The sequence below is a fragment of the Rhipicephalus sanguineus genome, chromosome 5, assembly GCF_013339695.2.
Source record: "Rhipicephalus sanguineus isolate Rsan-2018 chromosome 5, BIME_Rsan_1.4, whole genome shotgun sequence".
In the NCBI taxonomy this organism is placed as follows: domain Eukaryota; kingdom Metazoa; phylum Arthropoda; class Arachnida; order Ixodida; family Ixodidae; genus Rhipicephalus; species Rhipicephalus sanguineus.
This window is the reverse complement of record NC_051180.1, coordinates 86,273,959-86,418,137: the sequence shown is the minus strand read 5'-3', so window position 1 is coordinate 86,418,137 and position 144,179 is coordinate 86,273,959. Positions and strand designations below refer to the sequence as shown.

Genomic DNA, 144,179 nt, shown 5'->3' with positions numbered 1-144,179 from the left:
CGTGGTAAAAATACATGCGTGCAACAAACTTATTTCGGCATTACACACTGCGCTGCAAGAACTTCTTTTACAACGACCAATGCTTCAACTGCCTGAACGGCTTAAACGTCAGTGCGCCTGCGCGCCCCCTGGTTTGAACTGATTGGCTCTCGCTCAGCGAGCGATTTGAAACTGAGTTGCAGCTGCGCGCCCTCTTCCGTTCGTTTGCCGCACCGGTGGCACCGGTTCTCGCTTTTCTCCCCTTCCTTATCGTGTTCGCTCGCGCGCCTTCACGATTCAAGGCGAAACCCCATATGCGCAAAAATTCACGCGACAGCGACGAGCGATGCTATGAGCGACGAAACGAGCCGTTCGCGCGACGTGTTGCGCGGTCGATTTCGCGCGATCGCTCGGTTTTTCAGATTTGGAGTCCGTCGCATGTCCGTCGCTCGTCGCCCGGAAGTGCTGTGCTGAAGCAGCCAATAGCAAAACACCGGAATAAGATGCATCAGTGACTTATTGCTGATTGCCGCCACTTTCTTATCGACGCACATCAACAACAACGTTCATCAACATGACCAACGGCGACGAGCGCAATGTTGACGTTGTTGAACGCAAACGCTGGGACCCGCGCCGTCTGTGACGCGGCTTGGCAGCACGTAGCAGTAGTGATGGGATCTAAAAAAATGCTGCAAGACAATGATAAACATTTTATGTACAATTATGCAACAAAACATCGTATTTTACATTGCATACCGCTGAGAACGGGCCACTTTTGGTACGAGTAAACGCCCTCATGCCAGCAACAGTGGAGATCGATCGCCGAGGGCGTCGCGTGAATGGGGTTTGCCCATCCAAGCGACCGCTTGCGCGAAGACAATCTACGTCGCGTCGCTCGTCGCTGTCGCGTGCATTTTCGCGTATATGGGGTTTGGCCTTCACGGCAGTGCCTGAACGAAAAAGCAACTTCTTAGTGGGGAGGCCGCTTCTGAGCGATTCTTCAATTGTATTTCCAGTGCTTGCTGTTTAAACATACCGTTCGTGGACCGTTCGTGTACAAGATATGTAACGAACGGTCCGTTTTAGGGGCGAAGCTCCTTAAGGCGGCACCCGTTCGTCCCTCGTCGTGCTCGTAGTAGTGAGTAACAAGTCTTACCCTTTGACCTCCAAGGTGGTGCCGGTGGGAGATTTCTCCTGTGCGTTGTTGAACAATAAAAAATTCGCAGCGTGCGCGTTACGAATTCTTCTGTCTCTGTAGAAGTGTAAGTGTTAGCTAAAAGCCGACTTCTTCTGTCTCTCATTCCCATTAGCAGCCATTGTTTACCTCCAAGGTAGTGCCTGGTGAGATTTCTCCTGTGCGTGATTAAACAATAAAAATTTTGTTCAAAACGCCGTTGATTGATGAAATAAACCAACGAAAGACGCCAGATGTTTTGTAAAAACAAAACGAAAGAACGCCAGATGTTTCTAAAGCAAAACGAAAAAGACGCCAGCTGCTTAACGAAAGACGCAAGGTGTTTTCTAAAGCAATGGTTTTCTAAACAATGAAAATTCACAGCGTACATGTAAAATTAAAGTGAGCTGCAAGTCGTCATAACTCATCGAACCTTTAGTATAAACGCGCCCGATCTCACGTCGGTGATGATGTACTGGGCAGAATTCACGGAAGATTCACGGTTTACCGATGAACCTCCGCAGCTTCGCCCACTCATCATCATTCACTCCGTGGATATGCTGTGTTTTTTACTACTATCTGTAACAGCTGTTGCCCTCACGGTCGTGTCTGTGTGTATGATCACAAGCATGTGGAAAACTTGAGCCTTTGACAGCTAGTGTCCGCAGTGCCGAGTGATATTTCTTTGAAATTTGCACCGAGCCAGTGTCACCATCGATGCCTCGCCCTTAGGGCGATTCAGTTGCAAGTTCTTTCTTATTGATGTTCCCTGTTAATTTACATTAATCTATTCTAAGCGGGAGATGTAAGCAAGTGCATACACACATTATCAATTTGAAATCGCTTACTGAAACACGATTTAATATTACATTGCACGTCGTCGTAATGAAAACAGAAAAATGCATATTTCTTGAAGAACATCTTAATTAACATATTACCTTCTGAAAATGTCGTGAAAATGAACAAATAAATGAGCTAGCGAAAGGGCCACAGCTAATTCGCAAAATATTTTTAACAAAATTGGTTTCTGGGCACGGTGCTTCGTATATGAAAAGAATGGCGAAATACTGTATATTGAATAGTAACAAAAATGAAAGCACTGCAGTGGGCCCTGCTATTTGTGTCTTGAAAAAGAGCTGTTGTACTCTGTTCACTGTTTGCCCATCGTCCCGCTTCAAAGCTTCGATTTCCAGTGTTCCACGAAATACATTGCCCTTTGCATTGTAGCAACGAAGGCGGAAAGAACCACACAGTCCTTGCAGTACATCCAGTCGGTGAGCCATAGAGTGCGACATACTTACTGGAAACATCTTTAGTTCTAATGTGAGCATGCGAGTTACGAGGGGAAATATATACGTGGCATGTACGCCAGAATGTGTTAATGAGATATACAAAAACACACTCCTGCTCAATTTCACATGGTGTTTCAATTAATTAACGAGCCCCCTCAGTTATTTTTTAACATACCTTACAGCTAGGGCCCAATGGGGCAATAAGGAGTGCATGCTTAGATGTTATATAAACAAAAAGGTAGCAGAATTGCATAAAGTACACACGTGTGATAAAATATCAATTAAAACCTTTTAATTCTGCAAAAAAATTAAATAACTCCACTTTAGCTTCTACCTTTAGGCAGTCTATAGACTGGCATTTGACAAACGGAAATAACACGAATTAGTCAACTTTTGTTTATAGACAATCTATACACTGGGATTAGACAAAAAGCAAACTTCCTCAAATTAACTTTTGTCTACAGATTTTATATAGACTAGCAATAAACAAAAAGAAACTTACGCGTTTTAAAACTTTTGTTTATAGACAATCTATAGAACGCAATTAGACAAACGATGAAACGCCATTTATAAACGTTTGTCTATAGAGTATCAAAAGATTTTCTTTAGACAAAATACTAAATCTACATAAAGGCAAACTCGTCTACAAGAAGTCTACAGACACTCTATGGACTGTCTAAATCCATTTTTGTAAGGGAAGAGTGCTATCACATGGGATAGCCGGCCACTGTTTTACAGGAAGTTAGTTCAGCCCCGAAGAAATCGCTGAAGTTTGCAGATTGTTGTTTTGGTTGCACCTTGTGATTAGAGAGAACCATTGACACGGGTATTTTCCACTCTTGTAGACAAACGCCACGATGACTGTCGTGTAAGCGCACATCGCAGCGGTTTTTCGAGGGCTCGAAGTACGAAGCTCCCCTGTATATAACCACGCTTAATTACCATAACTCGTCCCCGCAAAACAAGAAGACGGCCTTCGCCTCTGGCGTATGCGCGCGCACTTTGTCCACTAATTTTCGCAAGTTGCCGGTGAGGTAAGTTCACAACGAGGAAGCAAGCCAGCAAATTAACCTCCACATCGGCGGCAGGCACGCGATCATTAAATGGTTGTTGTTCGGGTTTATACAGCACGGCAGTATTACGTCAAAAGTAAAAAAAAATACGAGAGGGGTGGGGGGAGGGGGCACAAATGCAGATTTCAGGGCTCTACATATGCAGAACTGAGGCGTAAAGTTGTGAACGTCTATTCTCCGTACTACCTGATGGTTGCGATACAAGTATGCACGCCGAGATTCCCATGCGTTTAACAACATTGCTTTCTCACAGGAAACAGAGGGCGCTACAGCCATAAGTGTCCTGCAGGTCAAGCTGCGAAGTAGGCCACACGAAAGCAATGACTGACCGCATAAGTGTCGCGCATATCATTTTGTACGGCTGCGTCAAACGTTGTGCAACGATGCGTGTCACGAAAGCTGTGGGTCATTGTTCTGAGGTTTAGCCTGATGTTGAAACAAGAAACAATTTTACTCAATAACAGGTAACCCGATGCAATTGTTTTGTTTTTGTGCAACTGCACCACAAAGCGACATCAATGGTCAGTTCTGCTTCACTATCACTCCCTACTGAACCGTTTTATCGTGTTGTATCGGACTCAGTGTGTTGAGACACCGCTTGGTTGAGCTCGACACATTCTTCAACGCAACCACATCACATTTACCTTTATGACAGAGAAACAAAAAAACCTTTCACGTGAAGCAACGCCACGTCGGACTTCAGGGCTAATCCTTTCACAGGATAACAGAGCCACGAGATCCATAGGCACCGCCAGCTTTCCTTTCTTTGTGCCGCCTTGGAATAGCCGGCTTTCAAGCCTGACAGCTTCCGAAAGGGCAATCCGTGAATCTCGCCCCTTTGCACTTTCTTTTTACCTCCCTTTCACTACCGGCTGTCGGACGTTTCCAAGGTCATCCCACCCCTCTCACCCAAATAATGCTCTCTCGGTGTAATAGCACCGTTCGCTGCGGGGCGTTCAGGTTTTTCTACTTTCTTTTTCCTTCTCTGTGTATACGTCATCGTGTGCGTCTGGCCGCTTCTTCAAGCAATGAGAAAGAAGACAGAGAGCGAGACACTGAAATAGACGGCGCAGTTTTTCCACGCAACTCGCGACCGACCGCAGGAACCTCTCCGCATGCCCGAAGCCTGTTCCCCCGGCTTCATTGCATCTCCCCGGTTTCTTTCTTTCCCTCGCCAACGTTTGACGCTGGGAACGAGCGCTGCAGTACAGTGGGTTTGCGAAAGAAGGAGCACTCTTTTTTATGTGTGCGCGCGTGTGTGGCAATTCGTTCGTTACGTCGTCTCCGCGATGATTGGTGTGTGGACGTGAGCGTTCGTTGCTGTACGGCCTAGCGCGCCACGCTTTTTTTGTGTGCGACTCGAAGTGATGGATTTCGCCGGTTGTTTGCGTGCCCTTAGTTTTTTTTTTTTTTTCGCCCTGGAAATTTTCAGACCGCCCGGAATGCCGGCAAGGTGAGCACAGCGCTTCGGTCCCCTTATTTGTGTTTCCTAAAGATACCAGAGATTGCAGCGATCTTTGGAATACGTTAATGCCGCTTCACTCGAGGAAACGAAGGGTTGCGAGGCGAAACAAAACTCACCATTCATTCCCCCAATTTATTAAGTAAATAATTTTTTAGTTTTTTACGTGTCAAAATAACGAGATGAATATAAGACGCGCCGTAATTTCCAACACGTGGGGTTCTGTAACGTGCACCTAAATTTGTGTACACAGGTGTTGCTTTTCGCCCACATTCCAATGCGGCTGCCATGACTGGGAACCGAATCCGCGTCCTCTAGCTTAGCACCGCGAATTCCCCAGTGTAGGGCAACATAACACGTGTACGAATTTTTAATGACCACTATTTTGTTGCAGGTGCTTAAGTTATATATCCAGTTTTCAGTGTTTCGTGAGCAATTCCTTCCATAAACATTTGGTGAAGTCGACAAAACTTGGTGCCGTTCTTTGAGGAAACATTTGAGGGAACATCATTCCTCTGTTGCGTGCACTCCACGATTAGACCGGTTACACTTCAAGCATTCGCTTGATTACAGTTACGCTGTCTCCTGGCAACTGCCAAACAAAATACAACAACGCATGTGTTTCCCTTAGGCAGGTGGTGGGTAGGAGCACCGTAGCCGTCTCTGAATTCGGCACCTCTCCTCGTTTTGCTATTGAGTGTAAAGTCGCCAGTTGGATCACTGGTAGCGGTAGCCATATTAAAGTTAAGTGCGCAAGACAACCAAAAAACACAAAAAGGTAATGAAAGAAGCGAGCCAGTCACCGGATATTTTGACAAAGCGCAAACCGAAACAGGATGCGAACACTTGTCCTCTCTCCTAATACTCCGTCCATGTTTAGCGGGTGCTGAATTGAATGCGTAATACATAAAACCTCGTGCGATAAGAATGAGACGCCCATTGACTAGTCCCAAGTCGTCTTCATATATATCCGCATACTTCCACTACAGTATGTGTATAGCGCTAACAAAGGCGTGCGCAGAGTTCCCCATTAGGGGGGGCAAAGGTTCATCGCAGCGCCCCCCCCCCCCACCCTACTAAGTCAATGTACGGGGCAGATTTTTCGCCCCCCCCCCCGCCTGTTCGGTGATTAGATGGGGGGCGCCCCCCTGCCCCCGCCCCCCTGTGCGCACGCCTATGAGCGCTAAACTGTGCCCATTTGCAGCCATACAATCTCATCAGTTGATGTAGTACATGCATCTCCTGCTTGATGCTTCCCTTAGTTGTTAACTATTATTCATCACTTGTTTGTTTGTTTGTTTTTTTCGCCTTCCCGGAAAGCGTTCTGTTTTGGTTGAATCGATTAAAGAACTATTCGTTAGGGTGCCACGCGTATGTATTGCTTCTCGCCACGTTTACGCACGCCGATCTCTTTCGACACCGCTTTTCAAATGAAGGGAAAGGGCGCTTAAGACATTGCATTGGTTTGCCGGAGGTTCATTCGTTTAACTCAATACTGGAGCTTTTCCGAAGGTTAACAGAAGAGCACAGAACTTGGGTTACTATGGATGAAGACGTGAACAGCATAAAATAATTAAAAGTATTTCAGATGGACTTATACACAACTGCGAGTGAAGCCCCGCTGTGCGGGACTGCCGCTAATTCACAAATCTCTCATCATCTCAGATAAGCGGTATGGCCAGTGTGCGAACTGTAAGCCTTTAATATTTAAGCGGTCAATAAGTAATAAGCAACTAAGACAAAAATGTTGCTCCCTTAGCCCTTTCAGACGCCACCTATGAAGAAATGTCTGTAAATGCGTCAAATCAATACAACGTTATTTCAAGACACTCGATAATATATTGCAACAAAAATAACGTCGTAATACGTTAATTTATGCCGCGTGTTAGGGTAATCATTCCTAATTATTATGTAATTAAATATCTATTTATTCTGAAGCCGTTCATGCTCTGTTTCTGCATAAATACGTAGAATGGAATCTCAGGCTAGAAATATAGTACGAATTCCTTTTCGGTTAGGTTCAAGTTGCCCCGCCACGGTGGTCTAGTGGTTATGGCGCTCGACTGCTGACCCGAAGGTCGCGGGATCGAATCCCGGCCGCGGCGGCTGCATTTTCGATGGAGGCGAAAATGTTTGAGGCCCGTGTACTTAGATTTAGGTGCACGTTAAAGAACCCCAGGTGGTCGAAATTTCCGGAGCCCTCCACTACGGCGTCTCTCATAATCATATCGTGGTTTTGGGACGTTAAACCCCAGATATTATTATTATTATTAGGTTCAAGTTGAGCAAAGAAAAATTATACTTTTGACGTAGGTCGCGGGTAGCCGCGCGTCGAACGACCCGTCGAATATGGTAGTGCCACTCGCAAAGTGGTAATATGCAAGAGTATGCTACAAAATTAAGTTATAAAAATATACATTTACTATGCAGGAGGTTCAATTCATCCAAAGCTCAATGTATCTTGATCTTTGTTAGCCACTAGTCGATACAAATAGCAAAACCAAGTGGTGTACACAGTTGTGTACATCGCGTCTCAAAGAGTTAGGCAAGCACAGAATAGTGGAAGAATTTTCATAGTCTTTAAAACAAACATGCGCGCTTCACACGCTGATCTCAGTGTGCATGTCATTTCTGATGCATCCTGCGAGCACTTTGTAATGCTCATACAAATAATAATAAATCGCCTACGACTCAGAACTGATTGCACAAAGTACTTTCTATCCCGGATTCAGCGTGCGCCATCGTCAACATGTTAGTGCAGCCACGGCGACAAGGATGTCCATCATCTGTTGCTCGACTGTCCCAAGCAGATCACACATAGACAGCGACTCGAGCACTCCACTTGCCGGACTGAGAGCGAACGTTCTCATTGGAGAAAATACTAGGCCCAGGGCCATCGCAAATACATGAAAGTGCTTCAATGTGTTTTGAATTTTGCAATACTTGTGACGAGTATTGAGCGAACTACATCGAAATTGTGCGCCGTGCTTGTAGGTGTGCTGTGCTAAAACGAGAGCTTTTGAGGTTATATATATATATATATATACTGAGGACAAGGTCTTGCAGGATCCATGAGTGGTAGAAAAAGCAAGGTGTTTGACGCACAAGTGAAAAGAAGCTTTTTTTTAACTTGTGCGTCAAACACCTTATATATATATATATATATATATATATATATATATATATATATATATATATATATATATATATATATATATATATATATATATATATATATATATTAATTCCCCTTTCTTAACCCATATATGCCCAAACTCAGAAAAAATGACAAAACAAATATTTTTTTTTCACCAAAAGTGTACTTCTACCCTCAAAAGAAAGCACAAGTTCTTTATTTGCTGCCATGTAAACGCAACACTGTTTTTCAAGCCGTCCTATACATATAGGGCACTGGGCATTATGGGTGCTAGGTGCGGGTGGGGTAAGCCTTGACACATTTCACGTGCACACCAACATTGTATTTCTTCCTCTCCGTGACGTCTTTTATATAAAGCGCGCATTTGCCCGAAGAAAGCGGTCGTCATTTCACGTGCACTTCTTCCTCTCCATGACGTCTTTCACACAAAGCACGCATTTGCCCGGAGAAAGCGGTCGGCACGTGGCAGCATGAAAAGCAAGCAATGTCTAGGCTTGCACACGTTGAGAATGAGGCCTGCTTGATGTGCTGTAGGTGGCGCTAATCATCAGCTAAAGAAATAGCGATGTTAGACCGCATCAAAGAAGCGTCTTACATTTATAGGACACTGGGCATATATGGGTTAATTGTTTTTTTTTTTCTAACAACTAAGTGTAAAGGGCTAGCCGTCACCCCTTCCTGGCGACGGTTACCACCACTCCTTCATTTACTTTTTATTTCAATAAAAAAATAGCAGTACAGCTGAAGCGAGGTGGGGTGAAGGCGATAATTTTTTCTGGGCTTGATTTGATGAGCAGCGCTTCTGTTACGTCCTCTACGCTTGCGTAATTTCTTTGATGCTTGGGGCGCGGAAAATGAGTGCGAAAATGAATTGCGGAGAACGCATCGGCATTCCGAAACGACACAGTCTTATCTAAACTACTCACAAAGAAGTGTCTACGGCGCCATTCCATTTCTTCAACACTTGTTATCTCTTAAAGGAGCTACAAATAGAAGCATGCTTTTCGTGGCTCTGGCACTGTCCTGAATCTATAGATAAATGCCCACCCGTATACGGGTGGGCATTTCCTGAAAATAACGTTGTCGCGTAGCTTGTCAAAGTAAAAAAATCGAAGAATCTGACGAATTGGCGGGTGCGATCAAAGCACATTACCATAAGAATGGAAGCTTGAGCGAGTTGGTATGCGTTCATCTTTGTAGAAACAGCGCTCACTAGACGACGACGAAGTAAAAGAAGGCACAGGACAGGCGCTGACTCGCAACTAAAGTTCATTAGGAAAAAACACGCAATATATATAGGTGATATGTGCAACAACAAAACAACAAAAAACAAGAAAACAAAAAAACACCAAAAGCGAATAAGACCCAAACAAGTCTCAAGCAAGGAAAAGCAAAAAAAAAAAAGTAAACAGGTATCATAGTTTGCAGGTACTGCAAAGGTACGAAAATTCTGCGTCACTCAGCGAAATCGATGGCATGCTAACACACTTATCTCCTTTTCTTCTAATGTGGAAGGTCTCGATCACTTCCCTTGCTACCTGCTCTTTATGATGCGATAAAATCATTGTGTCACTGAAGAAGGGTGCGCATTTGAGTGAGGCATTACCATGCCTCACTCAAACGGTCCTTGACTAAGTACCAGTATGTTTCGCTATTTATATATATATATATATATATATATATATATATATAATATATATATATATATATATATATATATATATATATATATATATATATATATATATATATATATATATATATTTGCTGGAATATTGCAAAGAAGTTCTGCGGAATCCCGCAAGGTGACGGAAGGGTTACGAAAGGAATAATTGACAACCACCCAGCCACCAGTTCCGAGCACGAAGCTACAAGGAAATCCATTTGAATTTCCTTGTAGATTTCCTTGTGGCTTCCTGCTACAAACGGGTGGTTGTCAATTATCCCGTTCATTATTTGTTGGCGTCATGCACACAGATGGTCTCTATGTGGTGTTACCAGCTCCGTAGCACTCATGTTTTATTGTTTACCCCGACAGTCTCATTTCTTTTAATGAAACCACACAGAATTAAAGCCACACGTTAAACCCCATAAACAATCTTTTTTTACATATGGGAAAACATGCTAAGTTAGGCTTCGTTACAGCTGGCTATCTAAAAACGATGAAATCAGTAAACAACTATCAAGTAATCAAGAAAGGAGAAAATATGAATCAGGCGCACTGTACTTACATATAATCGCAAGCGTCCAAAGAAAGTCTCTGTAGGCAAAATCCAAAACGTATCGGGCGATCACTCGCAACACCGCGGCTATACAGTATACATACAAGTGCTTGCCTAGACTTAAAGACAAAATGACCACGAAATCGTTCCGTTTAGAACGGAACGCGATATTGTGTGTTCGCGTCGGTGCTCGAGTGCGCGTTCATCTTTATGGATGCCGCACTTTCGCAAGGGTGGCGCATACACATATGTTGTGTTGTGTATACCTTGTGTTACAAGCTCGCCTATCGCCTTGGAATTCAAAGCCCGAGTGATGTTCATTCATGAGCAACTCAGCGTCACGTGAGCGCATTGAAGTTTGCTCGTGCACGTTTTGCGCTTGGATGACACCGGAATATATTTAGGAGCAGGTCAAGGCATGTATACGGGCGCGCCTCAAGTTTAAGCGCCGCTCGCATGGCGTTGTGGAGGTCGCGTTTCTCTCACTTCTTGGCTCTGTAGAGCCAAAGATCACGAGAAATAATTTACATAGTCATGGTTAAGGTGCAGCATTTGAAGCGGCAGCAAGGCAAGATGCTAATCACAAGTACGCTATAGCAAAATAAAGAAAGGGAAGTAATAATATCTGAGATTTAACGTCCCAAAACCACGATATAATTGTGAGTAGTGGAGGGCTCCGGAAATTTAGACCACCTGGGGTTCTTCAACGTGCACCTAAATCTAAGTACACGGGCCTCAAACATTTTCGCCTCCATCGAAAATGCAGCCGCCGCGGCCGGGATTCGATCCCGCGACCTTCGGGTCAGCAGTCGAGCGCCATAACCACTAGACCACCGTGGCGGGGCAAGAAATAGAAATAAACGTTTAATGACAGGAAGGGCGAGAAGGTCGGACTGAGAAGTTTGTCTCTATAGCCTGCTACTCACCAACTGGGACAATGCTTTAAAGGAAGACAACAAAAGGAGGAGGGAAAGATGACATACTGTGACATGATATATGCTAATAGACAATCCAGTGAACACCACAGTACGCACTCCTTGCATGCCGCACAAATTGTTTTACAGAATTAGCGGAAATCGCCTGGCTGCATCGATTTCCGCAATATAGTTGAACCAATTTATGAGAGGCACTGATGTAACAGACAATTTGGCATAATGAACATCAGTGGGCCTGCATCGAAAGAGGAGTTAATCAGAAAATGAAAACGTGGTACCCTGCTTATAAGAGACACCTCACACAAGGGACAAGAGCTGATCACCGGAGCATGCCTCTTATAAAGGGGTTCAATTATCCACGCACAGCTGCGGCAATTTTCTTTTTAACGGGACTCTCTGCTACGCTTACGAAATTGCACAGAACATTGCACAGCTGGTGCAATAGTCAGCGCAGTTTCATTTCCACGAATTGTTTTTTAACACGAAAGTGTTTTATGCCGGGGTCCACCACGGCTCTGCTGACGCATTTCCGTCACGGATATGACGTTATAAAATATAAAGACTAACATATGGCAAAGAAAAAACAAGAAGGAAAAGTTTTGTCACCTGGAATCGAACTCGCGACCTCTCGATCCCCAGCACGCAGCGCGAAACGACTGCGCCACAAACAGCACGTTCTTCGCCGTACTAACGGCGTGCTAATTATATACACCACTTACCAGCGGCGGTACTCAGAGATCAGGGTACATCAGCGTATTTTCGTTATCACTAGCGAGATGGCGCGGGGCTCGAAGAGCGCGCTTTAATTGTCGTCGCCCCCCCGCGTTGAGATGAGCGTGTGTCTGTACAACGTGTACAGGGCGTGGTCGCTCCTGCCCGCGCGCTTATCTTGTACGTCTTGCGCTCTCACCGCAAGTTTGCGTTCAAGTTACAGAGAGCACGAAGGTCATTTCGCTCACCGCAGCGGCCGCTTTTGCGAAAGGAGCGCGCTGCTCACAAACGAATAAACTACAACTGTGACAGTTCGCGCTCATCCTGCGTATACTTGTGCGTTCATTTCGTGCGTCCTCCTTTGTATTTGACCAGCGCGCTTTAACTGTCGAGCTGTGACAGTTGTTTGTTCGCGCTCATCTTGTGTATGTTCGTTCCGTGCGCCCTTTCTGCTTGAGCAACGCGTCGGAAGTTTCGAGCTGCTTGCCGTTCTTCGCGTGACATTACAACTTGTCGGGGCGAAACAATGCGCAACAAACGCTCAACTACGTCTGTGAAGACACGTTTTACTTTCGTGTTATACCGATTCCTATGACAGAGGGATCAACCATGTTTTTTTATTATGATCAACAGGTCAAAGTTCTTACGTCAGCAGCAATGGTGAATTTCCGTTGCTCGTTTGCAGCAGTGCCTACATAAAATGAATATGCTCCACCCCCGCGACTCTCAACTGCGCTAGAGTCACGCTGTTCAACGCACAGCGGCGCAGCTGCTGCGCAAGAACTACGGGACTCGCACGTTTCTTATTGCACGATTAATTAGTTTGGCGGCACGTTTATAAGAACCTCTAACGCAACGTTCCGTTCAGTTCAGAAACAAAATGAACATTATTGAACAGGCATTATCTGCAACTCCACGGCATTTGTTACCATCGCGCATTGTTCTAGGCTGTGTCGGTCGCGCTACCTAAAGCCGGTTTCGGCAATTCGTGCCTTTATACTCGATTTCACTGTTTTGTGATAAATAGTTCGTTTGCGACAGCACGCTTTATTTTCTCTTTTCGAACGGTGGAATGGTTAACACTTTATTTTAACTCATTATATTTAACACGCCCACCTAAATTTTAAGCCATAAAAATGACGTTCGCCTAACTGCGCAAAAAAATAAGCACCCTAAAGCCCACTGGAGGTGCATTTCACAAGCCAAATACAAAAAAGGATTGAAATGCGACGTGACAACTATGAAGATGACCACTGGTATAAGATAACTGCTAACAAGTGGTATGCGCAGTAGCTCGACATAACCGCGTCATGTCACTTCTAATCTGGCCGCTAAAGGTAATGTTGGCTGTGATGTAAGCGTTATCGTAAAAATTACGCCGATATGACACGATCTGTAGACATTTGAAACGAAAGTGCGTGCACCTTTTAGCCATGAATTGACACTTTTCAATCTGCAAACACTGTAGTAGCTGCCAGTGACTTAGTGGCTATGACATTGGACTGCTATAAGCACAAGGACGCAGGTTCGCCTCCCTGCCACGGCGACCGCATTTAGACGAAAACTGAAATGAAAACCACTCATGTGGTTGCATTTGACAGCATTTTGAACAATCCCGTGCGGTAAAAATAAATCCGGAGGCCCTCACTACGGCGCGCATCATAATCATATGTCAGCTTAGGCACGCACTCAAGCGAATTTGCGCTTCAGTATGCGTGGAGAGCTTGTGTATCTAGAAAGCATCACTGACTACTTAATTAAATCACCCTCCACAGTGGTCTGTAGTGGTAATGGGACTCGACTGCTGAACCGAAGGCCGCGAGATCGAATACTGGCCGCGGCGGCCACATTTTCGATGGAGGCGAAAATGCTTGAGGCCCGTGTGCTTAGATTTAGGTGCACGTTAAAGAACTCCAGGTGGTCGAAATTTCCGGAGCCCTCCACTACGGCATCCCTCATATCGTGGTTTTGGGACATGAAACCCCAACAATTATTATTATTAATTAAAAAAATAACTCCGGGGTTTTACTCGTCAAAATAAGGATATTATTATGAGGCACGCTGTTATGAGAAACTCCGGATTATATTTTACAACTGGTGTTCTTTGACATGCACCTACACCTATAAGTATACACAGGGGCGTTTCTTGCATTTCGCCCTCATCGTATATAATGCGGCCGCCATGGCCGGCAATCAAACCCGCGTCCTCAGAGGGCACATTCTTTCTCGTTAAAATTTACCCGGCAACCACAGCATCCCATAGCAATAAGCTATGATTCACATTTCCTGTTGATGTTACGCATTTGGCACAGATACTTTGCCAGGCGGGAAAATTTCCTCCTTTTTTTTTCTTCTTTTATTTACCGTGTTTTCGAAATTGTAGTCCTCGCCAGTTGTGCATTCTACAGAGGCCAGTTCAAAACTAACAATAAAAAGCTTTTGTTAAGTTTAAAGCTCAATAACAACTTAAGAAACGAGCGCGATTAATTGTGTTCATACTACTAAAGAGAAGGAAGGGAGGTGTGATGTTAGAAGGATTACCTGGCAGTCACGGTAAGTTAGTTCACTGCCTCGATAATCACTCAATTCGGACGATTTTTCGCCAGTAAGGTCATTGAAAGCTGTCTGCTTTTAAAAATATATATATGGCGGGTATCCATATAAAGCCCTTCCTTTTTTTCTGCTATTCCTCGTTATACACGCTGTACCATATGTGCACACTTCGCGACACATCTCTCTCACACAGGCACAAGTACAAACGCGAACTCTTAGTGAAAGATGCGTTCTGGTGCAGATGCAGCTCAGTCGAACAACGCGTTCTGCATCTCAGGGTATTTTCGTATCGTTTGTTTAATTGTTCAAAGCTTATTATCGAGCTATTTGTCTCTCGAGGCAACGCTTCTAACTCGACTGCTATTGCGGCTATTTCTCTCATTTTTTGCGACGTATGTTTTGCAATTTCGGCAAAAGATGTCAGTTTTTTTAACAACATTTCTGAAGAACTTATGTCTGGGTATCGGTAACCTTGATTTCAATCGCCAGCAGGGCGACGTATCGTGAAGTTATCGATAACTTCATGTAATGTAGTATTCACCACGCCGACTAGAGCAAATTATGCGACTTTTACGGATGCCAAACGACCGGACGTGCTTCAGCTGCGGATTAAGTTCAGACCTGAACTATTTAAGTCATAGATGCTGTTTCGGTCCTGGCTTATAAAATTTCATGTGGCGCAGCAATAGCAACTTACTTGATCAATTCAAGAAGGCGTACTTCGTTAAGTTTAGCAAATGATAACGAAGCATGGATCTTAAGAACGTCAACGAAGGCCAACGAAGAAAAGTATATTTCCTTTTGCTATACTTCAACAAGTCCAACAGCGTCAAAAATAACTTGCCTAAAATAGTGCGTAGCTTGTGTTTTTCGCTTTGTGCAGCTGCGGCGCACAGGCAGCCAGCTGGGCTTATTACTATTTCCACCGTCATGAAGCTTTTTTCACGAAGCGGTTAAGAAAACCACGTGACAAGAGGTTACCGCGCAGCCAAATGTAACGGGTTTTTAAACACCTCTTCTGCGCAGGGCATGCAGGGAAGCACTGCGAATTGTGATAATCTGAAAATGATACTATGACTCCACGCTTTGCAACTTGCGCAGACGCAGCAGTCGCCATTATAGTCTAGGCTAACATGCCGTGTGCTTGAAAGCTTAAATTTTCTCGAGTCTGCTAGCCTAAGCTCGGACAAGGCACGAACAACACGGACCGCGGACACAGAGTGTAGTCGCTGCATCTGACATCACAATTTGTTAGCAACCCTGAAGTCATTCCCGGTTGGCAATACTTGAATTGCTGTAGAGCATAGGTACAGACTGCTGACAGTACCTGGTGTTTCCTCTTTCAGACTGCTTAGTTCGATGACGTCGTTCTGAAGTCCCCGACAAGACCGGCGTCTACCGCACGAAGCCAACAACCATGGGATCCGGCGACATACAGTGCCCGTTGGACGTAAGCGATGTCCCGCGCAAGTACGCCCACATCTTCCGCAAGAAGAAGACCTGGGAGCTGGTGATGCTTAGCGGTGCCGTGTGCGGCATCGAGTTGTGCTACGCCGCGGAGACGGCCTTCATCGGTCCAATCCTGTTGGGCCTCGGCATACCCATCTCCTTCGTGGCGCTCGCCATGTGCTTAAGTCCAGCGCTGGGCTTCTTCGTCACGCCCGTACTGGGGTCCATGAGCGACACCTGCACGTCTCGCATGGGCCGCCGACGGCCTTTCATCATAATCTTCGCGCTGGGCATGCTGCTGGGCCTGATCCTACTGCCCAACGGCCAGGACTTGGGCATAGCGCTCGGCGACAGCGGCGTGAACGTGCTTGGCGAAGGCAATGATGTGATTCCAGAGAGGTGAGAGCCGCACTCCGACATTAAGAAGCGTCAAGTCGAGCGCTTCCCGTTTTAAATAGTCGCGAAGCGCAGTACTTAAAACGTATTATGGTACAACTGTAATTCCAGTGGCTATTCAGATTTCATTTTAGTTTCAATCCCCGCCCCGTTTTTTTTTTCTTCGAGATGTATACATACGTGAGGCTAACTGCGAAGTTGAGGGAAATGTAACATTGGCTGGTATAATGTAACGATCCCATTCCAACGCCTTTTCAAGCAACGTATCAGCTGATCAAGGCTCCGACCATGTTAACAATTTCGGTGGAGGCATTTCGGTGGAGGCGAAGGTGCTATAGGCCCGCGTACTACATGGATTTTGGTGCCCGTTAAGGAACCTCAGGTGGTCTTAAATTTCCGGAGCCCTCCACTACGGCGTCGCTCATAATCATATCGAGGTTTTTGGACGTAAAACCTCACCAATTATTACATTAGAGATAGTGCGGCAGAACGCAACAGCGGTCGTCTCTTCGTAACTGCTTAGTTCACTTAAGTTGTATTGTTGTTTTGTTTTGACCGTTTTTTCAGCAACTCAACAAACCTTTCGAACAACTCGACCACCGGCAATGTTGCATACCACAGCTGGTCTAAGCATGGCTGGGGCATCATGTTCACCATCGTGGGCTTCGTGTTCCTGGACATGTGCTGCGACGGCTGTCAGTCACCGGCCAGGAGCTACGTCCTCGACGTCACGATCGTGTCGGACCACGCGCGTGCGCTCTCGATGTTCACCGTTCTCTCGGGCCTGTCGGGCGCCGTCGGCTACGTCATGGGCGGCATCGACTGGGAAAGCACGGCGGTCGGAGCCAGTCTCGGCGGTCACGTCAAGACCGTGTTCGGTATCGTCGGCGCATTCTTCGTCGGCTGCATCGTGTTGACTCTGTCGAGCTTCCGCGAGATGCCCCTGCCCGTCGTCAGGGCGGCCACTGCGGCTGGCTACTTCGACCAAGGCGGGGGACACGGCGAGTACGAGAGGTTCACCAACGACGACGCCAGCGGGTGCGAGGAGACCGAGAGCATGGAGCTCGCCAGGCAAAAGTCGAGCGGTCCGTCCAAAGCCCGCGGCAAGGAAGTGGATGACGAAGCCCCTCCAACGTTCAAGGAGTACCTCCTCTCCATAATCTACATGCCTAGGTACGCGAAATCTCTCATTATTTTTACATTTCATAATTTGCGCATGATGTCATAAACGCGGCGTCTTAACGTAGCGGTGCTATAACACGGCGACTAAGATCAGCGTAGCATAAGCGCTGCGTCGGTTAACCTGCTTCATTGTGATAAAGGTGCGGCCGGGACGTTATTGGCTGATGTGCATGTACAACGACGTAACCAGAGTGCGATGCACGGATAGCATTTGTGTGACGTTACGAACCCAGCGTCCCATCGTGCATGGTAATACAACAAGCCGGCTCCAATGACGTCAGGGCAAGCCATCTATACTATTTATCGACATCTGATGTTAACAGACAGCTTTATCGTATGCAACGGTCTTTGCGAAGCACTAACACGAATAAACAACTCTGAAATCATTGCGCCGAGGACGGATCTGAGACTTACAATTCATTTGAATGAACATTTCATTGAGGTGACTGCTTCTTCATTGTCCTAAAGTAATCTTAGACGAGATCATTTTACTCACGCGCTGCGCTGTAATTTTATACCGGAAAACCTTAAGCGTTCGGGAATATGCCGTTAATACATCAAAAGATCACTGCAGTAAATAAATGTACGTGGGATAATTAACGACGCAGCACTTTCCAACTGTTCCTTCACACTGGTGGCTTTAATGCAATGTGTCTCAGCAAGACTGATGTCCTTGGTGCACACAGTAATGCATATGCGCTAAGGCTGTTCTCAAGATCTGATGAAGATCGGTAGACTCGCCGGTGATGGTTTCCCAACGACATGTGATCTTTGTGTACAGGTTGATTTAAGAAAGCGAACACGCGAGCGCGTGGCTTTTGCTTAGAGCGACAGAAAGTGGCAGCAAAAGCAAGCACGTCCGCTTCTTAGCGTTCTCTTTTGGCAGCCAGAAACTCGGTCGTGGCTGTACAGGGGCTGAAAGCTTGAGTAGCTTGCAATTTAGTTGCCCGGTCAAATGGTGCTGTACTTCACTTTATGAAGTGCTGAACGTCAAACCTTAGGCGAGAGGAAGCACGAAGCCTACTTTCTTGCCTGCCTGACCAACGTGAGGAGCGGCAGTGCTATAGCGTTTGTTTGTTTGTTTGCATGTGTTAGATTTTGCACGCCAGCTCTTTTCTTCGCTCCTTTTCCATATTTCTTTCTCCTTCCACATGCCCCTAGCGTAGGTTAGAAAACTAGGTGTTTAATTTCTAGTTGACCTCCCTGCCTTTCCCTCATATTTATCTCTCTCGCTCTAAGTCTGATCGAATACCTCCGTGCATTATCTCGCAGGACCATGATGATTCTGTGCCTGACGAACCTGTTCTGTTGGATGGCACTAGTCAGCTACTCGCTCTTCCTCACGGACTTCGTGGGCGCCGTGGTGTACGGGGGAGATCCCGTGGCACCCATGGGCACAGAATCTTATCGCGTCTACCAGAGCGGAGTGCGACTGGGCTGCTTCGGCTTGGCTATCGACTCCGTCACCTGCGCACTCTACTCATTGTTCATCGAAAAGCTTGTGCACCGCTTCGGTAAGTGTCGTGCTGGATTCCCTTACAAAAATGAATTTAGGCAGTCTATAGAGTGTCTAAACCCACTTTAGACAGTTTGTAGACTGTCTACATTGATTTTTATAAGGTTTAACACAGCAAATTGGGCGAGGTTGTACGTTAGCCTATCTCGTTGAATGTGCATCGCGGCACAGACGAGGAACAAGAATTGGACGACACCAGCGCTTATGTCATCCCTAATGCGTTATCCCTAAAAAATTGAGGCAGCTACGCCTTAGTGGTGCGAAAACTGGGGAAGCAGCGGATTTTGGGTGTAGCGCCGCGTACGAATTGGTAAGAAAGAAGATGAAAGAAGCGCGAATCCTGCAATAAAATACCAACTAGCCTGCATTGACACCCTTGTTCAGAAGCAGCGGAGCTCGTGGAGTTGCCTTCCTCCTTTCCCTCCTCCTCACCCTCATTTTCCTTTTCCACCCCTTGCTGTACCGTACTATATATGGCTATGCTTGCTCTCTCTCTTTTCTGTGTCTATTTCTTTCTCTTCCTGTCATTTCTCTTTCTTCCCTTTGTTTCTCTCTTTCTCTTTATCTATATATCTCTCTGTACTCGTTCTGTCGCCTTCTTTTTCTCTTTCGCCCTTTTCTTTCTCTCTGTCTTTCTATTTATGTCCTTCTCTCTTTTCTCTCTCTGTACTCGTTGTTTCGCCCATCAGAGTTATTGCATCCCACGCCGGACAAATCGGCGCACGTGTTGTGGGAGCGAAGCACATGATGAAGAAGAGGACGAAGAGAGTGCGTGCCGGTGAATGATGACGATAGTTTTCAGGTCACGCCACGCGGCATAACAAAAAGCTTAACGGCTCCGCTGTTAAACGCATTATCCAAAATCACAGCTAAGAGATTGCACTACAAATCGCTCACGTATACTAGCTGGAGACTATAATCATTATGTACTCCAGCTAGAACGACAAAACGACAAAAGCCACGGTGACTTCTGTCGTTTACAGCTCGTAGCAGCTGGTAAGCTTGGTGCGGTCCGAATGTTCAAAATTGATGTTTTCAGGGGCCAAACCAATATACATCTTGGGCCAGGCGGCCTACTCCGTGAGCGTGGCTTTGCTCGCCATGTTTCGCACCAAGGCGGCCGTGCTGCTGGTGTCACCCGCGGCGGGCCTCTTGTACGCCACCCAGTTCACGATGCCCTTCATCTTGGTGGACCACTACCACAGCTCGAGCATGGTAGGCATCACGACGCTTCGCCTACAGCATTGTCTTTTTCTACATATGGGATAGTTACTTGTTGTGGCAAATATAATGTGCTCCTTTCTACGCTCTCTCATATAAAACGCGCTTCTTTCCCATACGCATCGCAGGTGGAGGCTGACGCCGACTGGTCCGAGCGCGGTCTGGGCACAGATATTGCGCTCGTGAGCAGCATGATGTTCCCGGCACAGTTGCTACTGTCTCTCTGCGCTGGGCCCATGGTTCGTCTCTTCGGAGGGTCACCGACTGTCATCATGTACGGCGCGTCGCTGGTCAGCGCTTGTGGGGCACTGTGTGCCATGCGCGTCACTTACCACAGATTGTGAGCTGAATGCACACACCAGGAAGGAGTGCAAGCATTGTGTTGCTCTATTACTGTGGCATACCATCAACGCTGCGACCTGATGACAGCGCTAATATACAGCGACCACTGGAACTGGCGGGAAAAGGCGCACGTGTCTCAAGCTCAAGAAGACTGGAATGCAGTGCTACAGTCGCGGAACCACCGTGAGCTCAATTTCGGGGATAGTTGCGAGTTCACAACTGTCAGTGTAGCACCATTTTTACGGTCGACACCTTTGTTCTACAACGTACACAGAACTATTACGTACGCCTGTTGAGAACTCACCGCTTCGAAACGAGACAGGGCCGCTTACTGCAGGCACTGTTCATTGGCTGGTCTTTGCCATTATCATGGTCGGTTCGAACGATACAACAAGCTGCCATTTCACCCGAAAGATACGTATATATGTGTACGTTATCACTGGATACCTAAATTCTTTTACCACATCTTCAGAAGGTTTGCATACCCAACATAGCTACTTGCACTCGTTTGCTGAGTGACACGATTTGCGGCATAACTGTCTCCAGCAGCCACATTGCTAGTCCCATTTGATAAACTAGACAGGATGGTAGCAGCGCTCTAACACCTACAAACGTTGCAGAGGACCTCATAAATTTAGTACACCAAGGTCTCACATTAAGGAGCATGGTTCGCCCTCAGCAGTTTCACATATACGTTAAAGCTTCACGAAAAACTGCATGAAACAACAATAAGTCATTTGCTCCAGGCAGCAAACTTCAATGCATACAAGCGTTCAGGTGCATCTTTGAAATGACTCGGCAACGTGCCTGTTCACGTGGTATGGTGTGGCGTACAGACAACCAATCCACACAAACGATAGATCAAGCAGTCAATCGATGCATTCGGGAGCCGTACGCTACAACTAATGGGCAGGCTTAAATGTACGAGTTGATCGTATATGTTTAGGCACTCAACAACGATGTGGGATGATAGTGCGCAATGTGAAGCAAGTGTGCGAGACTGGTGCAAAAGCTATTTGCGCTTCGTATACCGGCCATTTTACATACCAATGACACCGAGAGGATGGACGTTATTCCATTCTCGCATTCACAAAGTTAAAAGATCACCTTTAAACAAATGCTTCATTCACATGTAGCTGTCCGTACATGGATGCAGGCACGCAACAGTGTGGATCATGCATAAGCAGGACAAGGTGTACTCGTACATATACAGTCGAGCACGAAATAATGCCCACGTGGCGAAATTGCCGTCTGCGCCATCTAGAGGCGAGCGGTCTGCGGTCGAGAGTATAGCTCTGGCGGCGTAATCGGTAAAGCAATGCTCCCGACAGCAGACGGCTTACCACTAAACGGCGCAGATGGCAATTCTGGCACACGATCGCGTGGCCTCTATTATTCTGTGGCCGACTGTAGACGCGTGCTTCCCTTTGAAAGAAGTGAGTCAACTTTGTCGGGCGCCATAAGTGCAATACGAAACACTTCATAATTACGACCGCGGAGAATTAAGCTCTCCAACGCTGACAAGCTAATTACAGTGCCAAGTTGCAAGGTTACCACACCGGTAAACAGGTCACTAGACACTGCCCATTTCCTGGTCCTGTCGTGTATGTTCGTGTGCATCCAAAGAAAGCCACTGACTGCATCTTCTGATGTCAGACTATGTGCAAAACGATGTTCGCAAGTGATTTTTTCGGCACATGCACGAAACTCGTTCCTGGTTGCGGCGAACAGAGTTCTTTTACGTAGCTTGAACTCTCACTCTTCCCCCGCTCAAAGGTATGCCAGCATAAAGAGAGCATTTGTGAAACCTAGTCTATAGTCAATGATATATGCTTAGGCTTAGTTGCGTACAGGCAAGGGCTTTTCTCAGTGCAGCAAAGGTGACGCACAAGACTCCTAGCACAAGGATCCCGCGGATGGCAGCCTTTAAGGGCAAGGCGGGGACACCCGTAGGTAACCAGCTGTGACAGCGAGTTGAATTAACTGCGGAGCTCGCTACAAAGAAAGAGTGATCACAAAATACTTGCTTTCCTCTCGCAACTTCCAAGTTTTTATAATTACTCGCCGAGATTTTAACACTGACTTCAGTTCAGACGGTGCCATTTGCCTCGTCATACCCGTATTTATACATATTGTGAAATATGTACAGAAACATTGCCGTAAAATTTGACTGCAATGGCGCTTGATGTGACATTAAAGCACGGCTGTTAATTTCCGTATCCACATAAGTTTAGGACGCTCCAATACCGACGGCCTTCTTGAAGAACTCTTCTGACACAAGCTCCAGTACACAGCATATAAATGCTTTACTTTTACGATTAACCTCCCAGCCTCCTGTCTTTCTGCTTTTTTCCTTCCTTCCTTGAACAAAACGAACACGTACCATATTCAGAACTCCAAGTGTATATATATATAGGGCTCGTCCATTTAGTCAGTGTACAGCGAAACTGAGATATGTCTGTAAAATGCGGAACGCCTCAATTACCTCGTTGAAGTCCTGTAAAAGCGCTGCGGTATATATAGTACAACGAAGTGTGCCAAAAGGCGGGAATGTACCACTCACGTAGCTTTTATTCCAGTATTCCAGGGGCGTAGCCAGGGGGAGGGGTTGGGGGGGTTCAACTCCCCCCCCCCCGAAATTTTTCAGTTTTGCTTGCGTATATAGACACGCACACATACAAACGCACGCACGAACATACATAAAGTATGGTTGAACCCCCCCCCCCCCCCCGAAAAAAATTTCTGGCTACGCCCCTGCAGTATTCGCATGCGTTTAGGGTATCATTTGGGTGCTGACTTGTGCCTATGTTTCTGTAAATTGCCTGGAAACCGTGCACAAACGGGAAAGTGCAAGCATCTACATTTTGTGCGAATGAAAAAAGTTTCAACTGTGAATGAGCCTCAACGTGTATGTTCATGTCTCAACGAAAGTTCATGTTTGTCTTGTGCCCAAAATAAAGAGAAAAAAAAAAGCTGTGCTCTTTTTGTTCAACATTAATCAACGTGCCATTCTATTCAGCAGTAGAGGTACATCATTTAAGTCAGCTAAATTTTGTTTTTGTTTTTTTAATGTTGACGCTAATTGTTTTGCGCTGAGTCATCGTGTAGCATCAACTTCTCTGCGAAAGGAGGCCCTGCCACACACTAAGAAAAAAAAAAGCCCTTTTACACTTTTTGGTGGGTGTTCCCTTGCCACATATTATAACTACTTTAAATATACTTTAACTCTCTCTTTTAGAGGTCATTATATTCTCTTCGTGGAGTCCTGGGAGGTTCGACACTCCAAAAGAAAGTTAAGCGTGTATCTTTAAAGAGTGTTGTGCCAAACTCGGGACCTGCCAAAGAGAGTAAAACGTAGTTTTTTTTTTAGAGTGCGAAATATAATTACCCGCAGGTAGCATGCGCACTAATGCATGACTGTAGACTAAACGGCCATTTAGCTACTAGCAATGTCAGGAATTGGCACACGTACTAGTAGTCATGCGCGATGGGCAAACAGCTCAGACTCGGCAGTAGTGAAATTATATTTTGCTGTAGTGAGTTATGTAATTACTTTTGGTGGGTTGGTAATGCAGCAATGCAATGAACTACCTCAGACGAGTAATTTAAAAAACGCTCTTTAGTTTCCCGATTACTTTTGACTAAAATATAACATGTACGCTTCCCTTATGACAAGAAAAATTGACATGAAAAAGTGCCGCACCTCAAGTGTGGGAAGCGGAACAAAGATCTCTGAGATTTCTATGCATATATGCAGTAAAAAATTATTGTAGCTTCGCACTAATGGTGCCAAGCCTGAAGGAAGAGCGGAGCTGCGTGGTGATCCTTGTATCTGTATTTTTTTTTTCCTTCATCTCTTTTTGTTTCTTGTGTGTTTTTTTGTACCTGTTGCTTTGTACTCCATCTTTCTTTATCTTTCTATCACTATTTCTCTTTCTGTCTTGCTTTCTGTTTCTTCTATCTCTTTCTCTATCTGCTTCTTTCTTTCTTTGTTTCTTTCGGTCCTGTTGTTTTTTCTATCTCTTCCTCTGCTTCTTTGTTTCTATTTCTCTTTCGCTCTTGCTCTGTTTTTGCTATCTCATTTTCGTCTCTGTTTCTCTATCTGCTTCTTTCGGTCTTGCTCTGTTTTTTCTCTTTTTCGTGTCTGTTTCTAGCTCTTTCTCTATCTGCTTGTCTTTCTTTGTTTCTCTTTCGGTCCTGGTGTTTTTTCTATCTCTTTCTCTGCTTCTTTGTTTCTATTTCTCTTTCGGTCTTGCTCTGTCTTTTCTCTTTTTCGTGTCTGTTTCTATCTCTTTCTCTATCTGCTTCTTTCTCTTTCGGTCTTGCTCCTTCTTTTCTACTTCTTTTTTTGTTTCTTCAGGGTGTCTACCGAGTTGACATTTCTAAATTCCCTGAGTTTTCCAGGTTTTCCCTGAGCGTTTTTGCTAAACTTCCCTGAGTGAAATAGAACTTTGTTTTATGTCAAGATGGGTAGAGACCATATCGCTCGGTGATGTCACTCTCTAATACGCATGTTAGAAAATGAAAACAACTTAATCCCATTTGAATAGTACATAGAACAGATAAACCTCAATATAGCGAAGTTGGTAAAAACGGCAACTCACTTCGTTATACTATCGAAACTTCGTTAAACTGAAATTCGACCTTTCATGCAAGGCATAGTTACTGAAGGATTAATTTTAAACAGAAAATGCCACAAGAATGCTAGACTAATATGGCAACATGAAAAAACTTTTTTTTTAATTTTTTGCGTGAAAAAAAAAGTCACAGTTTCGCCGCAAGGGCGAAGCAATGAATGCGATAGCAAGAAACTAATGCTATACGAAGTGAGGCTCGCCAATGGATCACTATACTAAGTGATGCTCGCCAATGGATACTCTCAGTTTAAACAGCGCTCCTGTTGCAAAGGCGGCCGAAGCAGCGACGGAAACTAGCGTGCTTCAAGTGTCGAGCTGTGACACTTGATAGTTCGTGCTCATCTTCTGTTTGTTCGTTTAGCGGCGTCCCTTGAGCTCGAGTGACTTTCGTACGCTCCGTAACATGAGCGCGGACATCATGGTGAAAGCTCGAAACATCCCTCTTCCCCTCACCACGAGAAAACCGCGCGAGCAGACAGCGGAACGGCAAGGTTCTCCCTGCGCAAATAGAAGAAGAAGCGAGCGAGTTCGCCGACGACTTTTAAATGCGCCCGTCGCGCTCCTTGCGCCATCTCGCCGGTAATGAAGAAACGCTTATACTAAGCGCCGGCCGTCTCTGAGCCCGTCCAGCGGTAAAGGGTGCGTATATAACGGTCGCCGTAAGCTACGTGGAGGATCTGCGTTTTGTGGCGTAGTAGTTAGCGCCACTCGCTGCGGAGCAAGAGGTCCCTGGTTCGATTCCGCGCTTCGGAAGCATTTTTCTGAATTATTTTTCTTTGGGGCTTTTATATATATTGCTACGAAGCGCTACCGAAGATGAAGAGGGAGACGTGATGAAAGAGGACGACGTTCCCTGATTCCGCGCGGACTTGGCTCCATCTTGTGTGCCTGGCTTTGTCCTCTGTATATACCTTGTAAATATAACCTTCAACGCCTTTTTCTCCCCGTAACATTTTGGTGGAGAGTGCGGGTTCTCCCAGCTTCAGCATTCACGACGCTTCTCCGCAGCGGACGCTCCTTGGCTGCCTCTGCGATGCCTGCTCACGACGAGAATGAGGATGAGTCGGAAACTTCAACGACCGTGCCTCGATCAGCCACGCCGCAACCAACAGCGCGGCAACCCGCCGCTACTAACCGCACCGTCGTCCTGACACAACCGCGTGACCCAGGCACATTTTCTGGCACGGACAACACTGACGTCGAGGATTGGCTTCAGCTCTACGAACGGGTGAGCGCACTGTACAACTGGGACCCGACGCTCATGCTGGCCAATATTCTATTTTACCTTGAGGGCACGGCGAAAGTTTGGTTCTGCAACCACTGTTACGTTTGGCCTAAAAATTCATCGAGGCCGACGCCATTGAGCGTACAGCTGTCTACCGGAATGCTGTCTTCTCCCCCCGTATCGGCGCTTAGACGGAGGCAGGAATGCCGATTCTTCCTGTAGGAGCTTTTGCCGGGCGGGCGGACATGTCGCTGTGGACGGATTTCCCAGAAAAAGGACGTCGGAATTCGGAGACCCCTTTTTGGCTCGTTGTTCTCTGCGTGAGATAGCACCGCGGGAGAGTTTCTCACCCAGCCACTTCTGCCTTCTACCCTACCGCAGCAGGGAAAATTAACCTGCGCCAGAGGGAGCGGTCTGCGTGTTTTCCGGAATTCGACACACCTGCTTTATCGTGCGTTTTGGTCAGCGTGGGATCGCGCCGTTGAAGACGCTCCCATCAACCCAGGTGGTGCCTTCACCCGAGGCAGCCATCATTCAACGCTTCTTCCAAGTATTGCTGGCAGTGGAAGCGGAGGTCATCGGCCCTTTCCCCTTTGGACTGAAACTCCTCACCGACCTTCTCACCTACGAGTCTTCGGGGCGTGGCGAGTGTATTGTGTGACTCTTTGCCTCCTTTCGGGAGGCCGGACGCCAAGACGACAGGTCACCGGATTGGCGGGAGACGCTGACACCGGTTTGCCTGTGCTTCTGCAGTGACGGTCTCGGGGCTATAAAAGCCGAAGACTTTTGACGTTATTTCTCTGCTCTGCTCTCTTTTCACTCCTATCTCTTAACCATGTAAATAAATCTACGTTCCTTCTTGAAAGAACGCGCCTCCTCACTGGGAATCATCAGCTATGGGGACGGACGGCGGGAGCCAGCTACCGTAACGAGACCCGCCGAACCCCACTCCTTACACCACGTGCAAGAGATCACGAGTTGGGACGTGTGCAAACAAAAACTCATTGATCTGTTCGGCAAGCCCATTGGGCGCCGTCGCGCTGCCCAGAAAGAACTCGCGTGCCGACTTCAGACCTGCACTGAGTCCTACATCACGTACATTCAAGATGTACTCGCGCTCTGCCGCAAAGTTGACGACAGGATGGCCGAAGCTGAAAAGGTTGCGCATATCCTCAAAGGAATCGCGGATGATGCGTTCACTCTCCTGGTTTTCCGCAACTCGTCGACAGTGGACGACGTCATTAATGAATGCCGACGCTTTGAAGAAGCGAAAAGTCGTCGGATTACGCCACATTTTTCACGTCTTCCCAACACGGCTGCGACGTCTACTTGCGAGGACATCCGTCCACCACCTGCTCCTGCTGCAGCTGAGAATATTGTACGCCTCGTCCATCGCGAAATTGAAGCTGCATCTCCGGTCCCTGCGCAAGCTCGTGCCCCCGACGATTCACATACGATTTCTCTCATCCAGACCGTTGTACGCCAGGAGCTCGCCAACGCAGGAATCCAGACGCTCTGCCCAGTGAACAGACCCGACTACCGGCCACCCGCCCCACCTGATCTGCCCCGCAACTCGTACGCCCGTCCTCGTTACCGGAACTCGGCGGAATGGCGAACCTCCGATGACAGGCCCATCTGCTTCTGCTGCGGACGCGTCGGCCATATTTCTCGCCACTGTCGCAGTTCCTGGAACTCACAGCCTTGGCCGACCTCTCACAACACCCGACGTTCACCTGGTAGTTCCCGCCAGCCTGCGCCCCTTGAAGACGACGCCGCTACACCGTCATCGCCCGCAACATCACGCCGCTCCCCTTCGCCGTCCAGTCGCCTGTCCCGCTCTCCTCTGCGTCGTCGCTCGCCTTCCCCCTTCTACTCCCGCCGCTCCTCGGAAAACTAACGGGCGCAGCTCCTGGAGGTGAGCCTGCCTTGACGACCCGATCCGAAATTCCTCTGCTTACACTACCTGGACACAACAACCTGCTCAAAGTAGATGTCGACGGCGCACCTGTTATAGCACTCATCGACACTGGCGCTCACGTATCGATTATGAACTCGAACCTCCGTGCTCGCCTAAAGAAGGTGCTCACTCCTGCTCCGATCGCTGTGGTCCGTGTAGCCGATGGTGCAACTCCAGTTGTCACTGGGATGTGTACTGCTCGCGTCACTGTTGCTGGGCGCCATACTTCTGTTTTGTTCTACGTATTGGAGCAATGCCCGCATGAACTCATCTTAGGACTTGATTTTCTGTCGTCCCATTCAGCTCTTATTGACTGTGCCACGGGTGTCGTCCAACTCGCCTTACCCTATGCCGTTGAGCCTTCTGATCCTGCGCCGAGCAAGCTGTGCTGTGCCGATTTCGTTCGCGTCCCCTCTCTGACCGTTACGTACATTGACGTCTCTCCCGATCCACCCGTGGCCGACGGAGATTACGTCGTGTCACCCAACGCTACCGTCCTCTGCTCGCAAAACGTCACGTTCCCGCACACCGTCATCCGTATTCACGCCAATACCGCATGTCTCCCTATCGTCAATTTGGACTATGCCCTCAGGTGCTGCCCCAGGGTATCTCCCTTGCAACCCTTGCCCCGGCCTGCGACTACCACATTTCCGCTTTAACAGGGGATACACAATTGCCGACCAGTCCTGATTTGGATCCAACTTCATCAGAAAGCATGACGAAAATGATCGCCTCTGACCTACCGGCCGAACATGCGAACGCCCTTCGTGCCCTTCTCGCGTCGTACCAGGACATCTTTGACCTCAATGACCGGCCACTGGGCCAGACAACCGTTGTGAAGCATCGAATCAACACCGACGATGCTAACCCGATCCACCGACGACCCTATCGTGTTTCCCATACTGAGCGCCAAGTCATACAGAAAGAAGTCGACAAGATGCTTGCCCGGGACCTCATTGAACCTTCTTCAAGCCCCTGGGCTTCCCCTGTCGTGCTCGTCAGGAAGAAAGACAACAGCTGGCGCTTCTGTGTCGATTACCGAAATCTCAACAAGGTAACAAAAAAGTCATGTACCCCTTACCGCGGATAGATGACGCCCTTGACTGTCTCAGTGGTGCGAAGTATTTCTCTTCGATTGACCTTCGTTCCGGGTACTGGCAGATTGCAGTTGACGACATGGACCGTGAAAAGACCGCATTTGTTACGCCTGATGGCCGTTATCACTTTAAAGTGATGCCGTTCGGGTTATGCAATGCCCCAGCTACCTTTGAACGAATGATGGACGCTCTCCTTCACGGTTTTAAGTGGTCAATCTGCTTATGTTACCTCGATGACGTCATTGTCTTTTCGCCGACTTTTCAGACACACCTCGAGCGTCTCTCGACAATTCTTTCTGTGTTCCGCAAGGCCGGACTTCTGCTCAACTCGTCGAAATGCCACTTCGGCCGCCGGCAACTTACTGTCCTCGGACACCTTGTCGATTCTTCTGGTGTTCGTCCCGATCCAGAAAAAGTTCGCGCAGTCAAGGATTTCCCTGTGCCGACCTGTGCGAACGATGTTCGCAGCTTTGTAGGCCTCTGTTCCTATTTTCGAAGATTTGTGCGCAATTTCGCTGACATTGCGCGCCCTCTCACGGACCTACTCAAAAAGGATGTGGCTTTTGCATGGGGTCCTGAACAAGCCAGTGCCTTCACAGAACTGACCATGCGCCTCACGTCGCCACCGATTCTCGGCCACTTTGATATGTCCGCTCCAACAGAAGTGCGTACCGACGCCAGCGGCCATGGCATTGGTGCTGTTCTGGCTAAACAACAGCATGGTAGCGACCGTGTCACTGCATACGCTAGCCGTCTTTTGTCACCCGCGGAACGCAATTATTCGATCACCGAACGCGAATGCCTTGCGCTCGTCTGGGCGGTGGGCAAATTTCGCCCATATTTGTATGGACGGCCGTTCACCGTTGTCACCGACCACCACGCCTTATGCTGGCTCTCATCGTTAAAGGATCCTACTGGACGGCTGGGTCGGTGGGCCTTACGGCTGCAAGAATATTCATTCACCGTTGTCTATAGACGGGCCGCCAACATGAGGGCGCAGATTGCTTGTCGCGTCATCCAGTAGACCCACCAGATCCTCCTGAGAGCGGCGAGCCTACATTCGTGTTGGCACTTTCAGCGTTCGCCAACATCGGAGACGAGCAACGACGTGATCCTCACTTGAGAGACATCATTAACCGGCTGAGTGGTCCCACAACTCCTCCATCTCTCCGTCTGTTTGTGCTCCAAGATGGCATCTTATATCGTCACAACATGCATCCTGACGGACCTGACCTGCTGCTGGTTATACCCACACATATGCGTCAGACTGTACTCGCACAGTTGCATGACATTCCAACCGCTGGTCATCTGGGCGTCTCAAGGACCTATGACCGTGTTCGACGTCGCTTCTTTTGGCCCGGTATTTACCGCTCCGTTCGCCATTACGTCGCTTCGTGCAAGCCTTGTCAGCACCGCAAAACACCAGCCACCCTTCCAGCAGGGCGCCTTCAACCCATCGAGATACCAACCGAACCATTTTACAGGGTTGGTCTTGACCTCCTCGGCCCTTTTCCTCTATCTATCAGTGGAAACAAGTGGATAGCTGTTGCCACAGATTACAGCACTCGGTATGCGATCACACGGGCTATCCCTACCAGTTGCGCAACCGACGTCGCTGACTTTCTCCTCGAAGACGTCATCCTTCGTCACGGCGCTCCTCGACAGCTCATTACAGACCGGGGTCGATACTTTCTATCCAAGGTAGTCCAAGACATCTTGTACTCTTGCGCTACAAAACACAAGTTCACCACTGCGTATCACCCTCAGACCAACGGCCAAACTGAGCGGCTGAACAGAACTATAACAGACATGCTCGCCATGTATGTTTCTCCAGATCATCGTGACTGGGACGAAGCTCTGGCGTTCGTAACGTTTGCCTACAACACGTCTCGGCATGATTCCGCAGGTTTCTCTCCGTTTTTTCTCCTCTACGGACGAGAACCCACGCTGCCCTTCGACACGCTCCTTCCTCCCGTTCTTGATACGACATCAGAGTACGCTCGTGATGCCATCGCTAGAGCTGCAGAGGCACGCGAGGTTGCCCGCCTTCGTCTTAGCACTTCGCAGGAAAAACAACGACGCATCTACGACGCCCGCCACCGCGATATCCACTTCAATCCTGGTGACATGGTCCTTCTTTGGACGCCGTCACGGCGAGTTGGCCTGTGCGAGAAGTTGACTTCTCCGTACTCTGGTCCGTACCGTGTCCTGCGCCAAGTCACCGACGTCACGTACGAAGTCAAACCTCTGGACACTACCATAGCACGACCCCCTGAAATTGTTCACGTCACTCGACTCAAGCGGTATCACTCGGACCAATCAAGCACCGGGTCGGTGCCTTCGCCGCCGGGGGTGATGCTACGAAGCGCTACCGAAGATGAAGAGGGAGACGTGATGAAAGAGGACGACGTTCCCTGATTCCACGCGGACTTGGCTCCATCTTGTGTGCCTGGCTTTGTCCTCTGTATATACCTTGTAAATATAACCTTCAACGCCTTTTTCTCCCCGTAACAATATATATACGTACTTATACATATAGGGTGCATGACGGCGACGGCAAAATCCAGCCGAGACTGTCCATATAATTGCTATCGCAATAAAAATCAATTTTGTTGAGCCTGAGATGCAGCAATCACAGTTAGATGCCTTGCCAGATTGTCACATGTAAAGACGAAACAAATGCGGGTTTAATGCACTGTGGAATTGCGCTTGTTCTGCTGCTGCGGGTTGTTGTCAAATCCTCGCGCGTTGCCCACAGCAATGCAATGCCTCATGTTGCCCAACCGAACCATTTGCTCTCCACAAACGCACAACATTGAAAACCATACCACGTTAGAAAAAAAGTCACAGTTTCACCGCGAGAGCAAAATAGTAAATCCGTTAGCAGCAAATGAATTTTATATGAATATAGGCTAGCAGCTTGCTCCTTCAGGAAACACAGCTGCTGCACTAACACAAGTGCCCTATGTATGGCTCAGGGGCGGATTCAGGTACATATTGGGGGGGGGGGGGGGTTACAAAGGCTGAGCCAACGCTCAGCAGTGCATTTTGGTGGGTCACGCATATTTACAACAGCCCAGAGGGGATTATGGCGGTGCCTAAGAAGCCTTCGTTGGAAATGTGCATAGGGAAGCAGGAAAGGGTAGAGCAATGAGAGGCAGAGAGCACGGACAAGATTCTATTTACTCCTTTTGGACAGGGGCAGGCAAAGCAACCTGACAAAGGGGGCAAACTCGACAAGCAGCCTGACAAAGGAGGTGGACGACAGGCACTGAAGGGAGGGGGCGGGGGCTGGCTTAGGGGGGGGGGGCGATCGCCGCTACCGCCCCCCCCCCCCCCGTGATCTGCCACTGCTATGGCTTCAACGGAAGTTTTACAATTAGAGCACAACACCTACAAAGTTATGAGCCGTCTGCTGGTCCCCACTAAAGATACCGCGGCGCACGCGACCACGCCCGCTGGTACAAAGTACGCACTTCCTGACGGACTCAAGCAGCCTCCCCCCCCCACCTTCCCAACGCGCCGGCTCCTATCTCCATGTGCCCATCGCGCGAATGAGACGGTCGGCTCGTTTCATCTCTGCTTAAGCCTCGTTCGTCGGCAGCGCTCGCGCACTTTCACTCGCACATGGAGCATACAACGCGCGGGGTGATGTAATCGCGATTTGGACTTGATAAGGAAGATCATGGCGAAGGCAAAAAATTTGCGTTGGAGTGTCTATATAATTGCTATCGCAAAAAAAAGCAATATAGTTGCGGGCTAAGATCGCATGAGAGCACGGCAACAGCCTGAATTACGGCACATCCGATTATGGTGGAAACGTTACTGTTTTCCGACATCGCGCGCCGAATCGAGCATGTGGGACCCGTGCCGGTGTCGCGAATTTCGGTCGCTGCTATGCCATGGCTATGAAAAGTTTTGTAATTCGGCTTTTTAGCAAACATCCACGAAATTTCAGTGGACCGCCTAAAACTTGTTTCAGCAGTGCCCTCATCGGGGAAAAAAAGAAAGGAAAACGCTTTCACTTGCTGTGAATGGGCCCGTTAGTTACGCTAGCTCTCGCCTGGAAACTTATTATATTCTTCACGGAGTCCTAAATAGCATCTTTGAAGCTCGGGATCAGAGCGAGTGAGCTGTCCGATAACAGCCAACAAGCGTCTTTTTTCTCGCCGATCGGGGTGGCTTGCCAGATACGAACCTTGTCGAAGACATCCGCTTCCTGCACGATCGCGATCGCTTGCAAGATAATTCAAGCTCGTTACATCTACTGCTACCGCTTCTACAACTAATCATGCTTGTTACTTGACACACGGCGATAACAAAAACACCATATCGGGCGCTAACGCACAGCACGCGCGAGAAAGATGACAGAACTACACCGCGTACTCACAGAACACCCTGACAACATTGCGCGATACGATGTGTCGTGGTTCGCGGTTCCCGCACGCCACGCATTAGCCGGATTCTCTCCCACTTCACCGCTCCGAAGGCGATGACAGCATCGAGGTGCGCCACTTCCCCGCAGCCGCAGCGGCCGTTTGATTTGAAAAATGCGTTCACAAAATATCGAGCAAGCGCTACCCCGACTTTCGTCGCCTTTCAATAAAGTTACTGTGGATTTTCCCTGATGGGAGCACAATTTCCCTGAGTTTTCCCTGAGAATTTCCAGACTACTCAAAATCCCTGAGAATTCCCGGTTTTCGCGGTTTTCCCGGTCGGTAGACACCCTGTTCTTTCTTTCTCTATCTTTTTGTCTTTACACCCGTTCTCTCTGTTGTTCTTTCTTTTTCTCTATTTCCTTTCAATCTATTTCTCTCTTTCACGTGCTCCACTTCGCTGAGCCGAGTTTTCGTTTAACCAGGGGTGCAACAGCCGAAATAGCATTTGGAGCAATTTTTGTAGCAACAAAATGTTGCTTTTGGAGCACAAAAATTCAATTTTGGAGCAGGTTACGAAAAAAACCATGAATTTTTTAGCATGAAATCCCAAATTTGGAGCAGTATAACGAAGAAGGCTTACCTTTAGAAAAGGAAACAAAAATACGTACAAACTATTCAACATCAGCTAACTCGTGCACAGTGCACGTGAACACTGCTAATTCAATAAAAGCAGTGTGTTGAGCCAGCCCACCGTGCGAACAATCACTAAGTCAACATTAGCATTTGCAGGACCTGTCAAATAATTGGACAGTCACTGCAAATGCTAATGTGGACCTGCGAACCTGGCAACCTCGAAATTCGGGAGATTCGTAAAGCGAGCAAGTGGGCGTGGTGAAAAAAGAAAACTGGCGTACGTTTTCGTCTATTTGTTTTTTAAGGTCGCAGAAACGCCATACACAGCAGCTCCAAATAATTGCCAATAATTTTTACAGCGAAAGCTGTTATGAGACAACAACAAGGGCCATTTTTGGCGCCGTAGTTGTCCACCGCCGCCGGTGTATGTAACCACTATCGCTCGAAATAAGAAAAAAAAATTCGGCAGATCCCACGCACTGTGGGAATCGATGTAATGCGAAGCAGCCAGCAAAGAGCTGCATACATCACCTTGTTTGTCTTTGAGCCAAATGAAATCATTCATGCCATGGCATCTAGTTCACCATATATCGCATGTTTGCCATGCACGCATGCATGCACAATATAGTGTACACCATGCCAATGAAACGCATATTCTGGTGTATAAATGCATCACCTGTCGTTAATGTTCATCACGTACTCGTGTCATGCCATACCAATTTTGGTATATATCACGTTAACAAAACGGCCGGAAGCGCACCATGACAGTGGCATGTAAATCACACCGTACATGACATGCGTAACATGATTCGCATGTTAAGACCTCTATGTTCGTCATACAGTCACATCGCGCAATACCAATTTTGGTGTATATCAAAGGAACGAAATGGCCGCGAGTGCACCATGAGTAGAGTATGTAAATCATGCCATACATGACATGCATATTATGGCTTTTCATGTTACCACCTGTCACTAATGTTCATCATACAGTCACATCGCGCAATACCAGCTTTGGTGTATATCAATCTACTGAAACGGCCGCTAGCGCATCATCAGCGTGGCATGTAAGTCATGACATACATGGCATGCATGTCATGGTTTTCATGTTACCACCTGTTATTCATGTTCTTCATACAGACACATCGCGCAATACCAATTTTGGTGCATATCAATCGAGCGAAACGGCCACAAGTGCGCCATGAGCGTGGCATGTAAACCATGTCGTACATTTCATGCATGTCATGATTTTCATGTTACCACCTTTCATTTACGTTCGTCATACAGTCGCGTCGCGCAATGCCAATTTTGGTGTGTATCAAGCCAGCGTAACGGCCGCGAATGCATCATGAGCGTGGCAATTAAATCATGACATACATGACATGCATGTCATGGTTTTCATCTTACCAACTGTTGTTCATGTTCTTCATACAGTCACGTCGCACAAATACCAATTTTGGTGCATATCAATCTAGCGAAACGGCCGCGAGTGCGCCATGGGCGTGGCATGTAAATCATGTCATACATGACATGCATATCATTCATGTTATCACGTGTCAGTTATGTTCGTCATACAGAAATATCTCGTCATACCAGTTTTCGTATATATCCCTTCATATAAACGGCCGCGAGCGCCCCGAGACCATGTCATGTAAATCATGCTGCACATGACATGCGCGTCATGATTTGCATGTTAGGACCTGTCATTATGTTCGTCATGAACTCTTGTCACGTCGTATCAATTTTGGTATATATGAAATTAACGGAAAGGCCGCAAGAGCCCAAAGGCCGTGGAATGTAAATTATGCTGTTCATGACATGCGTTTCATGATTTTCATGATACGACCTGTCATTTATGTTCGTAATAAGGCCATGTTATGACACACCAATTTTGGTATACATCCGATTAACGAAACGGCCAGGGAGCCCGAAGGCCGTGGAATGTAAGTCATGCTGTTCATGACACGCGCCATGATTTTCATGATATGACCTCTCATTTATGTTCGTAATAAGGTCATGTTATGACACACCAATTTTCGTATACATCCGATTAACGAAACGGCCATGGAGCCCAAAGGCCGTGGAATGTAAATCATGCTGTTCATGACATGCGTGTCATGATTTTCATGATATGACCTGTCATTTATGTTCGTAATAAGGCCATGTTATGACACACCAATTTTGGTATACATCCGATTCCGATTAACGAAACGGCCAGGAGAGCACAAAGTCGTAGGCGGATAGATAGATAGATAGATAGATAGATAGATAGATAGATAGATAGATAGATAGATAGATAGATAGATAGATAGATAGATAGATAGATAGATAGATAGATAGATAGATACGGTCAAAGTCGCAGAAGTTCACTAAGAAATGCTTCGCGTTTAAAACGAAATAAGAAAAACTTCCAGGATGGAACGAGGTTGGAACCTGGGCCCTCTGCGTGGAAGCCCAGTGTTCTACCTCAGAGCCATGCCGGTGCTTGAAATTGCTTTGCAAAAAGACCCTATACAGGCTTCATGTCGGGAACGAAGCGCATTAACATATGTAATGTAGCGTGGTAGAAGACTAAAATAACAACCAAGCGTCACACAACGCGAATTCTGTAACCAGGCGTCACACAATGCGAATTGCGCAACGAGTGTGTTGTTGAATGCCTCCAACCCATTACAAAGGGCTCTGCCATAAATCTTCATCGTCATCAGCCACAGCATCAACAAAGTGCACATAATGCCTTACAGGTGTTTAGCAGGTACCACGGTTCTCCGCAGAATGACGAAAAATTGCATAGTGGCTGCTTCCTACTTCACAAAAATTATGATTTATAGCGTAGTGGGTTCCTCGCAAGTGCACTTCTATTGGTTGCCAAGGAAGCGCATAAGGCTCTCATGATGCATTTCCTCAGGGTCTCAATGAAGTTTATTCCCTCTCTCTCTCTTTCTCACGTTAGCGTATGTTATGAAGCGTGGCGGTAGAGTGAAATAACGACCGGGCTTCACACAATGCGAATTACGTAACTAATGGGTCCTTTAAAGCTTCCAACCCATTACAAAAGGCTCAGTCATAATTCTTCATCGTCATCAGCCGTCGCATCAAGAAACTGCACATAATGCCTTACCGATGGTACCTCGCTTCTCCGCAGAATGACGAGTAATGTCGTGGTGGGTGCTTCCCAACTTCACAAAAATTATGATTTGTGGCGTAGTGGGTACGTTGCTAGTGTACTTGTATTAGTAGCCACCATAGAGTTTCCTATAGGAAACTCTACGGTAGCCACAAGAGAGTTTATAATGGGCTCTAGAAATGCCGCTCTTCGAGCTTTCGCTGTGACTGTGCTGCGCTTTCCGCGCAGACCTGGCGTTTTTTAGACGTCAGCAATCATACTAGTACTCGTAATTACACGGCGCGTGCACGAATGAGTAATGAAGGAAGAAAATGTGCTGTGTCCCTGACAGCTAGTACCTAATAGCCCCTTCTAAATCTCAGTACGCTTTTCCGCAGGACACTAGTGTTCTGCGGCAAAAGTGGCTTAAAAAGCGTTCTGCACGCAATAAAACAAGCATCAGGAAACCTGAATCCGGTCCGGATCCCGTGAGCTGCTTCTCCGTAATTTCTTTGTCGGGTGTGTCAGGAAATCTGAGAACCACTCTCCTTTTTTATCGCGATAGCAATTATATGGACACTCTCGACTGGTTTTTGCCGCCACGTCCCGTACATAGTCCAACTGATAACATCCCCCCGCGCATAGCATGTTCTACCGCGGGTAAAAGCGCTCGAGTGCTGGCGACGAACGCGGCTGGAGCAGAGATCAAACGAGCCAGCCCATCTCCGTCGCTCGGAGGGCGCATGCGATAACACCACTCCGCTTGGAAGGCCTGCCGTCGAAGAGAGGAAACGCCCCGCCCATCTTGAACGAGCGTGAAAAGACGCGAGGAGTGGCGGGGGAGATGCTTTTGCTCGAGCAGCAACTTTCAACTTTGATTCTAAGGGCGCGGTCGCGAGCGCTACCTCGACAGCCATCAGCGGGCGGCTCGTATGTCGTGCTACGTGCTGCGCTTTCAATGCGAAGACACTGTACAGAAAGAGCATCTTTCCCTGGCACGGCCATATAAACCAACGTTTTGTACAGTTACGCGAGATCGGATACAAGAGTTTGCTGCCAGCCTAACTTCGTATAACATTACAATTTGTTTCTATCGCGTTCATTGTTTCGTCCTTGCGGTGACACTGTGACTTCCTTTTCTTTCGCAGAAGGTTTAGGGTTAGGGTCTACACATCTCTATTGGATGATGATGCCCACACTGCAGATTACTAACGCGGCCTCAATTTCTCGCTAAAAATTGCGCAACTGAGAAAATTTTGAAACTGGTCGGGCATTTTGGCGCAGCGTGGCACAATAATTTCAACAAATTTCACGGTTTTGGCTCAGCTTGGCGCAAAAATAAGGAATTGTATCAAATTGGCGCATTTGGTGCAGCTGTCGCACCCCTGTAGAATAGCGCTCACACCATCTGTACTCCGTAGTGGGGCTTGGCCAATTCCTGTGGCGCGTACCCACATGTTGTTTTCTGCAGACACCAACGCTTTTACGGCCGGCTTAAACAGCTCCGAATAAAGTGTACACGAGTTAGTGCATGAACGATGAACTTTTGTTAAATTATATATAATTTCATTAATTTTAAAAGCTGGCCGAAAGTAATGTCATTACTTTCGATTTACGTGCACTATACTTTTTAAAATAGCGCCCGTAGTGTCGCACTGTCACAGTTAAATGTGCAATTCCCATCTTGTTTGCTGATGCGCTTTGCAAACCGTGAAACAGCGTGCGAACACATGTATGCAAGTCTGCATGCCCTCGCTGCAACGTTTTGCCTTGATGTGACAAAACAAAATGCTCCTCTACGACAAAGCTAAAGCGAAGAACTTCCAACATGTTGCTATGCCACTAATGCAAAAAGTCTTTGCAAAATCAAGGATCATCTGTACAATATGCGCAGTCAGGAGGGCCTAAATTGCTGGAAAATGGCGCACACAAATACGCATAAGGTCCTTCGAGGGCCACATTTCTGTACATTTGTCAGCGCCGGACATTTCGCGTACAGCGCCGCCGCCGAAATCTGTTACTCTAACAAGCTACGCTTGAACACGTGGCGGTGGCGAGTTTCGAACATACAACACCACGCTCAGAAGCAGAGTCTTGCACACCGGCCTAAACTAGCGTCTCTTGGACCGCAAGCTTGTGCACTCTGTCATATTTCTGTCATAAAATATGCTACTTGGACCTAAATTACGACGACGACGCTTTCGACACGCTGGGCTTGCAGTTGAGAAAGACTAGAGCAATGCAATTGATTTATTCGATACAATATCAGTTCACAAATTAAATTTGGCGAAACACGAAGGTTGTGCATCAGTACAAGCAAGAAAGATTTTTATAAGTTTGGGACCTTTGAGCTTGTTCAAAGTACTTAAAAACAACATGTGCTTCTCTCAGCTCTCGTCTCAGCATTTTCTCGTCACACAGAAGCCGGGTACTCCAAATATGGAAAGATTAGTTTGGTATTACTAAACTGACACTTAAACATCGAACCATATCCTCCCACTGCCACCAACAAAAGACACAGTGGGCACCTAACCAAATAAAATATTTAAGATGAATGCAAAGCCCACATGTAAACAACAAGACTTTTCAAATGAAACACTACTGTGTTTATTTGTGGTATGCTTTGTGAAAGGCTGCAGGTAAAGAGGGGAATAAACAATCTCAAAACAGCAACAACAGCCAACCAAAGCACTAATGCCAAAGTGGATTATCAAAAAGGGAAAAAAAAATCACATGCTCCTATTAGATCCTGGTCCTCCTATTCCCTACTTTACCAAGCACACCTTTACTTAAATTCAAGGAAAAAAACAAACAATGTGCTTAAGATGAGCAGCACTGTAAATACCATATGTAACTGTCGTATCACAGCTTAGAAGGTCACTTGAGGCTTCCTAAGACAGCTACACAATGTAGGTTTTAGGGACGTGGGGTGCACACACAGAAGCAAACAGAACAGCAGCATAACAGAAGAAGGCAGAAAGAAAGGTGAAATCAAGCATGCCCTTTAAAAAGTTTTTGAGACTACTCACTCACATAACATGCCCAATCTCATTCTACATGCAGTAGATGAAGGCTGCACAGTAAAGTAAAAAAAAAAAATGAGACAAAAAAAATGCAAGCAGCAGTTCATCTAAAACAACTACTTCTCCTAGACACGAGACAAATGTTTGTACATCATCACCACTGGGAATGGAAGTCATGCTACCTATGTAAAAAATACATAGTCCCAGTTGCACAAATGCAAAAGTGCTTCCGCTAGTCAACAAGGTAAGGAACTCTCCTAAGCCAAGGCGTCAAGTCAGTTTGGAAGTTTCGCACAGGCTTTTGCTAACAAAAGTGTTGCAAAGGACGATGTTACAAAGATCCCTGCTGGAATGGATGACATCAGCCACCAGCTTTTCCCTGCAAAAAGAAGAGATACTTGAGAACAAGCTCAATGTTAAATTGGCACACCATCACACTAGTGCCAAAGGCTCAAGCACAGACAGTTGTTCTGATACGCTGGACTACACAGGGCAAAGTATCTTTATGAACTTTTGTCTCCTATACATCATTCATTACTTCAGGCAGCAAATGATTATCTTACAAAAATAGCAGCTCATTAATTCTAATGTCAAGAGGACTATAGATCAAAACAAATAAAATGTAGTCAGGACTATAGCTAGCCTGAAGGAACAAGAGTTAGCACCATTTGAAACTGCTTAACGATTGCGAGCGATAAATTTTCGCGACAGTGTCCCACAAAATTATCCAAGACAGTGTCGACACAAGAAGGAACTATCCAAAGTGCACGCAACTCTTGCAAAAAAACTCCGGATGCAGACATGTAGAACTTAATGGCTTGGACTGGCATGTGCTGCAGTATGTGTGCAGTCTACTATGACTGGAATCGCTAGGCAGAGTGCTATTTGTAGTTTGTGGTTTTGAGGAGGTGTCACTGACATAAAAACACAGTTGAGCCTCGATTTATTGAAGTAGTACATCTTTTAAAAAACTGTTATAATACGAATTTCACTGCATCCAGACTTCGGCATTTAAGCTAATTATGTTGCCCATTCTTAAAGCCTTCCTATTCTGCTACGTTTGAGAGACCGTTTATCTCAAATTTTCCAACCAAATTGTGGAATTGTGGCTTGGCATCTTGCCTGACCGTTGGAGGCAAACGCCACCACCGAAAAGTATCAAGACTTCCATGCATTGCTGCAGTAACTGCCACGAAGCAGCCACTTTTGCCAAACATAAAATTCAAGCCCAGCATTACCGACCTTTGATTTGGTGTCACTGTTACACCTATCACCATCCTAACAAAGTATGCTTCTATCAGGTACGCTTCTTGCATCACACTGGTGCTTTGCAACATCTTTTTCTTGTGACTGTCTACAAAGAACTAGCTTTAGCTTTTAAACTTTGGATTAGATACGTAGATAATTTTTTTGGTTATTACAAAAGAACAAGATGTGACCAAAAATTGATAAATTTTCTTTTTGTGCTCGGCTCTATTGATAGACTCAATGGCTGAAGTGGCACACAGTTCTGTAGGCAGAGTGGACACTGTAAGGTGTTTCACATTTTCTTGAGGTTTACCAAATTATTGATTATAAAAATTTTACTCTCTTACTGAGTCCTATTGCCTTATCATGCATTCTTGGAAGAGTCATCTTCCAAACTGTGGATCACCAAGTGAGTGTAGCTCATTTAAGCTGGGAATGCAAAGAGAATGATAATCTAACTGGTGTTGCCCGGTCAGCTGCATGCATATCAAATAACTTCGCTATGTTTTCTGCATTAAAAGCGATGTTCTGTACTGCATCGTTGATTTGCTTGTCCTCCGAAATGTCGCATGTCATGATGATGAGCTAAACCGCTGCTCATGTGTTGCCTTGTGCTGATTCCTAGGAGAGTCTGTGCATATGCTGTAGGCCTAACATATTGGTATGGGCATAGAGTTTCCTAAAATTAACTAGAGGGGACTCTGGCGCTGCGATCGTTCAGCTACCATGGGAATGATGGGTAGTACACAAATTTGCCTAGTCTTCGTGCTTGCGCCTTCAAACGTACTTGTGGCTTTGTTTATTGCCGTGCTTTGGCGTTCGTTTCGGATAAAAGAATAGACCGCTGTGAACTTCGTGACCAGGTTTGATTTGGTTAGCCTAAAAAAGTTATAGTGGTGAAGTGGAACGACTGACTTTTGCTGAATTTAGTTTTGCGACAAAGCGGATGCAGCCGACGCGGAGCCAAACGGAGCCGAAAGAACGAAGTTTAGAGAAATTTGTGTACTACCCATCATTCCCATGCTGGCTGAAGCGTCATGCGTTGCAGCTCCCGTAGACACTAGCGCCAGAGTTCCCTCTAGTAAGTATTGTAGGAAACTCTATGGGTATGGGTACTTGCTCTTATTTTTTGGCGACTGGGTTTTGTTGCCTAAAAGTCTGCGACACTGTAGCACTGAGAGTCGTCTTTGTTCTGCTAGGTACAGGTTCACCCAACATAGAACTCAATTGTTAGGTGAAGGCTTGGATGCTTGCATCTTCACAACTACATGGCATCAAGGAATGTATGTGTGATCACACACTTTGTAGGTGGTCACAGGGTCTATTGCGGGAATGATTGCTGGGGCTCCGAATGCGGAGATGTGGCCATCTATCACATAATGTACAAGTATCGCTAGTTCCACATGAATCACGATGGCCATTGAAATTTAGGATAACAGGCAAATGGGGCAGCAATATTTCTTTGATATTATGGATTAAGCAGCATCATTGCCTCCGTCGCACCATTTTCTTAATGTTAAAAGCAAGTCAGTATACAGAGGACAGCTAGGCACTCTAGAAAAGCTGTTGTAGTTCCCCAAGGCTAGAAAGTTGGGGAACCCCCGTTTGAAATAATACAAGAACAGTGCTAAGGAGTGGTTATTGTTTAACAAACTATAATCACATGATTCAAATGGAAGTGTTAGTCATTTTACATAGTCCATTTCATCATATGCGGTGTTATTTTTTTCTAAAAAAGCCAAGTCCACTTTAAGTAAAACTGTAGTTTTTTTGCTACTGGCAATATGGTCGGGCCTGCTCCAACAATTTCTTGCCAGTGTGCTCCTGTCACCAAAACACCTCAAACCTATGTTGTGGCTAAAATCTATATAGCCCACTATCGTCGGTATTCAAGAGTAAAATTTGGATTTGGCTCTTATAGAATGGAACATTTAGGCTTGAAATGGCTACAAAAGACACCTCAATGGCAGCGTATAACAATATAGCAATATTTTGCGGCAAAATTAACACCATCCTTGTGCTTTCATAGGTGCCGTCCTTTGTTACATGGGCATGATGACGATGACTAGACTTGTAGTGTGAGTGGTCCTTCTAGGCAACAGGCGCACCATTCTTGACTGCAGGCAGCAGGCAACATTTTCTCTCTTAGCATCTATTGAAGGCCTTCAAAAAGTGCTTCAGTTCTTGTTCTTCTGGTTTTATGCTGCACCGCTTTGGATCACTTCTTCAATGTATAGATTGGTTCCCGATATCTCCATTTAAGTTGTCTTCCATTTTAAGTAAGATGTGTTGGAGCAAAAGAAGAACACGATGCTGTAGCGCAAAACTAGGAGGCAGAAAGTAGGAAAGTCGGCCTCTCAATCTTGATATTAGAGTTTTGTCCTACAACATCATGTCCTTCAGTAAGTACCAACTCACCCGAGAAAAAGTAACTGTGCAACAAAAGCCTGACAACAAAGCAACTAGGACACAAATGAAACGGACTGGATGCAGCCACATTGGTTGTTTTGGTCACGATTGTTCACACAGCGCTGGTTTAATGGATCTGGCTCAGTTTGATTTAAACAGATGCAGGATTTGGCTTATTTTTTATTTGAAAATGCTTTCTTTTAGTTCCCATTACAATTAGGAATTGCCCCATTGTGATTACAAGTGTTATAAAAGTAAAAGTTACTTAGGCGTGCTTTACTTTCCTGTGAAATATAGCCCAGTTTCAGTTTCTAGATTTGGCTGTTTTAGAAAAAAAAAGCCACATATGTGTTCCACATCATAATTCTGTTTGTTCTGTTATGAAGTATGCAGCTGGCTGCAGGATACTGACTGTTTTAAGAGCACAAGACAAGACACTTGGGTGAGTTGGTTTTGGTTCATGACAGTGTACAGCACAGCATGCGAATGTATGTCCTTTATTTCCTACGTTTGTGTGCTGTGCAATATGCAGTAGTGTTTGAAGAAGGATGGGCCCAGTTGGGCACTGACATGTGCCCTCTTTTTAATGCACACAAGTCACTTTGAAGAAGCTTGACTTCAAGAACTAGTCAGATCCCCCACGGTGCCTGTGGTAAGAGGACGGTGAATGAGCGTCGGCATCGTGTGGTGTTCGGCATGCGGTGCTGAATTTGAAGTGCGCAGGCTCCCGGTGATGGTGATCGCGTGCGGGGCCGAAAGTGAAGTACTGCGTGATGATGACTGGTGTGTAAGCCGATGAAGAAAAGTGCGTGTGGCCACGGAGTACCAGCTCGGGCGACGAAGTGAAGGAGCTGGCCGGCCAAGACAGAGGACAACAGAGATTCTACGAGAATGGATGGAGCGCTGGTGCTGTTCCGGCTTCGCCATCGTCGCAGCCTGCTGAACTGGGGCTCGCCCCGGCTCCTGTGACCACCGCTACCCAGTCCTTGACCACAACCCAGTGCTCGTCTCTGGTCTTGGGGCCTCAGCCGGAGGCTGTTCTTGGTGCCTGATCCCACTCCTGTGCTGTTCCCAAGCCTGGGCCATGACCTGGTGCTGTCCCGGGAACTTTGGCCACGGATGACGTGCTGACACACGCCTGTGGCCGCACCTCGTTCCGGCGTCAAGCTACGTCACCTACGCCACCTGCCACGGTGTCGTCATTGTCGCCAAGGCCAGTTGCAAGCCCTACTGCCTCACCACCTTCGGTGCCCACCGCCCAATGTCGCAAGACTGCCGACCACAGACTGTGAGTGTGCATGACTGATGACGCGGTCGATAGACTATCAGGATATGTTTGTGTTCATCTTATGGATGTATAGTTCCACGTCCTGTGTTGTGTCGCATTAAAATGTCCCTCCGTGTCTCTTGGAGCACTTGGAGCATCTGTCCTTCGTCTGGCTAACCTGTGCCCACATTCACACCCCCACAGTGCCCATAGTATCTCCATTGGCAAACATTGGCTGCAACTTGTTTTTTTGTAGGGCTGTGCCAATATTAAAAATTTCGAATATTTTTCGAATAGTGTTTGCTATTCAATTCGATTCGCACTAGAATTTTACTACTCGAACTTCCCAAAAACAAATACAGTCAACGTCCGATTGAAAGTGACCCCTTCAAATTTTCAATATGCTTCACCTCATTACACTCTCGTATTGCAGCAAAGTTGTCTTTCACGCTCCAATACGGCCGCAAATGTATTAACTCAAGAAAACGCTGGTTCCAACATGGACATGAAAGATGTGGCAGAGTTGGGGGCTCAATTAATGCTGTTTTTGGCCTAAAATTTGGGCAGGAAGTTCGAAAAATCGGACACCGAAGCTTTTTAGCATCCAAAATTTCAGATGTTCTTATATATCGACGTCTACAAGGCAGATTTGGAACTCCGGACTTGAAGCGAGCACACCGTTGTCCACCACATCAGTTGGGCTTCCACAGAAGTTGAAAGAGGAGGAGAGGCTGAGGAAATGGCATCTTTGCCTATCACGTGTGAAGTGTTGTCGGTAACACTTTGGTTGCACCAAATCATGTACATAAATACAATTCAGCCTCTACATTGCCTCATTCTTGATAAGACAACTGCAAAACATCACCCCACCAGTTGCTATCTCATAAGAATATGCTTAGGAATCCTCTCTAAATGCAATTTCGCTTCAAAGTATTCGAAAAATATTCCAGAAATATTCGAGAAATATTAAAAAAATATTCAATTCGATTCGTACTCACAATTCAATATTCGAATTCGCTTCACACCTAAAATTTTGCTATTCGCACAGCTCTAGTTTTCTGCATTCCATAATGCCTACTATAATGAAGTGGCGTCTTGATCCGCATATGTCATGACAAGTTATGCGAAACTGTCAAACCTCGCTAGCAGGGACAAAAGCTCTGCTTAGTGGAAAATGAAAAAGCTCTCCTGTACTTGCATGGTGCAACTGACAGCACCACAAATTTCAGGCTGTCGTATTTTTCTGCGTAACGTCATAATAACAAGCAGGCTAGGCAGTGACCAAACTGTAAATTTTTCTATAACTGGCTGTTGTTTGTGAAGTGCCACACAGTACTCTTTCAGAGTGACGTGGACTAAAGCCTAGTAATGTCACTCACTCCTGGCCATCAGAACTGATTATAAACCAGCGTGGTCCTCAAGAACTCACCGTAAGCTAGCACGTTGGCAAGAGGCATGCCTCTGTCACGAGCCTTCTTTCAGTGTAGTATTTGTAGCTTTGGCTATAAAGCAATGAGCAGGCAGGTGCAGTTGTGCCATTAACAGCTCTTCTTGATAAAAAATCTCTAGCATGTTGGCAAGTGGCATGCCACTGCTGCGAGCCTTCTTTCAGTGTACTTGTCGCTTTGGCTATAGCGCAATGAGCAGGCTATTGTTATTGGAACCATTAACAGCTCTTCTTGAGAACAAATCTTCCCTGTCCCAGCTGTCTTTATGCAAGTGATGCAGCTTCTTTTATCCTACCAGACTTAATGACAAGTTGTACAAGCCAAACTCGATCGCCTTGATGCAAGACCACTATCCGAAAAGAAGATCCTGGGACCTTACCCTACGATTTCGTGCATGCACAAGGCCGTGAAAGTTCTATTGTGCTGCTTGAAGACGACCGGATTTCACGAGTGTCTGAGAACCACCAACACGAGTTCGTGTTGTGTGTGTTCCATTAACTGTTCATTCTTTTGTTCTTACTCTTGGTCTTTCTTCTATATCTCATCTATTATTACCCTTTCCCCCAGCCCACGTGTAGGGTAGCCAACCGAACCAATGCTTGGTTGACCTCCCTGCCTTTCCTTTTCGTTTCTCTCTTCTTCTACAGCGGCGATGACATGAAGCAGGCAAGAACTGAAGAATGCACATGTCTTCAAAAGAGGCACACTTACAAGGTTTTTTTTTCTTCCGCAAAACTGTAGTAAACAAAAAGAAAAACAAAAACAGTGCTACTGGCTGCTGCCAGAATGTTCCCAATCCGGCAGAAGGCTCATGTGAAAACAGTGTTGACGTCGTGTCCATTGGCTTTCCCTTCCCCTTCTCCTCCTTTGCACAGCTCATCAGAGCACACGAGGGGCGGAGCTACAACAGTAAGTTAAATCAGTGACTGTGCTGCTGTAACATGCATCACCAAGAAAGTGACATAAGAAGGTCAGTTGTAATGCAACCTCTTGCCAAGTCATTGCAGTCTTTCCAGTTTTAAAGCATACTCAGTTTCCTTTCAACGAAGGTAACAAATTAAAATTGGGCAGAAAGCGAGAGGTGTATGCAAGCAACAAGGAAAACATTGTACAGTAAAAGCTCGTTAATTTGACGTGTGTTCATTCGAAAAATCGAATAATTTGGATGCATTCTTTGGTCTCGGCAAGCCTATGTATTGTTCGTTGGCATCAAACTCTCGTTAATTTGGTTATAATTGGTCGCAACACGGTTAATTCGAACGATTCTCAGAGTGCGCTGAGTGCAAAGCGCCGCAAATGTGTGACGCAAAGGTGTGAAAGTGGCATTCACGGACAACCGAAATGAGGCGGCATAGTCTGCATCACCATAGTCATCAGCGCGAACTGTACGGTAACGAGAGTAACAATGTTTTGGGTTAATTTCCGGTTAGCGCGTTTCGGGCTAGTTAAAACAGGGAGGCCTTGAGCCGCGGTAGTGGCGAAAATTGCGTCATTTACACTGCTGTCATGGAAAGTACAGGATTTACGTATTCAGCAAGAAAATGAAAGTTTATTGACATAATAAGACTTTTGTTTATTGTTTTCTTGATACTTTTGATAATTTGAAATTCAGTTAATTTGGACATTTTTTTCGGTCCCTTGAAACCAGAACTAACAAACTTTTACTGTATTTACAAATATAACGCGGCAATTTTCTGCTTTTGTTTTCAGATTTTTGGCAGCGCGTGGTTTTGCCATAATAGATAAGACGCAGAATTATGTGCAGGATACTTAGGGAAACATGTTTCCCAGATTTTCGCACTCCAATGTAGAGGTGCAGGCCTTACACAATAGTAGACCTTGTACGAGTACAAACAGCACACTCACAGACAACGCACGTAGATAAAGAATCTGAAGTGGTGCCAAGATATGAAGAAATGGTAGCAATATGTAAGCATAATAGAAGGAGATAAAGAAGGCCAAGCAGAAGATAACGGTACCTAAATGCTTTACAGAGAACAGCCTGGTGAGTGCTGGACACAAAGCTAGATATACACATATAATCTATAGGTCGTAACCATGACTACAGCCAGGGGTTGAAAGAACACGCTTGGGCACACACGCCCATTTCGAAATTTGTCTACTCTGAAATACTTAAACAAAAGAGATGCTGGATGAGAGATGCATGACCACAGGCATACCCCCTTTGAAATAATTTCTGGCTACGCTACCAGTCACAATGCTGCTGTAAAATGTGTCAAAAAATACAGCATCCCACGTGGTTTCCTTTTTATACTGTCCTGCTACTTTTAGATACTAAACAAGCCATTCAAGGCGAATTTACCAATGAAAGAGCCAAGCAGGCTTTCTTACTGCTTCGATGCCAACCGCATAGAAACAGAAAAAAATGCAACACGTGCACACCTTACACGAAACGGGATGGTTACGCTGAAAAATGGAGGCAGGCAAAGTGACTGACAACAGTAAAAAAGTGAGCAAGATGTTACTTCAGGCACGACCTGAAACATCCAAGGACACAGGCTGTGAAATGCTTTACCTTGCTGCTTCTTTTTGGCTTCGTCAGGATTTACTTCTTGCCAGTGCTTCGAACGAGAAACAGCGTCTTTCCATTTCGCAAAACGATGTTCACGCTCTAAGGAAACAGAGAAAATGCAAGAGGTTTCATGCCAGAGGTCCATGCGCTTGTACAAGGCAGTTCTTGATTGTTTACACTTGAAAACAGTGTACAGAGCACACTTCCATTAATTGAACTTGAGTTATGTTTTTATTAATTTAATTACAACTGAAGGCCTGCACCCAAACAAATCTACGAGACCAAATATTGATTATTTTGATCCTGATATTAGCCTTTGCCAGACATTTTCAGTTTGGTTAGTTGCCTTACACGCGCCTTGCCCATGAGTTTGGCTACCATCATTACATAAGCTCACACTTTCTCTTCTGTAATTACAAATACTTCTCTATGAGAAAAAAAAAAAAAAAAATTAAATTAAAAGCTACGAGTACCTTCCCTTATGCTTTCCTCAGCTTCACTACATGTTGACTGCATGACTGCTTACCAACATCAATCGCCATTCTTCTTGGGAGATGTTAACATAAAGAAGTGCTGGTACATTTAAGACATAAGCGTAATGGTACTTGTATCAAGAACATAGAGGAGAGCAAGCATTACCTGCAGGAAGTATCGACGGTTCGAAAACATCAGTCGTAACCTTGGGGAAGTTGCGGCTGTCCAGGCTCCACACATCGATGCCATCGGCTGCCCCAGCTGCAATGGCTGCACCCAGTGCGGTTGTTTCTGCCATTTGGGGTCGCACTGGGCAGAGCATAAATGTGCAGATGCCACGATTAGCCCTCTTAGTTACTGCAACTGCCTGGGAATATGGGCAAAGTGACTGTACTGGTAAGAGCACAAAAGAAAACTTGTAGGATGTTTAAGCTTTTCCTTTAACACTTTCGTGACCGCACCTATTCCCATTGATAGTATGTTATCGATGACTTCAAGTTCAAGTTTTGGCATTCTCTGAGCGGTTCTGGGCAGCTAACGCAATGGGTAAAACAACATGTATTTTATCAGTTTTGTTTGCGAGTTTCTTTTTTCCACCACGGGGAGATTTTTAAAGCTCGTTTGCAGTCGGGTAGGTGAGCGCTTGTTGTTTCAGACTTCGCGTTGACGTCGCTCGCAGGTGCTCCACAGAAACGGCGAATTTCGACGTATTCAGATTAATCTGAGCGGGAATCTCTGGATGATGGTAGCAGCACAGGCACGGAAGACGACTTCGATTCACCAGGCTTCAGTACGGACGGCGAAAGTGCGTCAAACCTCCCTGGAACATCAGCAGCTATCCGCCGGTAAGTTTCGTCTTCTCCTCGGGTCGTTTTATTGCTGCCGTGCGTCGATGTAAACGTATCCGGTGTGTACTAAAAATAACAGCTCTTATCTGCAAGGTGTTAACTTCATTCGGGCGGGAGCATTTGGCACCGGCTGCAGAAAGAGCGCAGTTCTCTCCGCGAAGACGGCGCGGAGTGGACTTTTACCCAGCGCTCCGGTGTGCTACGTGGCAGCGTCTTCGTGTTGCAACCACACAGATAAGCAACCACACAGATAAGTATGCGTGGATGCATACTTTCGAAAAGCCAACATACAGTGAGAGGGCCGGATCCATGGAGGGAAGTTACTGAAGAGAGGATGAGCAAGTTCATTGCACTCCATGTGTACATGGTAAGCTCAGACCACTTATAACGTAACCGCTTACAGTGCAGTACCGGCTATAATGCGGTTTTTTCTGACTCCCGTTTACCCTCCCATAGAACTCCATGTATATGCATACCACTTATTGTTCAGTCCCCCGAGATGAAAGACCGGTTATAATGCGGCTGCCGGATCGTTCTCAGAGGTGCGAGGGAGCGAGCGTGCTTCTCAGCAGAGATGGGCCAGCGGGGGAGAGAGCGGCGACGGAGTTAGGGCCCGCTCACGCTGGGAAAGTGGAGAGGGTGAGTGGAGAGGAGGTGTGTGGAAAGGGTATGCGCATGCGCAGTAAGGGTGGTCATGCCGCACACCACCGGATTGAGCTCGGCCTTAAGATACTTCGCATCTAAAAAATCTCGTAATCAACTGAAATGCGCGCCTGCGGAAAAGAAGACGTGCTTCACTGCAACACAGTGGTGACACGCGGGCAGCATGTCACTTGCTCCTCGTAGAGTCAGCAGCGAGGAGCAGGTGAGGTGACAGCTGCTAACTGCCGGAACAACCGCCAATCGGAGGTTCGCATACATCGCGAATTCCGTCAGGCCGTCCTTTAATAATTCCTTTATTTACCCAGAAAGAATGGGTAAATCATGACGCGCTGACATTGCGAGAAACATGCGACAAGCTGCTCACGTGTCTTTGCTGTCTTGCAGTGAAGCACGTCTTCATTTCCACAGGCGCCCATTTCAATTGACTACGAGACCGTTTTTTTGTTTTTGTTTTTTCGCTGCCAGCTGCGAGGCTGGGGTGCTTCACCTGTCACTCATTAGTATCGCTACAGTGCATTGCCTTGTGGCTCCCAAGGGCCGTCGTTTCCGCGGATTAGCGGCGAAATCGGGATCGAGAATTGGCAGATGGCAGTTTTCGAATTAACTGGGCTGGTACTGACCGCCACTTCAAATTATCCACTCAAATTTACATTTCAAAATACAGGACCACAGAAATCCTTCGAACTAAATGGGATTTCAAAATAACCGAGTTCGAATTAATGAGGTTTTACTGTATCACACCCGTTAACGCGACTCCTTAGCAGACATGACACCTGTGTAGGGTCTTTTCCCAAAGCAGTTTCAAGCATTTACCTGGCTCTGTGGCAGAATACTTGACTACAAGGCTGAATGCCTAAGTTCAATTCAAGATCAAACCCTCGATTTTTATTTCTATTATTCGAGATTTTTCGCTCACAGCCAATGACACTGGATTTCCGAAACACAGGCTTCTGAACACTATCACTTTAAATCTACAGAGCTGCACTGAAGTGACACCCATGCTGTTGGCAATGAGTGATGACACCGGTCAGGGCCCACAACACTAAAGAAATCGGGGGCTCTTAATTGGTAAAATTACTTGGAGCATGCACAAATAATGACAACGTGCTATCCATCAGCCGTGCTGCAAGCTGGTGAAGCATTTTACAAATAATTGGAACTCGAGATGCAGACGCAGATGTGCTGTCAAGCTGGTAGAGCCAATGCATTCATGGCAAACGTGGACACAATGCGAGTTATGCATAATTGACAACGATGGCACTAGGAAAGACAACAAATGGCCCATAGGCAGTGCATTTACAACTAGTACTCGCTGACGGCATCATGTCAGATTCAGCTGGAGGTTGGAAAGCAGCCACAATTGTTGACGAGTTGTACATATAACTGAAGACATGGCTTTCTTTTGCTGCAGGTCCTCCGCTTCATATAGAGGGACATCATACAGTAACCATATTTGGTTCGAAGAGTTTCTTGTTGGACAAGTTAGCACACGGTTACACTTGAAGAAAACCACTAAAACGAAATAGAAAAAAACTGAGAGGCAGAAGCAGAGACAGTGACACAGAGCCACCTCTGTGTCACTGTCTCTGCTTCTGCCTCTCAGTTTTTTCCTATTTCGACGTTTTAGTGGCTTTCTTCGTGTGTAACTATATTTGGGTTGGGCGTTGAAACAATAGTACCCATGTAATTACAAGGCTTGCTTGCCACATTCAAAAGCTTTACACAGTACTAAATTCAGTCAAACCTACTAAAAAAAAAACAATCCAAGATACTATAGCAATCTATCGGATATAACAACCATGTCTTGGGGTACTTGCTATATTACTGCCCTAGCCACCGGACACAGAATTCAGACCCATGAATATTTCATAAATCACTTATAATGTTACAATGAACATGTTAAACACGGTCACAATAAAAAGTAAGATGTGTGCTGAATGCAGCAGAAGAGCAACTGTCTTTAATTTTTGCACATCTTGAAGGGCAGGTTCCCGTATGACGAACTACCAAATATAACGACCTCATTTTGCTTAACTATCGAGCTTGTTATAAACAGGTTCGACTTTAGTATAGTATCACAATACTAAACACACAGAGTGCTTAAAATGTAGGCACTGCAGGGAACCTACCAACAGGAATACCAAGCAAGTCGGCTTGTAGCTGCATGAGCAAGTCGTTGACTGCCATGCCACCGTCGACTAAAAGTTGTTTCAGTCGGGTCCCTGAGTCTCGATCCATTGAATCCAAAATATCCCGCACCTGCAATCGGAAAGGTACAATGAATCGCACCGTCTGTAGTGAACCGTATAGTGTAGTGAACCTGCAAAGCACCATACTCGACAAGCACCGAAGTTTGCTGTTCAGTGGCGGTCCAGCCAGTTTCTGGTTTGGAGCAATTTTTGGAGCAGGAAGAAAGCTCTTTTGGAGCAGATTTGTAGCAGAAGTAACTGTGTTTAGGAGCAGGTTCGGAGCTGAAAAATGTGTGTTTTGGAGCAGGTTTGGAGCAGACAGAGTGGAGTCTGGTATCCCTTGTAGTAGTAGAGCAGTAAATGTGCAACTTGTTAGTGCAAATTCTTATTAATAAGCAACCACGAGATGCTGTTCTGACCTAAACAAGCCCCCCCCCCCCCTTCCCCATCCCCCCAACTACCACCACCACCAATCACGCAGCAGCGGCACTCCAGATTTGTCAATGCGCCGAACTGCGTGATTAGCGGGCATACGGTGGCCACAATCAGCACACTTGCAAGCTGGTAACAAGTGCATGGGTGGGAATCAGCTGCAATGTTTTGCAGGCTGACAGCCACTTTTCCGGCCTTTTTTGCGATTGACGGTGATATTAATTGGCTGTTAGAAGGAAGTTTTATAACAGACACAAGAGCGCAGTCACGCTTTATTTGTAGATCTCTGCAGCACGTTAGTGTCCGCATGGCTCAGTTTCCATGCGCGCTGCTTTGCCACTGCATCATGTCAGTTCCGCAATGAAGACGTGCGACGAGTGCTACAATACACACGACCGGCAGCGGCACCGCTTTTTAGGCTTTACGTTACGATCTGTATGCCGAAGAACCTTGCACAGTGTGACTGACCTGGAACACTTTATTTTGCGAAATATCAAACTACTGCATGCCCAAATCTTAATTTGCATTTAGACGCTTTGTAGTTTTGGCACGTAAAACTCCAGGAATTAATATTATGCGTGAAGATGCCATTTACTGCATGCGGCGCTTAAAATGGTATAGCCGCATGGCCTGCACGTGTACGATAAGCAACGGCTCGGCAAAAAAAAAAAGATGGCTTGTATATGTATTATCGACAGTTCCTCAACAAGAGCAGTAAGTTTCCAGACTACAGACAAAATGCCGGGCCGTCAATAACGGAGATCACACGCACATATTTTAGTTAGGCCAATTATAATGAGGATAAGTGCATCATTGGAAAGAGGGGGAGTGGGTTCCATGGCAGTATGAAAAAGCTATGAGTATTTGAGCACGGGGCACAGCGCCTGTGCCTTGTGTTCCCTCTGTCTGTCCTCGTCAAGCGTGCGCTGTTTTCGTATAGATTTGTTGCCAACCTAAGAATATTTTGGGCCAGAAACGCTGCAGCACCGTTTAATATAAACTATGACGCAGTTGGCGCAAGATGTACTTCAATGGGCACAGCAAGGCACAGAGAGATCGAATTGTAGCCAAATGGCACAGTTGAACCACCACTGGCTGTTGCATAAAGCTCCGCAATTCAGAAGAAATAACTCGTTACACTGACTGAGGTCAAATTACTAGAAACACGGTTTGCGTACTGGGGTGAGTTATATGCAGGAAAATATGTGCGGTGAATTGCAACCCCTAGAAACCACACTGTGGCAAAACATTGTGTTCTCTCTTCGACAAGGCAGCTGCAGTCATTCAGAAGTTGCAAACTCCAAGGACAGAAGCATGCAATTTCATTCAAATACCGTACTGGGTATATCCAGGTGAGATTGAACATGAGGTCCCAGTCACAATTCCAGATTTTGATGAAATTTACTGTAGGCCTAGTCATTAGACGCAGGACAATGGTTTCAGAGTTAGTTCAGAGTTAGTCACAGAAAGTGACTATATTACTGTATGGACCAGAATATAAGTCAGGTGGAAATATAGGTTGACCTCCCAACCTAGAAGTACTGAAAAAAGAAAGTATGCGTTGAATGACGAAGTACGAAAAGGTGCCCTTAAAGTGAAATAAATGAGATTTCAAATGCTGCACAGTGAAATGCTGTTTATTTACATGTTGTTTTACATGCTGGTTTCTTATACCAGAAGGCAAAAAAAAAAGAAAAAAAAAAGAAAGACAGGCTAGAGCATTATCTTCATAAAATGTTGCAACCATGGCCTTTGAAATGTGCCCTCTTAAGTCGAGAAACCATGTGCTATCTCGACGCCTTTCATTTGGATGCACTCAGAGGTCACCAGCAGCGATCATGAACGCAGCTCCCAGGTATCCTACCTGGGAGCTGCGCCTCACCCTGGAATGAATTTTTCTTGTGTTTGCAGCAGGTTGAGATGTGGCCCTCCAACATCCACCAGTAGCGAATACTTTCCCCGAGACAATCCGAAGTCGCATTGTCCTGCCAGATTTCCCTGTGCCTCCGTGAACTCGATCACCGTTTTCCCAAGTGCTATGGAGAATTGTTGTCCGCCTCTGCTCATTTTCGTAGGAAAGTAGAAAGAAAGCAGCCCGAAAAACTCAACATGGGACTGCCGGCTGGTAGTGGCACAAGGCTGGTAGCAAACAAAGCGTCGCCGATGATGGTGATCGAAACTTGGGTGGTTGAGTTCAGTTGCCCGTAGCTGCCATACTACCATAGTTTTTCTGCCAATGACCGGTATACAGTAAACCCTCGTTAACTCGAACTCACATATTTCGAAATCTCTGTTAAGTCGAAACTTTTTTTCGCCGTGCATTAACCTCCCATAGGTGCTATGTATTTGCCCCCTCTTATCTCGAAACGTTTTCCGGAGGGAACAGCGGATATGTATCTCAAAATCTTGACCGGGAGGGCAGAAGGCAAAGTCCACTTCCAACAGGAAACGAGGGCTCCATGTGAACGCTTAGTTCTTACTATACGTGCCGAATGCGGTCGTGAAGGGCGAATTTGAAATTTCCGCGGACGCAACCGTTTCCTATCAGCCTTGTCAAGCAACTGTGGGAGTGATCACGTGTGCGCACCCGCGCGTGACTTATCGGTGGGTGGCGTGTGCAGCATGCGCCCGTCAGTACGCAACCTAGCCCTTGCATGTGCGAGCTGGTATTCTTTGTTTTCCCCGCGATCTGCGCACGACGCATCTTGAGTTCAGTTTTGCTGAGTAGTGAGTGGTCTGTGCAATGGACGCTTTCGAATATCGACAAAGATGACCCGCCCAAAGCAGTGCAAATCTCTGACGTTGGAGAGAAAAGTCATGCTAATCAAGGAAGTCGAAAAAGCAGGTCGAAGCAAGTCGTGCATCGCCAAAGAATTCGGCATCCCTTTGTCAACCCTCTCGACAGTGCTCAAGCACAAACAAAAGGTTTTGAGAGGCTTCGAGCAAAGCTTCTCAAGCAAGCGGAAGCGCATTCGAGCATCCAAATTCCCGGACATCGAAGCAGCACTGACTGCTAACTGCATCGCACATGCAGGGTTTTCTCGCACCCTGGAATCGATCGAAGAAGACACTGGCGCAGAATTCAGCGGCTGTGATGAGCTGTGCAATGAAGTGCACAAGGCAACTGGCTGCGTGAGCGATACTGAAGACGGTGAGATCGCCTTTGAGAAGTATGCGCTCTATGAGGCAGACCTCCCCGTTACCGGAATGCTGTCGGACGCCAATATAGTTGAGATGGCCGTGAACGACGCAGATGACCCTGCAGACGCGGAAGAGCCCCGAGAAGTGCCTACGACAACAGAAACACGTAACGTGCTGCGCTTGCTCCGCAACAAGGTCAAATGCAGCGGTGGCGACCAACGGCTCATGCGATGTGTTGAGCAACTGGAGAACGCCTTTCTCGAACGCGAACACGAAACAGGCGAGCATCACGCAGTTTTTTGGCCCTTGGTAATAAATTTTTTTTTTCCTCTGAATTCTTGTGCCTTTACTATGGTAGCTATCTCGTGCAGTGGAGCTTTTCCTGGCAGCACTCGCTTTTCTTTTACAGTGACCAGGGCAAACATTTTCGGCGTTTTGCTTAACTCGAAATACCGCTTATCTCGAAATTTTCCCCGGATTTGACGGCTTCGAGTTAACGAGGCGTTACTGTATAAGACAAGGGTCAACACTTCATCACGTTTTTTTTTTTCTTTAATTCGACCTATACAGTTCGATCACTTTTATAAGAGACATGCATGGGGGCAGTTCTTGACCCTTGTATGAGGTCTCTCTCACAGTCGATCCCGGATATATCGAACTCAGATATATCGAATTATTGGCTATATTGAACAGTTGAGAAATCCCCTTGAATTTTCCATGCAAAAGTACAGTAGAACCCCGCTGTTATGTTCCTTTCTGATGCGTTTTCCCGGCTGTTACGTCGTTTTCCGCCGGTCCCGGCACAGCTCCCATAGGGTACAATGTATTGGGAACCCCGCTGTTACGTCGTAACTGTGGGACCGTTCCCGTATGATACGTCGCAAAGTGCGCTCCAAGCCGACCGAGTGAGTACCTAAGAGAGCGGCCATGGTGACTTTTCACGCAGCTTGGCCTGGTTTGACTGTAACTTTAGCCGTATGAGAGGCGCAAGCGACAGATACTTTCGGTTGACACAAACAAAAGCATAGCCTTCGAGATCCGTATTGCAAAGATGGCGTCTATGACGTAAGTGCTCGCGAAAGCAAGGCCTTCGAGATTGGCATTTACTTATAATAAAAGCATAGCCTTTAAGATTTGTACTGCAAACATGGCGTCTATGACGCAATTACTTGCGTAAGGAAGGCCTCCGAGATAGGAATTTACGTCTGCCATCGCGTTGGCGTTTATTTGTCGGAGTTGTTCGAGCTGGGTAGAGTTCACGTGGTCGTGCGCGGTTCACTGTTGGACTCGCCGCGCTGGTTGTGCTTGCATGTGCTTAGTTCTTTCACGCCTACAGCTGTTGGTGCTAAAAAAAATCACGTATGTTGATTACATTTCTGTGGATGACGCCGTCCCCATCTCCGCGTTTCTATCCGTCGACTAGACCGTGGCTGAGTGCGCCAATGTGTACTCCAGTGACGAAATTTAGGAGTTGGTGGAGCCGCTTTTGGGGGTATTTCTACTTTCGCGAGGCGTTCGACCGTTTACTACAAGCCACGATGGTCCGACACTATGCCAATGGTCCTACAGTATCGCTCGGCTACACCGACGCAACCGGCAACAATCTCGCGAAGGTATCGCCATAAGCGATCGCTTGTCAGGTGTAGGCCGTGGTGGCACTAGATTTATGAAGAGAATGTGACTGCAGGTGCTCGAAAAACTTTTCGTGCTGCTCGGACATGAGTAAAAGCACCAGGCAACGTTACACAGTTTTTTCACGTGTAAGCATTGAAATAAAATTCTGTACCACTAAATATTTCGTCGTTTTTCCTGTTTTTCGGCTCTTGCGTTTCCCGGCTCTTGCGTCTCCCGTCTCTTACGTTCATTACCTACGGTCCCTTCAAAAACGTATCAGCGGGGTTTCACTGTATGGGGCTGGTGTGCACGTATGTATATCGAACTCCCGCACAGCGAAACATCTGCTATATCGAACGTTGCGCTGCGCTAATGCCCAGAAAGTGCATTTTTCATAACAAATATTGATTATTTTCCGGCCACGTTCTAACAAGTTCCGATCCTTCGTCGCGTGCAGGTGACGAAAAGGAGGTGTTATTCCATTGCGTTGATCTAGTTCGTTGCGCAGCACATGTCAGTGCACCGGCATATTTGATGCGTGATCCGCAGGTTTTAACACGCGAGCATAGTATTTTTCAGAGGTTGATTGCCGAGGGCCCCAAAATGTTAGAATTAGGGGTGTGCGAATATTCGAGAGTTTCGAATATTCGTCGAATATTACATTCGAAATATTTGTATTCGATTCGAAAATCGTGTATTCGAATAGTTTCGAATATTTGAAAAATTCGAATATGCGATTCGATTATCATGCATAAAATAACTCGTCTTCCACATTTCCGCTGCGTTCGTATAGCTAAAAACGTTGCCGAGAGGAGCGATAAACATCGTAAGTACACAGTGGCACGATATCTGCCTGCGACGAGCGCCCCAATACGTATGATTTATTGCTGGTGCACCTCCGACGTGCAGCGCTGTTGGCGATCATGTAACCGTACATTTTCAATATTATGTGGCCGTAACATGCCGCACTACCACTCGTTCACTATGCGCGACCACTTCTCAAGAAAGACAGTGACCCACGTGACTGGTGGCGGACTGTAGGTACCTTCAGATACCCCAGTCTGGCAAAGCTTTGGCCCATGTACCTCCCTATACCAGCCACTTCTGTTGAGCGTGCCTTTTCAGTGGCAGGGGGGGGGGGGGGGGGGCTTGTCATTGTTAGAAGGGAGCGCCTGCTGCCTGATCATGTGGAGCAACTCATATTTCTTCATGATGACATCTAGTCATTACTTTCATTGTGCCATGATATTTGCTTGTGTTATGATGTGCATTGTGCTAGCCTGGACATTGTGTTCTGGAGATAGCAGTGTATGTTGTGTTGCCAGTCAGGATGTTAATGTTTTTTTTTTTTTTTTTCAAATAGCTACATGTTAAATAAAATATTGTTACTGTGGAGGCATTTTTCCTTTGATATTCGATATTCGATTCGATATTCGAAGATGGATATTCGTATTCGATTCGTATTCGAAAAATTTCATATTCGCACACCCCTAGTTAGAATGCAAAGTGACTCGGCGGCCTCGTTGTAATGTTTGCATTCCCTTCCTTGTCTGTTCGCGCATGATGACACGCAAACAGCATGGCCTTCGAGATGTGCAACCTCGTGGCATATTTTTGGTGTTTTCGGTTTTAAAACACATATCTCATAGGCTGCGCTTTTTTTGCATTTCTCGCTAAAGCAGCGGCTGCCTTCTACAAAGTCACAAGTGTCATCACTATCGCCAACATGTCGACGGCAGAGAAATGTTTCTTTGTGCAGTGTTGTCTCTTGCGGCATGTGGACTTGTGTACTTCTTGCTTCGTTCTTGATGAATCGTCATTCGGGAGTCGAACTAAACATTGTCCTGCTCGTAGCGATAAAAATGATGACCGGTGCTTGGAGTGACGTTAAGTAAAGCACTGTCGTGCACCGTTTCCTTGAGGGCCTTGGTGCCAGGTGACGACTTTGGGTGTGTTATGACCGCTGACTACGGCATACGGCGCGCGTCAGTGAATTTTGCGACTTGTTACGTTTCCGGGCGCCACATCAGACGGGAGCACAGCGAGTGACTTCATCGGTGCAGAAAACGACGTAGCTGTTTCTGACTGCATCGATGCAGAGATCGTAGCTGACATTACTGGTGCTGCGGAAATGGACCCGTGCAGTTTGAAGATGCCAATGCAGCCGCTGCCACCGCTAAACCCGAGCTACAGAGCTTGATTCGGCGTTCAGTGTCGATCACCGCTGTTGTGACCGAAGGATTTGAATTCGCTTATTTGGAAAGTTTCAATGATATTGACGATGACTTGAATTCACGGCGCGCAAGAAGCACGACAAGTTTGCAGACTATTTTCATGCGAAATAAAGTGCGGTAACTAGTAAAAGAAGAAGTTGTCACCTTGTTCTTTAGCATATGTGAGCGAATCACCATGTTCGCGATTTTTACGATTTCCGAAAACTGTGTCGAGGCCTGCAGTGCTTTAATTTAAGCCTTAAGTACGCATATGTTGTATTTCGAATTCTCGATATATCGAACTATTTCGCGGTCCCCTTCAAGTTCGATATATCCGGGATCGACTGTATAAGCAGCGTACCGGGTTCTCATTTTCTGATCAACCCCTATTTCGAGGTAGGCACACTGGTGTCTGTTATACCCGATTGCCTGTTACATCAATGCCTCTTATAAAAGTGCCCAACTGTATTCTGCTATTTACGATATGAAATAAAGTGGATGTATGAGCATGAGTGGATAAACTATGAGCCGGTAAGTATGGATGAAAATGGAGACTGTACTAGTACGAAGGAGTGTCAGAGAGTACGTGTGAGTGCACAAAGGAGTGAGAGTAACGCACAAACGAGAAAAGAGTACACTCAAACCTCGATATAACGAACTCGGATATGACGAATTATCGGTTATAACAAAGTAAATGAAGAATAGTCTTGTCATAGATACAGTGTTACAAATAAACTAGGGGTGTGCGAATATTCGAAATTTCGAATATTTTTCGAATAGTGTTTACTATTCGATTCGATTCGCACTGAAATTTTACTATTCGAACTATTCGAACTTCCCAAAGACAAATGCAGTCAACGTCCCATTGAAAGTGACCCCTTCAGATTTTCAATATGCTTCACCTCATTACACTCTCGTATTGCGGCAAAGCTGCCTTTCAATCTCCGTTACGGTCGAACTTAGCCAAGAGACAAAGTCCGGTTGGAAGTGGTCCCTAGATTTTCAATATGCTTCACCTCATCACACCCCCGTATTGCGGCAAAACTGCCTTTCAAGCTCCGTTACGGTCGAACTTAGGCAAGAGACAGTCAACGTCCGATTGGAAGTGCTCCCTAGATTTTCAATATGCTTCACCTCATCACACCCCCGTATTGCGGCAAAGCTGCCTTTCAAACTCCGCTACGGTCGCAAATGTATTAACTCAAGAAAACGCTGGTTCCAATATGGAGATGAAAGATTTGGCAGAGTTGGGGGCTCAATTAATGCTGTTTTGGACCTGAAATTTGGGCAGGAAGTCCGAGAAATCGGACGCCAAAGCTTTTTAGCATCCAAAATTTCAGATGTTCTTATATATTGACGTCTACGAGGCAGATTTGGAACTCCGGACTTGAAGGGAGCACACCCTTGTCTGCCACACCAGTTGGCCTTCCACAGAAGTTGAGAGAGGAGGAGAGGCTGAGAAAATGGCATCTTTGCCCATCACGTGTAAAGTGTTGTCGGAAACACTTTGGTTGCACCAAATCATGTACATAAATACGATTCGGCCTCTACATTGCCTCATTCTTGATACGAAAGACAGCTATGAAATATGACCCCACCAGCGCTTCATCAACCTAGCGAAAAGAAACACTTTCATGTTGCTATCTCACAAGAACATTCTTAGGGATTCTCTGCGACTTTTTCTGTAATTTCACTTCGAATTATTCGAAAAATGTTTGAGAAATATTCGAAAATTATTCGAAACTATTCGATTCGATTCGCACTCAATATTTATTATTCGAATTCGCTTCGCACCCAAAATTTTGCTATTCGCACAGCTCTAAAATAAACGTTTATAACGAATTTTTGGGTATAACGAAGTTATTTTCGTGGCAGATGTGACTTTGTTATAATGAGGTTTGAGTGTAATACAGTCGAACCCACTTATAATGATCCCACATATAACGATCTATCGGTTATAACGACCATATTTCGGTGCACTTATGATTTTCCTATGCTAACCATTGAAGCTGCGTCCACATATAGCGAACATTTTTCAAAGCCTCCTACTTTTACAACGAACACTTCAGACACGGTCGCGGTAAAAATATGGTGCATACGAAGCGAAAAAAAGTTAAAACATTCCTTCTAAAGCGTGACAGGGGAGCGCGCTTGCGCGTGCCCCGTTCCAGTTAACTCGTGACCACAGTGCTCGTGACTAAGATATCCCAGATCGGTGAGCACCGCACGCAGATTTCGGACGCTGCGAGCGAGGTCGCTCACTTTCCAGGTGTTTCTTCAGTGGCAGAATGGCAGCGGGGAACAAAAAAAAATATTAGGCAGCATGAAGCCTTGCGGTCAGCTTTCGCACGGTAACCTATCCTTACGCCGTTCTCTGCAGCTACGACCGCCTACGATGAATCAAACAATGCCTTGGAACGCAAGAAGGCATACATGCAAGAAGTGATAACCGCGATAACTTTCCATCGCAAAAAGGTTCACTGCGTCCCTAAACTCGTCAACGCCACAATGTGCCGCAAAAAGTCGTACGTCTTTTCGGTAACGGCAGAGACCGGTCGATCGGTGATTACGACTTCCGCGCGATTGCGGCGACGCTTTCGCGGATAAGCATCAGAAAGAGCGAAGGCGAGGTGGCGGCCATCGATGAACGTGCCATTATGGCTTTTAGCCGACAACCTTATCACAGTCAGCTGTAGATATCCGCTCGGCCGCGCGTGTGGCGTATGCCGTACACTGTGCTAACTGTGCGGATTGACAGCGGTACAAGCGCGTCATGCTGCCGTTGGCAAGTTCGCCGCCGCCGCGTCGTGCGAGACCGCTTTAAAGTGTGCGTCGCTTTGTAGAAACGAAAGTAGCTTGTTGTTGTTGCGTGGCGCAGCCACCGAGAAACGTCGTTGCACTGACAGTGAGCATACACTGCGTGTTTGACTACGTGACAACTCAAGTGCGCCGCGCATCGTCGTGCGAGGCCGCGAGAGAATCGCGGAGACGTCGAGTGCGCGTTGCTTGCAAAATGCTTGTTTTCGCCGCGTTGAACGAAGAGGCTATACAGTAAAAGCTCGTTAATTCGGATTTCTAGGGACCGGAAAAAATGTCCGAATTAACCGAATGTCCGAATTATCGAATGGTCGAAATAAACACAATAAATGCACGAGTTTTTTCAACATACCTTTACTTAACAAAGTAATCGCGGATGCTTGTCTGTTTTCGAGCAGAAATTCGCGCGGACACAATTTTTCTGAGCCCTTCAAGGTGCTCAGCAGCTCGCATGATGTCTGCAGTACCGCAAGAGTTTCACCCGTCATCCACGCTTTTCGGTTGGCACGGTAATCCACGGGAAGATTGTTGATGTTCTTAAAGCAGTGTGGCTTTTGAACCTTTCCGATAACGAGAAGCGGCAAGCGCTCTGTTCCCGTCACGTTGGGGGATAAAAGTACGGTTACTCGTTCCTTGCTTCTTGCCGCCGATTGAAGGGTCCCCTTTCATCACTCTTCATCACTTCTTGTCGGGAGATCCCGTTATTCAGAGCACGCAAAATTTCTACTTTGGTGGTGAAGTCCTTGGCCTCGTACTTGGGCCGCTTCGCCGGCGTTGCCATCGGCGGAGAGTGCGGTCGCACGAGAAGTCAGCACAAAAGCACCAGCAACGATCAAGCTAAAGGAGCCGTACTGAAACGTTCCTCGATAAATCCGCGATCAACGATGCAGCACACCAACGGGAACAAAGCAGCAACAAAACCCACACGCGAAAAGAAGGCGTTCAACCAGTCCCAATCCAAGTCGATAATTGATGTCCATGGCGATGCTGCGTTTGATCTTCACTTTTGTTCCGAATTGTTCTTTTTTCGTTTTCGAGCCTTGCCAGCGGCCCGAAAGTCGCCGAATTATCCGATTTGCGGTCAAATCTGTCCGAAATAACGAGCGCCCAGTCTCATAGAGTGATGCGTATATTTACAGGGACCAGATGACGTGTCCGAATTAACCGATTTTCCGAATTAACGAGAGTCGAATTAACGAGCTTTTACTGTAGTCGCCACACCCGTGCACGGTCCGGAGTGAAGCAAGCACAAAGAACGTACAAATGCGCGCATACGGCATACAGCAAGCGGCTCGGCAGTGACTCCGCTAGCCGAGTAGGCGACGCGCTGCACGCAACTAGCCAGGGATGATCGGCTCCACGTCGCGGTACCGCGCTTCGGTGAAATGGTGTCAGCTCATTGCAGAGACGCAGCGGGCGTCGCTTCACGACGCGAAAAGGCTTAGCTTGTCACCGAAGGGGTTGTTAGCACTTTAATAAAAGTGCAAAAAAAAAAAACAGCTTGGCCGCTAAGCGCACGTTTTTAAGGGCGAGTCCATATACAACGAACTACTGATATAACGACCACTTTTCGCGACACTTTCGCGTTCGTTATAAATGGGTTCAACTGTATAGGCGTAAAAATTAAGAGCACTGCTTTCACATGTCCACCTATGGCATCGTTAAAACAGCTCACCTGAAAGCAGACAGCTTCCAGGGTAGCCCTGGCAATGTGTGCTCGAGTCGTGAACTGCGTGAGGCCGCATATTATGCCCCGCGCATCTGGCTCCCAGTAAGGTGCGTACAGGCCCGAGAAGGCCGGGACAAAGTAGACACCGTGTGTGCTGCCTACTGTACGGGCCACTTTCTCTGTGATTAAAAATGAAAAGATGAGCATGAGGGGGCAAACTATGTGCCGGTAAGTGTGGATGAAAACGGAGACTGTACATGTGTTTAGTGTACACACACGCACACACAGTTACAAAACATTTGCACTAAATACAATGACAGCAGCGTGGGAGAGTTCCAAAGCATTCGTGAAGCCACTGCAAGAAGCGTCATGGCACTGCCTACACAATCCTAAACACAATTTATTCACAAATGTCTTTCAGTCACTTCTGAACCTGCAAGGATGGATTCTTGAACTCTTTGGCAGGAGTCATGATTAAAACTGTCTTCCCGTTAGCACAGTATGAGCAAAGTTAGTCAAATGTAGAAAAATTTTTTTCCAGCAGCACCCTCTCACAAAAGGAACGTCATTATTGGGCATAGAGATTAGATGTAAGCATGAAACGGATACCGGCAAAACAGATTGGTTGGAGATGCCACTAGCCACAATCTTGGGCATCATGCTGCGTGCGGCACACCACCATCTCTTGAAAGAGGTGGCAATCCACAACTCATAACCATTAGCTCCGACTGCGTGCTGTTTATAAGAGTACAGGCGTGGCTCCGGCCTTTGGAACGTTGCTATCAGGAACTGCAAATAAAACTTCAGCGTGTAGTGGTGAAAGAGCAAGGCCCTAGAAGCTACAGCTTCAGTGATTGTGTGAACGAACACTAAGAAGAACCCAGAAGCGAGTTTTTTTAAAAGTTTGTTTGGGCCATAACTAGTCTATATATGTAATGTGGCCCTGTACGAAGAATTAGTGGCCAGAGACTACTTTTTTTCTTTTCTTTTTTTTTCAGCTTTTGGTTGGTTGCCCAGATGATCTCATTTTGATCTTGCAATGATGCTCGAATGTTCTGTTCGAGTGCCCGAATAATGGCGCTGGCTTTTGGCTCAAGGTCGCCTCAAGGCCATCGACAAAGGGTGCTAAAAGCATTTCATGTTGAAAAGGAAATACCACTGCTACATAGTATGATAACAGTCCGCCTATAGCACACAGTGAATGTGGGCAACATCAACTCCAATGCTCACTGCATGCAATTGGCAATGGACATTTGTTACACAACCATCACTGTCACTCTACTTGGTTTATCAAAGAGCAGAGAAAACTAGGGTTGTGCGAATATTCGAAATTTCGGATATTTTTCGAATAGTGTATACTATTCGATTCGATTCGCACTGGAATTTTACTATTCGAACTATTCGAACTTTCCAAAAACAAATAGAGTTAATGTCTAATTGAAAGTGACCCCTTCAGATTTTCAATATGCTTCACCTCATTACACTCTCGTATTGCGGCAAAGCTGCCTTTCAAGCTCCGTTACGGTCGAACTTTGCCAAGAGACAGTCAACGTCCGATTGGAAGTGGTCCCTAGATTTTCTATATGCTTCACCTCATTACACCCCGGTATTGCGGCAAAGCTGCCTTTCAAGCTACGTTACGGCCGAACTTTGTCAAGAGACAGTCAACGTCCGATTGGAAGTGGTCCCTAGATTTTTCAATATGCTTCACCTCATCATACCCCGGTATTGCGGCAAAGCTGCCTTTCAAGCTCCGCTGCGGTCACAAATGTATTAACTCAAGAAAACGCTGTTTCCAACATGGAGATGAAAGATGTGGCAGAGGTGGGGGCTCAATTAATGCTGTTTTGGAGGACCTGAAATTTGGGCAGGAAGTCCGAAAAATCGGAAGCCGAAGCTTTTTAGCATCCAAAATTTCAGGTCTTCTTATTTTACGTAACAATATCGACTTCTACGAGGCAGATTTGGAGCTCCGGACTTGAAGGGAGCACACCCTTGTCCACAACATCAGTTGGGCTTCCACAGAAGTTGAAAGAGGAGGAGAGGCTGAGGAAATGGCATCTTTACCTATCACGTGTGAAGTGTTGTCGGCAGCACTTTGGTTGCAGCAAATCATGTACATAAATAAAATTCGGCCTCTACATTGCCTCATTCTTGATAAGACAACTATGAAACACCACCTCACCAATGCTTCATCAACCTAGCGAAAAGAAACACTTTCATGTTTCTTTCTCGTAAGAATATGCTTAGGAAACCTCTCTAACATTTTTTTCTGCAATTTCGCTTCGAAGTATTCGAAAATTATTTTAGAAATATTCGAGAAATATTCGAAAAATTCGATTCGCACTCAAATATTCGAGAAATATTCGATTCGCACTCACACTTCAATATTCGAATTCGCTTTGCACCCAAAATTTTGCTATTCGCACAGCTCTAGAGAAAACAAAACCTGCTTCTAGGTTCAGGTGCTGACACTTTTGTATCTTCTCGCTCAATTTGAATATCAGCCACAGCATGCACAAAACAGTGACAGCACTATCCTCTTGCCATGCACAAGTCAAGCATAATATTTACATATTATGCAAATGTGAATTTATTGTCAAGAGGAGCTGATGTGGCGGTTGAAGACTTTGGTCACTCGCCAAGCTAACAAAGTTTTTAGGACAAGTGTCGGTGTCTTGTTAAAGAACTATACCTAGACATGTACAGGTCTCTACGATTCGTATCAGATTAGCCATACAGAAAGTCCAACGTATCAGATAAGCTTTATTAATTTATTCCCACTAATATGTGGACATACAAGAATTAAAGTTTACCATCTCCCCTTGCAGCCATGTTGAACAGTACGAGACTGTTCTAAATGGTGCCTACGATGTTTATTTTTATTTATCTGTTGCATTCAACTGCGTGCTGTGCCATATCACTGTTATGTCATTCCATATGAAGTACAATTGACCAAGGTAAAAAATAATATAGACCTCACCGATGTCACTGCTGCTGTTGAGGAGGCCCATGTTGTCCCTCAGCCACCGAACAGCAGCCCCGGCAATAGCAACAGACCCCTAAGCATTAAAAATAATATATATATTACAAAACTGCCTACCATAAATGAACAATGCAGTAGTTTTCACTAAGAACATATTATTTTTTACACAAATAAAGTCCGTCCCTCAAATTACTTCAAGAGAGTTTTATACTTGTTGGGCAAGTTGGTACGCGGTTACACTAGTTGCTAGAAACCAAATTTGTGTCACTGTCTTTGCTTCCTGCCTCTCTGTTTCCCCTGCTTCCACATTTTAGTGGCTTTCTTCGAGTGTAACCCTCAAATTACAACTTAGGCAACAAACGCCTTTCAACTTGGCATAAGAACCCATCCTGCTGAACTTCAGCTCAACTACAATAACAAAACAATTGCCTTTAAAATGTCATAGAAAATGCAGCACATTTCTTCCAGCCTCAACACCACAAGTTGGCAAAAACATTTGCCGTGACAGATTAAGGCCAGCTCAACATCATTCCATGGTGGCTACAACATGACTTCCCGCAAAATATTTTATGTCACGAAAATCGCAGAATACAACAGTTTTCTAATGACATGGGGGCCATGCATGTGCTGAAGCACTGCTCAATGTTTCACTGCACATTTCAGGAATTCAAGCTTTTTCAAGGACTCTGCATTCGAATACCTTCGCAGCTGCATAAAAAGTTGTGCACACATAATTGGACCACAGTTTTTGCATCCAGAACACAGTGGCAGCAAAATTATTTTCCTGTTTTCCTCCGCTCTACTTACTTTCAATGCTGAATGTAAATACCGCAGTGGAAAATCAATACAACACAAATAACATAATGAATTCTTAAATAGAATAACCTAATTCATAGTCCATTCACCATACAGTAAAGCATATATTGACATTACAATTAAAGAGAACATGCAATATGCAAGACAGCATCAAGTGCAGTAAAAATGTCTTTCCAAAGTAGCATGATATGTGTCCCAAGAGCAAAATGGTCACATACATGTACTAAGCAAAAGCAGCAGAAGAAACTGGGTATAGCTTTGCTTAAGAGACCACTTGCATTCAAGACAGCCTCCAAATCATGGAATCACATGGTTGAACATTAATGATAGCACTGTATTTGCGCCACACACAGACAGAGGTAACTTCCTAAACGCCATCAATACAGACTTTACAATGTTCACTGAACTATCGAGGAATCAGACATATGCAGAGTACTTGTTGAGGTTTTAGTTGGTCCAGCATATTTATACAGTGAGGGTTGAAATTAAGACAAAAAAGACTGGACGTGCGAGTGCCCCCAGTTTCCTTCACCTGAGTTTGCCCTAATTTGTGCCCCTAATTTTATACCTGATGGCCATACACTCACATTCCTTCACATTACGTGGATTTCTGTTTCTTGCAGGTATAAACATATACGCTTATAAAAAGGGTGTCATTGCATACGATGCACCTCAATAAAAACAAAGCTTGAGCTGCATTATTGCCAGCATTTTTTTTATAGAATCTTGTTATAAGCATGAGGACTCTGAGCTATACACAGCACGAAAAGCAACACAAGAACAAGAATAGACCTTACCTCCACAGCGTATTGGACAGGACGTTTTGGTCCCAGCTTGTAGGCAACAGTCGTAAGCAGACCATGAGAGGACTGTACAATCTGCAAGCCAGTCTACAATGTTGTTAGGTACATGTGTCGCCACTCACCGTGTGCATATTGCCTGTGCTTGGAAGCAGGAGCGCAGCAGGGAAAGAGAGAGAAGAAGAGGAGAGTAACACGAAGGAACACACAGAAAAAGATAAGTGCAAGCAAAACCAGCCATTCTCTGCACAAAGCAGGCAAGAGCTTTGCCACATTTATATTAGAAAGTGCAGCGTAACAGGAAGAATGAGAAGGGCAATTGTAGCATTCTGTACACCGACGGAGATTTTTTGTTTTCTAGGGTGTACGAGGGGCAACGATTCCATAGAGATCCTACAGACTTTTCATAAGGAAGAGTGACAAAAGTTAGCATTGATAAAGACAACGTCATAAGGAAGATCATTCCTGAATGTTTTTTTGACGCAAGGGACCTAAAGCTACTGAAAACTTCTCTGCTTTGGTCGTCATGCGGGTTACCAGTTCAATGGAGCAAAAATTATAGCTAGCCAAAGTGGAAGGTGAGAGGAAACAAGACTATCCGTGTAAGAGATGGTTACATGGTATTATTCAGGACACATGGCAACAACTACAAAAAGTGAAGCAACTTTGAAAACTGCACTAATAATACAAGTACTGTTACAAAGACGTGGAGAATGCTACAACCAGATAGCTTAAAAAGCCATTAGGACTCAAAATTTATGCAAGCAAAAAGAAAAGGTATTATTAGGAAACAACTCTCATTCTATACTAGTGAAAGAATGATGAATCATTCAGAATTCATTTTCATGGAAGGGTACGAGGACCAAAGATGTCTGAGTATAGGATGCCCAACCATTGCCATTTAGGAAGTAATGATGTACAAAATGGCCATACATATACATACAAGCAAAAGTATTACAATATTCTTGATATTACACATTAGCTGCAAAACGCCACAGGTACTGTAGACTTCCCACTTCCGATTTGGCAAGGTTCCTAGTTAGGGATTTCCGTATTTCCATGCCAGTCTGTTCAGCGTGAACTAGTATCCAGTACTGCTATGCTGATGCCAACACCTTTCAAACACAGGAGAACACTGGGGTTTGCACTCGTCTGTAGAATTTTAGCCACAGTTAAGTTGAACTTTCAGTGCATGCTGTCCCAGTTTCTGAGATTAGTGCAAGGGTACATGCTCCTCCAACTCTGGTTACTGCCAAGCCTAGTAAGTAGCGACAGAAGCAAGAAAGTGAAGAAAGACAGGTGGTATATGGAGGAATAGGTTGTACAATTCAAGCTGTAAAAAAAAGAGTGAGCAATAGTGAAAAAGAACAATTTAGCTTCCACATGTAAGCAGCAGCAAGAGTACCTCATTAATCTTAGATAACAGTGCACATGCAACAATTAAAGCTTTCTTGCAGCGAGCTCTGCTGCTAATGCCAATACTCGTAAGGAAATCAGCATGCTGTATGCTTACCTCCAGGCCAGTGTTGCATAATAGGAAGCATCCAGTGCCATACCTGTGCAAAAACAATATGAAACTATAGCAACTGCAAGTTACCTGACATCGCAGACACATCTGTCAAAGCTTCTCTGTAAGAAACAGGGGGTAAAGACCTGTCGAACCATATAGGGCACCGAGTTTCCCAATAAAATAAGTGGAGCGAACTCTTGCACTGTGATCATTCAGATACCGCAGAAATGATGGATAGTAAATGTATCTCTCTGCCTACCGCGTGTGTGGCTTCACTTGTTCTCGCACCTCTGTTAACTACAGCATCTACAGCATAATCCATTTCTATCATTGAACAAAATTTTGGGCAAACTTCATTCTTCTCAATGTGGAAGGCACTAAGACCGAGCAGAGCCACGCAAATTCTCTCAAATTCTTGCCTTTATAATGCCCAACTTTTCATCGAAAATGCTCATCTTGCAAAGTCACATACCCAATTGAACTCTTAAGGACAAAGCTTAAAGCAATCTACGTGGGCGGTTGAACTTGGTCACAGCGAAGTTGTGCTGACCATGACAACACCTCTGGTACTATATATCATGGATTTGCTATAGCATACACGCGGATATTAGCATTTGGAAAATCCCCATCAACTCTATGCAAAAGAAACTCGAGAGGTGCTTCCAACAAGGCATTACCACAGGCAAACCAGAGTTCCCTTCAGTAATTTTTGCAGTAGCTTCTGTGATGCCAGGCACTACAGTTACACGTCCAGCCACCATTGAAGAGACCGACAACTGGCCAGAACGTGGGATTAGATCCTGGTATAAATGAAAAGGCCGTAAAATATAGTGACAGATTCCAGCATCCTTTTCACGTTGTGAGTAGGATTTACAGTAGAACCTCGGTGATACGATCACGGCTCGTACGAATTTCAGGGCGATACGACTTTTTCTGTGGTCCCGACCAAGGCCCTTTAGCATGCAATGTAATGGAGTACGGTTGTTACGAACCGATTTTCACCCGGTGACGTTTGATACGAACGTACGCTACCACGCAGGTACGAACTAACAGGCGCTGCCTGTGCTGTCGCGAAAGATAAGGCAATCGCGCGCGGTCATGCGCGCCGCACCGCCAGTTTGTCAGAACAGTCTATAAGCGGCGCGTCATAACCTCCGAGACATCAGAGACTGTGAGCACGAATCTTGGAGGCCTCAATGCGCCTTCATGTACCTTCGCGTTTAAATTACAGATGATGCTAACGTAGCGTGCTCTCTCTCTCTTTTTAACGCGTCGACACGTGCTGCTGTGCTCGAGGCAGCGTCATTGTACTTTGTTTACACGTGCCTGCCACGTAGATGCAAGTCATGTCTTCGCGAAGGAGCTAGGCCTAGCAACATGAACATGCATGACTGTGGGGGACGTGCACACCTGCCAACTCTCCGATTTCCACAGGAGATTCCCGAATTTTGAGCAAACCTCCCGATTGTGCAGGCACGGCAGCAAATCTTCCAAAAAACATCCAAAACACCACCACGGTAAGAAAGTAATAACAAAGGACAGCGGTCCTAAAATTTTCTGCCGTTCAATCACGTGCAAAGCACTCCATAAGTCACTTTCGCCGCAACACTCCGATGTCATGCGAAAAAGCGTACCAAGAGTTGGATGGGGCTACTAGCGGTCACGTGTCACAGCACACCAGATTAATTAATTACACATGCGCGCACGCGCCACATATTTACGAGTACAACTATGATCGTTGACATCTAAACACATTACTGGCAATCATTCAGAACTGTTCATGACGTTGCTGCGTCCCTGAGAAACAATAAATGAAAACATACGACAGCTTTCTTTTGTCGCATATTTATATTATTTTCCATGTATTCTGGTGATACGAATTTTGGATGATACGAATAGTCCCGGTGACCCTGTGAGATTCGTATCACCGAGGTTTTACTGTATATTTTTAAATCGTGTGTAAAAGTAAAAAAAACTGGTACGTCGCGCAGACTAGCGGAAGAGCCTTGAAGTTGAATTATGAAGTCGATCATTTTGCTGTGCGTAGTCTGATGCTGTCATGCATGCCATAATTACCGTATTTTCTCGCATATAACCCGCACCCCTAACTTTGAACTCCCCGAAAAAAGAAAAAAAAATCCTCGCGTATAACCCGCATGCTTAGCTTAAAAAAACTGTTTTTGGAAGTCACAACTGCATAGTCACAATCTCGTTTACAAAAGAACTTTATTTCGAAGCGATCGCCGCAACGTTGACGGCACAGATTCCCGTTCCTTCAATCATCGCCCGACTCGCCACTGTCGCTGCTGCCATCCGAGGCTTCGTCGCCGCTCTCGAAGACGCAATCGTCTTCGGTGCCATCCAAGCAATTGCTGATGGTGGACTTTTTGAAGCTCTTGCACACCATGTCAGCCGGAATCGCCCCCCACGCATCCACGATCCACTGGCACAGCAGCGCAATGTCTGGCCTCCGCACGCGCCCTATCGGTGTGAGGGCGTAAAGGCCGTCGGCCATCCACTCGGCATACAGCCGCTTCACGTGCGCCTTGAACGGCTTATTGAGGCACACGTCCAGTGGCTGTAACATGGAAGTCATGCCACCGGGTATGATCACGAGGTCGGTGCGGTGGTCAACGAGGTGCGCTTTCACTGCGTCAGTGCAGTGGCCTCGAAACGAGTCCAACGCCAGCATCGACCGCCGTGCCAACATGGCGCCCGGCCTCTTCTCCCAGATCATGCGAAGCCAGTCACAGATGAGGTCACCATTCATCCACGCGTTATCTTCGGTTCACACAACAATCCCTGGTGGCAGTGGCGTGCTGGGCCATGCACTGCCGTGAAGCCGACCTCTGCTTCCGGATTATTCGCAGATAACCTGGACCCTTACTTTTCAAACGATTTTTTTCAATTTTTGGTGCGGGTTATATGCGAGAAAATACGGTAGTCCTCAAAGTTAGAGTATGTATATTATTATCCAGCCCCACTCAATTCCGTGCTGCTTATGAGGTAAAAGGAGCTGCACGGTGAGAAGCGGCGCTGCCTTCACGGCCGCCAGTGGATCATGTCGAGCCGCAGCGCATGCGCGCGTAGTGCATGCATGCGCAGTAACTCACAGCACTCGAACACGAACCACTCTCGCGCTCACCATTTCCAGCACATGTTGTCTCGTGTGTATATGACTTCATATTCGCCGCAGATGGAAAAATTCTGATTGCAAATGTTTCGCGGCGTTTTTCATGTTACGATTCAGTGAATAGACACTGACCGGTGAGGTTTCCGTTCCACTGAAGAAAATGTGTACCATGAAAATTGGTTGTCGGTTCCTTTAAAGCACTGACACAAAATTTTGCATCTTGTCTTTTTTCTGTTGCAATAAGCAGCTAACAACCAACTTATCACGGCTGAAAAGCTCGTTTGCTCAAATGCGCAACGGTTAACTATTTGGAGACCGTTTTATAGCGCCCAGTCACAGTTTCGGCTTCAGAGAGCGCCGTGTGAGGCGGGACCCAGAGTGGTTTTCATTAGAGCTGTGCAGATAGCAAAATTTTGGGTGCAAAGCGAATTCGAATATTGAAGTGTGAGTGTGAATCGAATATTTTTGGAATATTTCTCGAATATTTTTCTAATTCTTCGAAGCGAAATTGCAGAAAAAAAAGTTGGTGAGGATTCCTAAGCATATTCTTATGAGATAGCAACATGAAAGTGTTTCTTTTCACTAGGTTGATGAAGCGCTGGCGAGGTGGTGTTTCATAGTTGTCTTATCAAGAATGAGGCAATGTAGAGGCCAATTTGTATTTATGTACATGATTTGGTGCGACGGAAGTGTTCCCGACAACATTTTACATGTGATAGGCAAAGATGCCATTTCCTCAGCTGCTCCTCCTCTTTCAAATTCTGTGGAAGCCCAACTGATGTGGTGGACAAGGGTCTGCTCCCTTCAAGTCCGTAGTTTCAAATCTGCCTTGTAAACATTGATATATAAGAACATCTGAAATTTTGGATGCTAAAAAGCTTCAGCGTCCAATTTTTCGGACTTCCTGCCCAAATTTTAGGTCCAAAACAGCATTAATTGAGCCCTCACCTCTGCCACATCTTTCATCTCCATGTTGGAACCAGCGTTTTCTTGAGTTAATACATTTGTGACCCTAGCACAGCTTGAAAGGCAGCTTTGCCGCAATACGGGGGTGTGATGAGGTGAAGCATATTGAAAATCTCAAGAGGTCATTTTCAATCAGACATTGACCGTATTTGTCTTTGGGAAGTTCGAATTGTCCGAATAGTATAATTCCAGTGTGAATTGAATCGAATAGCAAACACTATGTATTAGAAAAATATTTGAAATTTCGAATATTTGCACACACCTAGTTTTCATGTAAACATAGCTGGCTGCGTGAGCACCCAAAACAGCGTGCACATGAGCACCGTGTTGACAACTTTTTTCAACGAAGGCTTTCTGGGTGCTGCTATAATCCCCTCCGAGACATTGTAAATATGCGTGATCCTCCAAAAATGCACTGCCGAGGCAAGGACGTCAGCCTTTTCATTCCTGTGCAAGTCTTCCGCCTCTTTCCGTTGAAAAGGTCTGCTAGGAGACAGCGCTTGTAAGGATCATGGCAGCCAACACAAACTCATGACGCAGGTGGCGGTTGGTTGTTTACACGAAAACCAAAGGCGCGTTTAGTGCGCAGTGACGCAACACGCACTTTAATATTGATTTTAAATGTGTTCTAGGCTATATTATCCCTTGATATTTCGTAGATGGTGCATGTGTGTCCACACAAATCTATCCCACAGGTTATCTCGCCTTGAAAACTTTTCTGTCAGTACTTCTTTAATGGTGAAATGGGTAAGGGTAAGCGAAAATATACCTGCTTTTTAGTGGCATCACTTCAACATACACATCACAGCTACTTTATTATCCACCTAAGTACGTATATAACCTATGGTTCTAGGTGCACAAAATGCAGCATCTGTAGGTGCTGGACAAATACCCAAAAGCAAAGAGAGTTGGGTTTATTTTGAAGGGCACGTGACTATTTTCATGGCCACATAGCAAAAGTAACATTACACAGATGAGCAGACAACTGGACCAAGGGAACACCTGTCTTGCTCTGAACCACCAGACAACTGTCACGTGCATCACAAGATCTACCAAGGCTTACTGCAACACAACATTATGACTGCTCCTGCAGGGCACACTAGCAATTTGCCAGGAGACGTACTCGCAAGAGGGTAGGAATCAAGAGATCACTGTAGTGCTGTGCAAGGGGACTACTTCAAAGGAGGCAGTGTTGAAATGCACATACTATATTCAAAACAAAGGTACAATGGAACCCCGATTATACTACTTTGAGGGGACCGTGCAAAACTGTCATATATCCCGGCGTTGTATGATTAAAAAACTAAGAATATAGGTAATGACGACCCCCAGCCTTGCCCAAAAAAAAATGGGTAAAGACCGTCTAAATAAGGCCACGGCACAACCCTGCACTTCTTCAAGGAAGGTAGATTACATTACTTTAAAAATGATAGCTTAACATTTAATTGAAGGAGGAGTGTGATAGCTTAACATTTAATTGAAGGAGGAGTGAACGAATCTTTAATCTCAACTTTTAAAAAATTGAACCCAACGCGCATCTTTCCCATAAATTGAGTATGAAAATTGCCTGGTCGTAAAAACGAAACCACAACTACATTGGCAACAGCAGTTGGTGATATGCTGCCTCAATATTGAACGCTCATGTGAACAGAGTTATTTTGCACACCGAAGATAGCAGTGTCGAGGCTGCGACCGTGAGTAGTGCGAAAAAAGCGAGATCTTCAGTTGCATGTCGACCAAGAAAAGTTTCCATAGGCCAAAAAGGGCAAAATATTCGGACCTTGAAGACGAGCTTGACAACCAGCTTAATCTACTTCGTGTAGATTGAGCTTGTTAAGGTAACAGCCCTGGAACATGCATGCAATCCAGAGGCGATGATATATCACCGAAGAAAGTGAACTGTCAAGAGATTAAATTATCCATTCTAATAAGGCAAATTGTACCTGTCTCGCTCTCTCTCTTACTTTTTATAGGGGTATATCAGTTTCATATCAAACAGCTGATTACACTCATATTTATTTTAACTCACATTAATTTCGTGTGTGTTACATTCGAGTTCAAAAAACGGATAATTTTTTTATTGGATGGTGCCAGAAAGTCATCCTAAGACACGGGTTCGGCGTAAAACAGTGCCGTGTAACAGAGGCTTTAAATGCATTATGTCTCTGGGGGCTTTGCCGGGACCGAAACGATTCGTCGTAAAATGCGGGTTGTCGCATAGCCGGGGGACATATAATTGAGGTTCCACTGTAGTCTCAATATTTTTTAATTGCCTTTTCAATGTGCTAAATGCCTACTCAAGCACGTCTTTCAATTGGGTCAGTGACGTTATTACAACCAATATTATGCCCGTTTTAACACCTATTATCCCTGTTCGAATAAATCGCTAGTAATGCATGCTACAGTGCACTTTTCACCACAACAGAAGTGGGGCGATCACGTGGTGTGACATATCATGTAGACACATTTTAGGTACTTGCCGTTTATAACTCCATCAAGTATGCCAAAATTTTACGTTAAATGTGTAATTAACATGATTGCTGTGTATTTATAAACGCACCAATTAATAACAGAAGTGCACTGACCACGTTACAACAATACACAATGCGTATGCATGTCGATTGCAGCATATACTATAGCAAGTGGGATCACATGAGTTTTTATCATGCAGCCATGCTTCTGCGTGAACACAATGAGGTACAGCAACATCAGTGACCTTCACTTATCTCAACTTATCTCACTGCCTACAAATCGCTTATCTGCTCATCACAAGTGTGTCAAAGGGGTCAGGAACACAGGAAGTTAACATTCCGTTCTTTTGCCTAAGCTTTCTGGCAGCCTACAAGATATACAACCACTGAACTCATGCGAGGCTGTAATACGACAGCAGAGTTATAAAATGATTTAGCAGAAATAACTCCCACACACAAAAAAAATCTGTTGGTGGTGGATTACATCCTACACATAGTATTACTTGTAAATTAAAATATGATGCACGTCAAACTTGATAACACAGAATGAGTTTACGTTACAAACACTGTTTTCAATTTTGGTCTGAAAATATAAAAAAATGGCACTGCAAGCTTGCTTAGTGTTGGACCACAAGGGCACTAACTTGGCAGTACAAAAGCAAGCATTTCTATTAGAAGGGCTCAATTTAAGAAGACCTGATTAGACAGAAACAAATGATCATAGCACTCCTCATTAACTTGCAGAAAGAACTGATGGTGGTTTGACACACACCGAATTCATATCCTCTTTTGACTGGTGCCATTTAATAAGTGCTGACATCTCAAAATAGGCTTACTGGTACTTTAAATTACAGACTGTATAGAATCCGTTCCTAAACCAAACTGATTGTATAAACAAATCAGTTCCTGAGAAGTTCTTGATCCGATGACATTAACGCATATAGTTCCTAGCATGGCAGCAATGTTCGCCTTACATTGTAATACAGTCGAACCCACTTATAACGATCCCACGTATAACGATCTATCGGTTATAATGACCATATTTGGGTGCACTAACGATTTTCCAATGCTAACCATTGAAGGTGCGTCCACATATAGCGAACATTTTTCAAAGCCTCCTACTTTTACAACGAACACTTCAGACACGGCTGCGGTAAAAATATGGCGCATACGAAGTGAAAAAAAGTTAAAACAGGCCTTCTAAAGCGCGAGAGGGGCGCGCGCTCGCGTGTGCCTCGCTCCAGCTTACCCGCGACTAACATATCTCTGATCGGCGAGCACCGCACGCAGATTTCAGACTCTGCGAGCGAGGTCGCTCACTTTCCAGCCTTTTCTTCAGTGGCAGAATGTCAGTGAGGGAAAAAAAAGGAGGCAGCATGAAGCCTCGCGATCAGCTTTCGCACCTTTCCTGACGCCGTTCTCTGCAGCTACGACCGCCTACGATGAATCAAACAATGCCTTGGAACGCAAGAAGGCATAAATGCAAGAAGTAATAACCGCGATAACTTTCCATCACATAAAGATTCACTGCGTCCCTAAACTCGTCGACGCCACAATGTGCCGCAAAAGGTCGTCCGTCTTTTCGGTAACGGCAGAGACCGGTCGATCGGTGATAACGATCTCCGCGCGATTGCGGCGATGTCTTCGCAGATAAGCATAAGAGCGAAGGCGAGGTGGTAGCCGTCGATGAACCTGTAGTTATGACTTATAGCCGACAACCTTATGTCACAGTCAACTGTAGATATCTGCTCGGCTGCGCGTGTGGCGTTCGCCGTACACTGTGCGGATTGATGGCGGTACGAGCGCGCCATGCTGCCGTTTGCAAGTTCGCCGCCGCCGCGCTGTGCAAGACCGTTTTAAAGTGCGCGTCGCTTTGTAGAAACGAAAGTAGCTTGCTGTTGTTGCGTGGCCACCGAGAAACGTCGATGCACTGACAGCGAGCGTATACTGCGTGCTTGACTAGGTGACAACTCAAGTGCGCCGCGCATCGTCGTGCAGGGCCGCGAGAGCATCGCGGAGGCGTAGAGAGCGCGTTGCTTGCAAAATGCTTGTTTTCACCGCGTTGAACGAACAGGCTATCCGCCGCACCCGTGCACGGTCCGGAGTGAAGCAGGCACGAAGAACATACAAAAGCGCGCATACAGCAAGCGGCCCGGCAGTGACTCCGCGAGCCAAGTAGGTGACGCGCTGCACGCAACTAGCCAGGGATGATCGGCTCCATGTGGCAGTACCGCGCTTCGGTGAAACAGTGTCAGTTGATTGCAAAGGTGGGTAATTCACTCGTGAGCAGATAGCGGGCGTCGCTTCACGACGCGAAGAGGCTTAGCTTTTCACCGGAGGGTATAGGTGCAAAAAGAAAAAAAGAAAAAAAAAAACGGCTTGGCCGCAAAGCGCATGTTTTTAAAGGCGAGTCCATATACAACGAACTACTGATATAGCGACCACTTTTCGCGACACTTTAGAGTTCGTTATAAGCGGGTTCGACTGTATTTCAGTTCCAGCCGCACAGAGACAACACACCATGTTATAAGCTGCATATAATTACATGAGAGTAATACTTACGTGCACTTGGCTTCACCGATGTCGAAACACAGTTGACCCACAAGCGCTGCACTTTGGTCTCCGAGGCACTAAGAAAAAAGATAAAACATATAATGAATACCAAGAGGCAGTGTGAACAGTGCATATAATTTGCACTGGGTAGAGCACAACAGATGTGAATCTTCAGCACCAATTATGTTCTCCTCCACATGTACGCTCACATGCAAGTACATGCATGTTAAAGATTGGCACATGCCAAAATTGTTGTTTACCCCTGAAATGGGAACACCAAGAAGTGGACCTTCACACATTCTCCCATAGATTTCTGAAGAGCTACAAATCTTCGGAAGTATCGACATTGGCACCCCAAAGAACCTGCAAGGAGAAGTACACGTAAGCCAGATAACTCCACAACTGCATATCACAACAATGGGCTTAGATCAAGTTGATGGCAGCAAGTTATGCGGCAACTAGTTTCCTTTGACACAATATGCCACTTTGAACATTGTTTCCATATACATAATAAATTAATCAAACTTTGCTCATTAGTGTTCATAATGGGCTGCTAATGAAGTATACCATATTCAATCAACTCTTGCCAGATGAAACTCACACAGCCTCTAACTTTCCAGACAGGCTGAAGGTTTGACAGGGCTACAGCAGCCTTTAACCTATCTTTGCCAACTTGTTTCAGATGGTGAAGGCGGGGTGTTTTAGAGTTGGCAAAGTTGGAGCCATGTCGAAATACCTTGCAATTTGCATATTTGCTATTCAGTATAATGTACCACATCTGTGGAGCGCCTTTTTAGCACTGGAAGCTACATTTTCAAGTAAAATAGAGGCAAGCTCTCAGGTGAACAGTTTGAGAAACAACTCACCTTGCGGGTCAATAAAGCTTTTTGGCAGTAAACATTTTCTTACTACCACATTTAAGAAAACCGATGGCAGCAAAGAGTTTCATTGTGCTACCTACTTTTCGAACTTCACAAGAGAATGTATCGTGGCAGTATACTAGCACCTTCAAAGTAGCGAAATGCTATTCCCAAGCATTTTCTAGAATTCAGTATGTTCAATATTTTGTACTCGAGTGAAATATTTTTTTGTGCTATATTTGGTAACTTATATTATTTACGTTTTTTCAGTATGTATCATGTACAAGTATAAAGCAGATTTATTGATGAGTAAAGAGGCACTGTACATAGTGACAGTGTGGAAAGATATAGTGGCAAATAAAGTACTAAGAATGAAAAGCAAGTAGTACATCCACCCATATATATTGAACAAAGTGAGCTATATGAATAGAAATGGCAACATTTTAATATAATAGATCCTCTAGACAAGATGGCGACATTTCTGGCAAGAAATTTCTAAACTGCCTCTATCCAACCATGCAAAGTATTGGTGGTGTTTTCTTTTGAATGGCAAACCTGCCGTATCATTCACTCGGCCACATATAGCCGAGTGAATGAGAGGCGCTTCCCTGGAGATTAGCAATAGACAATCAAAAATGATATGCATTGTTCAACAAGCACACCCTATGGCACACATCATAAGTGTCTCGCTAGTTTTGCAAGAACAAGCTGTCACTACACATTCTAGGTGTCAAATACAAGAACAGATGATAGCAAAATTGCACTGACCAATGTCTGAATGATGGCACACTACATATTAAAGACGGCTGTAGGTGTGCTTGTAGAAGAAGACAAAATGCTCTATAATTTGTCACACGTCAGACCTTGGCCATTACCAGTAATGGCATTTATTTGTGCCAACAGTGCACCTAACTACATAAATTTCTGAACATGAAGAATGACTGCATTTCCCGCACATGCCTCCACTCGAGGCTGTCTTATTTGGAAAGTAGAAGGATCTGTTCTATGCAACGTATTCACACGGTTCCGATATTGCACACTTGCTCCCTGTATGTGTGAATGCATTTGAATAAAAATTTTTTTAGAAACTCTTTACCTCAGAAATAGCTAAACAACCTGAGTAAATAAGCGTGTGTGCTCCACTGGTCGGGACTTGCTTGTGAACGCTATACGAGAAGTGAGCAAGTGTTAGCTTCAAGTTCAAGCATGTATCAAGTAAACTTCTCAAACAAACATGATACGGCCGCTTACAAAACCACTGGCTACGAGTGTTACACAGACACAATGACTACAAAAAAAAGAGGAAGGAAAAACCCAGAAAGTACAACAAAACCCAGACGATTCAAGATGCACTCACTTGCACAGGAAGTTATCCCACTTCAATGTTTCGATGTCCATAAGCATTGTTCGACTTGCGTTTGTGACGTCAGTGATGTGAACACCCCCCTTGGTCCCTCCTGTGAAGTTCTGGCACGAAAGAAGAGATAAGACGCACAAACCGAGAAAAATTGTCTTTAAAACAACAAAGTCACACTATCTTACCACAACAAGTAATCCTCAGTCACTACTAAAGACTTCCATTAAATAATTTAATACTCTTTAAAATAGGCTGCAGAATTCATACACACATAGGCACACATGCACAAGTATGTTGCTAAATGGAAGCTCTCTCCCGAAGAGCACTAGGTTTAAGAAGAAATACTAGCAACATGAAAACGATTTTCTCACTATTTTTCACAGGTAAACCGAGAAAGATTTAAGGCTTGCTAGGAAGAGAGGAAGGAATACGAAAAGGAGAAGGCAGGGAGGTTAACCAGACAGCAGTCCGGTTGGCTACCCTACGCCGGGGGAAAGGGAAGGGGAGTAGAAAGATGGGAGAGACAGAGAGAGAGGGGGAGCGAAAAAAAAAAGGAAATGATCAATAAATGCACTGACGCGTATGTGGCGGTGGCACTGTAAAAATAGTCACAAGCGCTCACAAGCGTTCACACAGGCCCGTAGTCCTTAAAAAGCACAAAAGTGCTTTAACTGCCTTGTGGGCCGACGAGCGATGGGGACGGTGCTCCAGAAGCATCTGCACGGAGAGCGGCCGATCGTCCAATCGTCGCATCGCATTAGAAAGAGTTCGTCTTTCGGAGGCAAATCGAGGGCAGCGGCATAGCAGATGATCAATGTCTTCCTCAGTACTGCAGACCTCGCATGCCGCACTGTCGGTGATTCCAATTAATGTTGTGTATGCCTTCGTGAAGGCGACTCCCAACCAAAGCCGACAAAGAAGTGAAGCTTCACGTCGACGAAGTCCGGATGGAGGTCGGAGTTCCAGCGTAGGGTTTATTTGGTGGAGTCTCGTACGTCGTATACTTGGCATGTTCCATTCCGCCAAACAGAGACTACGTGCCAGGTGACGAAGCTGCCTCGCAGCGTCTGTCCTGGAAAGAGGAATCGGAACGGTTGTCTCTTCTTGATGGGATGTGCGAGCAGCATTGTCTGCGGAAACATTGCCACTGATCCCGCAATGACCAGGTAGCCATTGAAAGTCAACCTCGTGGCCTTTTTCTTTGACGCGGTGATGAATCTTGAGAGTTTCGTACGTAAGCTGTTCATGGCATCCGCGTCGGAGAGGTGACCGCAGGCACTGTAACGCCGGTTTCGAGTCGGAGAAAACAGCCCATCTGCTCGGTTTCTCCGAATCGATGTACTCTAGGGCACAACGCAGAGCCGTAAGTTCTGCCGCCGTAGATGTAGTTACATGGGATATTTTGAGTCGTAGGGTTATTTCTTGTGCTGGTATCACCACCGCACCGCCGGAACTGGATGCCGTGGTCGACCCATCGGTGTAGATGTGTACGTGGTTACTGTAGGTTTCGTGCAAGAAAAGTAGGCTCAATTGTTTTAGTGCTGGGGTGGATAAAGCTGATTTCTTCTGCAGCCCTGGAATTGTTAGGCATACTTGTGGAAGGTACATGCACCACGGAGGAAACACCGGCTTCTCCGCGGGCGCATACCCTGATGTGAACGATGCGCGATGGGCGTAGACAGTTGCGCTAAATGTCGTACGGGGCCTTTCCGCAGCGAGGCTTGCCAGGTGGTGGGAAGGATTCCTGGCATATTGCCTGAGGTAAGTGTGCATGGTCTCAACGGTGATGTGCGTCGTGATCGAGTAGTCCTGAGCAATTGCAATGGTTTCAGCTGTTGAAGTGCAGCGTGGTAAACCAAGGCATATCCTAAGAGCCTGAGCTTGAATGCCTTGTATCGTACGAAGGTTAGTTTTGCAGGTATTGGCTATTGCAGGTAGGCTGTATCGCAGGAACCCGATAAATAATACCCGGTACAACTGCAACATAGAGTGTATGGATACTCCCCAAGTTTTTCCTGCGAGGAACCTGAACAGGTGACAGATAGCGTTCAGCCGCTTTTTCACATAGTTTACGTGAGGAGTCCAAGACAGGTCTCTGTCGATTATGACTCCCAAGAATCTGTGACTCCTGCTGGATGACACACATTGGCCGTTAACTGATATGCCGTAAGCGGACATTGGCTTTCTGGTGAATGCCACGACTGCACACTTTTCACTTGCGATTTCGAGTCCTTGATTACGCAGGTAGCGAGATGTCACTGTAGCTGCCTTCTGAAGTCGAGCGCGAAGTTGAAGCCGCGTCACAGCTGACGACCATATACAGATGTCGTCAGCATAAATGGAAAGTCGTACGCTGCTTGGCTGGTTGTCGACTAGTTTAATGAGCGTCAGGTTGAACAAGGTCGGGCTTAGCACTCCTCCTTGAGGGACACCACGGCTGCCATAATAATCGGGTGTCGGTCCATTCTCTGTCTGCACATGAAATGATCGCTTTTGCAAGTAGCTGTGCACCCACATATAGATCTTGCCACCAAGTCCTACCGCTTCTAACGCGTTTAGGATGGCTTCGTGGGTGACATTGTCGTAAGCCCCTTTAACGTCGAGAAACAAAGCAGCAGATAATCGTTTGCAGGCCTTCTGGTGTTGGACGTATGTCACCAAGTCAACCACATTGTCTATTGACGAGCGACCGCGTCTAAACCCGGCCATAGCATCTGGATAGATTTCGTAATATTCTAAGTACCATTCTAGTCGCGTCAGGATCATCCTTTCCATTACCTTTCCCACACAACTAGCTAGCGCAATCGGGCGGTAGGAGGTAATGTCCAAAGGCGACTTGCCAGCTTTGAGGAGTGGAATCAGGCGACTTGATTTCCATTCCTGTGGAACCATACCAGTCTGCCAGGAGTCGTTGTATAGCAGCAATAGTACCTTCCGAGCTTGAGGCCCTAGGTGACAAAGAGCACGGTAGGTTATGTCGTCAGGTCCCGGCGCTGAAGAACGCCTGCACAAAGCCAGCGCAGCGTTTAGTTCTTCCATAGAAAACGGACACTCCATGCGGGGATCACGTGCAGCTAGTGGGCAGTCGGGCATTCCCATCCCCGTTTCTGCGGGATTTGCCTCACCGGCAATCCTTCTACAGAAAGATTCTGCGACGTCCAACTCCGTACACTGTAGATGTAGTGCCACAGATTTAAACGGGTGGCGCTGACCAAGGGTTGTATGCAGACCACGAATAGTTCGCCATATAAGCGACAAAGGCTTTCGTGGATCCAGAGACTCACAAAAAGATACCCATCGGCGCGAAGCCAGCTTGTTCATGTGACGCTGTATTTTCTTTTGTGTGCGTCTAGCCAATCTCAAATCATAATTTGACTTTGTGCGTCTATATCTTCGTTCCGCACGGCGGCGAATTGCTCGAAGCTTCTCGAGTTCAATGTCAAAATCGGTGCACGCTGAAGTCATCGAAAGCGAGCGCGTGGTAGTCTGTAGTGCACTCTTCATTGCGTCCACTAGGTTGAAGGGTGAGCCGTCACAACAGTCCTCCAAGATTGACTTGTAATTTGGCCAGTCGGTGCACGTGATGGCTCTGGAGCACTTGGAGCTAGTCAGACCTTCAATCTTCAGATATGTTGGGATGTGGTCGCTACCCCGCGTTTCCAAATCCGAAAACCAGTGAACTCTTCTGGCGAACGAACGTGAAACGAAAGTAAGGTCCAGGCAACTACTGTACGCTGGTCCACGCAGATAAGTAGGACTTCCATCATTCGAGAGGCAAAGTTCGTATTCAGAGGCAAGGGACACCAATTGTCTCCCTCTAGTGTTCACCTTGGTGCTTCCCCATAAGTAATGGTGGGCATTGAAGTCGCCAGTTATCACCCACGGCTGGGGAGTCGATCTCAAAATTCCGCATAAGCGCTCGTAATCTAGACGAGCTGATGGAGATATGTAGGCTCCAAGAATTGTGAACGTGATCTTGTTCTTCTTCACTGTTAGACAAACGTATTGGCTTTCTTCGTCAGGTGGTACTGGGTGATGAACGTAAGTCAAATCGCGGCGTATAAACATAATAACCTTGCTGCACTCTCCGTGAGTGGAGGACATAAAGCATTCATATCCGGATAGTCTTATAGGAGCTGACAGGTTGGGCTCGCAAATCACAACGATGGGGAACTTGTTGGTGAATACATACTGTCTAAAGTCGGACATGCGAGGCTTAAGCCCTCTTGCGTTTCACTGAAAGACGGATGAATTCTTGACCTCCGCACGGAACGATAGCATCTCGCGGGCCATGGTTTTACCCTAGAGCTGCAAGCACCGGACTCAAAGTGTCCAGCACCTGCAGCGCGCTCTGCGCAGACGGTGTCTTAATGTTGCTCAAAAGAAGGCGCATTGCGCTCATAAGTGACTGCAACATGACTATGACTTGTCGATCTTCAGTCGTCTTTGCATCATTGGCTCGTGAAGACATCGAGGGTGGCGGGATCCGATGTGACTCTGAATCAGGTTGCGCTCGTGAAAGTGAGGGCCACTCTTCACCAGGTGCGAGTGTTGACCCTGCCTTTGTTTTCGTTGTATCCGTCTTTGCAAAGTTTGGCGATCGGTGGCCAGTTGCTTTGACGGTAGATGGCGAGTCTCTATCGGCAGATGCGACGTTTCGTGATCTGTGACGATGCCGTCGTCGCCTGACAGTAGCAGCAGCCTCTCTGTGTGTTGAATTGTCGCGCACCATACGTTTGAGTACTGCACGCTCGTTCCGCACTCGTGGGCAATCCTTAGATGACGCTTCGTGAGCACCATGGCAGTTGGGGCACTTTAATGGCGTATTCGGTTGGTCGCTCCGATCCTCTGGCTCGGAGCCGGCAGATGCGGAGGCAGCCCGCAATCGGAGCGCGAGAGGTAGCGTACCAACCGAATGGATCGACGATCTCGGAGCAGCGCGCCTGTAGCGCCACCGTGCAACCAGTGCGGGAAGCCGCCGGGTAAACATCGACAAATGTGGTCAACCATCCGAGCTGGCGTCATCGTCCGAGCTGCTGGTTTAAGGACGAGACAGATGGTACGTTTTTGCCTCCGATCCGGCGTGCGGCGTACGGCGATTCAGCACACACGGGGCGAACTAGCAATCAGCGGCTCCGCCCACATAGGGCGCCTCGGCATGCACACTTGGAGGACTTCGTATCTTCGTAATAAAGCACAAAACAAACAACTTTGCACAGCCACGCTTCGTTATATAAGAAAATAATCACTACAACTGCGCCTTCGCGAACGACAAGCACATTGCAATAGCTCGCCGTCACGATTCCGAGAGGTAGGCCTAGCATGGCGGACGCCGGCCGTCTCCTACGCCGTTCACGATCACACGAGAGCTCGGCATAGAGCGCTTGTTTTTGCCAATACGATTAAGCTTTGTACTCGCATGTAATGCGTTGCCATACGCTATTAATTAAGTTGCTCGGCGTCATCGATGTGAAGGCACTCGTCTGCGAGCTGCTGTAACACCATTTACGTTTCGTCCGCCTTCAGTAGCCGCCTCCGTTTCGACATGGTGCAGTTATGGCTTGGTACATGTGAACTCACCACACAAGCGCTCAAAAACGCCACGAACACAATACGACACACGTGTACGAAGTATTACGCGTCCGATGCTCTCCCCTTCTGAAATGCGCGCTCGTGCTGTCACCCTGTCACCTGCCGGTAAACGCGGCGTCTAGTGCCCCTCCCGGCCAGATCGCACCACGCTCTCACTTCGAAGTCAGAGCGGTCGGGAGCGCTCCGAGTCGGAGGCTGACGCTCCGGAAGAACCACCCGAAGGTAGTTCGAGCGCTCGGATTTTGCCAACCGAACGCGCGACCACTTTTCAGAGCGCTCTAGAGCGCTCAAAATCGCCCACCCGAATACGCCATAACACAGTTGCCTGGCAGACGTCTTCTGAATGGGGTTCAGCACACCGCGGGCACACAACATTGTTGGTACAGACACCTTTTACATGTCCTATCTTGTAACATTTGTAGCATTGAAGGGGCTTCGGTATGTATGGACGGACTTGGTGGCGAACGTGGCCAACTTTGACGTGTGACGGAAGGCTGTCGCCCTCAAACACAAGCTTCAAGCAACGTGAGTGGCCGAGCCTTGCGATGTGCGTGATGAGGGCACCTTCTGTAGTTGGCTTTATCAAAACTGGAAAGTCGTCAGTTGGGATGGAAACGTCGACATCATAAATGACGCCAACACTGCCGTTACAGCCTGTGGGGATCACTGATCTCACTTTGACATTGTCAATCTCTGTCATGTTCCGTAGGCTTTGCAGCGCGCTACGGTGCAGAACATCTACTGCCAGGACATTCTTCCGTGGGTTGATCCTCACGTCTTTAATCTCATTTGGCACAAGCCCCTCGAGAAATGCAGAGAGGACTTGCCTGTTTAGCAGTCGTAAATTGGCCGCAGGGTCTATGGCCATGAAGAGCATAGTGTGCGGCCAGCACTGTGGTGTAGTCTTCACGGTGGATACACTTGCCGACGATGATGTCCGCAGCAGTCTTCTTTTTGCATTTCGGCTCATGACAACCGTGAAGTCGTCGTCCGATGAGTCGAAGCTGTCCGAGTAGAACTCCGTTGCCTCGCTGTCTGTGCCGCTTGAGGCATTCCCCCGTTTTCTTGACGCTGCCGGACGTGATTGTTGCGCGCCAGGAAGGTCCTTGGAGGCTGCTTCATCCATTCTTGCATGAAGGGAGCGGCAGCTCCCAGGATTGGTAGGAAAACAAATCGAAAAAATCGAGATACAGGTACAAGCGTTCTATGATATGTGATATGATATGATATGCTAGATATGTGTAATACAAATGTCTTGCTACCACTTCTGGCAGACTTGACATGACCAGTATACAAAATATGTTTATGTGCTCAGCCCATAATACGACATACAATATATTTTAAGGAGTGCTCTTCTGAATGTAGTGTTCGGTGTATGATGCACTTTGTATATTTAGTACTAAAAGCCTGCTTTTCTTTTTTTTGGAATATCGCAGAAGTGAATACAACACAATGACAAAAAACCAGTAAACAAGCAAGATCCAATCAGTCTAGTATAAGAAGAGCTGAAAATTCTATGAAAGTATACACACCCTTACCTACGTTGCAGCTAATAGACTTATGGCCCTGTAGATGTTTTTCTGCTAAACGTTTCATTTCAATGTTTTCAGAGACTCCCCAGCACTTTTTATTCTGCAAGTTTTACCCCAGAACAAGCATCCTCAACATCTTAATATTAGATAAGGCAATCAAGAACTACTCAACAATAGCTTTTGTGTGTTATCATGCGAATGTGTTTCATCATCATCATAATCATAGGGACTGCATGCACTGCAGGGCATAGGCCTCTCCTACGTTTCTCCAATTAACCCTGTTGTGCGCTTGCTGCAACCAGGTTAACCCCACAAACTTCTTAATCCTCTTTATAAATCAGGCAAAGAGAAATAACTTACATAGATAAGCCATGAGTCAACTGTGCCAAACATGCAGCGCCCTTGATCCATTGCCTCTTTTATTTCAGGAACATTGTCCATGAGCCACTTTAGCTTAACCGCACTGAAGTAGGTGCTCAAAGGCAGCCCACATTTTCTCTAAAAAAAAAGCAGATTTAAACAAGCATGTAACACATAACAACATCACAGACTACAAAATACACACAGAAAGGGTTAATGTAGTTCTAATCACTCTGCATGCATTTCAGGAAATTTCTAAGCTGACACAAATGTAAAGATGGCAACACTCTCCTTACATCAAAGGATAAAGATTAACCCTTTCGCGATTGACGAGCATAGTAGTCATGAGATTTTCTAACAAAATGACCGATGGCGACTGCACTCATCAACAAAAGCAGAACCCACACAGAACCAATGAATACTGTACTCCAGGGGCGTAGCCAGAAATTTTTTTCGGGGGGGGGGGGGGGGGGTTCAACCATACTTTATGTATGTTCGTGTGTGCATTTGTATGTGTGCGTGTATATATACGCAAGCAAAACTGAAAAATTTCGGGGGGGTTTGAACCCCCCCAACCCCCCCCTTGGCTACGCCCCTGCTATACTCGTCATAGTTGTGTTTCTTGACGCTAGATGGCCACACTTGTCCGTGTCAGGACGTTTGTGTCTTGGCTTTCATTTTATTGCCATTTTTCACTGTATTGCTATGTGGTGAAGCCACCTTCGAGTTATCTTTTTCTACACAATTAGTAGTGAAATAAAGGAATGCTTGAATCGAAAGAATGGTACCATTTTATTCAGGAAAAAAAGCTTACAAAATGAGAGAAAAAATGTTTTCGGCAATTTTGGCACGTTTCTTTTTTTCTTTTCTTTCGGTCGCAAGAGGGTTAAGTGTAAAAAATTAAAGCTTGAAAGAACACAGTAGTATCACCCGGTTAATGGCTGATGACAGACCGCTGAAGGAGTTTCCAGGATGCAGATTATACAGCCAGTACAGACATTTCGTAGTACAAAAAAAAAAAACTGCTGCCCGTCTCACAGATGCAATTCAAACATAAAAAAATGTTTTGTCAGCAATTGCTGTATTCAAGTGGCACATTTCGCTCTCTCCTTTAATACTGACCACGAAGGCCAACACTACCGAGAAATGACACAGGTATATTGAAATCAATATGCATCACTCTTCACTAAACCACAAGAAAACACTGCCACTGGTCAATGCCATAAGCTGTCACGTAAGTTTGGGACACCAGTGTGCTCTGCTTGCACCATCTTCATAATGTTATGAGAGAGGAGTATTGGCTTTTGGGGCCCCAACAAATCTAGCACAACCCATATGAGTACAATGTGAGAGAAGGGGTTTCTGGCACGGAGCTTAAGTGAGCAATACACACAATGAGAATCAGTGTACCGGGAACTGTTTCTGCAGCCCACAGGAAACGAGGATGAAGAATTACAAAGCCTAGGACAGGCGAAGAGCCCCTTAATTCAGGACAGGCCTCTGTGCTTCTTAATTCTTCATCCTCGTCCCATGTACGCTGCATCAACCCAAGATGTACACATACCAACTAGCTCAAGTTTTCATTCTTTGTACAAGGAACTGGTTTTCAATGCTGCTCTCATAATTGGCAAGTTTTGCCACCTAACGCTGATAATCCTTGTATTCCACAGTTTTCAGGGTCAACATCGGCTGTCATTCTCAACCATTGCAGAGTGAAATTTGAAGAAGTCCCAAAAGGCAGCCCCGGCACAAACCACTATAACAGCACTGAGAACATTGGCGGCTCTACAACAACCCTTGAAAATTACAGACTGACACAGTGAGACTAGAAAAATTTAGATTAGTTCCTAGCGAGTCTTCAGAATACTGTAAATGCACACAATGCACACTACGTACAATTTAAGGTGACATTTTCTGTTTTACTCAACAGAACAAAGTAGCAATATTGGATATACTTGTATTAATAAATCACAGGCCACATTACTTACCTTCAGATAGTTTTTATCGTGGCCAGGGGTTTTCGACAGCAGGCTTTCAACAGTTCCCGTTGTTCTGTTATCCAACCAAACTGTAATCAGAAAAACAATAGCAATTTCCAGATATATTAATGCTAACCATAAAGACAGCGTGAAATTAAAAAAAAAAAAAAAACTGAGCCTCCCAAAACATCAACAGCCAGTACCAAAACAAAGACGGCTGCAATGTCACCAAGATATACATGCGCCAGCTACATTACCACTGCTTATCTATCGCAAAAATATTGAATTTTAACGTGATAGCGTTAAAGAGCTCGTTTAGCAGAAATTCCGGGGTCGGCATCGGTGGTTGTGAGTGAAAAATCAGCGTTGTGCTAAGCGAAAAATTGAGAAAGATGCAAATAAAATAAATAATGATGAAGTGGGCACTTCGCAACTGTACTTGCAATAGGCATTTTAGGGCAGTTTGAAACAGACATTGTTATGCGCGCACTCACTCGTTTTCTTGCGGCACTGTTGAGGAATCCACTGAGAACTGCAGCCAGGCTAGCAATTGAGAAGGCATTGTGCAAGGGGCCCGATTATGCTCTCACGTTCTACTCTTGAGGGCGAAGCTCAAGTGTCCTCGAAGTTTTTAAATAGTAGTTTTTAAATAGTAACAGCATAAACAAATGTACAAAAGTACTTCTCTTCCCAAATAGGCACCTTCCTTTGTCACAGCGAAAATAACAGGCCTTACACCTATTTCTCATACTGAGTTGATCACTATCAGAGTCGCACACAGCCTTTTTGCCCGTCTTTCTTACCACATATATCCTTAGATTTGAAGCACCTTCCCAAGGATATCAGAACTATTCATAGCCAATTCTTTTGCCTGACTGTAGCAAGAATTATATAATTACGTGAGACTCCATGTTACACGGGCTTATAATTTACACAATCTATTTTTCTTTCCCTGAAAACTAAAAACATGAAAGACTGCCTACTTTGGAAACTTCTGACATATACTGCTTTATTGCTGCAATTTTACTTTTGCTTCTTGCTGTCTTGTAACAACTCCACCTTGCTTATGCCATATAACCTTTGAGGTAAAAATAAATAAAACAGGTATACAAGAATGAGGAATCTGTAGCCACAATAAAACAGACTACAAAACTGCCAGATTGAGGAATGATTAATCTTCACTGCATGGGTGACCAGAAGTGCTATGTTGTAGCAATGCATTCCATTAATTTCTACATCAATCTTATCATCCACACATAAGAGCTGGACGATCCCATTGATAATGTGGTGGACCCTCACTCTAACCATGAACAAGCCAAAAAGCATCGTCGGTGGTCAAAGCATAAATGCTACAAGATTGTAAGATTGCGACATAGCTCAACAGTGGTCACATCTGTGCTCACCGATCGCATTGTACAGAGGCTTTCCAGTGTTCTTGTCCCAAAGAATTGTTGTCTCCCTTTGGTTGGCAACTCCAAGGGCTAAAGATAAAATTGAAGTTACACACACATAACCACTGAACACTGGTACGTTTGCTACACACACACACACACACACACACAAAGGCTTCACTTTCAAAAACTAACAACCCTTCATGACAGGACCATCGCATTTCAGGGAGGTGGAATAAGTTTTTGCAGAAAGCATCAAAATAAAAATTCTATCACCTCCCCTCAAAAATAAAAAGCGGTCCAAATGCCTTAATGGCAAATGTTACCAACAAGAGATGAGTACAAACCTCTTTTTGGGCACTGTGAGAAAATTTCACGCACACAGGACAATCCCTTAAAATCAGATAACGCTTAAAAAAATGAGAATCAAAACATGTGTCACACATGAGAAAATGCATACGATCAAACCTGTGCATAATTTTTATATGTGCAAAGTGTGTTAAGAGAAAGGAGTTCAAATACAAGCACCTCAGTGTTCTCTGTGAGCAGTGACACTGATGTGTCACTGTTTGAAATCATTGAATGTCACTGCGCCAAGCAGGAAATAACATGGCACTCATGCTCTAAGCAGAAGCTCATATGAAGCCCTGGGCCATTGTTACCGACATACTACATTACTGAACTCAAAAATATATTCCTGGAAAGACTCATATTTTGTGCCAGAGCTTGCATCACGCATATATTCTTGCCAAATGTGGAAGCCTGCTGATAAGTACAGCCGTGATGTGGAGTGTTTCCGTCTCCACGATCTTCACCTCAAGTTGGCTATCTGCCACATCTTATCACTACGAAAGTTGCACTAGGTTTGAGCAAGAGGCTGCACGTGTTGGTGGTTTATTCCTTTAGGGAAATACACCAAGCCTCATACAACCGACACGTATAGGTATGTCGGAGAAGTTATGTGCACACACACACAAGTTACTGACATTAAAGAACAAATTAATGTTGAAAGCTCGCATCGGTGCTGAACAAATAAATTTCTTGAAAGGGAAAGATTATCACCTAGCTTACCGTATTTACTCGAATCTAGGCCGGCCCCGATTCTAAGCTGACCCCCGAAATTTGCGAGGCCAGAAAACAAAAAAAAACTTAATCATTGTACTCGAACCTAAGCCGACCCCCCCACTTTCGCACATGTTTTTTCGAAATAAAAAAAAACAACGGCTTAGATTCAAATAAATACGGTAACTTTAGCATGAAGCTACAAATGACTTTATCGTAATTTCTCAGAAAACTAACACGTTTTGCAGCAAGTCGAGTTACATCGCATAACATAATAATAACCGTAATAATATTAACAGCTAGTTCTTTTCAAGACCTTCTATCCTATAACAGCAGCCATGAAAAAGTGTACGCAGTGCTGCTGCATTGACTTGATTTTGGATAGACTGAAAAAGTTGTATCATTCGGAATGTAAATGAAATTACAGTACAGGAATGTCGTGAGCATGGCAAGAAACTTGGAACACTAGTTGAATCACATTGAATCACTTGCAAGGAATTTTTGCGCTGTGTTGTAACACGTTGTAAAAGCCAGTTATCAAGATTACTCTGTAGATCGTACTGATCAAGGAACTGCCTCAGCAGGCACTGTAAGAAGAAATGGCATTCAATAGAACGAGCGAAATGGCTTACCTATGATATCACGATGGTCAATCTCGAGCGCCTTCAGTTTATCGACAGTTTTTTCTATACACTCATGGACAGACGCGACGATTTCATACGGGTCCTCTTCCACCCATCTAGGTAGTGATTAAAGAGGATTGAAAAGAGTTTCAGCACAGGATAACCACTCATTCGTACGAGAAAGAATTAAGTGGGGAATTCAACACACCCATCGCTTGGAAAAACCTGCTGTATTTCCGTTTGATGGAAGGCAATCAATTCGGATGTCTTGCTCGCGAAAACCTAAAGCACAGAAAACACAATAGTAAGGACGGTTTCTTGGTCAATGGCTTTTGTGGATACGTACATGTTTATTCAAGGCCTCGGCGCCTGCTTTTTCTCACATGTAAAAATGCCGACAGCCGTGAAGGGTTAAAAAAATCATTATTTGCATAAAACGTTCAGGTTTCCTCAAGATACTGCCCGGCGATACAAGGAAAACGGTGGCGTATTTTTCTCAATTTTTCCTCATCATGTCAGGGTCAGCGAGTAGACAAGTAGAGCCAACTACCCTGAGCGCTAATTTATGCATCACAACAACGAGTAAATGAATGGAGAGGAAGCAACAACAGCTGTGCGAGGATGCTACACGAGTTGTTTCGGTTGCACACGTGAAGGTCGTGTAGCGGTTCCCGTGAATTCGTCCGCGCATTTCTGTAGTTCGGAACTTACGAAGCAAGAGCGAAACTCACCAGAAATCTAGTGCTGCTTGTTCCTTGATCGATGGCCCCAACAAGCGGCCCATGCTTGCCGCGCACAATGTTTGTCTTCGATGCCATCGGAAGCACGCCAAATCGACCGTTTAAGTATGGCGGTCTGGCTCTCAATAGGAGTTCAATACGCATAGAAGACTATCATGGCAGTACGTGGGACGATGGGGCATTTCCAGCTGGAGCGACACACCTACAACGCCTAAGAAACAGCTTACAGCATGCTTTTACATCTACCACTGCAACGGGTACAAGCCGCTCACCGGCAGCGAACGCACGCTGCCGCATGGGCATGGGTAGGGTAATTCAATATATAGTTGCGAAACAGGGCGGAGCGCTGACCTGAACTGCCGCGTTATCGTGCCGCTAGGGAAAAACTGAGCGCATCGCGAGCGATGTTTGCCGCCGCAAAATGGGTGTTTGCGTTGCGCCACTATCCCCAGCATCTAGCCGCCAATGAGTTCGTGTACGGGGCCGTAGTTTGTGCTCTCGTTACTCTCGTCGCCGTTTCGTCAGTGGCTCCCCCCCACCCTCAGTGGCAGCCACTGGGTGTGTGTGTGTGTGTGGGGGGGGGGGGGGTTCAACCCCCCCCCCCCCAAATTTTTCGATTTCGCTTGCGTATATACGCACGCACACATACAACTCGCGCACGAAAGTATGGTTGAAGCCGCCCCCCCCCCCCCCCGAAAAATTTAATCCGTACCGACGGCATGACTTAAAGGGGTCGTGAAACGTCCTCCAAAAATTTTCAACTACGTGTGTATTCAGAATCCTGGCCGTCCATTTAGTACTATACATCGACTCGTTTGATGTCTGGGTTCGCTGAATTACTAAAAAAGCGCAATTTCGGTTTCCCCGCTCACGTTCCAGTCAACTGTGTAGCTGACGTCATTTTAAGACAGCCAATGAAAAGTCTCTGTCGTTGACAAAACATGGCGACGCAGCGATGTTTTTGAGTTTTAGTTGACCGTGGTTCGTAGCATCATACTGTTTATATTGTGGTGCCGGCAACACCATACAGCGGGCGATGGCTGACCTTCCCGAACTACAGCGTCGTCTGCTAGAGCGGTGTCGGCTGTTAGGCTTTGAGCCGTGCGCCGACGCACCCATGCGGGTGCGAGACCGGCCATCGTCAGAGCAAGACAGCGGCAGCGGCGACGACGGTGAAGAAGCCTGCGCCGTGGAGGCACCTGTATCGAGACAACGTGGAAAAACCTGCGCTAGCGGAAGCCCCGACCGTGACCTCACACCTCCTGAGCTTTGTCGGTGGTGCGTCGAGCAAGAGGTTCTGCGTCGGTACGGCGTCACGCTTGAGGCGAGCGTTTTTTGTGTCCAAACCGAGACTCCGAAGGACATTGAGGTTGGTTTGGTAGTCTTCTGGCAGAAAGTGGTCGGAACACACGAAACCACTCTGTGAGCCCAGACCATCGGGGCCATCGCGGTTGATAGCTCGAAGCCACACTGCTCTGCGCTGTGGCTCGCTGGGCAGCTTGTGAAAGCGAACGTTGTTTGCACTTTCATAAGTTGTGCGGCACTGTCTGACACACACAGTTGGCATAGCGAGGACTAAGCCACCGAGAACACACAGTAGAACACAACTTGCGACGCTGCACTGACTGCACCGACCGAGCCCAGCAAACCGACGGGAAGGCATAGATACACACGTGAAAGAGCCCGGATGTGCTTGAAAGCGGAACCGAGCAGATCACTCACTGTGATTGTACAGCTTAGAATTCAGAGCGCCAAAATAGCTCTGCTGCTTTTTCTTTTTTTAGTATCCTATAATTATATTACTTCAGAGCAAAATAAAGCGAACGCTCTCTTTGTAACTTCTCTTAACATGACGTATCACTGACGTCACATTTTAGTGCTTTTAGCGGCCGACGGTCGCGCATGGTCGCTAGCGATCTCCAAAGAACTGTGATTTCAAATGGGTGTCATTAATTACAGAATGGATATTGTGCCGAAATATTTTGGAATTGGTATGTCTAATCCGTATTAAATCAGGGAAAATTGCAACCGGGAAGTTTCATTTTCGTTTCATGACCCCTTTAAGCGTATCACGAACATAAATGACATGTAACGTGAACATCCTGTCATGCTTATCCTGCACGTTGATTTACATGACATGATCCTAGTGCTCTCCGCATCCGTTTCATTAATCGGTATAAAATTGGCATGCCATGACCATGACGAATATGACAGGTCAGAATGCACGTGCATGCACGACAAACATATGCGATACAGTGAATGACATGTCTTGACATGGAGCATTGCTTTATCTCAAAGCCAAACAATGTATGAAGTTACTGCTTCGCATTCGACTCCCACAGCGTGGGATCTGCCGGATTTACTTTAATCTCTCAGCTCGCTTCATTGTCGCTAATTACTCCCGTACTGCTAGCATCTCATCAATTAAAAATTCTCTAGACCTTCCTACCCTTTCTAATAGGAGGAAACAGGCCCGCCTATGTCTCTTCCACAAAATTTTTTTCATGAATCCTGAAATAAAAGGCACATATCTCGCCACCGTCTTACCTTTCATCTCGCATCGACCATAACTTCAAAGTCCATGTGCCATTCTGCCTTACCAACATATACTTCCACTCCTACGTGCCGAAGACTTCATCCGAATGGAACCACCTTCCTGCCTCCATCGCCAGCAACCCTGATCATGCATCATTCAAGACTGCCATCTCTAACTTGTAACCACACCTCTCTGTAACGCCGCAAATGGCATTGAGAGTATTTAAATAAATAAAAATAAATAAATCTCTTTTTTTCCGACGTGGGAGCGGCCCGCTGCGTACTAGAGCGCGTTCCGAATGACCTTAATAAAGTTTTTGCATCCATCCATCCCTCTTGAATTCTTGACTGGCAATTGAGCGTCCATGAATAAAACCCGAGTCCATTAGTGGTGTGCGTGAATTAATTATTGAATGTTCTCTTTGCTTTTTAGCAATGGGCCCACGTGCAGACCAGGAAGTGTTGATAACATATAATTCTACTCATCACGTAAATTTCCTCGAACATCGATGCATGATTTATTCCTGACACAAAAAGAGATATGCGATGAACAATTCCTGCCCCGCGTTATCTAAGCCATTTGGGTCGCTGCGGCCGCGACAGTGCAATAAAAAGTAAACTACAAAAGCAACAAATCACCCTCGTTGCTCAATAGTTTGGTTGGAACGAAGGCTAAGAGAAGTTATCCCCGACATGAAAGAGAGCATGTTAACCCAACCGCTTGTAACACGAAGTTACAAAAAAAAAAAGAAAAAAAAAGGACGAGGATGAATTATTCAGCTGGACCGCTTTCTCAAAAACTCGTGTGGTTTTCCATTGTAGTTTCAGCCGACAGAAAGGTGCACGGCGATATTGTCTTCCATAAACCTTCATCTACCTTGCGGTCTTCCACATAACGGATTTACCATATTCAATCCCAATAGAGATCTCGCTAGCCTAGTATTTTCAAACAAAATAATTTATGGGCTTCAATCGATGTAATAGTGTCAGTATATATGGCGATATAAACACGTACGAACCAGACAGAAATAAATTAATGAAATATTATCTGGTGTTTTACGCGCCAAAGTCACGATATGATTATGAGGCACGCCGTAGTGGACGGCTCAGGAAATCTTCACCGTTTGGTGTTTTTTAACGTGCACTGGCATCGCATTCAGCTTCCATCAAAATGCGACCGCCTCGGCCGGGATCGAACCCGCTACTTTCGGGTCAGCAGCCGAGCACCGTAACCGCTACACCACTGCGGCGGACACAGAAATAAATGATCTATCCAGGATGCATGATTCCCTCCTTCTGGAACAGATACAACATCTGGTCTTATTGAGAGTTATTTCGCGTTTGTATTGTACTGATTTCGTGCTCTGTGAGAGTTGCATATTTTTACCGGATAGAGCAAGCCAGCACCGTTGCCTATGTTTAAACTAACGACCTTCCAATCACGCATATACGAGGGTCGTTCAAGTTAATCAGGGACTTTTTCTTTCCTGGTTGAAATGGACGCCTAAGCTGAAGTTTTTGTATGCAGTAGAAACTGGCATCTGTGTCATGTGACTGGTAGACGGCGCTCATTTCCCGCGCTTCTTAGCGCTTCTGGATAGACTGGTATTCAAGATGGAGGACAACAGTGTGAACGTCTACGTTACAGTGAACTAGAATATCTACGTGGAACAGAGTGTCATGAAGTCTTTAGTCAATGAGGGCATAAGACCTGCTGAAATTTACGGAAAACTTCAGGCTCAGTACGGTGATGGGATACTAAGTTGCAGTAAGATATCTGAATGTTGTAAACGCTTCAAAGATGGCCGTATCTATTACTGCGTGATGTGCGCAAGAGTTTATGGAAGAAACGTCCAGGTTTGATCACAAAGGGCGTGGTCTTCTTGCAAGACAATGCACGACCGCATACCTCTCAACGCACATTTTAAACAATCCATAGACTTGGCTATAGACTTGGCCTATAGTCCCGACTTAGCACCAAGTGATTTCCTCCTGTTTGGGCCCCTGAAGGAATTCCCTGGAGAAAAACATTTCATCACTGATGATGAAGTGAAGAATGGTGTCCTACAATGGTTCCGTTGTAATAATAAATATTTCCATGCTGAAGCATTCCGGGCGTTAGTTCAACGCTGGGATAAATGTATAACTATAGCTGGAGGTTATGTACAAAAAAAAAATTCACTTTCCACGCTTTGAAATTTGTTCTTCTATTTGTTTTTTTTTTTGAAAGTCCCGGATTGACTTCAACGACCCTCGTATATACGAGCGAAATTTTAGGACAATTCGAGGCAATAGTATCAACAAAAGAAGTTTATGGATTCATCATTTCCTTCACTATGGAGATCATTGAATGCGTGTTCATGTTAATTGTTACGGGGTATACTTTATCTGGTCTATGTAACGAGGTACGCAGAGCACTAAGCACTGTATGTGGCGTCAAGTCAAGACTATGGTCTCGATCAGCGTCTTGATTTTTAGATTCTTTTTTCCACAAGCAGCCGTTCCAACGAATTCCTTTCTATCGTTTATGATGGCCCTTGCCAAGAGCAATCCTTCTCACTTACACAACACAGAGCAAGACTCTTAACAGGGATTTTGCGCGTCGGATGTAAACAGCTCGTGCGGCACGAAATACTGATAAAGTAGGCAGACGTACGCGTGCTCGATTTCGGTCTTTCCGTCCTCTCCACTCTTTCTCATCGTGTCTTTGCGTAGCGTTGTTGTATGCGCGCACATGTACAAACAAACGCATAAACGTTCGTAAAAGAGGTCGCACCGCCCCCATTCGCCGAAAAAAATTTCCGGCTACGCCCCTGGTAGCAGAGTACTTTAAAAAGCTAGAGGGACTGATTATTGCAAAATATTGTCTGATCTCTTTCATTTCACTGCAACGCAACGTAACGAGATATGCCAACGTACTTTTGTTATTAATCTTTTTTTTTGTAAGAGTAGGCAGATAAATGTAATATTTTTAAAGAACGTTGTGTTTGTAAAAATATTCAAGTTATTTCCACGTTTTTCTATCGTGTCGATAGGAAAGCGTTAACCCTTACGCAAAGTCGTGCAAAAAATAAATAAATAAATAAAATTAAAGCAGCTTTGCACTAGTGGTGCCAAGCATGAAGGAAGTGCAGAGCTGGGCGGTCTGCCTTGTTCATCTTTATTTTTCTCTTTCTGTCTTCTTCTACTTCTTTCTCTCTTTGTCTCTATTTTTTCTCTATTTTTGTCTCTGTTTATTTCTATTTCTCTCTTTCTCTCTCTATTGCTTTCTCCTTTCTCTCTATATAGGTTCTCTCGGTTCTCACTTCATTGTTCTTCCTATCTCTCTCTCTCTCTTTCTAATTCTATGGCTCTCTTTCTTTGATTCTCTCGGTTTCTATCCTTCTGTCTCTTTCTGTTTTGCTCTCTCTTCTTCTCTTTCCTATCTTTTTTTGTGTCTCTTTCTTTCTCTGTCTTTCTTCCCTTTCTTTCTCTTTATTTCCCTCTTTCTCTCTCTAGTCGTTCTCTCGCCCATCAGAGTCACTGCATCTCACGCCGGACAAATCGGAGCATGTGTTCTGGGAGCGAAGCAGACGATGAAGAAGAGGATGAAGAGAGCGCGTGCCGGTTCACGATGATGATAGCGTTCTGTTCGCTCTGCGCGTTCTAACGGTCTGCTTAAAGAGCTCCGCTGCTAAAAAAAGAGAGAGGGAGAGAGAAAGCGGAGACACCTATAAGTACTATTTATGAATGCGAAAGTATTAGTGTACTGCAGTTGAATGCTCTAGCGAGCAAGCAGCAGCAGCCTGTGTTGCCAACGCCGCATGCGACCTACGTCCTGTGTGACGAAAGACAGGGGAAAGGCCAGTGGGTATGGGAGGGACAGATACAATCCGCAGGTCGCCGGACGGTGCGCTGTGCTTTATCACATCGTGCTACTTGGACCGAAATTCCCATTGCCGATCCCTACGTGACGAAAGCGATGACATCAAATTTTCGGTCCGAGTAGCATAATAATAATAATTGTTGTTTCACGTCCCAACAAAACACGATATGATATGAGAGACGCCGTAGAGGAGGGCTGCAGAAATTTCGACCTCCTGGGCTTCTTTAACGTGCACCTTATAATCTAAGAAGACGGGCCACTAGCATACTGCCCCCATCGAAACGCGGCCGCCACGGTCGGGAATCGGGATTCTCCCGACTTTTCTCCTGACTTCTCTTTTGTGTCCGTGCGTGCACGCCTATATACCGGATCCCTTAACATGAATCCATGCCAACCAGTGTTGCGGAATGGGCGCCTCCATTCCATTTCAATTCCATTCCGTGGAATTAGAACTTGCTGCAATTCCATTCCATTCAATTCCTCGGAATGAAAAAAATTAGCCCATTCCCACTCCGGGAATGGCCGGGCAGTTCAATTCCATTACTGTAATTCCTCAACGTAGGAAAAGCGTCTTGATAGTTTTGTCGAGTTAAGGATGAACGCCCCATAAAGCTGATGTCATCAGATGCATTACGAGCTGCAAAGGTACGCAAAACACGTTACCAAGGTCGAGGGATAGTAGCTTGGTGACATATCTCGTGCAATATACAACCACCCTACTAATTCCCATAGGGGCAGTTCTCCCGCTACCTATAGTATTTGTGTGGTCAGCATGTTTGAACGCATGGTGATCTTTTAATGTTGTTTAAGCACAAACGTGTTAATGCTAAAATGACGACATAGCGTATTTTTATGCTGACAAAAGTATATAGTGTTCAAGAAGACTAAGCAGTTCTGCCATGCGTCTGAAGCGGTCGTGATTATGGAGAAAACTTAATGGCGAATAAAACCCTCTAGACCTGCTGGTATTAGTTGGAACAGTGCACTGCTCGGGCACCATCAAATACGGAATAGGGATAGTAGGCACGTTGCTTATAAATGTACCGTGCTTGTAATCAGCCAAGACATTTTACAAATACTGCTTTGTTTTGAAATTCGAGGCTTTGACTTACTAATGTTTGATGTTTGAAAAAGAGCGTGTAGAAGAAAACGTGCTCTATTTTAGGAAAAAGACGTAATTCCATTCCCATTCCATTCCGTGCAAAATGCGCTTAATTCCATTCCCATTCCATTCCTCCAGGCGTTGTGCCCATTCCATTCCCATTCCATTCCGGGGTTGCGAAAATGTGAAATGCTTCCGGAGTCATTCCAATTCCGGAGTGGCAAATCCGCAACACTGCTGCCAATTAGCTCAGCTTTCTGTTATTTTAAGTGGGGTCGTAGGTCCTAAACCCCCTACCGCCAACGTTTTCCTTTCGAATCTATTCGGGTTTTCAGCAGTATAATTTCCTTCATAGCGATGATCGAGGCGAAAAGTTATAACGCAGGTGAAAGCACGCATGCGCGGCCAAGGAACGAGCTGTTGACACATGCTTAAGAGCTTTGCAGATGTATTACGCGACGCAATCACCATAAATAATGTGAAGAAAAAAGAAGGACACGATAGGAAGAGCGCAGACATCGAACTGATTTATTTTTCGTTAGCACCAATTGATGCCCATTTGAGGGCAGGTTACAAGTGCGCCAACTAAGTCCTTCATTTAACAAGAATGGCAAACTTCGTTGAAACATCTCGTCGACATGTACACAAATGCTTGCTGCTTGTCGCTATAAACCTCGATACAAGAAACCGGCACGTGTTTCGGAGCATAAAAATGAAAACAAAATAACAATAAAAAACCGCTTGCGACTTGCTCGGGGGAATGTACACCCTGAAATCGTTTAGTATCGCTCGCGCATTGACCCCTGGACATGGTAGCGCCTAATATAGGCGTGAAGTAACGAGATTTCCCACATGATGCGCAAGCGCAGAGAGTGCACTCGCGTGGGAGCGCATTCTGGTACCCTGTTTGCCTAGAGATGCACACGCACTGTCAGCCTTATCTGTGCGACCATGTGCTCAGAAAGCCGTTGTGACGCTGGTCGTCGTATCGCTGATCTGGTTCCTTCTCGCCGGTATTAGAAACTGCTGTTTCTGGGGGTCGACGCTCACACGATATTATCAAATAATTGCAAGGGTGTACATGTTTGCTTTTTTTTGTAAAACTGTTTGACTGTGCGCGACTGTGTTTGATAACAGCTTAGCGATGAAAACTCTTTGGGCTGCAATTCCTCTGTACAACTTTGCAACCACAGTGAAATATGCAAGCTGGAATCCATGTCTAACCGGAAAAAAATCATGCAGCTTGCGCGAGTGGTCTTTTTGTTTTCTATTTTCCTCAGTTCTGCGACGGGCGCCAAAGGCAGCGAGATAACAAAGGGAAGGGCCGTCAGGTCATAGCTCCTCTCGCCCCCTCGATGCTATACTCTGAACACGCCTGTGATCTCGAGCAACGTGCGCAACGGGTCAGAACTATAACCCCAGCGAAAATGACTCTTGCAGCACCTTTTAAAGTCAGATACCTTGGCACTGGTCATATATAGTCTCGAGGATCAATTCTGTCGAAAGGACTCGGATTAGTAGCTGCCCAAGTCTAACTTCCACTGGCAGCGTCTATGCCCTGGACTAGAGCAAATCAATGTAAATTTGATTTGGGTGACACGAAGGCCTCCGATACTACAGAGCGGCCGGCAAGCTTCTACCGAATGTCTGCACGCCATGCAGAGCAATGTAGGTCACTTCCCGCCGCGGATCGATATCCACTTCACACATTTTTGCCGGCGTTCTTACAATCATAAACTGTACCAAAATAACGCAATAGTTACGCCCCAATTCCGTTTTCTTTCCTTTTTTTTTGTGCTTCGCCATCGGGCAGACCTGCTCCCAGGTTACGTTACGAACTGCGGTCACCTTGTATAATGAATGAGCAGTGCTTCGCAGGAGCGATCACGCAATCAAAGATTATCGTTACATCAACATTTACATCATACTTGTTCTGACCGTGGTATAAAAAACTGGAGCATTCACTAATGGGTTTTCTTGGTACACATCTGTCTGGCCGAAGACATAACGCTTTATCTGCTAGCTACAATTATGAAACTGGGTCCCAAATAAACGAACCCGTTACGAGGTATGTCTAAGCGATGTAGCTTGCTTCGGATAGATTTTAATGCCTTGACGTTATTAAATGTTCATAGTATTCGGTGAGAATTTTTTCGAGTCACGGGACAACTTACCGTTCTCTCACAGCAGAGCACATTGTACCCTAAGTTGTATTCTATTTTACTAAACCACTGTCTTTAGCATGTGGACATATTTGTTTCGCTTTATGGTGCCTTCAAGATTTGTGGGTTTATAGGTATATATGCAGTGATAGCAGGATTGCCGTAGGGCCGATTTGAAAAGGAGCCAGAACTCAAGCTAAAAGTAGCCAAAGTAACCATGCCATTTAATTTCATCGCAAAATTTACAGCCAAATACAACACAAGCGTTATTATGAGTACAGCTTTTATTAGTGAACAATAAACAGTACCATTTCGAATAAGAAAGACCATTGGAATAAGGACACAAGCTTTCCCTCTTACTTTGTCTTCAAGCCACATATATGTTGCAAACAAATAAATGAATTATAAAAAAATTTAGTGCGCCTGCATGTGTTTATGTATATTAGACAGAGTTGTGGCCAGATGCGAAGTAACTTTGGAACATTCCAGCCAACAAGTAAGTAAAACATTACAGATTCAAGCAGTTTTTCATTGAAGCCACAGGCCGCATTTGATTGGTAGAGTTTATATAATACCAGTACAGCTGCAGATAGTGAAGTCTGGTTGAAGATGAACAGCCCGGCTTCATTTCAAAACGGATCTATGTTCTGGGGCGAAGCTCCTTAAGGCGGCACCCGTTCGTCCCTCGTAGTCGTAGTCGTAGTCGTAGTAGTCGTAGTGCGTAACCAGTCTTACGCTCTGACCTCCAAGGTGGTGCCGGTGGGAGATTTTTCCTGTGCGTTGTTGAACAATAAAAAATTCGCAGCGTGCGCCTTAACTAAAAGCCGAATTCTTCTGTCTCTCATTTCCCATTAGCAGCCATTGGCATGTTCCAGTAGGAAACGTTAGTAGAAGTAGAAGTGTAAGTGTTAGCTAAAAGCCGACTTCTTCTGTCTCTCATTCCCATTGGCAGCCATTGTTTACCTCCAAGGTAGTGCCTGGTGAGATTTCTCCTGTGCGTGATTAAACAATAAAAATTTTGTTCAAAACGCCGTTGATTGATGAAATAAACCAACGAAAGACGCCAGATGTTTTGTAAAAGCAAAACGAAAGAACGCCAGGTGTTTCTAAAGCAAAACGAAAAGACGCCAGCTGCTTAACGAAAGACGTCAGATGTTTTCTAAAGAAATAGTTTTCTAGACAATGAAAATTCACAGCATACATGTAAAATTAAAGTGAGCTGCAAGTCGTTATAACTCATCGAACCTTTAGTATAAACGCGCCCGATCTCACGTCGGTGATGATGTACTGGGCAGAATTCACGGAAGATTCACGGTTTACCGATGAACCTCCGCAGCTTCGCACACTCATCATCATTCACTCCGTGGATATGCTGTGATTTTTTCTCAAGTTCACTCGAGGACAAGTGCTGAGCATCAGAATTAGAAACTATCGCGCAGCATGGTCGGCGGGCTAGCCACGCGTTCGCCAACATGCGCTAACTTCTGCCACAAGTATTTGCGGGCACGCCGCACGTTGCGTAGGGTTACCTCAAGGCTCACCAACCTGCTGGTGGGGAGAAGACATGCTCGCGCATCAGTTGACATATCAGAAATGCTTGGAAATGCGTGTATTTTATCCGCAACTAATAAGAACATTGACCACTTAAAGGGACACTTAAGAGAAAAACGATTTTCCTCATGTAAGTAAATTACTTTTTCGCAATACTAAGTTCACTGCTCTGGCCGCCAGAAGACACTTGGTAATTGAGAAAACGCGCCAAATGAAAATGCGGGCGGCGACGCCACATTGATGTTCCCGCACCAATCACCGTGACGTCACAGATTTTTGCGGCGTCTACTGGGGCCTGCGTGGTTCCTAACCAGTAAACATGAATTCATTTTCCTCTGAAGGGGCCACCGACTTAACATATTGCCACGCCCACTTCTTGTCTTGTTTTGATGTATCCGGGTTTGACCGGCAGGGACGGTTATCAACGCTCGACGCTGTCCGCGAAGTAGTGTTCTAGAAGCGTCGCGATTGTAGTAGATCGGTTTGTTAAGATTGCGCCCCGCACGCGAATGTTCCAGCTTTGTCTAGAGATTACGCCTCCACCGGCGATATTGCTGGAAAGTTCGATAGCGCCTGTATAAAAGCCGACGCGCGTGACCGCTTGTCAGTTGATCAACGGACGACGCCCTGTTCGCCGCTATCATTGTACAGCGTCTATTGCTGTAGTTCTAGTTCTCATTTTCCGGCCACAAGTTCGGCCAAATAAACAGTTTCATCCTGCAAACGCCGACTGCTGTCTTCGTCGACGTCACGACCACGTGACAATATCAAGTTTCAGGAAATTTCGATGAGCCAATGTCGCCAAAATACAAAAATACACATTGAAATCTGTGACGTTGAAATTTAAAAATGAAATTTTGACCTTAATTTCCTTCACTATTAATAAACATATGATTGTGGAATTAACGTCATTAGAGTTTTCAAAGTACAATTTATCAATATAAACCGATTCAATGTTTCTCTTCAGTGTCCGTTTAATGCGCCAAAATAGAAGTTCATAAGCAGCGAGAAAGTAGCCATGAAGCCAACCTGAAAATTTTATTGCCAGACGGGGCCGTAGAGTAGCCAATTTGGCGCAAATTGCAATGGCAACCTTGAGCGATAGGTCACAGTGTGTTAGTGTCTGTTTGTCAAACGTACACTGTATCTGTCGGTTTGTTTTTCTCAGGGGCAGCGCCAGGAGGGGGCACAGGGGGGGGGGGGGGGCAGTCACCCCCCTCCAAACGTATACGCCCCGCCCCGCTCTCGCCCGTTGCCCCTTCAAGAGCAGACAGTCAAAGCACAACGCATAAATTCCCGCCTCCCTGTCCCTCCGAAGGAACTCACTTCTCATGAATGCCCCCCCAGTAAAGAAACCCTGGCGCCGGTCCTGGTTGTTCTCAACTTTATGCAAGACACGATACGTCTACAACAGAACCTCCCGACTCTTTGCAGAGAATGGTACTGGTCAAGGGAAATCAGGAATTGAACCCGGACATCTACTTTGCCGCGGAACGGCATATATCCACTTAATACCGTGGCTTGTTATCTGCCAGTTCATGATGCGGCCAGTGATAAGAATAACAATGAAAAAAAAAAACCTTTTGCACCTGTGTATCGATTCTGTAGGGGCCTTCACATGAACTTACTTGTTGATGGAGACGCCGTACCCCACCTTTGTGAAGCGCTGATGTTGCTGTCATTGTTTCATTGAGTGAAGCACTTGAGAGAGAAAAGGTTTATTATGGCAGAAAAGCTGAGAGGTCGGCCTGAATCAATGTTCTGGCCTGCTACTCAGCAGTAGGAAAGGGGAGAGTGGTAGTATAGAGAGTGGAGAGAAGATGCGGATGATGATGATGGAGAAAAGCGGCGACGAAGTAAGTCCTTGGATGTCCAAAAACTATTTACAGTCTCTCGTCGAGCTCTGTATCGCGCAAAAACATGTTCAGCGCTTTCAGAATATCGCGCTGATGACATGGTGGTGGTCCCAACAGAACTTTTTCTGAAACTTGTTGCTTCGATGACAACAAGATGGCCGCCATTGAATTTCTTTGCGTGAGGTATCGTGGGCAGACGCACAGGTGTTCGATAGTGTCAGGAGTGCCGCACATCTCGCAATTGGGACTGTCGGCACGGCCGATAAGGTGTAGGTAACGGCGAGTGAATGCCACACCTAGTCGTAGTCGGTGAAATAAGCTTGTAATACACCTTTTCATGGTTGGTGGGATTCTAACACTCATATTTGGGTCAAGCTCGTGAAATTTATGTTGTCATGAGGCCACCATAAAAATGGGCTGTAAAGTTTGACTCATCAAGGCACGCTAGGACATTGCACTCCCGTTAAAAAGAAAGAAAAAAAACAAAGGGAAAAAGTCGGTAGATCCTACGCATTGTGGGAATCGATGTAATGCGAAGCAGCCAGCAAGGAGCTGCATACATCGTCTTGTATGTCATCGAGGAAAATGCGTGTCATGGCTTTCATGTTAACTCCTATTGTTTATGTTCGTCACACAGTAACGCCGCGCAATACCAACTTCGGGTAGATCAAGCTAGCGAAACGGCCGCCAACGCACCATGAGCGTGGCACGTAAGTCATGCTGTACATGACATGCATGTCGTGATTTTCATGTTAACTCGTGATTTTATGTTCGTCACACAGTCACGTCGCGCAATACCAATTTCGGGGTAGATCAAGCTAGCGAAACGGCCGCCAGCGCCCCATGAGCGTGGCACGTAAGTCATGCTGTACATGGCATGCGTGTCATAATTTTCGTGTTAATTCGTGGTATTTATGTTCGTCACACAGTCACGTCACAAGATACCAATTTCGGTGTATATCAAGCTAGCGAAGCGGCCGCCAGCGCACCATGAGCGTGGCACGTAAGTCATGCTGTACATGACATGCGTGTCATGATTTTCATGTTAACTCGTGTTATTTATGTTCGTCACACAGTCACGTCCGAAGATACCAATTTCGGGGTAGATCAAGCTAGCGAAACGGCCGCCAGCGCCCCATGAGCGTGGCACGTAAGTCATGCTGTACATGACATGCGTGTCATAATTTTCGTGTTAACTCGTGGTATTTATGCTCGTCACACAGTCACGTCCCAAGATACCAATTTCGGGGTAGATCAAGCTAGCGAAACGGCCGCCAGCGCCCCATGAGCGTGGCACGTAAGTCATGCTGTACATGACATGCGTGTCATGATTTTCATGTTAATTCGTGTTATTTATGTTCATTAGACAATCACGTCGCAAGGTGCCAATTTCGGGGTAGATCAAGCTAGGGAAACGGCCGCCAGCGCACCATGAGCGTGGCACGTAAGTCATGCTGTACATGACATGCGTGTCATAATTTTCGTGTTAACTCGTGGTACTTCTGTTCGTCACACAGACATGTCCGAAGATACCAATTTCAGGGTAAATCAAGCTAGCGAAACGGCCGCCAGCGCCCATGAGCGTGGCACGTAAGTCATGCTGTACATGACATGCGTGTCATAATTTTCGTGTTAACTCGTGGTATTTATGTTCGTCACACAGTCACGTCCGAAGGTACCAATTTCGGGGTAGATCAAGCTAGCGAAACGGCCGCCAGCGCCCCATGAGCGTGGCAGGTAAGTCATGCTGTACATGACATGCGTGTCATGATTTTCATGTTAACTCGTCTTATTTATGTTCTTCACACGGTCACCTCGCAAGATACCAATTTTGGTGTATATCAAACTAGCGAAACGGCCGCCAGCGCCCCATGAGCTTGGCATGTAAATCATGCTGTACATGACATGTGTGTCATGATTTTCATGTTATGACTTGTCATTGATGTTTGTCATGCAGTTCTGTTACGCCATGCCAATTTTGGTATACATTCGATTAACCAAGCGACCAGGAGAGCACAAAGTCGTAGGCGGCTAGATAGATAGATAGATAGATAGATAGATAGATAGATAGATAGATAGATAGATAGATAGATAGATAGATAGATAGATAGATAGATAGATAGATAGATAGATAGATAGATAGATAGATAGATAGATAGATAGATAGATAGATAGATAGATACGCTGAAAGTCGCAGAAGTTCGCTAAGAAATGCTTCGCATTTAAAAAAACGTCATTGCTCGGTACCCGGGCGCGAGTTGCTACACCTCTCTTTGTTGACGGATCGAAACCTTTCAACATTCAGAGAAAAGAATCTAATCCACCATCGCCATAACGCAAGCGAAAAACGTTGCCATGTTAGAGTTCCGATGACACCGAAACCCGAAACACACAGCTTTTTCGAAACTTTTTACTTTTTTGTTCAGTATACCCCGGAGCCCGTTTCTATTTGACGTCTTCTTTTCACATCTGGTTTGTAGTTATAGAACAGATAAGCGACTTGACTTACTTGCGGGTTATATTATGTTCGGGTTTGTTGTTTGCAGCACGCCATATGTGCGCTGATACCGTTTCTCGCACGTCGTACGATATCGAAGTTGCAGGGGGAGCGTTGGCCGTGCGACCTTGCTGTCATATTCTTCAGCTTTGATCGTGAGTCCGGCGTCGCGCAGTCTTGAAAGCAAACTTCTTAGATGAGCAATGTGATCTTCACAGCAGTCGAATAACACAACCTCGTCATCAAGCAAGGTATATAGAGCCAAGTCATTCACACCGCGAAGGTATTTGCCCCATGATAATGTAAAAACGAGGATATCGAGCCTTTCTGAAGCCGAATATCAGAAAAGTTGTGGCGCACATCCCGAATGGAGTATGGAGTAACGAGTGCAGCATACTTCTGTGCCGGTACCTGCCATGCTAATAACCGTACTCTAAGTCGAACGTCAAAGCGCATTTCGCCACGCTTACTTGTCCTATATTCTCCCTGCGATAATGACCAGGAAATAGTTGACCCCTGTTAACAGCGTTTTTTTGAAGCTTCACTTTGCACTGGAGTAGGACGAATTTTTTTTTTAACACGAAAGTGTTTTATGCCGGGGTCCACCACGGCTCCACTGACGTATGTATTTCCGTCACGGATACGACGTTGTAAAATATAAAGACTAACAGTGGGCAAAGAAAAACACCAGAAGAAAAAGTTCCATCACCGGGAATCGAACTTACGACTCCTCGCTTCGCAGCGCGCAGCGCGAAACGATTCGGCCACGGACGGCACCTTCTATGCAATGCTAACGGCGAGCTATTTATACACACCATTTGCCGGTGGCTGTACTCAGAGATCTGTGTTACAGCGTGTTTTCGTTATCACTAGCGAGATCGCGCGAAGGGCTCGAAGAGCGTATAACAAGAGCGCGCTTGAAAAGTCGTCGCCGTTGCGACGAGCGCCCGCGTCTACAGGGCGTGGTCGCTTGTGCGTGTGCTTATCTCGTGATCGCGGTGGTTTATACGTCTCGCGTTGAGAGCACGAAGGTTACTTGGCTCACTGCATCGGCCGCTTTTGCGAAAGGAGCGCGGTGTTCACGCAGAAATAAGTTACAAATGTGACAGTTCGGTATCATCCTGTGTATGTTCGTTCCGTGCGTCCTTTCTGCTTGAGCAGCGCGTTGCAAGTTTCGAGCTGCTTGCTGTTCTTCACGTGACATTACAATTTGATGCTGTAGTATTCATTCCTTCGACCTTGGGCCGAAAGAATGCGCAACAAACGCTCAACTACGTCTGTGAAGACACGTTCCACTTTCGTGTTATACCGATTCCTATGACAGAGGGATCAGCCATGTTTTTTCGTATGATCTGTGATACGATCACAGCTCATACGAATTTCGGGGTGATACGAATTTTTCGTTGGTCCCGACCAAGGCTCATTGGCCTGCAATATAATGGAGTACGGTTGTTGCGAACCGATTTTCACCCAGCGACGTTTGACACGAACGTACGCTACCGCCCAGGTACGAAGAGGTGCTGTCCGCGCTGTTGTGGAAGACGCGCGAAGCAGGTGCGAGCGCGCGAAAGCAAGCGTGGGCATGCGCGCCGCACCTCCAAATCGTCATAGTCACAGTGTAAGCAAACCATTTTTCTTGCCTCCGTGTGCCTTCGCGTTTAGATCACAGATGACATTAGCGCCGTGCTTTTTTTTTTCTGACGCGTTGACGCGGACTGCTGTCGTTGTACTGCGTTTACAATGCCTGCCTCTTGCATCACACATCCTAAGAAAGGTGTACGGAGACCGAAAGAAGGCGAGGACGGTCTTGGTGAAGGAGTCAGGCCTCACAACGTCAATATGCGCGACCGTTGAGGTCGCACTTGGGCGGGCACGGCCGTAAATCTCCCCAAAAACATCCCCAACACGTAGTACCTCCGCGATAACAAAATCATAACACAGGACCGTGGTTCTGTATTTTTGTGGCCTTGATCCATCGCGTGAAAGCACTTCTTTCGTTGCCTCCGCTGCAGTACTCCGGTGTCAAGCAAATAAGCGTACTAAAATTTCGAAGGGGCTATCTGTCTCGAGTCACAACGCGCCTGGTTCATTAATACGCGCGTACGGGCTGTGCATTTACGAGTGCTGGTATGATTTCCGACATCTATCTATCTATCTATCTATCTATCTATCTATCTATCTATCTATCTATCTATCTATCTATCTATCTATCTATCTATCTATCTATCTATCTATCTATCTATCTATCTATCTATCTATCTATCTATCTATCTATCTATCTATCTATCTATCTATCTATCTATCTATCTATCTATCTATCTATCTATCTATCTATCTATCTATCTATCTATCTATCTATCTATCTATCTATCTATCTATCTATCTATCTATCTATCTATCTATCTATCTATCTATCTATCTATCTATCTATCTATCTATCTATCTATCTGCCAACGTCTTGACGCTCTTATGGTCGTCTCCTGAACGGGTCAGAGATTAATAAAGGAAATTGTCTGCCGCGTACGTCATGAAAACATTTCCACCAGTTACGTTTGCCACATACTCACATAACACAGCCCATGGTATGCGGGTATTAGCCACAGGTGACTCACAGTGTTTATATGAATCCAGGAACTGCGAAAATTGACTTCGGAAATCTCAACGCGAAGGCGTTAAAGAGCTCGTGTCGCAGAAAATCCGCTGCCGGTGTTTACGGAGTTGTCGACGAGCAAAAAGTCTTGAAGGAAGGAAAGAATAAAAGTCACAGTTCAAGCTGGAATCGAACACAGTCATTCTGCATAACAGTCAAGTATTCTACTATAGAGCAACGCCAGTTCTTCAAAACTTTTAGGGGAAAGACCATACACCAGCGTCATGTCGGGGGGGGGGGGGGGGGTTGCAGTGCTGGCTATCCGCTTTTATAACAATGATCACGCAAGCTATAGTCAAGCGTTGCTTGCATACGCCGGACGTATGCTACTTATCATAAGCACATCATGGGACCGTAGCATGCAGTTCGTTGCGATAAAACTTACATCACTGCTCTAACATGCGGGCCAAAGTTACGTGGGACTATGAGCTAACTCTTAACGCCAACTACAAGCCACAAAAGTATGACTGTTTCTGCACAAGGAAATAGCGAGGGAAGGGCTCCAGGGGAGCGCAAAGGGCGTGGTCGTTATTTCCTCGTTATTTCCTCGTTATTTCCTTGCGCAAAAATACTTTTGTGGCGTGTACTTGAACATGGGCCGCCAAGCCCAGCAACGCGTACTTCTACCCTTAAGGCCAGTGTAGTCGACGTGCCTGGCAAGTCCGCAATATGCGGACAACTAAATTTACATAAAGACATCGATCTACTTTGCAACGCTTGGCTAGAAGCGAAAAATCTGGCATATATGCTGCTACTCGCTGAATGCTTCGAATGAAGTTGATTTGCACAATGCGTGGAACCTGGGTTTCTATGCAGGATGGCCCGAGTTTGGCGAAACTCGGTATATTTCCGAGCTCTGGCGACACCCCCTTTTGAACAAGCTAATAGTACGATAAGGTGAAATCCATCCCCCAGCGCGCGCTCCGTTCTATTGGTTACGATGGAACGCTGCATCACGTCAAGGGCGGTCGAGAAGGTTGGGTGGTGTCTTAAAACTAGAGGCACCTTCTTTCGTTTGTTTGTCGTTCCACTGATTGCAGAAGTGCACCCATGCAGGAAAAGTGGTAGAAAGATCTACTAACTATATGTTTTACGTGTGCGCGGGCCGTTTGAATCCATTTTCAAGCGTTTAATGTCTGCAGCAAGTATCCTTTAGAATAATCAGCACCGTGGCCTCCGAGATTAGTTCCGACCGAGCGCCTTACAACACCGCGGCTAGAGGTAATCGCCGAGGCCACGTGTATAATCACCATGGTCGGCCTGTACATTCTAGCGCGTTGCTCGGCCGGCGCGCGCCCTCGTCGTTCTCTTCTTCATCGTCTGCTCGGTCCCAGAGCACGTGCGCCCGGCTGATTAGCTAACTGGCTGGGCGGTATACCTACCTAAGTCAGGACGTGCTATGACGAAGCTGATTAGGCCAAATCTTGCTAAGGTCGAGCTAACTAAGCCACGTCTTACTTAAGACCATGCTAATGAAGTCGTGTAAAGCTAAGAACAAGGTAATTGAGATCATGATAAATAACATGACGCTAATTAGGCGCGTGTAATTAAAACCAAGATAATCAGGACCTTACTCGCCGAGATCGTATTAATTAGGATCGTGCTCATTAGGATTACGCTAATTACCTTTGTACTTTTCAGGACCTTGCGAATTAAACCTGAGTAATTAATGGCGCGGTATTTAGAACATTATCAATTAATGCTAATTAACACGACGCTAATTAGGAGAGTGTAATTAAAACAAAGATAATAAAGACCCTACTCATCGAGGACGTGTTAAATGAAATCGTGCTAATTATTAGTATGCTAATTACCTCATTGATAATTTAATGCCGTGGTAATTAAAACATTAACAATTAAGAAAGGACTATTCCCTATCATGTTAGTTAAGACCTTCCTAAGCAATAGCACCAATATTGAGACCGAACTGACACGGTGATTACATCGAAGCAGACCAAGCAGACTGAGTAGACGAGCCACGTAAAAAGCTGGAAGAAGCTAGGTGAGAACAAGCTCCACCGATGGCCCAAGCCCTGCACAAGCACTGCAAGCTGAACAAATTATGTTATATGCAAAGAAGCTGCTGAGTAGCGTCCACCGCATGAAACACTTTACAGGCACACCGGCACTATGACAGTCACGAGTTGAACTGGGGCCTTTTCAGAATCAACGAGTTTGTGCCCGAGTTCGCGCGTCAATCAAATTTATTGACAGACGCCCGCGGCGAAGAGCGGGTCCGCCCACCGCGTTTCCTCTTGCCGAGGAGTAGTGCTCACGCAACAACGCCAGCGAGCGGCACGATTCATCTACGAGCTTAACCGCACAGACTATGCACGCGCACGAAGAACTAATGGTTATATCATCACGTGGCTTCGGTGCATCGCATTCAGTTTCACCGCTCTCACGACGTACCATTCACAGGTATGAAGAAAGCGCACCTGGTGGGATTTGTGACGAGAAATGTTACTATTACTTGTTTGCGGAGACACTGTTTCTACCGATTCGCTAATACAAAAAAATGTTCGTACGTGTAATGTAAGTATAGCAGTAACCTGTCCATTTATTTATCGGTAATATTCCAGAGAAGCGAAACGAGCTGCACCAGAGTGCTGCGCGGTCGCCATTGTTGCCTTCGAGAGTGAAAATTTCCATGCACCAGGTTGAACGAAAGAATTTTCCGAAAGAGGACAAACGCCCACGAACACGCCCGTGGGAGGCGCGATCATCAGTTGGAAAAAGATAGCGCGACAATCACGCTGACGTCGCTGCACTGTGAAAATGTTGACTGAGCGGCGGCGCTGACGCGTTCGCACGCGGTATTCCTTTGAAAACCGCCGCAAATGCCGCGCATGCGTTTGTGACGCCATTCTCGTTCTTGTAGCCGTTTTTATCAACGCTTCTATCGCGTGCTCCGCACTGTCTTCCTGTCATGACCGCCGAAGGGCGGGCTCGGAGCACACTCGTGTGCCCGAGAAGCTCGGGCCATCCTGCATAGCACCCCTGGCCGATCTTTCTTTCTGTGGCTTCGTGCTACAAATGTGCGGTTGTCAATTATCCCTTTTATAACAATTCCGCCACCTTGCGGGATTCCGCAGAACTCATTCGCAGTAATCAACACACGGGGGCGGATTATTACTTGAGGAAAAACTGGTATGGCGCAAAGAAGACGAGGACGAAGCGAAGACACGAACTGACAGACACGGGCGCCAACTTCCAGCTGTGTATTATCAGGAACCGCGCCGATTTATATAGGCTGCCGAACAAGGTAATCTCATAACAGAAATATAAACATGGTAGAACTAACAATTCATCATGAGCCACAGAAACAGAGTCAAGGCATGCGGCGGAAATTGCACTAACGCGAGGTGGGAAAACATTCCAGCACACATCAACACGGGCCAACCCTAGTGAGAGGCAGAATGGTCATCGCACAATCTAAACCTTACGTGTCTACAGGCTATCTTTCAAAAAGGTCGCTTCTTGCTCACTTAAATCTAGTGATGGGGCACTAACGCACTGGCTACCTGCCCTTTTATTAGAAACGCCTCAATTGCTTCCCTTTCAGTACAGCTGCTTGCTGTACTTAGAAACGTGGTTTGGCTGAAGTGTGGCGCACAACCGCAGCGCTTGCAGTGGTCTGCCAAGTGCCCGCCCATGTTGATGATGGCCGCCAAGCGGTGCTCTCTTGCACGATCGTTGAAAGAGCGGCCCGGTTGGCCGATATACACCCTACCGCCGCTTAGGGGAATATTGCATACATTGCTGACGCACTCGGTGTATCGCGTGGCGTGCTTCTTGGAGCATGCAGCCGGCTGTTTATTCGCCATCAGGGGGCAAATCTTGGCCAGTTTGCATGGAGTAGAAAACACAATGCGCACACTATATCTGGCTGCGATCTTCTTTATATTTTGCGAGAGTCGGTGAACATAAGGTATTACGTGCATACTCATTCTTTCTTTTGGCTCCTGCACTTTTTTACCACGTTTGAACTTCTGCAAGAGGCTTTCGCACACACCCGTGATAACGGAGGGAGGAAATCGAGAGTCTTTCAGTCTGTTAATCTGATTACTAAATCCCGTAACAAGGCGGTGCTCACACGACTTCATTAAAGCTGAATGGAGGCATGTGATAGCTATTCCTCTCTTGATTAGTTTAGAATGTGCGCTGTCATACGGCAAAATGCTCTTCTTAGTCCTAGGGTTATACATCCAGCACAGGTGGTCCTGCGTGAAACTTTTGACACCCAGAAACTGAATGGAATTGTCTTGAGGCAATTCCGAAGTGAATTCTAGTCCGCCAGATTCCTTTAAAAAGGTGTTAGTTAATTCTGCAACAGCTACGTCAGTGCTTGTCGGGTATACTTAAAAACACAAGATAGTCGTTAACATATCTGTAAATCTTAACAAATTTTCTGTTGTCGGTTTTGGCATGAATACGTTTGTCAATGGATGAAAGAAAGATGTCGTACAAAACCGGGGCCACAGATGAGCCGATGCAGATACCGTTTTTCTGAACATAATAAGATCCGTTAAAACACACGATGGTGGAATGCAAATAAAATAGTAAAAACTCTAAAAAGTTGTTCTGTGCTCATCCCAGCACAGTTCTGGAAGTCCACTTCACCCGATGCCTCGATGGATTCGCGAACTGCGTCAAACAGACCACTCTGCGGCACGGAATAAAATAAGTACTGCACGTCAAAAGAAAAAGCAGTCCTGGCGGTTGCCAACTTGCCCTTGGGCTAGATCTTGTACTAGGTCTGTCGAACTGCGCAACAAGAATGGGTCCTGTACGTCCAGCTTGCAGATGAATCGTTACTGATAGCTGCTGACCGCGTCTTGCCACGTGCCCTTCTCGGAGACGATCACCTTGAGCGGACACTCCGATATACACCATTACTTTCGAGATGCCGAGGAACATGGACCCTGTCATTCGCGTTGAACGCCCACTCTCTCCTTTCGGTCGCGGTATATACCTCTGAGCTGCCCTTATATTTATTTCTTGGCCAGTTTATATAGACGTAATTCAAATCACTGCAACAGGTACAAAACGCACTCAATGGCTGGGGAGTAATCGTGTGTTCTTCGATGCCTCTTACGACCGGAGCAGCGGCGACGTGACATTCACACATACGAAACGTGCCGTATAAAAATTATTGTTGAACAGGGCAGCCCATGGAATGAATGCTGTTTGCCAACTTAACGGCAGTGTTTGGCTAATGTCAGCTTCGTGAAACTTGTTTCCCAGCCTCAAATAATTTTGCTAGAGAACAAACCTAATTCGCAGTTAACCGAACCTCACATTGTGATAACAAGCTAGCGCTCGTAGTGCAGACCCATTTACGTGGAGGGGCGTTCAGCAAAGCTTCAATTTGGGCTAGTTGGTACGGCATAGCAATGTAAATGCGCTGAATGAAGCACAGACGAGAAACGTAACAAAGGACAGGACTAGTGGTCCACTAGTCCTGTCCCTTGTTACGTTTCTCGTCTGTGCTTCATTCAGCGCATTTACATTGCTATGTGGAGGGGCGTATGAAAGTAATGGGGCGGTGGACTCCAATAGGGGCTGCGGTACCCACACGTTCGTTCACTGTACGTAGAGCACCGCAGACACCTAGCAAAGCATCAATATAAGTACATTAAGTGTACGGGAAAGTGGGCCCTAAGACGATGATGTCTCACGACAGGTTTCAAGGGCGTCTGCTCTATGCGATCGACGGCGAATGAGGATGTAGGCACACAAGAGGCCACGCACGCCCCCCTTTCGTGCCAGGAATCATTACCGCCCGTAGTGCGAGTTACCTCAAGATTGGGTGACGACTGCACAGCAGTCCACGAATAGAACCGCCCTTTGTTGGTCTTGGCGGTTCTTCTCGAAGTACATTATAACTATCCAACCTTTGTCAATGTGTCCGGTAGAGGACTGGGGCTCAACCGTGACTGGGCAAAGTCACTCCTGCCTGACCCTTTCACGAAGTCGCATATGAAACGCAAGCGTTGCGCGGGAATAGAAGAGCCCCGCGGGCCGTTGACGCTCGTTGTTTCCACGCGCGCACCGTTCTCGCTTTCCGTGTCACCCGGTCACACGCGAACCAACTTCAGGGCGAGAGTGTGCGCGCCGTATATTGCAACGCTCTCGCTTTCCCGCTCTAGCAACAAGGCGCGTCACCGTGCGTGGAGCGCTGCAGCGACCCGTGGCAGACCACGTGACGAAACACTTCCCATGAGGCCCCGCGCGCACTGCCCACGAGAGGACGAAAACACATGCTGGTTGGTTCGGACCACGGGCGCTGCATCGAGCGACCCGGTTTACTGGCGGCGCGGCACAGTTGACTTTAGGCACGGACGCCGTCAGTTCGGCAGCAGCCTCCTGAAGTGGCGAACACGTTTCAGCGACCGTGGGAAGGTGACAGCGGTACTGGCTACCGCCAGATGACCCAATTGAACTGACAATCACCGAAGGCTCTCGCAAATGATGATATTGTGAAGTGTCGCCGATGATTGCGGGAAGACTGCGGGAAATCGACGCAGGGGTAATATGCAAGAAAAGTGGATTACTGCGAACGTGTGAGACGGTTACAACGACAGCGAGATGTTTGCGACAGATTCTGTTTCATCTTGAGTGACGCTGTATTATACACAGGGCCATCGCCGCCGAGTTCGAAGATAGACCAAAATTGTGTTCGACAAAGTTTTCAATGTGAACTAAATGCAATGGCTCTTCGTGTCAGGTTCCTTCGGACAAAGGATAGTGAAAGTCCAGGCAGGAGTCGTCGAAGAAGTACGCTTACAACTCGCTGTGACTATGCGCTTTAATTTTTGGTTCTCAGCGATGACACCGTTATGCGGCTGAGTGCTGCGTTCATCGATGCTTGCCACTTTTTTCTCATATGTCCAGGAACTGTCGCAAAATTTGTTTACATCTTCAACATTTACTCGCCGCATGCTGTATAAGCTTGCTGATGTCATTGCGGAACTTGGCGTAGGCTAGGGTTTGAGAAAACAACATAGAAACGGACATAGCGCGGTGTGTTCTGCGTTTACGTACTCCAGCTGCGCGAAACTGTGTAGTGAACGAAGCTGGCAACGGCTGCACACCGCAATAAGTAGGAGAGGGATGAGAAAACGTGGCCGTGTTCACAGAGAGGAACCAAATGACACGAAATAGAAACTTTTGCTCTTAAAGTGCGGACAGAAAAATGCCGTAGACATACCTCATGAACGTTTGCAGCCGTAGAAGAGTAAATACATATCCACGTTTGTAATGCTCCAAGCTGAGTGATGTTGGTTAGGGAAGTGTGAGGGGAGATCAGTCGAGACGGAGAACTCACGGGTGACAGCATTCCTGCTCGGCTTTTCGAAGCGAAAGCCCCAATCCAGGAGTATGGAACCTCCGGGCTTTGACGAGCCTCCCTTCTCTCGATCACCGGCGTCGGAACGCCTCGTACACGCCAGGAACTCGTTCGGCAACGTTAACCAGAGCGACGACAAGTTCAACGAAATAGCCCAAAGCAGCGGACAACGGGTGCTCTCCAAGCTGAGGACGCGCCAGTTAGCTCTGTCGTCTTCGGTTAAGGACACTAAGCCTACCGGCCAACAGCTGCAAGTTGCCAAGAACGAGACCTTCAGCTATCAGCCACCACCAATCTACTCACGCCCACCTCAGCCAATGCCTCGAAAACTCGAACCCCTGTTACCAACGGTCAGAGACGTTTCTGACTCGAGGTCTTGCGAGCGGCGTTCTTCTGTGCGAACTTCGAGGTGATTTAAGAGCGTTCCACTTACGTGTTGTACACTTTCGTCTCGTTCTGTGGTGTGCAGTGCCATTTTCGATGTCTCGTGTTATCTTTAAAGCGTTTTTCATCGCATTATTGCAGTGTGGACACACACATCATGTATCTTGTAGCCGCTTCTATGTCCATATATAAACACGTTTGTTGGGATAAGCTCGAAACAGAGCTCTGATTCACAAAGCCTTTACTAAATTGTCAACAACGCCTTGTAAGAACAGCCGCCGGCCAATTAGAAAAGCTACCAAAAGGACAAGTTTGGGCGACAGTTAGTATTTAATTGCGGAAAGTGCATGTGCGCCACCGGGCCTATCGAAATACGTCTATACTAACGTCAAATTAACTCTGAAGAACAAGACTCCTGTGAAGTCTCAATGTCGAAATTGTTTTTGTGCATTTTTTTGTGTTGTGAAAAAAGCCTGTTGTACGCTCCTACATCTAACATTGGTGTCAAGTGGATACATGGGTCTGCTGATATTATCAAGGCAATCCGCCCAGCTCGTAACATTTCTGTGGCTTCTTCAGTTTTTGGATTTCTCACAGGGACACGAACTTATCACCGGGTCAAATATTTTCCGATTACGTAAATGCTAACTAGACGCAAGTTTACGTTGTTTTGGTTCATGGCATTGTAGCTTCAACTCTGAGACCGTCAAAAAGAGTCGAGTAAGCGTGTTTTATTCGAGATTAAACAGAGGTTGAATTGGTTTTCCTTTGGAAAAAAGAAATAAAGCCGCTTCATAAATCTATCACGTCGTGTGATGTAGTAAATGATGTGTTCGGGGAGGTTAATTCAGCAACAAAGGTTGCTTCGTAGTAGTGCAGACTCACGTCGTGTTTGTTGTAGTTGAAAAGAAAGGAACCATGTACACAAGGTTGCAAAGTGTCCCATTTGCTCAGGTAAAATTGCACTGTAAGGAAGCTACAGCTCAATTTGGATATCATAACGAACTGGGATAACGCATCTGCTCAACGCTGCATATCTTTTTAGAAGAGCTTGGTTAATGATTGCAACAACTAACATTAGTTGCAATGGTTTCATTTCAGGTACTAAGGTGGAATTAAGCCACGCGTGATAGGCATTATGAAAATAAGAGATGTCGGAGATTCGTAACTATATCACACGAATTCCCCAGACAACAAAATTGAGGAAAACACATGGGAAATTAGCGTTGTTTTTTATTTGAACAGTGGAAGATATTTAGGAAGTAGTGTTAAAGCTTCGACGAAGTGGTATTTCTAGAGAAAGAAAACGGAGGTAAAGGAAGTTAAATTGTCGCATGCGACAGCCTCGCTCAAAACCTCTGCATGGCATGTACCGAGCTACGGCAAATTCTCTCTCTGTCTCACTCCGTCTTTGTTGACTCTCTGGCCCAAAGGGGAAGGTGTGTATAACATACGTTTATACGTCATAGTACGATTGTTTCTTCCTCTTGTATTGCCAGCATTTAAAAAAATACCATGGTTAGCGCAGCTATCAAAACTTTAACCATCATTGATGCGTAAATCTGCAGTTCAAGAACGTTCCGTCTCTTCCTCCTATGCTCTAACTGCCTGTAATGTATCATGATTTACGGTGTGGTCTTCTTTTATACTTAGCCCCGCCACGGTGGTCAAGTGGTTATGGCGCTCGGCTGCAGACCCGTGAGTCACGGGATCGAATCCCGGCCGCGGCGGCTGCATTTGCGATGGAGGCGAAACTGTTTAAAGGCCCGCGTACTTAGATTTATGTGCAAAGAACCCAGGTGGTCGAAATTTCCGGAGTCCTCCACTGCGGCGTCTCTCATAAACATATCGTGGTTTTGGGACGTTAAACCCCAGGTATTATTATTATTCTTTTAAACTTAAACCGCATGGAATTATCTACATGGTACATAAAATGCAGGACTACACGATACGTTAAACATATTGTTACGTGCACAAGAGATGTTTAAGGGGTATTTAATGAACACCGAGGCACAAAAGACCGTGGTGATCGGAGGAGCAGCGTCGTCGTCGTCTTCCTCTTCTCCAGCTGCTCTCGATTCCCTCTGGCAGTGACACTTCGTAACATTCCTCCTCTCTCAGACGAAGGCCTCCGGGCGAGTCATTCCTGCTTCCTTCCCGTGAATGGCTTCAGGCGGGCAACATGCGTCACCTCAGTCTTGCGTGAACGGCAGCCACTTGCAGTAAGACGCGCTATCTCGTGATTGACATCGCTTAGACGATCGAGAATAACGAACGGGCCGGTGTAGTCTGCGAGAAGTTTTTGGCTCAAGCCGCGTCGGCGTACTGGAGTCCACAGCCAAACACGATCACCGGGAACATAGGTGACATGTCGGTGTTGGCTGTCATAGCGTGTTTTAGAGCAGTCTTGCGCGGCCAATGTACGTAGGCGTGCAAGTCGACGAGCCTCTTCTGCACGACACAATGTCTCGGCGATTGACAAATCGTCTTGGATAACAAAAGGAAAGACAGTGTCCAGCGAATGACGCGGTGAACGTGCGTACAGGAGGAAGAAAGGGCTATAGCCTGTGGTTTCGTGCTTCGCAGTGTTGAAAGCGTATGTCACGAACGGTAATACTTCATCCCAGTTTTTGTGGTCCGAAGCGACGTACATTGATAACATGTTTATCAATGTTCGGTTTGTGCGCTCGACGAGGCCATTAGTTTGCGGATGATAAGGTGTTGAGTGACGGAACTTGGAGGCACACGAACGGAGTAATTCTTCCACAACATCGGCAGTAAACTGGCGACCACGGTCACTTATTATCACTCGAGGAGGCCCATGTCGAAGTATGATGGAGTGGAGTATAAAGTCAGAAACCTGGGCTGCCGTGGCGGAGGATAAGGCTGCCGTCTCGCAGTACCGTGTCATGTAGTCGGCACACACAATTATCCACCTGTTGCCTCTCGAAGAACGCGGAAACGGTCCGATCAAGTCTATGCCGACCTTTTCGAACGGAGTGCTGGGTGGATCTACTGGCTGGAGGTAACCGACTGGAGCTGAGGTAGGTCGCTTGTGGCTCTGACATTGGGTACAACTAGCCACATAGGTGTCAACTGTTTTGCGCATTTGAGGCCAGTAGAATCGGTCTTTGGTGCGGCTTAGTGTTCGCGTGGTCCCTAAGTGACCAGACGTCGGGTCATCGTGCGTAATACGCAGAACAGATGTCTGAAGAGACTCGGGAACCACCAGTAGAAAGCGAGCGCCCGTCGTTGATAAGTTCCTCTTGTAAAGAAGGCCATCTCGGGTTCAAAATCGGCCTTCGCTTATGGAGCCTTGCGTTGGAGGAAAAAGAGCTTTCAAGCTGGGGTCTTTGCGCTGCTCAGCGGCGAAAGTCGAAGCATCCGGAAAGTCAGCTGACAGAGAAGCGATAAGATGGTCAAAGTTGTCGGCTTCACAATCTGTCGTCGGTAGTGGCATCCTAGAAAGGCAATCCGCATCAGCGTGTCGACGGCCACTTTTGTACGAAATAGTGAATTCGTATTCTTGTAGACGAAGGGCCCATCGAGCGAGGCGTCCGGATGGGTCGCGAAGGTTGACCAACCAGCATAGAGAATGGTGATCTGTTACGATGGTAAACGGGCGACCGTAAATGTACGAGCGAAACCGCTGCACGGCAAATACGACTGCGAGGCATTCCTGCTCGGTTACAGTGTAGTTGCGTTCAGGCTTGCTTAAGGAACGGCTTGCATACGCTACGACATGTTCTTTGTTGCCAGAGCGCTGAATAAGAACGGCGCCGATGCCGACGCCACTTGCGTCTGTGTGAATCTCTGTTGGAGACGAAGGGTCGAAGTGCCGAAGGATTGGTTGTGAAGTTAACAGAAACTTCAGCTGGCGAAAAGCGGTATCACAGTCAGGGGTCCACTGAAACGGAGTGTTCTTGCGTAGAAGATTCGTGAGGGGGTGACAGATATCCGAGAAGCCGGGTATGAACCGCCGAAAATATGAGCAGAGCCCGATGAAGCTACGAAGCTGTTTCAGAGATTTAGGAGGTTCGAATGATGCAACGGCTTCTGTCTTCTGTGGGTCAGGTCTAATGCCATCTTTATCGACGAGATGTCCTAACACTAAAGTTTGACGCTCAGCAAAATGGCACTTCTTTGAATTCAACACAAGCCCAGCCTTTTCAATACAGTCGAGCACAATATCCAGACGAGTATTATGCTCCTGAAATGTGCGTCCAAAAATTACTACGTCATCAAGGTAGCACATACAAATCTGCCATTTCAAGCCCCGCAGAATAGTGTCCATGAATCTTTCGAATGTCGCCGGCGCATTACACAATCCGAACGGCATCACGTTGAATTCGTACAGCCCGTCTGGGGTAACGAATGCCGTTTTTTCCTTGTCAGCTGCGTGCATTGGAATTTGCCAATAACCGGACCTTAAATCAACAGAGGAAAAATAGGAAGCAGAATGTAAACAGTCTATGGCGTCATCAATACGCGGCAGCGGATAGACATCTTTTTTGGTAACGGAATTCAGTCGGCGATAGTCTACGCAGAATCTCCACGTACCATCTTTCTTCTTCACAAGAATGACTGGTGCGGCCCAGGAACTCGCCGATTCTTGAATTACTCCCTTCGTTAGCATCTCTTGCACTTGCTCGTTGATAATCTCGCGCTCTGATGGTGCCACTCTGTAAGGCTTCTGCCGTATGGGATGCGCGGACGCGGTGTTGATTCGATGACGTATTCGAGACGATGGAATTGAGGGCATTTGGCTGCGTTTTGAGAAGTCGAACACTTTAGAGTGCTTGGAGAGAACGTCAAGGAGGGTGTGACGTTCGCTTTGGCTAAGTGACTTGCTGATCATTTGTAGCAGTTTTAAATCATCTGACCGTTGAGAAGCTACATGTCCGTTCTCGCCTGCGGCATCGAGAAGAGCCACCAGCGTCGTAGATGATTCGGGGTTGAATGCAGCAAGTTTCATGCCACCAGGCAACACTGCAGGCTCCATTGAATTGTTGATTGCCCACACACTTGTGCGTCCGTTAACTACAGACACCACGCAATGGGGGACTAAAATGTTCTTCTTCACACAGGCCTAAGGAATCGGTTCGAGTGTGGCGTCGAACGTGGCGAGGTCGTTACTAGAACAAGTCACTGGAACACGCATGGCAGAGAATGCAGGAACGACCGTGTCCTCGGAGACAAAAAAGCTGCAATCATCACGCGTTGAATTCTCCAAGAGCGCAGCTGGAAAACTACCGTGCACGGAAAGGTGCCCACTTCTGCAGTCAACGGTTGCCCCACACTCCCGCAAGAAATCGATTCCCAAAATAACGTCATGCGTGGATCGCGTAATAACAGCAAATTCTGTGGGAAACACTTTGCCGCACAAGGACACATCCACAGTACAAACTCCCACAGGACACAACGCGTCACCACTCACACCACGTAATGTCACTCCACGACTCAAACAAAACATCACCTTAGGCCCAAGAAGGTTCTTGAAATTAGCACTCATTACACAAATAGTCGCGCCCGTATCCACAAGTGCCATGGTAGGGACACCATCAACAAGTACGTGAACTTTGTTCTTGAGCATAAACAATGACGGAGGTATGTCTGTCGATAGTGCCTGGTATCCTGCGGCCTCACCCCCATTGGCCGCACCTGCTAGTTTTCCGGCGGCGGTGATTGCGTACGACGCCGCGGCGATGGGGATCGTGGAGCACGTGGAGCTGGCGGTGGAGTCAAGCTTCGATCAGAGGCCGGCGACGGGTAGCGTAAACTGGCAGATGTGCGTGGTGGCCGTGGCGTAGAGAACGTGTGGTCAAAAGGCTGGGTGTCCATGGGCAAGGGCTCTCGCTGGTATGAAGAGCGGTAGTTGCAGAAACGTGAGATGTGACCCGGAACACCACATCGGTAGCACACCGGAAGAGGTCGGGACACACGTGGCTGCTCAGAGTAGCCAGCCCTATGAGAAGGCGTAGGATGGGAATATCGCTCTTCACGGGCACCGTAGCCAGCCGAAATTCGCTGAGGGAAACGAGGTGAGCGCAAACGTCGTTCGTCATTCGAGGGTGGCCGATACGAGAACCCAGATCGCCGTGTGCCTCTGTATTCGTCGGAATCTGCCGAATTAACTGATGGTTGCCATGGAGCCAGAGTAGCCGGGGTTCGTGCGCGTTCTGCGTCTCTTGCATAGCTGTCCTGGAAGTCGCTGGGGTCATGAGAGATTCGCTGACACCGAAACAGCTCTTCTCTCACAATCTGCCGTATTGTCGATGCCAGGTCATTGGGCGTCATTGTGTCGACACTAGCCACCGTCGGGACGTTGGAGAGACGGCCAAATTTTGGCGCTATCCGTCGCATCTTTAGCGTTTCAAATGTCCGACAATGCTGCATCACGTCGGACACGGAGGTCAGGCTCTCTTTTCCGATCAGGAAATGGTACACATCTTCCGCTATCCCCTTCAGAACGTGTCCAACCTTATCTTCTTCAGTCATCCTGGCATCCACTATGTTACACAGCTTCAAAATTTCTTCAATGTACGTGGTACACGTCTCACCTGGAAGCTGTGCCCTCTGAGCCAATGTCTGCTCCGCCCGCTTCTTCTTCGCGTTGGAATCACCGAAACACTTCTGTACTTCCTCAACAAAACGATCCCAAGATGTGAACATGTCTTCGTGGTTCTCGTACCACATGAGAGCTGTGTTAGTCAGTGAAAATACAACATGACTGAGCTGCTCTGACGAATCCCAGCCGTTGCTTCTGCTCACCCTCTTGTATTTCTTCAGCCACTCGTCCACGTCTTCTCCAGAGGTCCCGCCAAAGTTCGGCGGAACTCGATAGTAAGGCAAGGAACCTATCGCTGTCGCCCTCGAAGCACCAGCGCTCTGGTCGTGAGACATCTCGATCGGCGATGGTGGGAGACCGGCAAGACGGCGGCTGCGGCGAAGTCCAGGTAGTAGTGCTTCCGTCGTGGGGTTCGTCGTACCCCGCACCTTCCACCAATCTGTTACGTGCACAAGAGATGTTTAAGGGGTATTTAATGAACACCGAGGCACAAAAGACCGTGGTGATCGGAGGAGCAGCGTCGTCGTCGTCTTCCTCTTCTCCAGCTGCTCTCGATTCCCTCTGGCAGTGACACTTCGTAACAATATGATAAATTAAACTTTAAGTTCTTAGCTTGTTCACGCTCTGCGATAAGAACTGTAGCAGCGAAGTTCTTGTGTTTCACATACGCCTTTCGCAAATTTCGCGCTTCGAGACGTACACCTAGCTAATACGTTCGTTGGTCATATACAAAATGAAGTTAAAAGAGCTTAGCACTACTAAACCCATGAAGTGAAGCTTGTTTCAAAGTAATCGAAGGTGGGTTGCATCTAGATGACCGTAAAATGAGATGGATTTAACCTCATTACGATGTATAATTACTGATCAAAAATAAAATCGCAAAATAAACTTTTCCAGCTAATTTTTTTGACACGGAAAGCCAATTTGTAAAAAAACAGGTAATAGAAAAATGAAATAAATCGGAGTTATATATTTATCACGGCAAAACAATTTTTTTTATTATTTATTTATCCACAACTCAAACACCATTTTGGCGTGTCCAAAACGCTCTGACATGTAGTTTGGGTTGAGTACGAGCTTTTCGACGCTCTGCCATGGACAACAACATTATGGAGGCTCCCATCAGCACGGGTCATTACATCCAACTAGGGTTCTGTTTACTACGTCACCGCCAACGGTAAACACAGACTGTATGTCGAGACAATTGGAACGAGTCACGGCAACGCCCACATTTAACAAACACAACACACGTACATGGAATCGAACTGAATCCGGAAGCGAATATACCCTGTCAGGGGCGCGAGATGAATGCGTGACCTTGAGGAGGTTCGAGCCCTCTCACTGTCCTCGACCATGATCGGCGGCATCGGCCGGCGGCAGTAATTAGCGCAAATGGGCCACTGCAGCGTGGTTGCGGCGGCCTAAACATGGCAGTTCGGCAGTTGCTTTGCTTGTTTCGCGCTTAACGCGAGGCGGGCACGCTGCGGTTTACGACCAGCGAAAAGCGGATCGAATATTTTAATCACGTCCAGTCCAGCGTTGGAGGGAAGATGTTTCCGGACCGGTTCACCTTTGAGCGACCCGAATAACAAGGATGGTGAAAGCGTGAGATTAACAGAGTATCCAGGGCTCAGCTGTTTTAATAAGAGAGAGAGTGAGTGAGAGAGAGAGAGAATGTGTGTGTGTGTGTGTGTGTGTGTGTGTGTGTGTGTGTGTGTGTGTGTGTGTGTGTGTGTGTGAGAGAGAGAGAGCGAGAGCGAAATAGAACAGCCCCTTTCTTTTGCATTTATGTAGGGGACACGTTTCACCTACCAGAGGTCAGTGTTCCGGGGAGGGGAGGAGTGCGTGGACGTTTTCGGGTCGCTGATCAGTACGAACACTACGTGGGTCAAATGCGAAAGAAGCCCGAGCCGCAGGCGAGCTGGGCCTGGTACGCTCAGAAGGCAGCGCTGCTTGTATATAGTATAACCGTGACATTGTGTTTGCTGTAGCAAGCTCATGTAGACGTGGAAGCGTGACATGGGTTTCAACAGAGTGCTTCCACCAAGAAATGATAAGACTTAATTATGTATTTGTGGGTCGAATACTGACAATTCTTCTGTGATGGTATATCAATGTGCCGCTCTATGGCCACTCCTCCTCATACTGTAGGTTGCGCATACCAACGCTAGGGTAACGACACCGCGGAGTTATCGTGCTTGCATATGTGCATTCGGTTATTAAGTGACTCGCGTCGCTCTGTCGTGACTGCTATTTCTGGTATTCACATGTTATTATTGCAACATATATTACCGCTGCTGTTAAATTCCCGAGATAAATTAGCCACCTTTCACACTCCGTCTTCGGGGATACTCCTGCGCACGTCATCCTCACGAGCGTACATCGATATTTAGGGACGTCGACAGCTCTGTGCACAGAAAGCTGACAGGGCAATACCCGGGCTCACGTATCCATGACGTCCTGCATTTGCGCCTACCGAGAGTGCACATAAAACAAGAAGGACTACGGTTTGGTACCAGTTGTTGTTGATGCATTGCGTTGACGCATCCATTGGCAACCAGGACTAAGGCCAGAGTTGGGTAATAAAATTTACACCTACCGCAAATATTCGGAACGGTACAGCTGGCTAGATGAACGCTCGAAAAGCTGCATGGGTATCCGTGCGCTACGTTTCCAAGATTACTAAAGATGGCTATCGAAAGTGTAGCACGACTGAAGATGGCTACGCATTTTCGTAATTACTTGCAGTCGCTTTCACCATCCTCCCCTAACTCTCTTAGCTATATTACATTTTACATACGAATTTTTCCCTTTGATTCTCTTTAGGCCGACTTCGAATCTTCGTTAAAAAGTACTTGGCTGGGGTTTAGAAAAAAGAAAAGGTTAATGATATTGTGACTTCATTGATAGGCAACGTGCTTATAAACAATATTTCTGGTTGCTTCCCAACTCTTCAAGAACGTTCAAGAAGAGGGGTACGCGACCCCGTAAGCTTCTTCGTACGCTCACTGAGAAGCATCAAAGATAATCTGCGTGATATTACTGCATTCGTTATTTTAAAGAGGGAGCTTGTCATAGACAATAATAACAATGATAATTTCCGGTGTTTTAAGGCGTAAAACCGCAATATGTTTTCGAGAGACGCCGTAGCGGAGAGCTTCGTGCAATGTTGACCACCTGGGGTTCTTTAACGTGCACTGACATTGCATAGTACACGGGCCGCTAGCATTTTGCCTTTATTGAGATGTGACCACCGCAACAAGGATACAGCCCGCATATTTTGGTTCAGCAGCCGAAGGCATAAACACTACGAACCAGCTCGAAACTACAAATAAAACTCAATCTGCAGTTTCAGTTGTGTGGATGACAGTCTGCCTTTTCACGAACATTTCTCCACATTGCTAAATTTTGCAGATCTAGTCTGCGTTATCCATTATTCTGCATTTTAATGAGCGTGCGGGAGATATAACAGCCTAGAAAACACATGAGTGTTTTGTCGGACACATGCTAATAAAAAGAAGATGGAACATCACAAAGAGAATCACGAAAACCTAGGAAAAAAACCTGCATTTAATGCCCCACCAAGAAGTAAGAGTAAAAATAATTTTATCTTCAAGATCAACAAAAACCAGCGTACTTGTCATAAACACGACGAACAAGGTCGCGGGCGATATGCAAATGACATCTAAGTAGGTCAGCAGCAGCAATAAATGATAACGAAAGTAGCAAATTTATATAACGTGGAGAATAACTTTTGCATTCGAAGCGAAAGGTGGCGTGCTACAAGTAAGGCAGCAGTAATTTTGCCAGTATTTCGTCTTTTTCATGATATATACTTAAAAAAAAACGATGCTTTAAGTTCAGTTTACGTATTGATTATTTTTTCTGGTGGGCGCGTTTGCTGCGTGATGGATTATAGCGTATAGCGATGTCGGGCAACGAGAGAAAGTTTTCAAAGATCCTTATCCCACGGTAGAAAAAAGGCGTTATTGTTTATCCTTTCTTTTCTCTGTCACTTGAACCTTGACTGCAGAGCGCCTGCAAACACAGCTATTCTCAGCTTCGGTTTTTTTGTATATTACATATTCGCCCGTAATGGATTGCAAAAAGTACAAGCAAAGATATTTCCAGCACGAAACTGCACAGCCGAAGTCTGAAGCTAGTACTGAACACAGAATCGAACATACAATATGATACATTGCACTCTTTATTTATTTATTTTAGGGGTCTGGGGGGTGTGGGGGGTGGTTTCGAATACATCGCGTCAAAGTCTCTTGCGACAGGTAATACCGGTCCCACGTGACATCTGTCAGGTGAATTTATGAAAGGAACGGAAATTATCTGCCTGAGATGTCACGATGTCAAGGATGATCATTGAACAAATTATTCTGCTAGTTTCAGCTCAACAGAACACAGCACGAACGCCACACGAAAACAGCACGAACCTCAGCACGAACAAAAAATTAAAGAACACAAAACCAGCGAAAATGATTTGGGCAAATTTCACGAGCTTCGTAAGAAACGAAGGGCTTGCGAGTCAGGCGAAGACATTGCGAACAAATTAGGAAACATAAGAGCGCACTGAGCGCAATAACATAGTGGGGGAGGTGGAAGACGTCAAAGTATCCCCAAAGAACTGCCCCCCCCCCTCCTCCTCAAATCCCACCATCTTCTTTACGATTTTCCGATTGTATGTTGCCTCATAACATGCCCCGCTCAACGGAAATGCCAAAATCGTTGTCTTAAGAATAATGGAAAGCCCGCACCATTGGTACGGAAGCGCACACCTGTGAAGCTTAAGAACACACTTCTTTCGAACAGCCTTGTCATTCTTCATGGAACCGCTGTCAAAGACATGCCTAGCTTGCCGCAGTGGAAAGCCTATCGCGCCAATAGAAACACTTGAAACAACTTCGGAAAAGCAGGAAACTAGAACTGCATATCGGGCTGTGCTCTGACACCGGGCTCGGCGCAAAATTTCGAAGCGCTTCACTCAGTCGTGTAACTTCGTGTGTTGTCGCCAGCCTTGTTTTACGCCAGACAAACACGTAATTTGCGAAGCCACACATGTCACCCGCCCGTCAGCAGTGGCCAACTGACTCTTAGCTGTTTGCGCGGTGTGTGCTGCCTTTTACACTTTCTCCTCGATACACCTTAAGAGATACGTAATGCGTCAAGACTTCCCACAACTGCTGTCACCGATGGCCCTGCGCAAAACTCTGCACAGCCAGCAGGACCGTGCTCCAAGCCTATGCTCCAGAGCCCTTCATAAATAGGCCCGACATGTAGGGACAGACTTCGATTTGTAACCTCGGCGCATATTTTTTGCAATTTGGATCACACCGCGTTTACGTAGACTACAGGATCAGCAGCCAGCACACTTATGGAAGTAGTGAATGTCGTAGTGCTGTCTCATGTAAGCTTGTGGGAGCTATCCCGTAAAATAGCAACAGCGGTAAGTCAAACGGAGAGGCGAAGAAAAAGTCGTTAAGACAGAAGTTTGTGTAAGACAACAAGGATTGCGAAGTTATCTACATTCGCAACGCGCGTACCAAGCATCGCGCATCACGACATTTTTTTTTTCAGTAGAACGGCCACCTACAGTTTCCATTAGACGACGATTTGCTATGCAGCCCTGACGAGATAAAGATCAAGCGCAGCTGGTACGCTGTGCTACTAAGGTCGTTTGTACGGACAGGTTGAGACAGACGACGCAGTGTTGCAGCTAGGATACAATAAAACTGGTATAATTAATGTGCTAGTAAAGGCCGCGTGACAAGAGAGTGCTTCATATGGAGTCGCCGACAAAGATAGTAAGTGACCGATAAGCCTGTCGGGTCGATATGAATAGTAAGAAGTGCGGCTTACATTAAGAGGGGTGGACCAGGCACCATCCGATTCAGTATAGTCAAAAGACACTCACGCCGTTCGATGATTCGTGTACTGGTGTTGTACCAAAGCGGCAGAAAAAGGTGTTCAGATTTCTGCGATCGAATAAGTAAGCCGTATACGGCTTTCTGTGTGGGCGACGTATGAAAAGCAGTACGCATGACAGCGCAGGTGCTTCGACCGTACATTTCAGTACCCCTCAAAAGCTTGTAAGCAGTGCGCAGATAAGGGTGCGCAAGTAGTTGCTTGTCTGTAAACATTCCTGGAGCGCTGCTTCTCCACTAAACGCTGGAATGCGCTAAGGCGTCGTCCATACTCATAGTAAAGCTGCTCTTTAGTATCAAAGCGCTTTATGCAGCCTGTTCAGCGCGAACGCTAGTGCATCATTGCGTTGTTCATAAACATCAATGTCAGACGTAATGTCGGTATAATCACGTCTTCAAGACTTAACATGGGCATACTGTCTTACTACTAGAGCACTGCACTGTGCTCTAGTAGAGCACGGCACTGCACTGAATCAGAGAATTAATTGCACTGTGCCCTCTCCTCCTCCTTTGTTTGGGTTAGAGGAGAGGGTATGAAGTATATGCATACATACACGCGCTAAGGAAAGGAGTTCCAGCCTTGAAGAAGAAAAGTCCGCTTGTCGAAACGTCGGCTCTAACGACACCCCATGTCCACGAATTTTTCATCTCTTCAGGCTTTCATCTTCCCCTTAACTTCTGCCTTTACTAGCGAAGTGGTAAATGTAGACGAGCGCACTGCCTTAATGTATAGAATATGAAGTAGCTCCCAAAGTAGTTTTCCGAGTCCTAATAACGACAAGTACATGCGTGTGTGTAAGCGAATGCGGGATCCATATTTCGCTATGATCCGTTAGTATTCCTTCAGTTTGTATTTGCTCGCAGGCTGATGGACTATCGTTGTAACTGAGGTGAACCACTTAACACTATGAATTGTACGCACTTGCGCCGAGTAAGGAATCGATTTGTTGATGAGCGCTGATGTACCTAGTGTAACTAGGGAGTGGCGTGTCGAGTTTGGTTGGTTCAGGGCTGGGCAAAGATTCTTTGAAATTGTATCGCGATACGATAGATTCCAATTGTATCTTGAGATACTTCGATACATACTCAAATTTGTTAATATATATCTATAAAACGTAGCATTAAATGCCTATGCACATAGATGTTCGCTTCAAAATTTGTTAACTGCGACCAATTGTGTTTCATTTGAATGAAAACTCTGTTAGTATCTCAAAAGTTATGTACTTCTTGTTCAAGGTATATCTGTTTCATTCCGAAACAACTTATTGGCGCTGTTTTAGCTGCTTAATATGACAGCTCTTTATACATTTCGCTGATGGCGGTTCTTGCTTGTAGCTTTTGTAACTGTTGGGAGCTAGTCGCTGCTCTGCTTGCTGACCAGCAAGCGGGTTACCAAGTAACCATATTAACTTCAATAAGAAGCCTCCGCACGATGGTGCAAATACCGATGTAGAGTTCTACCTTGCCCGTAAACATATTACGCTTTTCGCAATAACGGATCACCGGACAGGTGTACATCACCAAGAACATGTGCAGCCCAGAAACGTTTCAGACGAATTGTACAGTTGCGCAAAGCGCTGCAGGACACCGCCGCTATTCACGTTATTGGCACTTATAGATCCGATTACCTGGTGACTAGCAACAGTAAAAGAATTGAGGGAAGCCTAAAAAACGAAACCAAATACATCTAAATGAAATAGAAAAGCAGTTCCGTATCAAACACAGCGAATAAGCATAGGAACACGATACAGGAGGCACCCCCAAGAGCTAATAATAATTGTTGCGTTTTACGTCAAAAAACCACGATATGATTATGAAAGACGCTGTATGGAGGGCTCCAGAAATTTTGACCACCTGGGGTTCTAAAACCTACATATTAGCACACGAGCCTGTACCATTTTCCCTCCATCGAAATCCGGCTACCGCGTCCTTCGGGCCAGCCGTGAAGCGCCATAAGCACTGGACCACCGCGGCGGGTAACCACTAATAGCTGCGACAATTAAATTCAGTGCCTATGGAAAATGGCGTAAAACGACTCTTTGGGACCTCATGAGAAAAACGCAGCATATGGTATAACAGTGTTTCTCAAATATCTTTGCCAACGCATTTAATATGGCGCCTAATCATTTACGTTATTATAATGAAAACTCAAATTTGCTAATTTACTTAGCAGTAAGCAGAATTATCGTTACCGTATACTCCAGGCGCGCCCGGATTATTATATATTTGTTCTCAACATCACCTTTACATAACAGTAAATTCAAGTGGAAATAAGTATATGAACTTATATTCCACTTGAAGAAGAACAGAGGCAGAAATGATGCAGACAGTTAAAACTAGGGGCTAAAGCATACAGCTTACATTGGCAGCACGTTAAAGGCATATTGCAGTAAGCAGACCGGCAGAAAAAAACAATATAGAGACAAAGGTAATGTACGAGATGGAAAAGAAGGACAGCTAAGAAATAACTTCTGCTAACAATCAAATTATGAATTTAAGAACTCTTTGAATAAAAGAAAAACAGACGTACGACAAGATAGCGTCTGTTAAGTGAATGCTTGTTAGAGTCTTGTTTGCATATAAGTCAATCTCATTGCATGTAATGGAAACTTACATTCACGAGATCCTTCAAATTGCCGAAGTGTGAAAGCCACGAGAGGCAATGCAACCCGCCACTCTTGCATTCTTTAGACTTCGTAACTAAGCACCACACAAGACGAACTTCTTGGGTAGATTCAGCGCGATATAAGGAGGACATAGATGAAGAAGGGACGCGAACACCAGCGCTGGTGTTCGTTATATCGCGCTGAATCCACCCAACATGTTCAACGGAATTCAAGTCGCCCAGATGTCAGTTCTTCTGAAGACGAACTTCGATAATGACGTTATAGCGGCATCAGCATGTGTGCGAAAGACGCCGCACGCATTGTAGTACGCGGCACAGGAGAGTGGCTAAGTGCCGAGTGTCATGGCACTGACAAAACAAAAAAAGAAACGATTAAACGAAAATTCCGCTGGGCGCAGACGTTCGCGCGCTTGTCTGTCGAGACGACGCGAGCGCCACCTCGTAACTCTGCTCAACCAATATATAGGGACGCTCGGAGCTTATCGCCCACCCTCAATGGAAAACTTTTGCGGAATGATAAAATAATGTCACTGCCTTTAGCTTTATTCCGGTGACTTAGTGGCAGCAGTATCAGCTTGAGAATCTCGAGCTCAGCCAACGTTTATTGCTTCGCACGGTGGTGGTGCGATCGCAGTATCTTGTATCTTAAGATACACGATACATTCTTCAATGTATCGGAAATACAGATACAGATACTTGTTTTGCGAGACGTATCGCGATACAGATACAAGATACCCAAAAGGTATCTAAGATAGTATCGAAGATACATGTATCTTCGATACTGCCCAGCACTGGGTTGGTTGGTACTTTACTAAACTAGCTACTGCACATTACTGAACAACGCCGTGTTTGTCCAGTTTTTTTTTCACTTCAAGTTCAGTAGCTTCTCAGCTATGGCAGGTGGTCCAATGAGGGGTCGTACGTTAATTTTCAAAACATTGATTTTTTAGAGCGCATGCTCTTAGGCGCCCATTCCTGCGTTGAGCGGCGTCGCAGTCGCGTTTCCGTTGGTGGCCTAACCGATAGACATGAAACAATAAAATGAGAAAGAAATACCCAGGATTGAATGGGATTTGAACTCGGGTCCTCTGCATGGCTGTCGAGTATTGTACCACAGAGCCACACTGGGGATTGAAATTCAAAAGGCCCTATACAGGGCAAGGAATCTCGGACAAGGAATCTCGTTTACCTATGTAATATAATATATAACAATATAATATGTGGGGTTTTGTCCCAAAACCACAATATGATTATGACCACCTGGGGTTCGACCAGGTGGTCATAATCGACCACCTGGTCGAAATTTCGATTACCTGGGGTTCTTTAACGTGCACTGACATCGCACATTACCCATGTGATATAGCGTGGCAGAAGAGTAAAATAATAACCAGTCATCACACAATGCTAATTGCGCATCGAGTGTGTGGTTGAATGCTTCCCACCCACTGCAAAGTGCTCAGCCACAATTATTCGTTGTCAAAAGCCACATGCAGTATCAACAAAGGGCACATAATACTTTACAGATATGTGTAAGAAGCGTTGAAAGCTGGGCGAGTTGGTAAGGTTTCATCTTCTAGCAAGCTGCGCGGCAGACGGGACACAAAGAAGGAACGAAAGGGACAGACGAGCGCCCGTCTGCTGCGCAGTTTGCTAGAAGATGAAACCTAAGAGATGTGTAGCGGGTACCTCGCTTATCCGCAGAAAGACGAATAATGGCGTAGTGGGTGCTGTCCTGCTTCACAAAAATTACGATTTACCTCCCGGTGCCAATATGGTGGAGCCACCGACTTGACTAGGAAGGTCCCTTGGCCTCTTTTAATCTTGTCCCTCAGGACTCCAATTAAGTTCTTTGTATGTATGTATGTATGTATGTATGTATGTATGTATGTATGTATGTATGTATGTATGTATGTATGTATGTATGTATGTATGTATGTATGTATGTATGTATGTATGTATGTATGTATGTATGTATGTATGTATGTATGTATGTATGTATGTATGTATGTATGCCTTGCGGAAAGCCAAAACTTCAAACACAGCTGGGCTTGCCCCAACACGAAGCTGCGCTGAGAATTCGCATTAGGCAGTATCGTAATCGTCGGTGAGTTTTTTAACGTGCACCTCAATCTAAAAACTATTGGTGCTGTGTAAGACAAAGAGGCTGTCCTAATCCTAACATTGTTTGCGTTTGAATGAATAATATTTATATTCCGACCTATCTAGGAAATCCGTGCGCCCTTTCGTATGTCACGAATTCTGTAAAGAATTACATGTATAAAACAAAGGGAATTCGCAAGGAAAAAGTTGTAGGCGACCCTAATGCTTGACATCTAGTAGTGGCACTCGCACCGTGGCTTTCATACGCCCACGGTGTGAGAAGAATAAATTTTTTTTCTTACATCGTGATACGCCCTGATGCATTCCTGGGGTTAACTCAGTGTCGCGTCGCGCTGCCGAAGCTGATCTCAGAGGCCACGTCCAACGAATCGTGTGGCTGAGATCTGCTCCGCCAGATGCCGCAACGATCCCCCGCTGCTCACATGAAAAGCTTCTGCTCTTCCAATTAACTCATTCCATTAATTTCCGTTAATTATCCTGACAATTAATTGGCCCTTATTTTAAGCACACTCTTATGCTTCGATGACATACGTACACAATATAAATCGTAACCTGAACCAGAGCCGTCGATTTCGTACCAGTTTTGTTTTTAAAGTACATTTTCTGAATATTCGGAAGAACGGAAGTGAGTGCTCGACCGGAAGTGCTTGGAACAGAAACGAAAGCACCCCTCGTTGCTCTTGCACCTAATAAATGGAACATGTGATGTTGGGCTCACGTGGCAGAAGGTCCGCCACTGCGGCTTGTGCAGACACAAGAAGATAAAAGGAAGCTTGTCGTTACGCATAACGGTTTTGCATATATTACCAAGACTGCCAAGACCAGCTGTTATAAGATTACACAACATGGCTTCGGTGTTTGAGGGAAGCCATGCACGTTTTATCTTCTGTTTTTTCCTTTCTTTTTTTTTTAGGGCGGGAACAGTGCGCAGCGTTTCTGCGCTGGTCGCACAGCTTGGGCTGCAAGAGCGCAAGGGTTCGGCTAGTGCCGAGCCGCGCACGTTGTAATGAAGAAGACAGAACACCATTGGCCAGCGACATTTGTATCCTCGGCATTCACGCCCCTCATTGGCGTTCACGCCCCTCATACGCAACTACTTACGTCCCATCGAGATTCTTTGTCCTGTCTCTTCTTTCGGTTGTCTTGTCTCTTCTTTCTGTCCTCGTGCGTGTTCGCTAGTAACATGGAAGCATTCATATATATCATACCCGCGCATATTATCTATTTGTACGAGAACCGGGCCTACTACGGGACTGACTCAGGCCCGAGCGCCCTACCCGAGCCCGACGGTCACAGGTACGAGGCCGGCCCGGGCCTGATCCGGCAATTCTTTACTCGTCGCGGGCCCGTGCAGTGCTGTAATTCCGCTTCAGAATTTCCTGTTCTAATTTGTCAAATATTCGTTTGATTCAAATGTATAAATGAACAATACTTGCTCGAGTCTCAATGGGGAGTAAACAATGGAAGTTAAAAAAAATGGGCGAAGCTTGCACTAAGTCACGCAAGGCTTGAAACAGCGAAACTGGACGAACCTGAAGACTGATCTGGTTGCTTCTAGGTTGTTTGTAAGCCTTAGCTAGGTGATGCAGGTTCTAGGTTGCTTGTAGGTTGTTGCTAGGATTTAGCCTAGCAACGACCTACAAGTACAACAACCTACAAGCAACAACCTACAAGGTAAAAGTCATCTGCTGATCGATGTAAAGATAAGCGAGAGCGACCGCGCCCTGCTGAGAAAACAGCGGTGCCATGCGCTCCCCTCTGTAATGAGAAACGGTTCGTTACATAGAATATAATGGTTGGGAGCGTGGACGGTTCCCAATAAACTGACGAGGCTGCTTGCAGGTTTCGAGCGACACTTTATCAAAAACATGGAAGAAAGACAAAGAAACGTCAACAAACAAAGCAAACACAAAGGAACAGAAAGAATGAGCTACCAAAAGTTTCTCGTGAGCGAAGCGTCATAGCAAAAAGTCAGTCTATAGGCCGACACAGGCTCACCCTTTGGGGAGTGGGACGCTTTGGGGTGATGGGAGGAGACAAGCGACGCGGGAGGCCTTGACGAGGTAAGCGATGGCTTGTAGAGGCTAACGTCTTGCCGAAGCGAATCGTCGGAGGTGGAGGACGTCAGCGGCCACGTGAAGCCCGTAGCTCTAACTCGTGCACCACGTCCAAGAACGTCGACAGTCGGGCCCGGTCACCGGACTGCGTCGAACCCCGACACCGCCTGCACACTCTGCTTTTTCATCTCCAACGCACGCGATTTTTCTTTTTCTTCCGGAAATGTGTGCGGAAATGTGTGCGGAAATGTGTGCGCACACACATTTCCGCACGAGCACCGCAGTCGTCGTCGTCTTTCTCTTCTACCATATCACACAGAGGCACTACGAATGTTCTGCGTGCACATCACACCCTCCTATCATGCTCCTTCACCCTCAAAATAAGCCATTACGCGACGAAAGACGCATAGCGCCTTTCATTCTCGCTAGATAAACATTTGTCGGCTGCGCTCGCGCGCTTTCACTCGCATGTAGAACATACGATGCGTGGAACGATGTTATCGGTTTGGGCTTTATACAGAACATCACGGCGGGGCCGACGCCGACGGCAAAAACGCGCCGAGAGTGTCCACATAGTTTCTGTAGCAATAATATTTTTTCGAACGATTTTACAACATAAAAGCTATGATATTATGTGGCACGAAAAGCCATTCCCGTGTGAACGCACAAGATTGTACAGGAATGACGTCAATTTAACATTTACCAATCACTCCATAAGACAGACTCTGATATAGGCATAGTGAGCGTGAAAACAGCGCGCCAAGATGGAAGAACGAGAAGAAGCACACATACACAGCTCTATAACCCGTTTTATTGTCCCGTCTTGGCCCGCTGCTTTCATGCTCAGTATGTGCCAACTGGCCCGCCCACCATCAGTGTTGCAGTTAACTTTCATCTAGGCAGCCCGTATAGCAATCTGTGTTTATTGACTATTCAACCAGTCTCACTATCTTCTCAAATCCTTAAAGCAATGCACGGTGGTTAGGCATCACAGTGTCAACTTCAACGAACACAGCGGTGCAAGCGTATATCTGGTGATGTCCTGTTGTGTCATTATTTCTATTAGCAGGGTACCCAGATAGCCAAAAACTGCTATTACTCACGTATAGCACCTCAGCTGGCTTTAATTCGAGTCACGAGCAGAATTACGCGCATGTGCCAAATAAAGAACGCAAGCCTCGTCATTTTTAAAACAATCTGGCTGTGTGCAAGCTTCACATACTCCATGTTGCTTCGAAAATGAGGAAATATTTAACGCTAAATTAGATATTGGGTGGTCGTCTTTTTCGAATGTTTGTGCTTGATTTGGCTAAGAAATATATTACTTTTTCAATTTTATTGCTAAGTATACATAGATACGTGTTATGCTACTCTGTCAGCACACCCACACAAATTAGCACATTATTTCCTTCACAACCTTTGTACATCGCCGGCAGCTGTTGGTTGTTCACAGCTAACAGCTAAATGTTACATGTAACACTTATTTACATGTATTATGCACACTGTGTGCATATATCGGTCACACGGTGCATATGCGTTGTTCCTGCGGAAACCAATGTTTCCGGCCGGATACACCGCCTCAGTTAACAGGGGGGGGGGGGGGTAGCGAAGTTTTGACGTCAAGGTTGGTTTCGTAATGCCCTTATATGTCCCTGACATTGTCCTAGCGAATCTCATAACCAAACTTACTCAGACCCTTGCACAGGCGCCGTCGTTCGCCTTCACACTCTCCCGCTGCGAGCTCAGCCTCCGTGACACTCGCTTAGTTATGGTGACCGCCGATTACGTCATCGGCTCGTCATGGTGACGTAATGTTTTGGCTCAATGAAGTTTAAACTAGGAAACAGGAGTGTGCCAGACTGGCCCCACTGATTCCTCCGTTTATGAATGCATGATTGTCATTACTCGTAACGAGACAAGCATGTCACAGAAATGCAGGAGCTGTTCTAGGCCTGCAACAAAGAGAGCGAGGCCAAATATAGGCCGAATTGCCTCATGTAACGCTTAGCTTCATTTTTCATCTGTATATGGATGTTAGTAATGTTTGTGCGGTAATACGAGAACACGTGCGCGCCTAAATTGATGCGTTATGAGTATTTCATAATTGAGAGCGCATTCTCGTATGTGCCGAGACAGTGCCGAAAAGAAAGTACATGGCAGTAACCGTGGAGCACTACAGTAAAGGGGGAAAAAACGAATTCGACAAAATGGATTCTGAGCTACACTGACGCATAAAATCCTTATTATTACGCTATTATACAAAGTCCTTTCGCAGTTACGTCGGGCAAAGGCGAAAGCATGACGGCGGAGTTTGGTCGGCCGCTTTCTTGGGGTAACTTTGGCAAATTAAGGGGAAAAATACACCAAGTTGGACTGCCTCTTGCGGGCCTCAACGCAACATGACTTAAGTCATGCCGGATTTTCTTTAACAGCGACGTTGTTTAAGCTGATGTAATATGTGTGCTATATCACGATTCATAAAGGGTTATGGGCCGCAGAAAGTGGGT

At 46.1% G+C, this 144,179-nt stretch overlaps 2 protein-coding genes across 4 annotated transcripts; one reads left to right on the top strand and one right to left on the bottom strand.

Annotated features, from left to right (window-relative positions):
- The first annotated feature begins 4,658 nt into the window (after positions 1 to 4,658).
- LOC119393945 (proton-associated sugar transporter A) lies at positions 4,659 to 23,656 on the top strand. Its single transcript, XM_037661142.2, has 7 exons — positions 4,659 to 4,971; positions 15,905 to 16,406; positions 16,971 to 17,576; positions 18,858 to 19,099; positions 20,141 to 20,316; positions 20,451 to 23,242; positions 23,425 to 23,656. The coding sequence occupies exons 2-6, from the start codon at positions 15,976 to 15,978 to the stop codon at positions 20,664 to 20,666; spliced, it is 1,671 nt and encodes a 556-aa protein (XP_037517070.1). The 5' UTR covers positions 4,659 to 4,971; positions 15,905 to 15,975; the 3' UTR covers positions 20,667 to 23,242; positions 23,425 to 23,656.
- Positions 23,657 to 40,298: 16,642 nt separating this feature from the next.
- Positions 40,299 to 96,716, bottom strand: LOC119393944 (glycerol kinase). Of its 3 annotated transcripts, none has more exons than XM_037661139.2 (17): positions 96,406 to 96,716; positions 95,883 to 95,956; positions 95,684 to 95,790; positions 94,002 to 94,079; positions 92,608 to 92,687; positions 90,620 to 90,757; positions 83,136 to 83,245; positions 81,179 to 81,281; positions 80,928 to 80,995; positions 71,799 to 71,841; positions 70,283 to 70,375; positions 68,667 to 68,745; positions 65,690 to 65,862; positions 53,738 to 53,867; positions 50,263 to 50,406; positions 49,627 to 49,722; positions 40,299 to 41,097 (listed from the first exon to the last, which is right to left on the bottom strand). In XM_037661139.2, the coding sequence occupies exons 1-17, from the start codon at positions 96,556 to 96,558 to the stop codon at positions 40,994 to 40,996; spliced, it is 1,773 nt and encodes a 590-aa protein (XP_037517067.1). In that variant the 5' UTR covers positions 96,559 to 96,716; the 3' UTR covers positions 40,299 to 40,993. The 3 variants fall into 3 exon arrangements, with proteins under 3 accessions (XP_037517067.1, XP_037517068.1, XP_037517069.1); XM_037661140.2 differs by having other exon boundaries at positions 70,283 to 70,363; XM_037661141.2 differs by lacking the exon at positions 40,299 to 41,097 and adding an exon at positions 47,833 to 47,991.
- Between the last annotated feature and the right edge of the window lie 47,463 nt (positions 96,717 to 144,179).

What these genes read in the sequence shown, in the direction of transcription:
- LOC119393944 (XM_037661139.2), bottom strand. Translation starts at nt 96,558, where the DNA reads ATGCGTATTGAACTCCTATTGAGAGCCAGACCGCCATACTTAAACGGT. An exon ending in TGGAAGCTGTCTGCTTTCAG is followed by an intron (nt 53,868 to 65,689) that starts GTGAGCTGTTTT and finishes TTCCGATTGCAG; the next exon opens with GTGCGGGATATTTTGGATTC. An exon ending in AGCCAAAAAGAAGCAGCAAG is followed by an intron (nt 41,098 to 49,626) that starts GTAAAGCATTTC and finishes TTCTTTTTGCAG; the next exon opens with GGAAAAGCTGGTGGCTGATG.
- LOC119393945 (XM_037661142.2), top strand. Translation starts at nt 15,976, where the DNA reads ATGGGATCCGGCGACATACAGTGCCCGTTGGACGTAAGCGATGTCCCG. An exon ending in AATGATGTGATTCCAGAGAG is followed by an intron (nt 16,407 to 16,970) that starts GTGAGAGCCGCA and finishes CCGTTTTTTCAG; the next exon opens with CAACTCAACAAACCTTTCGA. An exon ending in AAAGCTTGTGCACCGCTTCG is followed by an intron (nt 19,100 to 20,140) that starts GTAAGTGTCGTG and finishes TGATGTTTTCAG; the next exon opens with GGGCCAAACCAATATACATC.